This window comes from Tachyglossus aculeatus, chromosome 19 (assembly GCF_015852505.1).
Source record: "Tachyglossus aculeatus isolate mTacAcu1 chromosome 19, mTacAcu1.pri, whole genome shotgun sequence".
In the NCBI taxonomy this organism is placed as follows: Eukaryota; Metazoa; Chordata; class Mammalia; order Monotremata; family Tachyglossidae; genus Tachyglossus; species Tachyglossus aculeatus.
Window position 1 is genome coordinate 30,003,522 of NC_052084.1, and position 105,351 is coordinate 30,108,872.

Consider the following 105,351-nt stretch of genomic DNA (forward strand, 5'->3'; position numbering starts at 1 on the left):
AACTTGTACTTCCCAAGCGCTTAGTACAGTGCTCTGCACACAGTAAGCGCTCAATAAATACGAATGACGATGATGATGATGATGACTCCCAGGCCCGTGCCCTAACCCCATGCAGCCGACAACTGGCAGCAAACCTTGTGACCCCCAGGCCCACGCCCCAACCCCATGCAGCAGACAAATGGCAGCAAACCTTGTGACTCCTTTTAATAATAATAATAATAATAATGGCATTTATTAAGCACTTACTATGTGCCAAGCACTGTTCTAAGCGCTGGGGAGTTTACAAGGTAATCAGGTTGTCCCACGGGGGGCTCACAGTCTTAATCCCCATTTTACAAATGAGGTAACTGAGGCCCAGAGAAGTGAAGTGATTGCCCAAGGTCACACAGCTGACAATTGGCAGAGCTGGGATTTGAACCCATGACCTCTTACTCCAAAGTCCGTGCTCTTTTCACTGAGCCCCGCTGCTTCTTCTTCTTTTAGACTGTGAGCCCACTGTTGGGTAGGGACTGTCTCTATATGTTGCCAACTGGTACTTCCCAAGCGCTTAATACAGCGCTCTGCACACAGTAAGCGCTCAATAAATACGATTGATGATGATGATGATGACTCCCAGGCCCGTGCCCTAACCCCATGCAGCAGACAAATGGGAGCAAACCTTGTGACTCCCTTTAGACTGTGAGCCTACTGTTGGGTAAGGACTGTCTCTATATGTTGCCAACTTGTACTTCCCAAGTGCTTAGTACAGTGCTCAGCACACGGTAAGCGCTCAATAAATACGATTGATGATGATGACTCCCAGGCTTGTGCCCTAACCCCATGCAGCAGACAAGTGGCAGCAAACCTAGTGACTTCCAGGCCCGTGCCCCAACCCCATGCAGCAGACAAATGGCAGCAAACCTTGTGACTCCTTTTAGACTGTGAGCCTACTATTGGGTAGGGACTGTCTCCATAGGTTGCCAACTTGTAATTCCCAAGCGCTTAGTCCAGTGCTCTGCACACAGTAAGCGCTCAATAAATACGAATGATGATGATGATGATGATGACTCCCAGGCCCGTGCCCCAACCCCATGCAGCAGACAAATGGCAGCAAACCCTGTGACTCCTTTTAGACTGTGAGCCTACTGTTGGGTAGGGACTGTCTCTATATATTGCCAACTTGTACTTCCCAAGCGCTTAGTACAGTGCTCTGCACACAGTAAGCGCTCAATAAATACGATTGATGATGATGATAATGACTCCCAGGCCCGTGCCCTAACCCCATGCAGCAGACAAGTGGCAGCAAACCTTGTGACTCCCAGGCCCGCGCCCCAACCCCATGCAGCAGACAAATGGCAGCAAACCTTGTGACTCCTTTTAATAATAATAATAATAATGGCATTTATTAAGCACTTACTAAGTGCAAAGCACTGCTCTAAGCGCTGGGGAGGTTACAAGGTGATCAGGTTGTCCCACGGGGGGCTCACAGTCTTAATCCCCATTTTACAGATGAGGCAACTGAGGCCCAGAGAAGTGAAGTGACTTGCCCAAGGTCACACAGCTGACAATTGGCAGAGTTGGGATTAGAACCCATGACCTCTTACTCCAAAGTCCGTGCTCTTTCCACTGAGCCAAGCTGCTTCTTCTTCTTTTAGACTGTGAACCTACTGTTGGGTAGGGACTGTCTCTATATGTTGCCAACTGGTACTTCCCAAGCGCTTAATACAGTGCTCTGCCCACAGTAAGCGCTCAGTAAATACGATTGATGATGATGATGACTCCCAGGCCCGTGCCCTAACCCCATGCAGCAGACAAATGGCAGCAAACCTTGTGACTCCCTTTAGACTGTGAGCCTACTGTTGGGTAGGGACTGTCTCTATATGTTGCCGACTTGTACTTCCCAAGCGCTTAGTACAGTGCTCTGCACACAGTAAGCGCTCAATAAATACGATTGATGATGATGACTCCCAGGCCTGTGCCCTAACCCCATGCAGCAGACAAGTGGCAGCAAACCTTGTGACTCCCAGGCCCATGCCCCAACCCCATGCAGCAGACAAATGGCAGCAAACCTTGTGACTCCTTTTAGACTGTAAGCCTACTGTTAGGTAGGGACTGTCTCTGTATGTTGCCAACTTGTACTTCCCAAGCGCTTAGTACAGTGCTCTGTACTCAGTAAGCTCTCAATAAATACGATTGATGATGATGACGATGACTCCCAGGCCCGTGCCCCAACCCCATGCAGCAGACAAATGGCAGCAAACCTTGTGACTCCTTTTAGACTGTGAGCCTACTGTTGGGTAGGGACTGTCTCTATATGTTGCCAACTTGTACTTCCCAAGCGCTTAGTACAGTGCTCTGCACACAGTAAGCGCTCAATACATACGATTGATGATGATGATGATGACTCCCAGGCCCGTGCCCTAACCCCATGCAGCAGACAAATGGCGGCAAACCTTGTGACTCCCAAGACCGCGCCCCAACCCCATGAAGCAGACAAATGGTAGCAAACCTTGTGACTCCTTTTAGACTGTGAGCCTACTGTTGGGTAGGGACTGTCTCTATATGTTGCCAACTGGTACTTCCCAAGCACTTAGTCCAGTGCTCTGCACACAGTAAGCGCTCAATAAATACGATTGATGATGATGATGATGATGACTCCCAGGCCCGTGCCCTAACCCCATGCAGCAGACAAGTGGCAGCAAACCTTGTGACTCCCAGGCCCGCGCCCCAACCCCATGAAGCAGACAAATGGTAGCAAACCTTGTGACTCCTTTTAGACTGTGAGCCTACTGTTGGGTAGGGACTGTCTCTATAGGTTGCCAACTTGTACTTCCCAAGCGCTTAGTCCAGTGCTCTGCACACAGTAAGTGCTCAATAAATACGATTGATGATGATGATGATGACTCCCAGGCCTGTGCCCTAACCCCATGCAGCAGACAAATGGCAGCAAACCTTGTGACTCCCAGGCCCGCGCCCCAACCCCATGCAGCAGACAAATGGTAGCACCCTTGTGACTCCTTTTAGATCCTGAGCCTACTGTTGGGTAGGGACTGTCTCTATATGTTGCCAACTGGCACTTCCCATGCGCTTAGTACAGTGGTCTGCACACAGTAAGCGCTCAATAAATACGATTGATGATGATGATGATGACTCCCAGGCCCGTGCCCCAACCCCATGCAGCAGACAAATGGTAGCAAACCTTGTGACTCCTTTTAGACTGTGAGCCTACTGTTGGGTAGGGACTGTCTCTATATGTTGCCAACTTGTACTTCCCAAGCAGTTAGTCCAGTGCTCTGCACACAGTAAGCGCTCAATAAATACGATTGATGATGATGACTCCCAGGCCCGTGCCCTAACCCCATGCAGCAGACAACTGGCAGCAAACCTTGTGACCCCCAGGCCCGCGCCCCAACCCCATGCAGCAGACAAATGGCAGCAAACCTTGTGACTACTTTTAATAATAATAATAATAATAATGGCATTTATTAAGCACTTACTAAGTGCAAAGCACTGTTCTAAGCGCTCGGGAGGTTACAAGGTGATCAGGTTGTCCCACGGGGGGCTCACAGTCTTAATCCCCATTTTACAGATGAGGTAACTGAGGCCCAGAGAAGTGAAGTGACTTGCCCAAGGTCACACAGCTGACAATTGGCAGAGCTGGGATTTGAACCCATGACCTCTTACTCCAAAGTCCGTGCTCTTTCCACTGAGCCACGCTGCTTCCTCTTCTTTTAGACTGTGAGCCCACTGTTGGGTAGGGATTGTCTCTATATGTTGCCAACTTGTACTTCCCAAGCGCTTAGTACAGTGCCCTGCACACAGTAAGCGCTCAATAAATACGATTGATGATGATGATGATGACTCCCAGGCCCGTGCCCTAACCCCATGCGGCAGACAAGTGGCAACAAACCTTGTGACTCCCAGGCCCGCGCTCCAACCCCATGCAGCAGACAAATGGTAGCAAACCTTGTGACTCCTTTTAGACTGTGAGCCTACTGTTGGGTAGGGACTGTCTCTATATGTTGCCAACTGGTACTTCCCAAGCGCTTAGTACAGTCCTCTGCACACAGTAAGCGCTCAATAAATACGAATGATGATGATGATGATGATGACTCCCAGGCCCGTGCCCTAACCCCATGCAGCAGACAACTGGCAGCAAACCTTGTGACTCCTTTTAATAATAATAATAATAATAATGGCATTTATTAAGCACTTACTATGTGCAAAGCACTGTTCTAAGCGCTGGGGAGGTTACAAGGTGATCAGGTTGTCCCACGGGGGGCTCACAGTCTTAATCCCCATTTTACAGATGAGGTAACTGAGGCCCAGAGAAGTGAAGTGACTTGCCCAAGGTCACACAGCTGACAATTGGCAGAGCTGGGACTTGAACCCATGACCTCTTACTCCAAAGTCTGTGCTCTTTCCACTGAGCCATGCTGCTTCTTATTCTTTTAGACTGTGAGCCCACTGTTGGGTAGGGACTGTTTCTATATGTTGCCAACTTGTACTTCCCAAGCACTTAATACAGTGCTCTGCACACAATAAGCGCTCAGTAAATACGATTAATGATGATGATGACTCCCAGGCCCGTGCCCTAAGCCCATGCAGCAGACAAATGGCAGCAAACCTTGTGACTCCTTTTAGACTGTGAGCCTACTGTTGGGTAGGGACTGTCTCTATAGGTTGCCAACTTGTACTTCCCAAGCGCTTAGTACAGTGCTCTGCACACCGTAAGCGCTCAATAAATACGATTGATGATGATGATGATGATGACTCCCAGGTCCGTGCCCTAACCCCATGCAGCAGACAACTGGCAGCAAACCTTGTGACCCCCAGGCCCGCGCCCCAACCCCATGCAGCAGACAAATGGCAGCAAACCTTGTGACTACTTTTAATAATAATAATAATAATAATGGCATTTATTAAGCACTTACTAAGTGCAAAGCACTGTTCTAAGCACTCGGGAGGTTACAAGGTGATCAGGTTGTCCCACGGGGGGCTCACAGTCTTAATCCCCATTTTACAGATGAGGTAACTGAGGCCCAGAGAAGTGAAGTGACTTGCCCAAGGTCACACAGCTGACAATTGGCAGAGCTGGGATTTGAACCCATGACCTCTGACTCCAAAGTCCGTGCTCTTTCCACTGAGCCACGCTGCTTCTTCTTCTTTTAGACTGTGAGCCCACTTTTGGGTAGGGACTGTCTCTATATGTTGCCAACTGGTACTTCCCAAGCGCTTAGTACAGTGCTGTGCACACAGTAAGCGCTCAATAAATACGATTGATGATGATGATGACTCCCAGGCCCGTGCCCTAACCCCATGCAGCACACAAATGGCAGGAAACCTTGTGACTCCCTTTAGACTGTGAGCCTACTGTTGGGTAGGGACTGTCTCTATATGTTGCCAACTTGTACTTCCCAAGCGCTTAGTCCAGTGCTCTGCACACCGTAAGCGCTCAATAAATACGATTGATGATTGAATGAATTTTACAGCTGAGGGAACTGAGGCCTAGAGAAGTGAAGTGATTTGCTCAAGTCAGAATTCAAATCCAGGTTTCCTGACTCCCATTCCTGTACGACTGTTTCTCGTCGCTCCTAAGAGCCTCTCCTCAATTTGCATCGCCTCCCTCTCAACTAGGACCTCTGGGTAACAAAATTAGGACCAAGAGATTACTTTGGAAAGACTAGATGAGGCCAAGCTTATTCACCTGCCCCAGAGGATCACCTCAGGTAAAGAGGGATTGAAACGGATTCAGAGCAGTAAGGGATGGAAAAAGATTCAGAGCAGTAATAGTCAAATGTCAACCAAACTCACTAGGGTTGACTCAAAGGTTGACTAGAAAGACATCTTATAAGAAGGGCTGGTAGACTCTGTCGAAGCTATGATACCGCGGAAAGAGAACTGTCTCAAGAGGAATTTGACCTGTTACTGAGACATCAGGCTAGTCGGAAGATAATTACTTTTCAACACATAGAGTCATGACTGAACACTGAAATAGCCTCATCCTTGTAATGAGAGCACTCAACTCAGTCTCTTGGCTAAAACCTGCCTTTGGTAATTGAATTCTACTGATCGACACTCTCTAAGCAGTCTTCACTTCCACTTAAGGTATTTGTTAAGAGCTTATTGTGTGCCAAGAACTGCACTAAGCGCTGAGTTAGCTACAAGATAATCAGGCTGGACACAGTACCTGTCCCACATGGGGCTCACAGTCTGAGTGGGAAGAAGAACAGGTACCGCATTACCATTTTACAGATAAGGAAACTGAGCCAAAGGGAAGGGAAGTGGCTTCCCCAAGGTCACAGAGCAGGCAAGTGGCAGAATCGGGTTAGAACCCAGGTCCTCTGATTCCCAGGCCCGTGCTCTTTCCACTAGGCCATGCTGCTTCTCGACAGATTTACAAGAATCATCAGTGTTGCTTCTTTTCAGCAGGTTCAAGAGGGGCCTGGATAAATTCATGGAAGAATCGCCCACAATGGATTGTTTCAGGGAATGTCAGGGATGATGAATAACCCATCCCAAAACACTAGGATGTGTATCTAGGAGGGCACAGATAATGACAATAATAATTATAATGACAGCTGTATTTCTTTAAGTGCTATGTGCCAACCACTGTTCTAAGTGCTGGGGTAGATACAAGGTAATCAGGTTGGACACAGTCCCTGTCCCATGTGGAGCTCACACTCTTAATTCCCATTTTACATGTGCAGTAACTGAGGCACAGAGAAGTTAAGTGACTTACCCAAGGTCCCAAGCACGCTACTACCATAGTCAGAGACACACACCAGTGGCCAGATGCAGTAATAATATTACTCTTCTGTCTTATGAGTTGTTCAACAACTGTTGAATTGAACCCCAAGGAAGTTGCATTAGTGTGATGCAAAGCGCAACAGATATGGAGCAAAGTGGAGCATAACCTTACTGGAATCACTGCATACCAAAGACAGAATACTTAGCTCTGCAGTGGCGAAGATGAATAATGAATTTTGTTTGGTTTCACTGCATCCTACTTATCTTCCCCTACTTCTCATTTCCCTCCTAAGGGCAATTAACACGGCGATAGTTTTATAATTACAGAATCCTTTGTACATTTTGTCAATTGGCTAGTTTCCTAAGACTGAGCTACAAATCTAGACTTATAGTGCATAAACTCCTTTATTACTGGAGTACCACCTCCCAATTACATGCCCAGGATGTGTTTTCATTGCTACTGCTTCCCGTATCGCGTTTGCCAGAAGTTCGGTGTAGCAACTTTTCATTTTCAGCACAGGGTGACCTTGGGGTTGGGTGGTGGTGGGGATGGGGAGAGTGCAGGGGAAAAGTTGGAGTCATAAAGGACGAGCTCTTGGCTTATCGAAGCTTGAGGGCTGGACTTTTGGGCCAGCGTCCTCTTTGGTCTTCCTGCCTTCAGCCTCTCACTCTTCCAATTTAAACCACCCGCTGGTGTGCAGAACATTTCCCTGAAGCACCGCTCATCTCACAGCTTCCATCTTCACAAAACCCTCCAGTGACTTCTTATTTCCCTCTGCATCAAAGCAGCAACTCCTCACAACTTTGAGCCTCTCCACCACCTCTCCCCTCTAGACTGGAAACTTCCTTTGGGCAGGGAAAGCGTCTACCAACTCTGTCTTGGAGAGTATTGTACTCTCCAAGCACTTAGTACAGTGCTCTGTACATAGTAAGCACTCAATGAATATCATTTACTGATTGATTCACAGGCAGGGATCATGTACAGAAACACTCTGGGCATGTTACTCCCCTCCTCAAAAATCTCCAGGGGCTGCCTGTCAACCTACGAATCAAGCAAAAACTCCTCACTCTCGGCTTCAAGGCTCTCCATCCCCTTTATATATATAAATAAATACGATCTATATATCTATAGAGTGGTCAAAATAAAAGGACTGAGCAGACATAAGGAGAGGGTAAATAAGTTCTGAAGTGCTAGAGACATACACACAGAATGAGAGAAGAAGAGAATGAGATGAAGTGATACAATCAATAAATCAATGACTGTCTGCTTATTATGTGCAGAGCACTGTACTACACACTTGAGGGAGCACCGATACATTTCCTGCCCATAACAAGCTTATTGATACAGGGGAAGATACAGATATGCACCTCAATGTGCACTTCCAATAAAAGAAAGAAAGCACAAGGCAATTTTTCTCTGTTAGGCAAATCCAATCTATAATAGCACTGACAAAGGACAAGGATTTCCAGGATGAAATGGATTTGATAGACTCCACTCTGGCACTCCACTCTGGTAAAGATGTTTTAGGAGAAATTTTCAGGTTTAAGCTCTTTTCCTCATGTATAGAATTCTGTAATAACTTGGCTTTCCTTCCTTAGAAAACATGCAGGAAAAAAGGATATATCATTCCGAGAGGCCTTCCAGGAAAGAATTCAGATGGGCTACCCTGCATCTCAGTGAATCAAAGATGGCTGGGAGGTAGAAAAAGAAACCTATAGGTTCTACCCAAAGGTCTTCTCAGGGAAAATGAATAGGAGAACGGTTCTCCCCAGGAGAACCACTGACTCGATGTTGATTTATGGACTGGCTGCAGAAGAATTTTGGTTGCCTCTCATTAAGTGAAATTTTTAAAAAGGCTCATCTATCTTGCAGCAAAAATATGTCTCCACCTTACGCTGGGTAATGCCAAATTCAACACAGATGGTAGTCTTTGCTTACCCCAAGGATTTTTATGACTTGATAAAATACAGCAGAGAGGGGAGGATACTCTTTATCAGCCTCACCAATTGCTCACTGACCTCATGGAGAATCAGTATTCAAAAGGTCGCTCTCAATATCTTCTAGTGATTTCTCAGCATTTGGAATATAATTGCTCAGAGATGGGATGCAGAAACATGTCCTGCTCTGAGCGCTAGCCCTTGGTTTGGCTTTCCCTCTCCATTTGCAATGAGCTTCGCTTGTTCACCACACGTCACCACCCCCACCAACCCCAAACCATACCGTGTTTTCTATTATTTGTGATTCCAGGGGGAAAGAGCTACCCCAGCGCTTAGTATAGTGCCTGGCCCTTTAGCAAGCATTTAACAAGCTCACTGTGGGCAGGGGATGTGTCTCTGATATTGGTATTCTCCCAAGTGATTAGTTAAGTGCTCTGCACATAGTAAATGCTCAATAAATAATAATAATAACAACGATGACATTTGTTAAGTGCTTACTATGTGCCGAGCACTGTTCTAAGCACTGGGGGGAATACAAGGTAATCAGGTTGTCCCACATGGGGCTCACAGTCTTAATCCCCATTTTACAGATGAGGTAACTGAGGCACAGAGAAGTGAAGTGACTTGCCCAAAGTCACACAGCTGACAAGTGGCAGAGCCGGGATTAGAACCTATGAACTCTTGACTCCCAAGCCCAGGCTCTTTCCACTGAGCCATGCTGCTTCTCTGTAAGCAAACTATATTCAAATACAATTGAATGATTAAATACCACTAAAAATGTTTCATAATTCGGGTTATCTGAATTAGTTTACAGTACTTCGTGCTTCTTTAAAGTATCACCCCATTGCAACCCCACAGAAATCAATGAAGGGAAATAACCCTTATGCTGTCAACTAATTCTTTTCTGTGTTCCACTCCCAAACGCCTGGTGTGTTTGCTCATTTATATGTTAATTTGCTTGTGAACTTTGCCATGCAGCTGAGTTTTTCCTGTGAGGTAAAGGCTTCCAAGAATTTTTCATTTGGATATCGAAGAGGGTTCTGTGGTGATGAAATCATACTTAGCAAAAAAAAACAAAACCCACCACCACAAGGAGAAAGAAAATCACAAATATTCTTTTAAGTGGATTTTTTTTACCCATTCAAAACCACAGGAGGGTTAAATGCTGCAATAATGGAAGCAGCTAAATTGCTTCAAATTAACCAATATGTCAGTAGATTTTTTTTCTTCACCCCAGAATCCGTAAACATTGAACTAATCTTAAAGTGCCTTTCATAGAAAAAGAAATGGAAGTAATAGACATAACTTGCATCAGGTGAAGGGGCAACCCTGAATAGAAACCCCAAAGATACAAATAATTTTAAGTAAGGAGACTGTGGATCATTTGGTGTTGAAATGTTCATTCTTGAAACCATCCATCTCAGGATTCTGGCACATTAACAAATCAAATCATTAGTAAACATGACCAGAATTGATCCTAAGGACAATTTAATTGTTTTTCCAAGGTGCTTTTGAATGCATGCTCACCAAAAACATCTAAGCCAATCATTAATTCAGCCTCAGAAAACAGTATCTTCTCTCTCTCTCACTAGTTAACAGCTTTTCTGCTTTAATTACTGAGCTATAAAAATGCACTTGAAACACCCCAATTGGTATAAAGGAGATTTCTTGGGGAAATTATTTTTCCAAATACCCTCAAATGGATATTGAGAGTTTAGCTGGAAAAATGGACTTTTGAAATCAAACAATGGTATTTATTGAACACTTAAGAGTGCACAGAGCACTGTACTAAGCACTTGGGAGAGTATAATTCAAAGGCTTGTTCCCTGCCCGCCAGGCGCTTACAGTTTTGAGAGAGAATGACAGGATGGAAGACCAGTTGTATCTTGCTCAGTTTCAAATTTTAGCTGCATCATGGATACGGTGTGCTGGCTGCCAAGACCAATTCTGGGGTATAGGTCCACACGTTCATCGATGGTTTCTGGGAGAAGCGACGTAGTCTAGTGGAAAGAGCACAAGACTGGAAGTCGGGAGACCTGAGTTCTACTCCTGCTCTGTCACTAACCACCTGTTGGGTCCTTCTGACTCCACTAAGCCTCGCTGCTTCTCCACACTAGTGGTTTTTTGTTAATCATTCATTCAATCGTATTTATACAGCACTTACTGTGTGCAGAGCACTGTACTAAACCCTTGGGAGAGTGGTGGTGGGGGAGACAGACATTTATATAAATAAGTAGGCCTGGGAGGGGGGGGAAGAACAAAGGGAGTGAGTCAGGGTGGTGCAGAGGGAGTGGGAGAAGGGGAAAGAAGGGCTTAGTCAGGGAAGGCCTCTTGGAGGAGATGGGCCTTCAATAAGGCTTTGAAGGAGAGGAGAATAATTATCTGTTGGATTTGAGGAGGGAGGGCATTCCAAACCAGAGGCAGGATGTGGGTGAGGGGTTGGTGGCGAGATAGACCAGGGCATGGAACAGAAGGTGTGTATGGCTCAATGTAACTCATTATCGCCCTTGGAAAAACACTTCTAGGGCAGGTTTTACTGACTGCAACAGACGCCCATTCAAGAACACGTGCAGGCTAAGCACTGGGGAAGATGGTTTATTTTGAAAAATGCATTTGCTTTTTGAATTTGGGAACACTGTTTGGACAGGTCTTATTTCCCGCTCCATTTGAAAAATCACGAAAGGTCTTCAAAGTCTTCCCGGGGCTCCGTCTATCAAGATCTGCAGCCTGACTCAACACATCTGGGCCCCAAAGGGCTTCTTCCTCAGGCCTACCCAGAACCAAACGGGCCTGTGGTAGCGACCGTGGCATCGATCGGCAATCTGTTTTCTGAGTGGGGATGGCCCAGCCGAGGAGCTAAGTTTTCTGCACTGGGGCCGCCCTTCTCTTAGGTCTCTTCTCCGCAGGCAACTGTAAGGCTCTCTGAAGCTGCAGACATGGAAAGGGGTTGAGTCAATGCTCCCTGGGGTATCTAAAGCCACACAGAGTTCCAAAGCATTATGTTGAACACCACAACGGTTCCGACCTGGACTTCTAGCACCATCTTCTCTCACGGCAGCCCCCTTGGTGTACGATGGACAGGAATGTTTCTTGGCGGAGCAGAGGATGCCCAGGTCCCAATGCTCATAGTTTCAGAAAAGCCACCTGTAACCAAAGCACAATGTGTGTTACTGCAGCATACAGGCCTTCTGTTCTTGTTTATGGTATTTGTTAAGCACTTACCATGTACCAGGTACTACACTAAGCACCGGGGTAGATACAAGCTAATCGGGGTGGACACGGTCTCTATCCCACATGGGGCTCACAGACTTAATCCCCATTTTACAGATGAGGGAACTGAGCCATAGAGAAGTGAAGCAACTTGCCCAAGGTCACACAGCAGAAAAGTGGCGGATCCGGGATTAGAACCCACGACTTTCTGACTCCCAGCTCCGTGCTCTACCCACTAGGCCTTGCTTCTTCTGGGCAAGACTAAGAACCCACTACCCAGAAATAATGCCCTTACAATGCCCTTACACATCCAAACCAATCGCTCATCCTGCCCACTGTGGCACCAAAGTCATGTGATGGTTGCCCTGTTGAACCTACCCCTGTGGTTTGGTATGAGAAGCAGCGTGCCTCAGTGGAAAGAGCCCGGGCTTTGGAGTCAGAGGTCACGGGTTCAAATCCCCGCTCTGCCAACTGTCAGCTGTGTGACTTTGGGCAAGTCACTTCACTTCTCCGTGCCTCAGCTTCCTCATCTGTAAAATGGGGATGAAGACTGTGAGCCCCACGTGGGACAACCTGATCACCTTGCAACCTCCCCAGTGCTTGGAACAGTGCTTTGCACATAGTAAACGCCTAATAAATGCCATCATTATTGTTAATATTATTATGCAAGCCAATGGCTTCAATCAGGGTCATTCAAGGATTCAGTGAAGGTGCACCCTGACTTTTCCTTTTTGCCAAAATTACCCTTTAAATCATTTTCTAACAACATCTACACTCCACTTTACGGGCCTTGTCCAATTAGCCTTTTTTTTAATGAACCATTTGATAGTAATTAAAATCACCCACATGCATGTTAAGGAGAAAAAAAATGAGTGACTTTTCATTAGCGCTAAAATAGGGTTGTCATCAAGCACTCTGCATTTTTCTGTGGGGAGTAGTTTCAGCTAATTTTCTGGACCCAGAAGAAAGAAAGGTGCAGTTAAGAGTTCTGGTGTTAATACATCACTTTTCTCCCACGCCTCTCCCCAGTTCCCCACCCCCGTCATGGGAATTAAAGCAGCTTTGGCCTTGGGCAGAGGAGGACTTTTAATTACAAATATGATTGTGTTAATTGTGCCAAAACAGTAACTCTTCTTACTTCTGTGTGTTTATTCATTTGTCTCATTACACAATGTAGGTACCTAGAAAACAATGAAGTTTTCAAACTACTCAGAGAGGATTAGAGAGCAGTTTCCAACTCTCTAATGGTCCTCTATGTCTTAGGAGAGAAACGGACAGAAACCTAATGAGTCCCTTCAGTCTGGTGCAAAACATGAATTGGGTAGTAAATTCAAAGACGAAACCAGTCAGGGAAGTGAAGGGAAAACCGAGGAGACAGGAGCAGAATTGTAGACTGAAAAGAAGGAGGTTCAGCATGGGAAAATGCTAACGGACACCTGGGGGTCTGGGGCAGCTAACCAGAAGAGTCGGAGAGGAGAATTCTGGAAAACTCCTGATACTGAAAACAACCCTGGAGTCACACGGATCAGGATGGCAGAAGAGCTCATCCATGCTGGGGTAAAATTTACAAACGACAAATACACGCAAGTATAGTTGCCCAGGACAGGGAGGGATGGGATGTGATTTGGGAGCAGGTGGAGATGGGAGGGAAAGCCTTCTCCATCCATCTGGGGAGCCATTACACCCACACATCCTTGCTGTGCAGTTCATTGTCCATGGAGAGGGTAGCAATGAGAAAACTGCAGAGAAGAACGTGGGCTAGCGGATAGATCCTGGGCCTGGGAGTAAGAAGGGCCTGGGTTTGGGCAAATCGCTTCACTTCTCTATGCCTCAGTTACCTCCTCATCTGTAAAATGGGGATTAATACTGTGAACCCCATGTGGGACATGGACTGTGTCCAACCTGATTAGCTTGCATCTACCCCAGTGCTTAGTACAGTGACTGGTACATAGTAGATTCTTAACAAGTACCATAAAAAAAAAGGTTAACAAGTCCTCTACTAGCTGGGTAAGGTGCCCAACTGAGGAGGGAAACAATGATTTGTGGATCCCACTCATCCAAGTCGGGAGGGGAATATTTAAGCAAAGTTCTTAGGGGTGTCAGAGGTAAATAATAGAATTCAGAAAGAAGCAAATTGGTTAGAAATAAACCACGGCTTCGAGACACCCCCACCTCCATCATTTTCCAAGTCAAGCTGTGGACTCTTCTAACCCTAAAAGTGAAGCAAGGGTGAAGAAGGTTTAGCATGCTTTTGTCCTTGCCGATACCTAAACATTATTCAGGGCTTTTATTTTGAGTTCTCACAATGACAGAAGCGTTCAAACTGCAGGTGAAATAAGCCAGACAATACAGTGTAAAGTCACACACCTCTCACTGTGACTGGGCTGGAGAATGAATGCGAGAAAATAAAAGAGGGAAAAAAAAAGCCATGATAAACTAGGTCTAATTTCTATGATTCAGCAACCCAAGAACATTATGAGCATTTCAGCATCTAATACCAGGAACTGCAGTCATCCTTTAAAACAGGTAACAGCTGTACAGTGCTTCTGGCTTCTTTGAGTCAAAACCCAATGAATTAACACATCTTTAAATGCTGACTCTGTCCTCCTTAGCTCTTTTCACAGCAGCCATTTGTTTGAAGTGAAAATAAGAATCTCTGCATTCTACCCAGCAGGCTTTGCCCTCAAAGGCAAACGGCTCAAACCACGGTAGTGTAAGATTACGGCTGCGGTTTTTCAGGTTCTGTTGCTGCAGTGCTGGAGGACTCACGGATGAAGTTAGAGGGCTTGGGTTGGATACCGTCACTGTGGAGATTTTTCTCCATTGTCCAACATTTTTCTACCAAAAAAAAAATCCAGTCCACGTTTTCCCACTCCTTAAGAACTTCCAGTGGCTGCCCATCCAACTCGGCATTATAGACACGCCTTACCATGAGCTTTAAAGCAATCAATCACCTTGCCTCCTCCTATCTCATTCTTCTACTACAACCCAGCCTGCACACTTGGTTCCTCTAATGCCAACTTACTCACTGTACTTCGCTTGCCGACCTCTCGCCCACATCCTGTGTCTGTCTGGCCTGGGATGCCCTCTCTCTTCATATCTGACAATGACTCTCCCCACTTTCAAAGTCTTATTGAAGAAACATCTCCTCCGTGGGGCCTTCCCTAAGCCCTCATTTTCTTTTCTCCTACTCCCTTCTGCGTTGCCCTGATTTGCTCCCTTTATTCCCCCCACCCAGCTCCCCTCAGCCACACACTACGTATGTCCATGTCTTTTATTTTTTTATATCAATGTCTATCTCCCCCTCTACAGCGTAAGCTTGTTGTGGTCGGGAATGTGTCTGTTATACTGTATCCTCCCAAGCACTTAGTCCAGCGCTCTGCACACAGTAAGTGCTCAATAAATACTATTAATACAACTGCTTGATTGATAGAGGAAATCCCCAAAGACGACATTTGAGACGAATGTGCATGAGATAGCTATGTTCCTTGAGAACATATGTTGCCAATATATGTTGCCAACTTGTACTTCCCAAGCGCTTAGTACAGTGCTCTGCACACAGTAAGCGCTCAATAAATACGATTGATGATGATGATGAGAAAAGACAGGATGCCCTCACTCCTGAAACAGGGTGCATCCCTAACAGTAGACACAGAAATTAGCCGGGGTTTAGCCAGCTCCCCGAGAGACTCCGTTTTGTTTCGGGGACTTTGATGTCAGCCCATTAGATATTGTTTTATGTTTTTCCACTACCACAGCCTTGTCGCCCCCGCACCCTTCCTGTCTCCCTGTCCACACCCGTCCTCCTGTTGTAAGACTGCAGGGCAAAGTCCTGAGCCCAGACAAACTGCTGATGGGTCTAAGGGGGAAGTCCAGAGCCCTGGGGCAGGGGCTATCAATCAGGCACTCTCTCAGATCAATCAGGAAGATGAGGAAAGATGAGGAAATTTTGTGGAAGAATGATCCCTTTTGGCACCCGCTCAACTAATGACTCGAGTTCCACTGTGCCAACTTGTGATAAAAGTATTCATATCAAACAGTCCTAACGGTTGAGCTCTTGTTTGGACACTAAGTCGATGTGGATTCCCTCAACTCCCAAGCAGATATGACTACAATGAAACAGGAAAGGAACCTTCCCTCCCTATTTCAGCTTCAAAGTCTGACTATTTCAGGCTTTAAAGAGCCTGAAATATAGACACTGTGGGGACCAGGGAGGAATTGAGGAAGCAAACAAAAGACTTACTTTAAGTTACTAATTAAAAACAGTTTTTCCTCAATCGCGGCTGACAATGCAGGACTGATGTATAAAGTTCCAGTGCGTATAATTAACATCTTAAATTGGGCTTGAAAATAGTGGAGTTTGTAAAGCTTTATAATAATCACTCGTTTTGAACTGATTTTGGTTGAAAACAAAATTGAATAATATCATCTTCAAGCATGACAGCACAAAGTAACATTAGCATTTTTGACAAAAGCATTTTGGCGTATACTGTAAAAACTGGAGAAAATTAGAATGCATTGAAAAATGTGACTTTCATAATAAATGTGTGCAGAGAGCCCTACTGCAGAGATAGGCAAAACTATCATCTATAAATTGTCCTAAAAATGGAGCGTGCGTGAGAGAAAAAGAATCTATTCTGTGTAGCGTATGTAGATTCACTTTGCAAATTGGTCTTACATCAGTATAAATATACAAACACATACACAGATATATGTTTGTGTATAATGCATATATATGTATATGTGTGTATATATATAGTACACACACACACACACACACACACACACACACACAGAGCTGACTCCTTAGCACCTAGAAGAGAGTTCTGCATGCATGAGATGAGCAATAAATACTGCTGCTGTTGATGGGTTCTAAAATCTGAATTTCTTCTCCAAAACACTGCTCATTTGTTGGCATGTTTTCTCTTTCTCCCTCCCCAACCTCCAACCATTTTAAATTCTAAATTCCATTAGGCATGGGGTATGGATTTTAAAAGTTTTACCCACATTCTATTTCCAAATTACTATTCTTAAATTTAAGGTTGAGAGGAAAAAAATTGACAATTTTACTTAACTTTTCCATAACAACTTGTCAAAATAGACTTGTAGATTTATTACGTTTCTGTGATGAATCATCAATATTACAACTGTCATCATTAGCATTGCTGTGTACATTGCAATTTGCTATCTGGAAGGACATAAAATGACCCCCAAATGTGTCATTTTTTCCCCACCTAATCTGAGGAGCTTGGAATTTCCTTGGGTAACTCTCACCATTGCCAGCGTTTGCTCATCTTTTGTGTAGTATCATTCTTCTTCCTCCTGAATGCAGCCCTCTCCTTGCAACCAAGATTTGCATATTGTTAAACTTTGGATTGACCCTGGGGGCCACTATTCTACATGAAGTAAGATTGGCTTCACGTTGCACTGTAAACTGAACTTTCGTTTAGTCGTCTGCATTGTTGGCAAATGCCAGAAAGTAATATAAAGGAAGAGATACTTGCCTTACAGATATCACTATACCTCCACTGTAAACAGAAATTAAACTTTAAACCCGATTCTTACCTGAATTTAAAACCCAGGAAGTCTCCCCACAAGCAGCGTGGCCTAATGGATAGAACACGGGTCTGGGAATCAGAAGAACCTGGGTTCTAATCCCAGCTCTGCCACTTATCTACTGCGTGACCATAGGCAAGTCACTTCATTTCTTTAGACCTCAGTTTTCTCACCTGTAAAATGGGGATTAAGACTATGAGCCCCATGAATGTCCAATCTGACTGCTTTGCATGTACCCCAGTGCTTAGAATGGTGCCTGGCACATAGTGAGCGCTTAACAAATGCCATTTAAAAAAAAAATAAAACCTGAAAAATCCATATCCTTCTCATGCCAAGTATCAGACAATATACACCACTATCACATGACTGAAACAGTACTAGCAATAAAGGTATTTCTTAAGGACTTATGTTTGCAGAGCACTGTTCTAAGTGCTGGGAGGATGAGAGAGAATTTATAGGAGGGAATTAGATATGATCCCCATCGTTGCCCGGCGTGGGGGTTGAGGGCTGACAATCTAAAAGAGCTTTAAAGATGGGTTACCAGTCAGTCAATCGTATTTATTGAGCGCTTACTGCATGCAGAGCACTCTACTAAGCGTTTAGGAGAATAAAATATAACAGTATAACAAACACATTCCCTGCCCACGGCGAGTTTACAGTCTAGAGGACTTTACCACTCACTCCATCTGCATAAACTCCACTCTCATTGTCATGGCTATTTTGGAAATGGCCAATTTAGGTCTCCCCCAAATACATGAAAGTGTGTTCCGCAATCCAGTATGACAGTCTAGCAAAATTTAGGGTCCACCAGCTCAAAGCAGCTGCTAGACATACATATTACTTTGGAAACCTGGACCGCCTAGAAGATGCTGGCTAGACCTGGCCCAAGGGGAAAATCAATCATTTCCTCTAGACATGAAGCTCGTTTTGGGCAGTCAGTCAGTCCATCGTATTTACTGAGCACTTAATCGAGTGCAGACCACTGTACTAAGCACTTGTAAGAGTGCAATAAACCAGAGAACAGACACAGTCTCTGCCCACAACAAGCTTCCAGTCTACAGGGAACATGTCTGCCAAGCACTTAGTACGGTGCTATGCACACGGTAAACATTCGATAAATAGCATTAATAATTTGCTTCTGGCTAAAGGCTTTCTCCACAAATTCCAATTCCATGAAACCTAAGAAAAATATGGTAGAAGGGATGGAGTTTAGTGATTTTCTTTAGGCAAACCTCTTTGGTTTCTTTAGACCTTAGACACATGGTACTTTTCAGGCGGTGATAACAATAATAATAATGATAATAATGATACTGATTAAGTGCTTACTATGTGCAAACCACTATTCTAAGCACTGGGGAGGTTACAAGGTGATCAGGTTGTCCCCCAGGCGGCTCACAGTCTTAATCCCCATTTTACAGATGAGGTAACTGAGGCATAAAGGAGTTAAGTGACTTGTCCAAAGTCACACAGCTGACAATTGGTGGAGTCGGGATTTGAACCCATGACCTCTGACTCCAAAGCCCATGCTCTTTCCACTGAGCCACGCTGCTTCTAAAAACTACCTAGGTTTTCTCCACATTTACTGAACTGGAACTGATAAGTTCAAGGAGGCTGCAAGCCTCTGAAACATTCAAGAACATCAAGTAGATGCTTTGAGGCCTCATGTATGTTCAACAACTTTGAGAAAAGCAGAAATATTGCTTGGTGATCATTTTACCTTTCAGATATGGATATACATACTTTCACAGATTCCCAGAAGAACCACAATAACCTCATTTATGAGAAATATTACTTGGTGATCATTTGGCCTTTCAGATATTTGTATACATACTTTTATAGACTCTCAGAAGAACCACAATACCCTCATTTATGGGATAAAAGTGTTAAAATCGCCTTTTCTAGACATTCCAACAGTCCAGACCCTGGATGTAGAGGATTCAATAAGAGCTTGACACTGCAACCTGGTACTCGTGCTTTCAGCCCAATCAGATTATACAAAAAGAAAGTGATTGACTCTGCATTGATGAGGCTGTAGCAATATGGGTAAGAAATCACTGCAAGCCAGCAAATGACTATCAAATGCCAATAAACAACCTGGAATGTGACAGCAGATCAATTAATCCATCAACCGTATTTATTAAATGCTTACTGTGTGCAGAGCACTGTACTTGGGAGAGTACAAGAGAGTACAGAGTTGGTAGTCATCATGTTCCCGTCCACAATGAGCTTACAGTCTAAAGGAGAGGGCAGACATTAGTATAAACACATATTTTAGGAGATCAAACCATCAGGACATTTCCAAACAGAACCTTAGGGTTGGAAAAGAACACCTTTATCCTTGCAAATGGATATCAAAATAAAATACCAGCAGTGTCTCCCTTCTCTCCAAGAGGGCTGGGGAAAATCAACTTTGCTTCCCTTCACCCAGCATCAACTATTTTCCATGGCATTTCTCATCCTGTTCCCTTACATCTACGCGTTGACATAAAGAACTGCTGATCAGCATAGCTTCTTTTCGCCCTAAGCAGATTGTCAGCCATTTGTCACAGTCGCTGCTATGGTAACAGGGTGATGACAGAACCTTTAAACTCCTTGAGTTTTCAGTTCTGCAACTCTGTGCCTCAGTGAAGACCAACTCACCCAAAAGAACAAATATTGGGGGAGGTTCCCAAGGGTCCCTAAAAATGGTCCTCTAAGGGACACAACCTATTAGAATGGAAATTAACTTATTTCCTAATTTCACTGCTAACTTAAGAGATGCCTTCACTCCAGTAGGGTGTTCTGCCTTGAGATATTACAGACCTATAAAACAAAAAGACGATGCTTCTGAAGCCCTAAACTTTACCACTGCCTTTTTGATAACATCGCGGTAATCTGCCTCAGCTCATCCAAGTTTTTTGCAGGAAATAGAGCAGCCAAAATAGAATGAATACAAGGAGAAATGTCTTGGGGCTGATTTCCTACATCGCCAGGGAGATTGAAATCTTTTCAATTATTTGAAAAGGGAAGCTTTTGCTGAGAAATACTTTTAATCAATAACAATTTACAGGTTCCGGGGAAGATACATGGGGCTTTTTAGCTCTAGGTTTAAGAGTCTGGGAAACAAAGTTTTCTTGTATGCTCCATTGTTCCAAAGGGTGTGTGTTCACTGGGATTTTTTTGTGTGTATAACACCATTAGGAAATTACAGAACCCTCTTCTGACAGTGCACATCTATCTGGATAGAATGCAGTGAAGTGTTGGAAGTCCCAGCTGTGGGCGTGCTCACAGGTGCTTATCTGATAACATCAGTTTTCCTGAAAGTGGGTTCATTAAGAATGCAGGCTCTGCCTTTAGAGTGAGTTTGTACAGCCTTCTGCTCCTTTTTCACCTTTACATCCACTTCCGAACATTAATAAAGACCGAAGCAAAGTGATATATTTGACCAAGATCTTAGCATAATGTTATAAGCTCTGAGGCAGATTGTAAACTCCTTGAAGTCGGGAATTGTGTACCAACTCTACTGTATTTTACTCCCCACTACGTGCTTAGTACAGCGCTTTCATACTTAGTAAGTGATTAATAAATCCTGTTATTAGATGGACAGGCCGTAAGCTTCTTGATGGTAAGGGATTGCATCTACCAACTCTACTGCATTATGTTCTCCCAAGCACTTCATACAGTGCTCTTCACCCAGTAAGCGCTCAATAAATCCCACTGATTGGTTTCTATTGCAGGCACCTTTCTGGGGCACATGACAAATTCCCACCACTTCAATCAATGGTGTTTACTGAGCACTCACTGTGTGCACAGCACTGTACTAAGCGCTTGGGAGAGTACAATGTAACACACACATTCTCTACCCACAAGTTTACAGTCTAGAGGGAGCCGCTTAATCATCTCCCTGGTGATTCTACTGCCTTCCTTCGGTTTCGATGGCCTTATTGGAAAGCAGTCCAAAGGGAAACTGCCACACTCAGATAAAATGCTTCAGGGGATCATGGATTATGAAAAAGGACGTGGAAACTGAGGGACCTTCCTCCAAAATGGGAGCTAAGAGCCCTTCCTTTAAGGTCTTTGAAGGGAAATAAAGGCATGTTGAGTGCAGGGCCAAAGAAAACTACCCGTCAATTCATCCCCTCCAGGAGAGATCACTGCTTTTGGCAGAAGGACAGAGGAAGTTTAGAACCGACCTCTCCTTTCTGTTAGATTCAAAGGAAAAGGCCCAAGTTTGCCTCCAGAGAAAGGAGAAGGAGAAATGGAGCTTTCTAGCTGGGAGACTGGTTTTATAATCAGGCGAGAACATTCCTTTGGGAAAAGGCAAAAGGGAAGTGGGCAGGAGAAATGACGGCTTCAGAATTAAGGTTCGAGAAACTCTCTCGGGCATCGAATTATCTAGGTGAGTCAGTGCCTTCTGAGGTGACCACAATTCCTGCCTCGAATATGCTCACCTAAATGTGGAGGAAGAATGAGCCAAGTCCTGCAAGTGCTTGTTAGCTGGAGGCGATGGGGGCTGAAAGGCCACTTGAAAATGAAGAAAAGTAGTCTGGTAAACATGCTCAGTTAATTAGGGGATATTTCTGGACTCTCCACAGAAACATATTCAGGAGGCCTCAGAGTTCACTTGGAAACACAAAGGAGACAAATGGACACACTTGCACTTCAGGATGAAATTTTTTCACCTGATGAAGATACTTTTCCCCAAGGAGCAGTATAAGAGCAAAGCTGAAATGAGCCCTGCTTAAGAGGAACATGCCCCCAACCCACACCACCACCATACACATTTAATAATAACAATAATATAAATAATAATAATAGTGGTATTTGTTAAGCGCTTACTTTACTAAGCACCAGGGTAGCAACAAGATAATCAATCAAGTTAGAAACAGTCCCAGTTTTATATGAGGTTCACAGTCTAAAGGGGAGGGAGGGCAGGTATTTACTCCCCATTTTACATATGAGGAGACTGGGCACAGAGACGTTAAGTGACTTGCCCAAGGTCACACAGCAGGCAAGTGGTGGAGCTAAGGTTAGAACCCAGGATTCCCAGGTGCTTGCTCTTCCCACTAGGCCACTCTGCTTGAGCCTCCCTCAATTCCTCTTTGGCCAACAGGAACTGCATGTAAGAATGATAGAAAAGTCAGCCATCAACCTTCTCTCACCTAGGGCAAGGCCGGGGTCAGGTGGTATTATTCCCAATTTACAGGTGAAGAATATGAGGCCTCTCATTGCGAAACACTACCCATTCCTTTCAGATCCAGGCCTTTTTTCTTAAATGAATTTGGGGTGAAATCTACGGGCTGTAGTTTTCAGAAAGAAATAATCACGGTGGGGAGGGAGATGAAAACCAGGTGTCGACTGGAAGCCCTTCTGCATCTCGAAGTGATCTTCCGTGCAGAAGGTAGGGACTACAGCAGGGACAGAAGCGCAACACTGAGAGGCCTCTTAGGTGACGCTGCATCACCTAAATCTTTCAAATGGGTCCATTTCAGGGACAACTAGTGCCATCCCGAAGTTTATACCATCTGTACGACTTACCTCTGGGCAAATATTCACTTCCAGGCTTCACACTGGAGGATGTTGTTCCCACCTGAGAAATTCTATCCAAGTGATGTGTAAGGTAGTACGGGAGTTATCCTACTGCCAGCAGGATGCCCCACAGTTTATTTCTGGAGAAGTGATGGACTGTACTGAGCCATCCCAACTCTCTGGTCAGGCCCCCCAGGGTCACTGGCACAATAATCATAACAACAATAATTGTGGTATTTGTTAAGCGCTTACTCTGTGCCAGGCACTGTACCAAGCACTAGGTGGATACAATCAATCAATCAATCGTATTTATTGAGTGCTTACTGTGTGCAGAGCACTGTACTAAGCGCTTGGGAAGTACAAGTCGGCAACACATAGAGACAGTCCCTACCCAATAGCGGGCTCACAGTCTAGAAGGGGGAGACAGAGAAAAAAACCAAACATACTAACAAAATAAAATAAATAGAATAGATATGTACAAGATAAATAAATAAATAGAGTAATAAATATGTACAAACATATATACAGGTATACAAGCAAATCAGGTTAGACAGAGTCCCTGTCCCACATGGGTCAACAGTCTTAATCCCCATTTTATAGATGAGGTAGCTGAGGCCCAGAGAGATGACCTGCCCAGAGTCACGTAGCAGATAAGTGGCAGGGTGCGAGATTAGAACCCAGCTCTTTATGACTCCCATGCCGATGTTCTACTAGACAATGCTGCTTCAAAAGTTAAGGGTAGTCTGAGGCTATGAAACAGAGTGACAGTCGCTTTCTCTCAGCAACAGACACTTCTCCCTGACTTTGGCCAATCCTCAACAGACATAGTCCTTAGTTCAGTGCTCTGCCCACGGCAAGCTATCAGTAAATACCACTGATGGCGTCATCCTTGCTGGGAAGAGCTACAGATTTCCAATGTCACCCGGAGCAAACACACTTTCCACCCTAGAAAGCGACTGCCAAAATTATATCGGCTCTCTACTACGTTTGCCCACTAAGACTAAAATTGGAGGGCAGAAATCACAGCATCTTTTTGTGGGCATCCCCCAGGGAGGTGCTCTGCTCAGAGTATTTTCCAAAAAAAAAAAGAAGAAACCAAACAACCCAGTGGTTTTAATGAGCAGAGGGGTAATAATACACCTGCTATGTTCTAAGCACTGAAGTAGCAGTGTGGCTAGAGAAGCAGCGTGGCTCAGTGGAAAGAGCACGGGCTTTGGAGTCAGAGGTCATGGGTTTGAATCCCAGCTCTGTGACATGTCTGCTGTGTGACCTTGGGCAAGTCACTGAACTTCTCTGAGCCTCAGTTACCTCATTTATAAAATGGGGATTAAGACTTTGAGCCCCATGTGGGACAACCTGATCACTTTGTATCCACCCCCCCAGCACTTAGAACAGTGCTTTGCACACAGTAAGCGCTTAACAAGTGGCAACATTATTATTAAGTGGAAATAAATCAGATCAAACACAGAACACAGGGGGCTCAAAATTGAAGTTGATAGAGCCCCGGCCTGGGAGTCGGAAGGACCTGGGTTCTAGTTATGGCTCTGCCACTTGTCTGCTGTGTGACCTTCTCTATGCCTCAGTTCCCTCATCAGTAAAATGGGGATTATGACTGGGAGCCTCATGTGGGACATGGATTGTGTCCAACCTGATTACCTTGGCTCTAAGCGCTCAGTAAATACGACTGAATGAATGAATGAATCTACTGCACTTTGAACAGTGCCTGGCATATAGTAAGCACTTAAATCCCCCCCCGCCCCAAAAGAACATAACAACCTCCCCTGCAAAAAAACAAACAGAAAACCCCAAATGCCATTAAAAAAGAATGAGCAGAACTGAGATTATTCATTCAATCGTATTTATTGAGCACTTACTGTGTGCAGAGCACTGTACTAAGCGCTTAGATTACCAGCTAAATCTCTCAGAATTCAGGTCTGCAGGATAGTTGACCATCACCAAAACTGTTCTCTCTCCGCTGCCAAGCCACTGTACACAGAGCCACTGCAGGCGGACCTCAACTAGCACTTGGAGTAACAATGCACTCCTCAGCTACCGAAGAGCCACCTGCCCTCTCCCAGCCCCTTGGGATAATGTCAAAGAAAGTTGGCAAAACCATTTTTCATAGCCACAGAAATAGGTCACGGCAAAAAATATGAAGAAACACAAATGCAACTGTGACACCTTCTACTAATTTATCACCCCAGTTCACGACCCGATCCCTGACTTCGATATTTCTCTCTAATCACCTCTATTCCTGCATAATAACATATCTGGCAGGGGAGCGGGAGAGCAGGGAGGAGGTGACCATAAGGAAAGGAAAACTCTCTGGCCTTGTGAAAACGCAATATGTGGGGGTCCACTTAACTCAGAGGACACAAAAGAACCCTTTTGTTTACAAAGTCTGTATTCAAATCTGTGACTAACAATCCAAGTTGTTGAGGGTATAATAAGAGCATCCTTATTTCTGTCTCCTACAGTGTAAGGCAAAGTACCATTGGAACTGGCGTCTTTGTGGGCACCCAGGGAAAGCTGGCTCCCCCAGGAAGCTCCTTGAGATCCAGCTTTGGGGCACACATAAAGGGTCACGATCTTTATGGAGGTCAGAAACATAATAAGAATAATAATAATGGTATTTGTTAAGTGCTTACTATGTGTAAAGCACTGCTGTAAGCACTGGGGAGGTTACAAGGTAATCAGGTTGTCCCACAGGGGCTCACAGTTTTAATCCCCATTTTCCAGATGAGGTAACTGAGGCACAGAGAAGTTAAGTGACTTGCCCAAAGTCACACAGCTGACAGGTGGCGGAGCAGGGATTTGAACCCATGACCTCTGACTCCAAAGCCCGGGCTCCTTCCACTGAGCCATGCTGATGTGTACCTTCGTGGCCAGATACCTTCGGAGTACTGAGTCGAGACTAAAGAAATGCAGTCCGGGGAGAGCACTTATCTCCCTCAGGAATACTGTTTAGAGTAGCAGCACCTCCATCCACGATCACAGTCTGAGAGACAACAGAGAGTGTGAGTGCGTGTGTGTGTGTGTGTGTGTCTGGAGGGGGGGGATGAGGGGAGAGGAGAGAAGAGGAAGGAAGTGATCCCCATAATGCTTATTTGGGGAATGATTTCACTTAAACACAGTCTAAAGGTTGCTTAAAATTTGAAGTTGCAGAGGTGACACCAGAACCAAAACGCCTCACCAGTTTTTCCATTCTCTTCTTTCTCAAGATGTCCCGAAGCTTTTCAAATTCCCATCCCTTTCTCCAATTAGCCGTCTAGAGCCTTTGGAGCAGGTGCTTGGATCCATCAGACTGACACTGCTTTCTCTCAGCGACACAAATGAAATGTCTTTATGAAGACATGCTTTATCCTAACTACCAATTCTTATTGCCCTACATTTTTTAGGGCTTTGCTCTGACATTCACATAAAGGCTGAAATTCATTTTTTCAGCTCCCGCTCCAAGCTAATCCCCTCCTCCCCCCGACTGTGCTTTTCAGAAATGCCTGCCCCCTTTTCTTTCTGCATTCTTGCCACCTTTCCTGTCTCCTCAGCCTCAAATACAAAGTTTTCGTCCCATGGGTGGGGAGGCCGTTTCTTGTACCCACCAGCTTAGGTGTTTCATTTAGTGGCTGCAAAATGTATTGCTTGGAAGAAACCCAATCAGGTTTTATTCGGCAAAATGAGATTTTCCACGTCCACTTGATCATCTTTATTCCTTTCAGGTATCATTAACGACCTTCGCGCTTAGTCAACTCTTCTAAGCCCCTTCCTTCCTCTCATTCTTGTGGGCTATTTTTCTCTTCGACTCGAACCCTGAAGGACAATTGTACAATGAATAAAGCTGTGTCACAGTTCCCCGGGGATAATCCTCTTTCCTCAAGCTATGAAACTGGAAAACAGTAAAAAGCAGGGGAGCTTTTGTCCTAGAGTAGGTACGATTACTACAATGTAAAATTAGCTTCGCTCCTTGCGAAAACAGAGTTATGTTCTACCTGAAAGTGCAAAAAGGGATTTGACAAATAGAAATAAAGCATCTCATCAAGGATTTCAAGGAACGAGTTATGCGTAAAGTTCACAGAAGATGGCTCTGTGCTTCCAGAAAGCAAAATGCATAGTAAGTGCTATTTGTTAAGCACTTACTGTGTGCCAAGCACTGTACAATGTGCTGGGGTAGATAGAGTATAGGTGAAGTAGACACAGCCTCTGTCCCACACTGGGCTTACAGTCTAAGAGGAAGGGAGAACTGACATTCCTTCCTTAATTTGTAGATGAGGAAACCGAGGTACAGACAGGTTAAGTGATGCACCCAAGGCCACACAAACGGCAAGTAGCAGGGCTGGGATTAGAACTGAAGGACTTCCAAGCCTGGGCTCTTTCCACTAGGCCACGCCGCTTCCTACTCTTCAATTTCCAAGGCTTATTTTCCCAATAGGCATGGTCTTTTAATTAAAATTTTAGGGTGATAATTAGGCATCCTTTTTAATGGTATTTGTTCAACGCTTACTATGTACCAGGCACTGTACTAGGTGCTGGAGTATATACAAGCTAGATGAGGTCACTGAGACACAGAGAAGTTAAGTGACTTGTCCAAGGTCATTCTGCAGACAAGTGGCAGAGCCAGGGTTAGATATTTCAGTTAGACTTCATTCCAAACACCAACCTCATGCTCCTTGAGGGTAGGGATCGTCATATCTACTAGCTCTATCATCTTCCCCTCTAGAATGTAACCTCTTGTGGGCAGGGAACACGCCTGCTGACTCAGTTGCACTGTACTCTCCCAAGTGCTTAGTACAGTGCTCTGAACATAGTAAGTGCTCAATAAATACCATTGACTGATTGATGGTATTTATTCCCCAACCCTCAATCGGACGCCTCTTGCATCATTTATATATATAAATTTATTTATTTATTTTATTTGTACATATCTATTCTATTTATTTTATTTTGTTAGTATGTTTGGTCCCCGACCCTCGATCGGATGCCTCTTGCATCATATATATATATAAATTTATTTATTTATTTTACTTGTACATATCTATTCTATTTATTTTATTTTGTTAGTATGTTTGGTTTTGTTCTCTGTCTCCCCCTTTTAGACTGAGCCCACTGTTGGGTAGGGACTGTCTCTATATGTTGCCAACTTGTACTTCCCAAGCACTTAGTACAGTGCTCTGCACACAGTAAGCGCTCAATAAATACGACTGATTGATCACCTCGACTGACTGAATAAATACCAATGATTGATCGAAAGGGGCTCAACAAATATCACGGGGTGAGATTGGGAAAAGGGCAAAATTCAGAGTTGGCTTGTAGACTGTAAGCTCGTTGTGGGCAGAGAATGTGTCTGTTGTACTGTACTCTCCTGAAAGCTAAGTACAGTGCTCTGCACACAGTAAGCGCTCAATCAATACGATTGATTGACTATTTCCCTGTTTTTAGTTCTCTGCGTCTTTTCTGCTTGGGAGGCGGAGAGATGATCCAAATCTCCCCATCCCCATGACTGGATTGGTTAGCAGGAGTGCAGGAGGTGGGTGGAGGAGGGGGGCTTTCTCAGCCCGAGCCTCGGCTATCTCAGTTATCGGACTCTCATCAGACCAACTCCCTCACCCTGCCGTCTGCTTGCCGGTATCCGTTCCGGATAAAACCGCATCCCCTAAGACTGATTCCTCCCTAAGCTACCTCGGCTAGTGGTTGCTATTCTTGTAATAACTGTTTTTCATGATCCCTTATAATCCACTTTAGCCATACTAAAGCCCTAAATTAATGCCACACAAACATCATTTCTTGAACTGCCTAGAGTCAACGCGAAAATGGCCAAATGGATCGCTTTCAAAGCTTTATTATCTGAGTCTGGCCAGTTCACTCTCTCATTTCTAATAATCTCCACATTCCAAGGCAGATAATTACATTTCGTGCAACTTGGAGCTTCTGGCTTTTAAAAAAGAATACAAAGGGATACAGCCCACATACACATTCAGTACTCTAACTCAGGGTACAGACAGCTACTATTTCTATGCAGTAATTATCAAAGGTATGTATTGAGCGCTTGCTGAACTGTCATTTCTCGAATAGAAGAACTGCTGAAGACAAAGCCATCAAGAATGAAACAAAAGAACTTTAAACGCTAGAACCTTCAGGAATTCATGATGCAGAAGTGAGAAGAATCTCTCCTATGAAGTTAGCACTTCTCTTCAAAACCCATCCGACCCTCAAGCAGAAAATAGGCAGCATTCGACTAACGGGAAAATACAAGCCAAACTTGAACTTAGCCCTTTTTCCAATCTCACCCCATGATGTTTGTTGAGCACCTTTTGATCAATCAGTGGTATTTGTTCAATCAATCAATGGTATTTACTAGGAGCAGAGCACTGTACTAAGCACTTGGGAGAGTATGATACAATAGAGTTGGTAGACATCTTCTAGGCTGTGAGCCTGTTGTGGGCAGGGATCGCCTCTGTTGCTGAACTGTACTTCCCAAGCACTTAGTGCAGGGCTTTGCACACAGTAAGCACTCAATAAATACGATTGAATGGACATGATCCCTGTCCTCAGGGAGCTTACCGTTGAGTTTTTCATTTGTAAGGTATGTTATTATTACTACTACTACTATTATTGCTACTAGTACTAATCATCCCCTCTCAGGGTCACACCTGGAGAGTTCCCAGTGTCTACCAGTCTCGACTATAGGAGGGAGAGTCAGGTAGAGGTCTACCCATTCCATTCCTAGCTTGGCCAGTGGCTAGCGAGGGGAAGGCAATTGGCTACAAGTCAAAACTCACCTGTGCTGGGCAGCAGCGGCACAGGGGAAAGTCTAGGGCGACGGCGGCAATGGTAAACCACTTCTGTATTTTTACCAAGAAAACTCTATGGATCCACTACCAGAACGATGGCAGATGGAGGTGGGGCCTTCTGGGAGAGATGTGTCCGTGGCATCGCTATGGGTCGCAGATGACTCGACAGCATAAGACAAGTCCTAATCATAATTGTAGTATGTGTTACGTGCTTACTATGTGTCAAGCACCTTAACAGGGGCTTGGGGAGGTACGAGATAATCAGGTTGGGCACCCAGTCCATGTCCCTTGTGGGGCTCACAGTCTAAGTAGGCAGGAGAACTGGTATTGAATCACTGAAAGCTCATCCTCTAGACTCTTTGTGGGCAGGGAATGCGGCTATTATATTGTTTTATACTCCTCCAAGCGCTTAGTACAGTGCTCTGCACACAGTAAGTGCTCAGTAAATACGATTAAGTGAAGTGACTTCACACTAGTTCCTCAAGAGAGAGCACCGGCTGTATAACTGAGACGGAGACCCCGACAGAGAGCATCAAAGCAACATTAAATGGAACATCCCCTGCTGCCTCTGTAAAGGAAGCGCCTGAGCAGTGCTGAGACTTTGTTGCTCTCAATTGGGTCCCACAGAAGTATCTCTCTGATGGAAGGTGTGCTCATAATAATAATAATAATAATGATGGCATTTGTTAAGTACTTGCTATGCACCAAGCACTGTTCTAAGCGCTGGTTGTCCCACGTGAGGCTCATAGTCTTAATCCCCACTTTACAGATGAGGTAACTGAGACACAGAGAAGTTAAGTGGCTTGCCCAGGGTCACACGGCAGACAAGTGGCGGAGTCGGGATTAGAACCCACGACCTCTGACTCCCAAGCCCGGGATCTTGCCACTAAGCCATGCTGCTTCTCTTATGCAAACCTACTTCACTGTTCTTATGCAACAGTCCCCACGAATCAGTTTCACATACTTTTAAATAATTTAAAAGCAGTGTTGTCTAGTGGATAGAGCACAGGCCTGTGCCTGCTGTGTGACCTAGGGTAAGTCACTGACCTTCTCTGGACCTCAGTTACCTTATCTATAAAATGGGGATTAAGACTGAGCCCCATATGGGACAGGGACTGTGCCCGACCTGATTAGCTTATATCTACTACAGCGTTTATTAGGGTGCCTGGTACATAGTAAGCACTTAAGTAATATTAAAACAACAACAATGACAAAAAAACTGAGTCAGGGAAGAAGTAACCCAGCCACGCAGATTTGCAGGGCCTGAAGTCCTGGCCTCCTATAAATGCCAAATTCACCTTAGTCTGATTCTAGTTGGAATTCTTCTCAGTCTTTCATTGTCTGCAGTTAATACAATCGGGAAGCCTGCAACATAAAGTAACACTGCAGCTGGTGGCCCTTTTCATCGGGAAGAAAATCACTGAATCAATATATTTATCGAGTGCTTACGAGTTCAGAGGACTGTACTAAGCATCTGGGGGAGTCCAGTACAACAGAGTTGGCACCCATGATCCCTGCCCACAAGGAGCTTACAGTCTATAGGGGAAGACTGACATTAAAATAAATTACCGATCGGGGAAACAGTAGAGTCTAAAAATATAATAGTGGTATTTGTTGAGGGCTTACTATGGGTCCAGCACTATTCTAAGTCCTGGGGTAGACACAAGTATATCAGGTCAGAGACAGTCCTTGTCCCGGGCTCACTATCCAAGTAGGAGGGAGAACAAGGATTGAATCCCCACTTTACAGTTGAGGGAACTGAGGCACAGGGAACTGAAGTCCAGAATCTCGGACTCCAAGGCCAGTACTCTTTCCACCAGGCCCCGCTGCTTTTCTATGTATCTATACTCTATATAAGGATATACTCCAACTGTCTACACTCTATATAAGGAAGAAAGTTTGCTTTGGGAGACACAGCAGACTGTATTTCAGCGGGCAGTTGCCGAATGACTAAAAATGATAAAAACTACTCTCACCATATTCATGCCCGGAGGCTTTCTCACTGATGAGTGCGATTTAACCAATATGAAGAATAAATACCTCTGCTCTCTGATTATACTCCTTATAAACGTAGCAGCCCTGGGCATAGTTGGTACTTGATGACTGAAAAATTGTTCTGTCTTTGTGGTGCTGTTTTAATAAGAGCAAGTCTTTTGCTAGGTTTCCCTTGACTCCCATTTCACTGTACACCTGAGTCCCTTGAGGCAGACTCGATGCTGGCAGCTTTCTTTAACTTGTTAGATTAACCCTTCTTTCCTGAAAAAATGTCCTGCCAACTGTTGTTCCTTACTAAAAAGGATTCCTCCCCCCACCTTTATCCTCTTTCAATAGGAAGCAGCATGCCCTAGTGGATAGAGCCCAGGCCCGGGGGTCAGAAGGACTTAGGTTCTAATCTCACCTCCACCACTTGTCTGCTGTATGACCTTGGGCAAGTCACTTCTCTTCACCTCAGTTAATCAGATGGGGATTAAGACTGTTGTCCAACCTGATTAGTTTGTATCTGCTCCAGCGCTCGGTACAGTGCCTGAAACATAGAAGCACTTAAATGCCATTAAAAAAAATCCAGTCTTTGCGTCCTCTGAATTGCTTTCCTACAATCTGCCCCTTAAGCATTTTTAGAAGACAAATTCTTTAGGGACAGGTGGGGTCCACAGGCAGGAGATGAAGTGGTCTATTCTACAGCCTGGATCAACAAGTCAAACTCAAGGTAAGCAGAACCGAAATAGGTTAAAAACCACGATGACTCACCCACCGGCTGTGTGATGGAGAGGTTCATTTGCTCTTGTCTCCAGAGATTTCAATGATTCTCTACATTTGACCCTTTGTAGTCACTGCTTTGGTTCAGCTTAGGAAATGGCACCTTAGTAAAATGTAAATGCTATTTCAAGTGAGAAGGAAAAAATAACTGAGCAACTATCTGAGCTCCCCAAATGCATATGGCATGAATGAACCAAACCATTTGAACAAAATGAAAAAAAGCAATGAGTCGATGTAAGTGCTGAGTTATCTGCAAGTGGTAAAAGAATAAGAAACGCTAAATGGAATGCCTACTTCTCTCCTGCTCTTCCTCTCGCGATCCCTTTCCCTGTACTGCCTTGTCCCCTCTTTTCCTCCCTCCTCCCTTGCTGATCCACCCTAGCGAGGCTCCATCCCCAGTTTGTCTCAGCACACAAAATTTGAAATCGGCATCTCTTATACTATGGCACTGTTTTATTTTTCTGGTTTTTGTGCAATCAGTTTTTCAATAATTTCTCTGCACATTTCTTGAACTAAAAACGTATTCCTTTGCAAGGAACACTATATTAATATAACTCTTGGGCTAAAATTTCATTTATTTCAAAGTCAGCAAATTCAGAATTAATGTTCCCACAGAAAACTTTGCTATCTCTCTGGTTGCAGCAAAATTTGATAGTTTACACAATAATATTTAAACATCACTTGCATTATATTCATAATACATCATTAAGGAATCAAATTGCCATCTAGAACAGTTACTCAAGGCAACGTTTAGTTTTTATTTGTTTACGCTGAAGTGTAGCATAAATCAAGCATAAAACTAAAGAAATGGAATCACGGTCTTCCTAGCCTTACTGTAATTACACTGTCACTGAATTGGGGTGGATTTGGTGGATAAACTAAGTAAAAATGTTCGGCTTGCCGGGAAATAAATTTATTAGAGTCGGGTACCGATTTAATAGAACAATGGAGCAGAAATTCCTAAAGATAACATCTAGTCACCTCTCAAGCCTGACCTAATGGAATAGATCCCCAGGATACCCAGATGGGATGGATACTTGTAATTAATTTAAGTAGGCATTAGCTACTGTGAAAAAAAAACTGGAAATGCAGTTGCTGTTAGCTGTGGCAGTAGAAATGGCAGCTTTTAGTGGGAAGTCTGAATGAGACAGTTGGGTGCGTTCAGTGGGTCTTTGATGCCAGCTTCATTCATTTATTTTAAGAAGTAATGTTGATTCTAATTGCTACAGTCCAGGGATGATTCATTTTGTTTTTTAAATCTCACCTTTTCTGCCTCACCTTTAGCAGGCAAGAAGAGAACTCACAAAGGCAATGCAAATATTACAAGTCAACCCTTGCTCATGGAATCAGAAAAACCAAGCTCCCCGTCAATAGTTAAGGAGGATGGGAGAGAAAGGAGCTCAGTGGAACTGAACTTGAGAAAGAGACTGTGAGCTCCACGTGGGACAGGGACTGGAACTGTGTCTAGAGAAGCAGTGTTGCCTAATGGTCACATAATGGGCCTGGGAGTTGGAAAGTCCTGGGTTCTAATCCCAGCTCCACCACTTCACTGGGCCTCAGTTACCTCATCAGGAAAATGGGGATTAGGATTGAGAGGCCCATGTGGGACACAGACTGTGTCCAACCTTATTAGCTTATATCAACCCCAGAGCTTAGAACAGTGCCTGGCACAAAATAGGTGCTTAACAAATACCTTTTTTATTTTTTAAAAAAAGAGATTATGTAATTTCTTTTTATTTTTTACATTTGTGATGGTTTTCATTGTGAGGTGGAATTATTGTCATCTATACCGATGACAACAGTGGTTATAATACTGCTGCCAGATATGTTTATGCAAAAAAAGAGCATCTGATATCAATGTATGAAGGTTAGGTGCTTACAACTATAAATACAAGGTTAAATTCACTTTCCTAACTGAAATGGCACGATTAAAGGTCCTAAGGCTATTTGTTGCCAAGTGGAATGGTACTGGGGCTAGATACTTATTTTTTAATGCATTTATTCATTTTAATGGTATCAGGATAAATCGGGCTCAAAAATAAACTTGGCCTGAAACAGGAAGATATAATTGAGGCCACTAAGTGCATTTCTAGTCTCAATTATCTGGATAATCACTGTGGGTCACCTCCAGCAGGAAAGCAATTGACTGACAGGTATATGTGGAGAGCTGCTTGGAATTCAGCTGGTAATTCCTGTAGACTTGAAGCTCTTTGCGGGCTGGGATTGCATTTACCAACTCGCTTTTATTGTACTTTCCCAAGTGCTTAGTACAGCATACCCCGCCCACAGTAAGTGCTCAATAAATACCGCCGATTATTGACTGACTGAAAACTCTGGTCCATAAAATTCATTATTAGAGGGGAAAATTCAGCCTTCTTAGAGGGTGCAAACTCTAGTCACAGAGTTACATAATGCATGTAAGAAGAGCAATCTCCATACTATTCCCGCAGGCATCTTTGCTGACCCTGTCAGAGACAGAATCCCAGGACAAGTGGCCGTTCTTAAGTGCTAAAAATTTTTAGGATAGATCAAATGTACAAAAATCACAATTAGACGGATCAGTCTGGGCTCCCACCGGGTAGTAATTTTAAAGATCTCTTGACCCTTTTTTAAAGAAGGAATATCTGATGTGTTTCAACGGAGGCCCTGACCCCTCTCCTTCCAGGGGAGAAATGTCTGCCCTGGGCCACTTGCCCTGCCCCTCAAGCTGAGGAAAAGAGACTCTGCTATTTTTTTCCTCACTTTACATCTGTCCTCTGACTATTCTGTTCTTCCTGGTGGCAGCCATCAGACGTACGTATCGAGATGTCTTCAGGATGGGGCCGTCAAATGACCATTCTCCTTCCACCCCCAGAATGCCCGCTCTAATTCATGCTCTCAGATTTTCAAATAAGGAAGCTACTGGAGAAAGCAAGAGAAATTTTGTCTGTCTGAAACAGAGCAGCTTGCTTGCCTTGCTTCCCTGCTACTTGTCACTGCATTTTTGGCACAAAAGCCTGAGAAAATAAGAACTGGCTTTTGAAACAATCAAGAACCCGGTGAGCAGGTGGCCTAATCTCACTGAAGAAAAAAGGAGCCATTGCAAATTCTGCACATAGAGAATGGCATTTTGGTCATCACCATTAAAGCTAATGCGTCCCACGAGTGCAGCAAAAAATCAGTCTCATCAATATCAAGATCTACGGCATCCCTGTAATGCCAAGCCAAAATGTATCTCCTTGGCTGACACAGATCAGTGAACTGAGCATTGGCTCTGAAAGTGCATCTGATCTGTGACCACATTAATCCAACCCATTAGCTTCTTCGGGAACGGAACAGAGAGAGCAGTGAGAAGCTGACGGAAACGACTTGGATAAAGACAGCGTAACTGAGGATTTTGCTCACAAAATCCAGGGTCCAAACCTCTTCTCCCACCGGGGTTACTGACATCCTTGGTTGCCAGGGTAACAATCCCTGGCGTCTTTCTGAATGGGATTTGTTAAGTACTTACTATGTGTTAGTCCACAGTCTAAGTAGAGGGAGAAAAGGTATTCAATCCCCATTTTACAGACAAGGAAGTGAGGCCCAGAGAAATTGTGACTTGTCCAAGGTCACACAGCAGGTAAGTAGCAGAAACGGTATTAGAACCCAGGTACTCAGACTCCCAGGCAGGCCTGTGTTTTTAGGCATCTTTGGGACAAAATGTATTTACAGTATACTTGATTAACCAGGTGCTGCTCATCAGGGGCTGGATTAACTGTGCCCCACCAGATTGTCTGACAGGCCCAAGTCAGAGGTTAGATTGCAGAATGGAGAGTGAACTGGATATCCAGTTCTCCTATAATTTGTGACCTTAGGTAAGTCACTTAACTTCTTTCTTTCTCTGTTTCTTCATCTGTAAAACGGGGATTAAATAAGTGCCTGTTCTCCTTCCCATTGTGGAACAGGGGCAGTGTCCTACCAGATTATCTTGTATCTACTTCAAAATTTGGCATACAGTAAACACTTTACAAACACCACCGTTTTTACAAAAACACAGGACTTGCGTCCTTGCAAAATCCTTGGTCAGGAAAACCTGTGTCAAAGTATTCACTCACTGTACTGCCATGCACATGCTCACAACTATTTCTTCTGACACGTCTCTCGTTGTATTGACGGCAACCCTCTCATAATTCCCTGTCAATCAGTCAAATTTATTGAGAGCTTACTGGGTGCAGAGCAATGAACTGTCAGCTTTCTAGCCAAAACAGGAAGCGAAACCCAGTGATCTGGCAGAACTGAGCATTCCTGAAGTAATTCTTCCTAGGGGAAAGAGGAACAATGTTGTGAAATCTGGTTAAACCAGCTCCTGCTATTTCTTTACCGGCATGATTTATGGATGTGCTACTCCTAAAATTTCTGCTCCTTATTTGCACAGAAGGAATGTCCTTTCTGGAGCATCACTATTAACAACAGCAGTTCTGTTCCAGACAGATTCAAAGACACCTACAGGTAAGGAATTGACAAAAATCTATCATTGGTTCTGCACTCGGTATTACAAGTGTGAAAAAGAATTGTCACTTGTCTAGAATTTGGGATCCCTGAAATGGAGAATTCTATTATCAAAATTATGCCTGTGAAATAGTCTTCTAAAAAGTCCTTGAGTTAACTCAATTCCAAATGGGCTCATTAAATATTTATGACTCAAAAAACCCCGAGGCCAAATGTACCATATTAAACTTCAGCTTTATAGCGTTCTCCATTGTGTGACCACACCCCCACCTGATCTAGTAAACTTCTGCAACTTAAATCTACGTGGTACCTCAAGATGGGTGAAACCAGGAGCAAGGAGCTAAAAATGTATAATTCCTTAGGCGCAAGAGGCAAGCAAAATATGGAATAAACACAACTACTGGAAGGTTGTGCAAAATTTCTCAATCATGTAGGGCAAGGTAGGACACCGTCCCCAAAACCTGATGGTAGAATACAGTTAGTTTCTTGGGAGTGACCAGATCCTGGATGTAACAAGCAACCTCTTCTCTAATTCCCTTATAATCTCTATCAATTTATTACCAGAATTAGTTGGAAATCTCCATTAAGAAAGCCTGTGATTGTATTTTTCTGACTACAGGCAGGTCTTAAATGACATGCCCAGAACAGCATGGCTTAGTGGATATAGCCTAGACTCCTAGACTACTGTATTATTCTAGGAGAATCACTATATTCTGAATGACTTTACTAGAAACTTAAGAAGAAATGATTTACAGCGGCAATTAAAAAGACAATTTCCCGAAAAGAAACCAACTCTCGCTGGAGTAAACACTGTAAGAAATGACACAGGTTGGAAAGGTCAATGGAACTCCTGCCCAATTTGTAAATTTTCCTTTAGAACAAAGTCAGCTCCTATAAATCTTTTATGATGGCAGCTGGACTGAGGACTTCCACAAGGAACATTAATCATTTCTAGGGTTTAAATATTAATAAAAATATACATCTGAACTTGAAAAACTCATTCTATTATCTCCTTCAAAAGAGACAACTGTGAAACACAAAGTGGCATCTAAGATTCAAGCCCTTCCTTAGATGGCGCTACAGATGGGAATGCCAATTGGATTTGTAAATTTTGTAAATTTTCTAAAATTATATGATTTTTCATTTCAAGAGAAAAGCCTACGCAGATTCTGGTTTAAAGTATAAGACGAACAGGGTCGGGGGCGCACCATGAGAAGGGTTTCTCTCTTGCCCTAGATTCAGAGGTAACTATCAAGAAGGTCCCGCAAGTTTCCTGAAGAGGACAACCAGAAATGAGGCACCTTCCCTGAAGTTCCCTAAGAGAACAGCCCCAATCCATTAAGATGGCAACCTAATTCAATATGGAAGAAGATCTGTTACCTGCCCACAACGAGTTTACAGTCTCAGGGTGGGGGCCGCCGAGCCAATCGGATTAAGCCTGTCCTTCAATACTGGCAACACATCCAAACTGTGGCTAACACATGGGGGAGTAGGGTTGAATAGCTAAGAGCGGGCGGGTTGAACTGTGAAACAAAATTGGGAGGAGACAAGAGAAAGCAAGTCTGAGTGGGTGGGAGTGGGAGGAATGCTAAAGCAAGCTACTAGAGGATGTTAATAATCTGTTTAAGCACCCTCAAAACAGAGTGCAGAGAAGCTAGCACGAATCCGATGATTAACGCGGTTCTCTTAGTAGATCCTGCTTTGTGCAATTGGTCTTGAATTCCCAATTGCTGTTTCGTGGTAAATTTGCACTGATAAGTTAGAAAAGATCTTTTAAACACCTGCTTCTGGGCACGCCCAGCAACCTTATTAAGTCCTTAGCGGAGAGGAAACAATGGATTCATTTGCCGTATCTGTTTCAAATGTTAAAATGGAAATACATTCGGTAATCAGGGGACGCAGCAGAAACAAGCAATTGAAAACTCCTAAATGTAAAAGCTTAGTTCGGTTTGTTATGCTTCTGATTAGGCAAAGACACACATTCCATTTGTGCCTCTAATAAATATGTTTTAGCATATGTAATTAACCCTACCACTTAACAACAGCAGTATTTACAGCATTTAGAGGGGCCGGTCCACGTGAGAGGCATTCAATAGAAGTTAAGGCCCTGGTCTTTGAGAAATGTACCATCTAATGGGGAAGGCGAGTTTATAAATCAATCATTTGTATTTACTGAGCACTTACTATGTGCAGAGCACTGTACTAAGTGCTTGGGAGAGTACAACAGAATTAGTGGACACATTCCCTGTCAATAACGAGCACTGTACTGCATGCAACAGGCATAGAACTTAGCCCAGGAAACAACATCATGCTCACAGTGAGAACTACTTTTTCCACGGAGACACTTCATTGATTCCTCAAAAGCCTGAACTAAAAAACTCCCTCAAAATAAAAAAAAACTGCAAAAAACCAAAACAACCTTCATTCTGCAGGCTCTCTGCTCTTGCTGCTGATAATGAATATACCTAAATGCCCCCAGTAAAAGATAAACAGCCTAAAGATGAAACCAGGTTAAAAAACAATGAGACACCATGAATATTTCAAAATTAAATGTTGGATGGGCTCTGGCATCAGATACAATTTCCTTTCAATTTTATGCAACTCTAAAAAAGGACAAGAACCCATCATCCATGTAGTTCAATCAGTTACGGTTTTAGTTGATGAACTGAACAGCTAATATTTGATATCCAAGTTAAAATGCCGGCTACTTCCACCATGCTGTTGTTGCAGAACGTGTTAAGTGGCCCATAGATCATCATAAAAATTCAATATCTAAGACGTTTTCTTCCCTGCCTTTCAGAGCCAAAGAAAAGAAAGATACGGTTGGCAAAACATAACACATTACTTGTCACCTTAAAGCGGCTCTCCTTTATGCTAAAAGCATCAAGTAGCAGCACGTATGACCACCCTAGGTTGGGAAGCAGCAGCTGAACGGTTCGGTAGACATCGGATAACTCAAATGGATGCCAACTATCAAGACTTGCCACTTTCACAAATGATATATAAGGGCCAGTTCCACCAGCTAGTAAAGCAAAGAACAACCGACACCAGCAGGAAGAGAGCAGAAACATCAAAAATAAGCATTAAAAAAGCTTTCCGTTATTTAAATGAGTTCAACAACAAGGGCAATGTCAAATACATGAAACTGTAGGACCATAAAATTGGTCGTTTGCCTAATAAATTAGTAAGAACTATTCTGAAATTGGGTTTCCAACTCTTCAAATGGCACTTCTGGCACATCCTTTGGTGTTATGAACAGACACACTCTACTTCAATCCAAAGGTCCAACACCTGAATGCAAAATTGGACTTTTATATCATGCCAATGCCATGCAGAGCACCAAGAGTTTCCTCATTTGATTGGGCAGGTCCAGAAACGAAATTATTTTAAATGAAAGATACTAGAAGACCAAACCAGCTCAGACCAGCTGGTTCCAGGAACATTAGCTTTGATCTATCTCACATTTTTGCAGTAGGTCAAACTCAAATGATTTCAATTGTTTACAATGTGAGCCCTGGGGTGGAACAGGGACTCTTTTTGATATGATTATCTGATTACCTAGCATTTAGCTCAGTGCTTGGCACTTAGTAAGAGGTTAATATATAAGGTCATTAAATAACTATAGCCGCCCTTTAAATGGTCACTTGCTCATGGCTTCTGAATGTGTAAGGACTCCACCTAGGAGGGTACTGAATCAATTGATCGAACTTAATGAGCACTCATTTTGTGTAGATCACTGTACTAAGCACTTGGGAGAGTACAATACGGTTGGTAGACATATCCTGCCCACAAGGAGATGCCGTCAACATCTTTGAGAAAGAAAACAAACATTCCACCTTGGTTAAAGTTTAGTGTTTTTCGCAGACCTGCTTACAGGTACGGGTTTAAATCCAGATGCTCTTGGGTGATCTTTGGCAAGCCACTTAACTTCTCCTTGCCTCGGTTTCCTCATCCACTAGGTAGGGATAAGATAACTGTTCTCCCTCTTAGCCTGTGAGTCCCATGTGGACAGGAACTGTGTCTACCTGCGTATATAAACTCTTAGCACAGTGCTTGAAATATAGAAAGCACTTAAAAATACATTTTTTATTACTATTATTAGTTTTGGCAACAACACAAAAAATATGGTGAGCTCCTACCTGGAATACAGGCACACCCCGGATTACGCCCACCTTGGGAATACAACCTGTATGGTTTGCTACCTTAAACCATGCGCATGTTCAACTGGCCTGATATCCCGGCAGTAAATTCCTGGGTTGAGATTAAGCAATCAGCAAAGAATGGATTTTGGAAGGAACTCTGCCTACAGTGTATGTACAATTTTTACGGCATTGAAGTCGCTGAACTGGACAGGCGACTCAATTTAGAAATGGAGGGGCCATGGACAATGGATAATTGCAGCTCATTCAGAGGAGTGATTGTCCAACAAGGACCTCATCAAATTCTGACAAGCTAGCGCATCTCTGCAAGATGCCAAAAAAGATGAAGAACAAACTATGGTTTCTCCACCACCAGCTAAAATCTTGGCCTAGTGGGAAAAGCACAGGCCTGGGTTAGAATCTCAGTTCTGCCCCTTGCCTGTTGTGTGACCTAAGTTACTTAACTTCTCTGTGCCTCAGTTTCCTCATCTGTAAAATGGGGATTCAATACCTGTTCTCCCTCCCCCTTAGACTGTGTCTGACCTGATTATCTAGTATCTTCAGCGCTTGGCACATAGTAAGCACTTACAGATGACCTCAATTATTGTTATCATTACTGGGAGTAAAAAGCCTTGTATCCATTTTTTAAAAAGCTTATGAATTTATAAATATAACTGAAGAAGATACTAACGGAGTTCAAAGGTGCGCAGAGGTGTTCAGATAGTCTGCTGCAAGGTACTTTAAGAGGAAGAGAAGAAGGTTGCATTTCACCTTAAACTGGATACATTTTTCACTACAGTTTGAAAACTACTATCACAGCCAGAATGGGAAGCAGCATGGGCTAGTGGAAAGAGCATGGGCTCGGGAGTCAGAGGACTTGGGTTCTAATTCCAACTCTGCCACTTGTCTGCTGTGTGACCTTGGGAAAGTCCCTGAACATCTCTGTGTCTTAGTCCCCTCATCTCCAAAATGGGGATTCAATACCTGTTCTCCCTCCTACTTAGACTGCGAGTCCCATGTGGGACCTGATTAGCTTGTATGCATCTCAGAGCTTAATACAGTGCTTGGCACATAGCACTTATAAAATGGCATTATTATTATTAAAACAACAAACAATAAGATTCTACTCTCTGCAGCCTCCTATAGAGCAGCACAATTCACGGACAACCTACTTGGTGTGGTTGATTGTTCAGAGAAACAATATCACATGCTCCCTGCCTACAAGGAGCTTACATTCCAATAAAGGAGACAAACATAAAAATACTTACCCCTAGAAGGATGAAAGATAAAGCACACACATATACATGAATGCTCAGAAGGGTGTGACTAATATCAAAAGTGCTTGCATATAAAAAAGTTCATAAACTGTCAAGAGTCAAAACCATATTACAACTCCATTTAAAATTGTGAGTTTATGTTAAGATCACTTTACTGAACATTAAACAAAAGTTTATGGATGTCTAGCATTACAGTACTTAGCATGTAAAGGAATTCCATATAACTTTTTCAGAGCTTCTGGAAAAGATCTTAATTTTTAACATATCAGTGAACGGGTAAACGAACCCCACAATAAAACCCCATTTTCAAGGCCTGAACTGCAACGTATTCTGGTCACCCCGTTATTAGTTAATGAAGAAGAGAGGGAACATGGAAAACGTGAAACTCAGTATTCAGATAATCTCAAAATCTAATTTCTTGGGCATTCTCAGAGGAAATTAAATCAAACGTTGGGGTGAATGGACATCATACTGGTGACATAATCTGCTCATGGACCGCTTTGTCATGTCAACACCAAATTACACAATGTGCCGCTGCATTTTTCTGTTTAAAAAGCACTGGAAACAGATGCTCTTAAAAAGAACAAAAAAAATACACATCTACGTCTAGTTCCTTATAATCCTCACTAACTAATAAAGAAATGCCAAATACAAGCTGCCCTAAACTGCAGAGTGAGAACTTCACTTGGCTTCTCTAAAGGTTGGGGAAAGAGAAGATTACCAGTTTGTGACTGCAGATGAAAAACCTTTAAACCAAGAGATGACTAGTATTTCATCCTTGCTCCCTTCGGCTGCTCAATGAGAAAGCGAAGTGCAGTTTATCTGCCAAAAAGGAAGAGTGGCAAAACCAATGCATCTACCGAACCTAAGCGGTGAGAGAGGAGCATTGTTCTTTCTTCGGCTCTAAAAATCAAGTCACCTTGGAAAATTAGAGACAGCACTTCTGATATAAATGATAATTATGCCATCAAAACATGTTTCAATTTCTTCAAAATTCTTGGGAAATTTTATAGCTGAATAGTTAAGGACATATTACTACTAATAATGGCATCTATTAAGGGCTTATTATGTGTCAAGCACCGGCGTAGATAAGAGTTAATCAGGTTGGGCACAGTCCCTGTCCCACATGGGACTCACAGTTTAAGTAGGAGGGAGAGATGCTGGCACCCTCACAGGATTTATACTGTTAGCCACTTCCTTTAGGAGTTTGGCCTGAGCAGACATTAGGTGACCTGAAGACTTGAAATTTTTATGAGTGCAAAACACATCTTCATTAAAACTTTGCCTAATTTCCTTGGGTACTTGACATAATAAAATGAGTACCCTGTATATGACAAAAATACTAATCCCGGTTCCGCCTTTTGGCTGCTGTGTGACCTTGGGCAAGTCGCTTTACTTCTCTGTGCCTCAGTTATCTCATCTGTAAAATGGGGACTACTACTACTGTGAGCCCCATGTGGGACAGGGACTGTGTCCAATCCGATTAGCTTCTATCTGCCCCAGTGCTTAGAACAGTGCTTGACACTTAGTCATTATTATTACCTCTAGTTTGCGATACATGACCAAACGAGTATTATAAAAGAATGAACGAGGCATCTCGAATAGACTTCTCCTAGCTTCACTTATTTTTCTCGATTAAAAGTGCCCTATAATTTTCTGGCTTTTCTCACTAAAAATAATTTCCTTCCAGGATGTAATAGGAAGCCAAGGATGATAATATCAGCAGCCTCTTTAAGGACTCTCACTATGTTTAGAAATTGTGTAGGTGGTTTGTGCACGTGAGCATCCAATAGCATGCTATTCCCCCCGCCTCCCCTCACTCAGAACTCATGTTTGATTGAAAAGTGACATTTGTGTAATTATATCTGGAAGGTACTAAGATGCTAAAAGTGAGAGATATATTATTACTATATCACAGTAATCAATAAGCAGGGCTTCTACGACATAATAACTAGTGATCGATACACTCAAACATCTTTCAAAACTGACTTTCCCTTAAGAAGGGGAAGCTTATCTACTCTTTGGAGAATTAGGGAGCCAGGGAGAAATCTCAGCCCAGTTCTCCCAGGATTCTTCCCTGGCACTGATCCAGGCACTCCCAAAGCTATCGTCAGGAATCCCCGCATCCCAGAAACACAAGGAAGGACAGGTGAATGCAAAGGTAGGTTGGTTGGAGAAGGTTCTGGAGTTCCCGATTCTGTGGTTAACTGGTTGCCTCTGTCACCTTTTTAATTTTCATTTTGTCTTTTCAGGCCTACATGCTCATGTCAGTTGTCAGGCAGCCTTATGCTGGTCACCAGAGTTCCACTTATTATTAGTGGCTTGTCCCAACCTAGTTAGCACCCTGTGGTTTTTTTATGACATTTGTTCAGCACTTTCTATGTGTCGAGCGAGGTTTTAAGCACCGGGATGCATACAAGTTAATCAGGTCGGACACAGACCCTGTCCCCCATGGGGCTCACAATCTAAGTAGGAGAGAGGATGGGTATTAAACCCCTATTTTTGCAGTTGAGGAAACTGAGGCACAGAGTTGTGAAGTGACTTTCCCAAGGTCACACAGCAGGCAAGTTGTGGAGCCAGGATTAGAGACTGTAGGGACTGTCTCTACCTGTTGTCGAATTGTACTTTCTGAGTGCTTAGTGCACTGCTCTGCACACAGTAAGCTCTCAATAAATACGATTGAATTGAATTGAACCCAGGTCCTTTGCTTCCCAGGCCTGTGCTTTATTCATTCATTCATTCAATGGTATTTATTGAGTGCTTACTGTGTGCAGAGCATTGTACTAAGCATTTGGAAAGTACAATTCATCAACAAAGAGAGACAATCCCTGCCCACAATGGGCTCACAGTCTAGAGGGGGGAGACAGACATCAAAACAATTAAACATGCATCAACAGCATCAATATAGAGTTATAGATATATAAACACTTTGGAACAGGTAAACAGGCATTAATATAAATATATAGATAGATAGACAGATAAATATAAATAAATAGAATTATAGACAGAGAAGCAGCGTGGCTCAGAGGAAAAAGCACGGGCTTGGGAGTCAGAGGTCATAGGTTCAAATCCCAGCTCTGCCAATTGCCAGCTGTGTGACTTTGGGCAAGTCACTTCACTTCTCTGGGCCTCAGTTACCTCATCTGTAAAGTGGGGATTAAGACTGTGAGCCCCATGAGGGACAACCTGATCACCTTGTATCCTCCCCAGTGCTTAGAACAGTGCTTTGCACATAGTAAGTGCTTAACAAATGCCATTATTATTATTATTATAGATATGTACCTACATACACAAGTGCTCGTGAAGTGCTCCATACTTTTCTATTTATTCTGTTGACTTGACACCTGTCCACGTTTTGTTTTGTTGTCTATCTCCCCCTTCTAGACTGTGAGCCTGTTGTTGGGTAGGGACCGCTTCTATATGTTGCCAACTTGTACTTCCCAAGCGCTTAGTACAGTGCTCTGTACACAGTAAGCACTCAATAAATACGACTGAATGAATGAATGAATGCTGTGGGGCCGGGAGGGTACAGCAAAGCAGGTGAGTTGGGGTGATGGGGAGGGGAGGGGGACCCTGGCTGACACCCTGGTGGAAATTCAGTACCAAGTTGGTATGCTTGCCAACCCTAAAGCCTATGCTTGCTATGCCAAATGGTGGCACGAAAATTTAGATAGGTTATTATTATCCACAATATTTGCAAAGAGATAATATGCAAGGCACTACATTAAAACAATTCACAGAATTAGATTCTGCAGTGGAAGCTTTTGTTACAGCTTTACTAGAGCCAGAACTTTTCAGTCTTAAGTCCAAAAATGCTTTGGCTTATTACTAATATTTTAAATGGAATGGAAAAATTGCTCCAGAATCAATTAAAAACAAAGACCTTTGTTTTTAAAAAATACGCAGCAAGCCTACTAACAACAAAAGTACCCTGTGAAGCAAAAACACTTGAAATGGTGCCCAAACGACAGAAAGCAGAAGAGTGAAGTCAAACAGATTTCACCTAACAGTTTTAAATGGAGGATATGACAAATTCTGGAAGCGAATGCTGCAATGTATTGACAGGCTCATGATTTAAAACTACATGATAAGATTACTTCAGAATGCTTTTTGAAATGGACTTCCCAATAAGCCCTTTCAAAATTCTGGATAATTACAAAACTCTATTTATATTTTAAGGAAAGAAAAAAATGTTTAATCTCATTTCAACTTGGAAGTCATTTGCCCCAAGGGCTTCCTAGGCATTCCACTTTCTGGACAGAACTGTGGGTGAGAAAGAATGATCTCAAAGTAACAGTTCAGACCAGACAGTCTATTTTTTTTGCAATGGAGTCACAGACTGGGACATTAAGCTGTTATGCATCTGCAGGTACGCAATAAAATGTTTACTGCTGATAGTAACGATTATTACAATGCAGTGTAACTCTCTGAGGTGGAGTGAGGGGGTGGGGTGAGGTAGGGGAGAAGAGGTGGAAGGAGAGGAAACTCCTGAATAAAATCCACTAGACTGTCAGCTCTCTGAGGGCACGGATCATGTGTACTCTCCCAAGCACTTAGGACAGTGTTCTGCATCTGGTAAGTGCTTAATAAATACCACTAATTGACAGTAAGTGCTTAATATTTCCACCACCCATGTTTGGACGTGATGTGGGTGTGTCCAGTTGGCTGATAAAAGCTGCTTGTCGAGCAACTCAATTCTCTTGGTTAAGATTGGGTGTCAATCTTCTCCCTGGACATTTTTTGAAAGGTGATGTGTCTTTCAGCCCTAAGGGAAGCCCTCTATCTTACCTGGAAGGAGTCCATGTAGCGAAGGGAGGATGGCAGTGCTCTATTGCTCCAGGAGAGAATCAAGAGCAGTTCCAAGCAGGTTTTGGAGGGCAAAGTTAGAGCATGAACCCCAATGTCAGTTTCCCAGGAACTTGCGAGTCTGAAATACAGAAAATGCTTGTTCAAAATCCGATATGTAGGGAAAAAAAAGACATTCAAAGCCACCGTTCATCTTTAGGGGAGTTATCCAGGCAAATTCCCCATAAGATGCCGGCTCTTTTCACATCCTCAGTTCCAACTTCTGCTAAAGTTTTTAAAGAAGGAAAATTGTCTGATGCTACCACCAAGAATCTACTGCCATTGTTTCCTTTCTCTTCTATTTGCTATTTTCCTTTCCTGCTCCTGACTCCTGCTCCCTCTCTACCTCCCGGCTTCCCCTCCCTCTCTACTTTCCTCCTCCTGCCCCTTTCAGCTGCCGGAATAACCAGATGCTCCAAAGGAGCTTGGATGAAGGAGGCCATTTCGTAACCTCGACTGTTTGGCCAGATCCCCTGTCTGGTTCCCCCTGATGGGAAGGGGATGAGTTTTGATCAGCCGGGCCAGTGTACAAAGAGTCCTGGCAGGGGCCTCTTCTGAAGCCAGACTCACACCCAGGCATTTGCTAAAGCAATTTTAATTCCAAACCTAATATAAATTAAAATATGAAAATTAGAATCAATGCCTTTACTTTCAAAACCCCAAAAAGGGTTTCGCTAAGCACCTCTATTTTTAAAAAAAGCAGAAACAATTTGGTGCAGAGAATTTGCCCAAGAGGAGCCTAAACAAAAAGCTCTTCAGAACCAATATCAAGAGTACTCTGTGACACTCTAAAAATAATCCCACATGATGGCAATAGCTAGCTATACAATCAAGCTATATTACCTTCCAGAGTACTGAAATACTGAAAGGTGTTAATCCTCAAATAATAGGGCCTAGGGGAAAGATTAAATAGAGAAACAGCTGCACATTTTATATTTCTACATTGGCCACCCTGGTGAACAACATGATCTAGGGAAGCCATCGGTTCCTTGGAAATCCAAGTGCACCTACCCTACAAAAACAACTGCTCTGCCACTTGTCTCTGCTGTGTGACCTTGGGCAAATCACTTAACTTCTCAGTGCCTCAGTTATCTCAACCGTAAAGAGAGGAATAAGATAGGGAGCGCCCCGTGGAACACGGACTGTGTCCAACCTCATCACTTCGTATCTACCCCAATACTTGGATCAATGCTTGGCACATAGTAAGCGCTTAACAGATACTATTACAAAAAATGGTAGCCAGTTGTTTGCCATCCCTGCTGAGGCTGGGACAGAGCAAGTAGAAAGAGGCTTAAAAGTTGAGTATGAGAGACAGAATCAGGAATAAGCTGCTTAGACCTTGGAATAAGTTGCCAAGGGAGACTGTCTTAGAAAAATGTCAGATTCTTGCCTAGTTAAGATGGTTAAAATATTGTTTGCCTAGAGGCTGGTGGATGGGCTTAGATGGATCCCTCAAATTCCTTTCCTGCTCTATGACTACCAACTGATGATCAGACCAGGAAAATGCTTCAGACCACTGTGTTCACATTAGTAGCCTCACTGACAACCCTTGAACAACAGGGATTAATTATGGAGTGTTGCTATCTGGAAGCAATATTTTATACTAAACTTTGAAATTCAATACATTGACCGTTACCTCCATCCATCAAGAGTGACTTCTGATATTAAAGTGTGTTTTCCCGCAAGGAGGGGAACTTGGTAATTAGTGGTCATTTTTCTCTTAGGTTCCCTTCTTGCTCGACAAAGAGTACAATTCACTCTCCACTTGAGATGTGAGTGGTTTGCAGTGATAATGATGTCTGGAGTATTTCTACTGGAGAGGTTATAGTGTGAATATAATGGGTCAGATTTATTGGATTGATTTTCCTGTATTTTGAAAGCATGTTAATTCATATCCCTAAAACCCTGTGGGGCAACTGTAAAAAAACAGAAAACATTGGCTATTTCTGTGTGTTTACAACATCTGAGCCCCATAACATTCCATGCAGTTGGATTTACATATTCCTTAATGCATGGCAGTACCAGATTAATGAATGTTCCAGAATATTGGAGCAGACGGTACTTGGAAAGCAGTATGGCTCAGTGGAAAAAGCACAGGCCTGGGGATCAGAGGACCCGGGTTCTAATCCTGTTTCTGTCACTTGCCTGCATGTGTGACCTAGGGCAATCATTTAACTTCTCTGTGCCTCAGTTTCCTCAACTGTAAAACGGGGATTCAAAACCTGGTCTCCTGCCCACTTAGACTGAGTACCTCATGTGGGATAGGGACTGCGTCCAACCTGTTTAACTTGAATCTACCCCAGAACTTGGAAGAGTGTTTGACACACACAGTAAGTGCTTAACAACTACCAGAAAAGAAAAGATGGATTCCAGCTCACTCCATAGGCTGTGCAGGCCAAGACAAATTGTTTCAGACGGGTTTGGTGAAAGAGGAGGAAGTAAAAAGTTTCACTTCAGTTCTACCCGAGTATCTCTCCTAAGACTCCAAGTTATTTGATGTAAAGAGTTATTAAATTATAGCCCTTTGAAGGGTGAATGATTCAACATAATATAGTTTCTCCAACAGCAGGAAAACCCTACACATAATCATAAAATCCTAAAACCAGAAAAGTCCAAGGAAACCTCGGATCCAGCTCCCTGCCCCAGACATTTCATTCCTCCTACAACAAACTACACATTCAGCTCTGATCCCATTAGATTGCGAAACCTAAGGAAAGGCAGTTTAATTTTAATCAGACTATCTTACAGCTGTTTCAACAGTTGTGTTCTATGAAATTTTAAAATTCTGCTCTTGACTGTACTTAGCGGCTCAACTGCTGAACAGCTGTTAACTCTAGAAGTTAAAAACAAACTCCGCTACATTATGCGTCCACTTGTGACGGCTTTGAGATTCTTTCAGATCAAAGGTTCCCTAATGTTTTCTGCCCAAACATTTTTGGACATCTAAGACTCTGGAATCCTTATAATTTTTTATTTCTAAATGTCTCCCGGCTATGGCGTCCTGTCCTAGATGAAGTCCTGGCACCCAGACGATACCAAGTCTCAAGAATGTGGATTCGTCCTCACAAAACTCCAGCCTGGGCTAATGTGGCCTAGCCTTATTCCTGGCTAGGGGAGAGCTCTGTTTATGCAGTGTGGTTGGCAAATAGTTGCCTCGGTAGCCTTAGTGCAGGTGCAGTGAGTTCTTTCATGCATCTGTTGCAGTACTATAACCACTGCAACATCTCTTACTGTACGATGTGAGCCAGTCTAATTCAGTTTAGCCCATGCCAAATTCTATTTAGCCAGCCACTCTGGCTTCCCAATGTGACCTTACAGTTGCCATTCCTCTAGCCACATAATAATAATAATAATAATAATAATAATAATGGTATTTGCTGAGTGCTTACTACGTGTCAATCACTGTTCTAAGTGCTGGGGTAGATACAAGCTAATCAAGTTAGACATAATCCCTGTCCCATATGGGGCTCACAGCTCCATTTCACAGATGAGGTAACAGGCGCAGAGAAGTGAAGTGACATGACCAAGGTCACACAGCAGACAAGAGGCAGGGCCGGAAATAGAACACAGAACCTTCTAACTCCCAGGTCTGTGCTCTATTCCCTTGGCCGTACTGATTTCTCTATTTAGGAAAATATAGGAGTTGAAGAAAACATGTTTTCAGGGGCAAGTTAACTTTAGTAAAGTATCAACTAACTTCCCCTCAAACGGGTACGTTTCTCACCTTATCCTTCCGATTTAGTTAAATCCCTCTCTCCTTCGGTATTTGAGACTCCATATCAATTTGCTCTCTTACTTGTTCTTTCAATTCTTTCTCTAGACTGTAAGCTTGTTGTGGGCAGGGAACACGCCTACTAACTCTTGTATCATACTCTCCCAAGTGCTTAGTATAGTGCTCTGCACACTGTAAGCACTCACTAAATACCGCTGACAGACTTATTTCCCCCAGTCCCAAAGCGGTACATTTTACAATAAAATTGTAGTCACATGTACTTGCCCTTGTCCTGTCCTCTATACCCTCCTGTAGTGAGCTCACGTAAACGCTTGTAGATCAATAACGTTCTGCCCCCACAAGGTATCCCACGCTTCCAAAGTCTGGCTTTGAAGGTTTTTGATATTTATTTTTTAACATTTTCCTTTTGCCCCCTTTAGGCTTTCTCTGTACCAATCAATTGCATTTATTAAGCGCTTACAGTGTGCAAAGCACTACACTATGCATTTGGGAAAGTACAACTCATCAATATAACAGATACATTCCGTGGTAACTGTACCACATTTTTGACACTTTATCAGGAAGGGAGAGTCCAAGAATATATTTATCAAATCAGAACAAGCCCACAGAGAAGCAGGGCCTGATTTTCGGAGATTACAAACCCATTCCACTGCAGGGCTGGATGATAGAGAGAGAGAAAGCCAGCACATTAATCGCAGGAACAAGTCTCTTCAACGTTTGCAGACCTAAAGGCAGATCAGATATTTCGAGCGGGCTGGAAGTACCAACTGGAGATGGGAATCATTTTCAATTCAGTATTTCTAAACCGGGGAATCCAGAAATCACAAATTCACTAGCATAAATTCTCTTGATTAAAGAGAACTATGGAATACTGGATCTGTTTTCAATGGTATCTGTTTTTATCGTAATGACAGGTGCTTACGTAGGCTGAGAATATCTGCCCCAAAGTCTGCCAACTTTCTTTCTCTCCAGAACTCTTCATTCCTCCACTTTACTGTACTGGAAGGATGAGCTTTACAAGGCTAAAGATAGAAAAGTTTTCGCTTTTAATAAGGGTTTAGATAAATAATCCTAAATCCCAAAGGACCTCGTTAAAGCAACCTCATAAAAGTTTTACACTTGCATATGAGTTTGGAAAAAAAATGTCTACCTAACAATTTGAGCTCCTGCTGACTTCTCTAGCCTTGGGGAAGTTATAGTTGAAATTCATGTGTCTAGCAATTTGAAATGATTTAAGGCAGCCCATTACGATGAATCATGGTGAAGAGAGCCAAATGAAAGACTCTTTTCAAACAAAAAAACTGTTTTAAACACATAAAGCTCAAAAAAGCCCCACCCAAGGTAATTATCATTAAGATTCCACTAGATGGCTTTTGTAAGCACAAAATTTATTCCTGTGGAGCTATTTCAGCTAATCAGAGAAACATGTATTTAGAAATAGTTACGCCGGTCTTTATCTTCTCCCCACTTTTCTTTGCCTCCTTACGGCAGTCATTTTGACAGTGTTTCTTTGGGCTTTGGAGTCAGAGGTCATGGGTTCAAATCCCGGCTCTGCCAATTGTCAGCTGTGTGACTTTGGGCAAGGCACTTCACTTTTCTGGGCCTCAGTTACCTTATCTGTAAAAAGGGAATTAAGACTGTGAGCCGCACGTGGGGCAACCTGTTCACCTTGTAACCTCCCTAGTGCTTAGAACAGTGCTTTGCATATAGTAAGTGCTTAATAAATGCTATTATTATTATTTTTATTATTATACTAGGGGATTTATATCACGGTCACCTTCCTTCCAAAGGGGAGAAGAGTTCCAAATGTGGACAATTAAAGTCATGCTACTGGAAAATAAGTTAGTTGCAATCATAAATATTTATTCTGTACAGCCTAGGAAAGGATACTCAAATCTACTGCCAGTGAGCATGGCTGCCATTTCACCTCATTCATCTTGGGCTCCTTGCTGATCTTCTGCCTTTGCACCCAGTAAATTTCTAAATCTTGTCACCATCTGTACACCAACTCTGATACCCGCTCTTCCTTCCCACCGTCACCATGAATCTTATCCAGACCGTGGTCATCTTCCATCTAGAATTTTTGAAACCTTCCAGACCAATGTGGAACCAAAGCCCAGCTCCTATTTAGACTGTGAGTCCCACACGGAGCTGGGACTGTGTCTCCCCTGATTATCTTGTATCTACCATGGTGCTTACTATAGTGCTTGGCAAATAATAAGTGCTTAATACCATAATTATCATGTAATTATCATCATTGTTAGTATAAGCTTACTGCCCCTACAGGAACCTTCAGCTCTAAGGCTGAAGTGATTTGCAATCAAAGACTGTGTCTGGTGGTGTAAGGAGTGAGAAGTAATAATAATAATACTAATTGCGTAATTTATTAAGCACGTACTATATGCCAAGCACTGTTTTAAGCGGTGGGGTAGATACAAGGTGATCAGGTTGTCCCACATGGGGCTCACAGTCTCAATCCCCATTTTACAGATGAGGTAACAGGCACAGAGAAGTGACTTAATAATAATAATAATAATAATAGTATTTTTAAGCACTTACTATGTGCCAAGCACTGTTCTAAGCACTGACTTGCCCGAAGTCATACAGCTGACTAGTGGCGGAGCCAGGATTAGAACCCATGACCCGTGCTCTTTCCACTAAACCACGCTGCTTCGCTAATCTGTAAGAACCCTGTGGGATGGGACAGTGTTTACCAACTCTCCTGTATTGTATTTCCCAAGCACTTAGTACAGTGCTCTGCATACAGTAAGTGCTTAATAAATATGATTGAATGAATGAATTGGACTCTCCAACTGAGTGCTCAGCCCCCACTAAGCACTCAAAATATACCAGTCAGCGATTGTAAAGCAAATGAGAGGGAAAACATTCAGAAGATGAACAAACATCTGAAGATTAGCCGATCACTACCTCACATGAAACAACTTTAGCTCTTTCACAGTCTTGATTAGTTTAGATGATACAAGCGAGGAGAGAAATTCTGGTAAGTGGGCAGGAAAGCGCTACAAAAAGTTAAAAAGAGTGCATTTAGTTCCTACTTTTTTATGGCATTTGTTAAGCGCTTACTATAAGTCAGGCACTATTCTAAGCATTGGGGGTAGATACAAGATGATCAGGTTGGATACTGTCCATGTCCCAGATGGGGCTCACAGTCTTCTCATTTTCAGATGAGGTAACTGAGGCACAGAGAAGTGAAGTGACTTGCCCAAGGTCAAAGAGCAGACAGGTGGCGGAGCGGGGATTAGAACCCAGGTCCTTCTGATTCCCAGGCCTGTTCTCTACCTTCCAGGCTGTGCTGCTTCCGATATTTTTTCTTAGAACAAAGCAGAAAAAGGAGCACTGGTTGGGGAAAGAAGCCGCCTTTGTCAGAATCTCAAATATTTATGGACACCTGTCACATACAGGCCTAACTTTTATGTAGTCTGAACTATTTTGCAAGAAATTATTCCCCCTCATCAGTTAAGGATCCTTCTCTATGGGCTCCGTTTTTCTAAATCCTTTATCCACCTTGGATGGCTCCAAAGAGTGATCCCATCAAGCCTGTGGTACGGCAGTGGGAGATGACCCACAAATCTAGCTCCCGATCTTTGAAAAATCACTTGGTTATCAACCTGGTATGTGGCGAATAAAAGCCCACCTGAGTTTACATTTTCTTTACGGATTCACCAAATAAAGGCCAAACTGCTCAAAACGTCTTTAAACTAAAACCGATTAATATCCTCTAGGGAGGGTATGAGAATTATTTTCCTAATGTTCACCTTCGATCCAAATACCTTTTCTCTTAAAATGGGCATCAAAGGGAACAGAGAGCATTGTTCATTTCAAGTTCACAAGGGTACAGTCACCTACAAGCCGGAGAGAGCTATTACTATGTGTATTAAGTGCTACAGCAATCATATTTTATGAAGACTGATGATGATGGGGTCTTGTAAATGACAGACAAGCATAATTTCAGAACAAAGACTTTGGAATTGGGAGTCTGTACGAAGGAATTGATTATCGTGCTAGGAGTTTACGTCATGCCACAGGCATGATCTTGACCCGGTCTTTAGCGGGGCTCAATCCTTTCCCCTGATTTCTCTCCTGCCTCAGTGACCGCAACTGAGTCAAGTGTACCACTACTGGTCAGTGGGGTACGGGAAATTCCACATACCATGAATCACAAACGTCACTGGCTTCTCCGCACCATATTAATCCCATGCCCTAGACTGCCCTGAGCTCACTGGGCCAGTTTTCACTCACGCCACTTTTAGTTTTTAAACCGGAGAGTGCAAACTTCCGAACGGTGACCCAGATAACAAGCAATACCTCGGGAAGCCGAATCAAGCAAGGAAGGTAAATTAAAGGTTTGATCACAGAAACACGTCCTTTAATGCATTTAGATACTGCCGCAACCTCACAGAAATAGTTAAAACATTTACTGGGGATTACCTGAAATGCCTGATCTTTGTACAGCTTATATAGATCTGTAATCTTCCCCTCTCTTTTTCTTCTCTTGCCCCATAATTCTCTCCTTGTCGCTCTGTTCATCTTCACTTGCCAATCTCCTCTGCTCTCCTCTGACCCTCAGCTCTTCTACTGGCCTGCCTGGCTCTTCCTCTCTTTCATCTTTTTCTACTCATCTGTCACTTTCTCTGTCCCTCAACTACCATCCCTTGTCTCTCTCTTGTCTCTCTTGGGGCCTCGCCTCATTTCTCCTTCTCATTCTTTTTTTATCCACTTTTAGATCTTCCTGGCTTTCCTCAGTCCTGACTCTTCCTCTTTCCTCTTCTGCTCTTTTCCTTCAAGTCCTCAATGTTTCACTCCTCTCCCATCTTGCATGTTCCATCCCCTTTGGGCTTTCTTTCTGGCTTTTCCTCTTTCCATCTGCCAATCTCCTTCGACCCCCCTCTCACCCCTTCTCACTTCTCCCCCCTCCTCTCTGATTTACTCCTTGTCCATATCTTTGTCCTTAGAGAAGCAGCGTGGCTCAGTGGAAAGAGCACGGGCTTTGGAGTCAGAGGTCATGGGTTCAAATCTTGGCTCTGCCATTTGTCAGCTGTGTGACTTTGGGCAAGTCACTTAACTTCTCTGGGCCTGAGTTACCTCATCTGTAAAATGGGGATTAAGACTGTGAGCCCCTGTGGGACAACCTGATCACCTTTTAACATTTCCAGCACTTAAAACAGTGCTGTGCACATAGTAAGCGCTTAAAAAATGCCATCACTATTATTAGTATCTCTACATGTTCCTTCACGCAGCATGGCTTAGCGGAAAGAACATGAGTCTGGGAGTCAGAGGACCTGGGTTCTAATCCTGCCTCCATCTAATCCTACCTGTGGGATCCTGGGCTAGCCAATTCTCTGTGCCTTCATTTCTTCATCTATAAACTGGTGATTCCATACTGGTTCTCCCTCCTACTTAGACTCTCTCCCACCTGATTATCTTCTATCTACCCTAGTGCCTGCTACCTAAGAGCTAACAAACATTTCAATTATTATTATTATTACGCTTACTAAGTGTAAGGATTTCCCAGCAGTAATACCAGCTTGGATTTCTATAGAGCTTTTATTGCTAAAGTGCTCTCACATTAATTAGTTCGTTTCAGCCCTCACAACAACCCTGTGAGGCAGGGAGAGAAGGGAGGTTTTACTGACCCCAATTTACAGATGGGGAAGCTGAGGTACAAAGCAATTAAGTGGCTCCCCCACAGTCACTAGGCAGATCAGCGGCTCAGCTTGGACTCGAACCCGGGTCCTCAGCTCCTAGACTGGCAGCACCCCCGTGCTCCCATTCCCTCCTAAAGAGGACAAGGACAACAGTATAGCCGTTATGGCATTGGCCAGTAGGTTAAAAACAAAAAAAAACGCATTAGCAGCCTCCCTGTATCTTGAGCTATCAACTGTGGCTTCACAACTTCTCCAGACCCAAAACGGAAGGCTTGAAAACTTCAGGTTTGGGCCCTTCATGAGGGGGGAAGGTATGCTTCTTCTCAGAGTTGGTAGACTGACCCTTGGGGGCTGGGAAGAGAACATTGCTTAGGCACCATCAGGACAGCCAATCGATTATTGGGAAGGCAGGAATTGTCATGATAATCCCATTGCCCAAATTCACATTTTATATGGTTCAACAGGAGCTGTATGCAGTGCTGATGGGGTCACAAAGGAAGCAGAGGAAAATGTCCTGCCCTTCCAACTTTATATGAGTTAGAAATGTTTCCCTTCATAATTGCATGCACTACCTCTGAGCTGGAAAACTAGGGAATGCTGTGATTTAAGAGTCCAAGGAGATGTTACATAAATGCAGACCTTCACTGTTTTTACCATTCTTTTCCTCATGTTGAATATTACAACCCTATTATTGAGAACTGAGAGGATAATAGTCTTTGGGCCCTTTTAACCTTCCGTTTAACTTCTAGTTTTAATCTGTTAAACTTCCACCCACTCAGTAGATCTTTCCTCCCAGTGGGAAGGAAGTACGTTCACTTTGGCTCGGTCCAGGTTATTTTTAGGCCAATAAGGAAAGTTGGGTGCTGTATTTAATAATTTAGTAATGTGGTAAACTACTGCCTCAAACCAGATAAATCAGGTTTTATAGTGATTGTAAAGTAATAATAATTCTGGTATTTGTTAAGTGCTTACTATGTGCCAGGCACTGTGCTAAGCGCTGGGGTAGATACAAGCAAATTGGGTAGGGACAGTCCCTGTCCCCACAGAACTCACAGTCTCAACCCCCATTTTACAGACGAGGTAACTGAGGCACGGAGAAGTGAAGTGACTTGCCCCAGGTCACACGGCAGACAAGTTTTTTCCCTAAAACCGTTTGACTCTCCAGCCTCCAACACCATGTTCATGCTTTCTGGTTTAGAACTTGCTCCTTCCATCAAAACTCACAGAGCACAGCTCTCCCCAGGTTCAAAGCCCTCCAACAAGCCCATCTCCTCCAACAAGTTTTCCCTGGTTTAACTACCAGCAGCCCCAAGCCGTATCAACTCATAGGTCACCTCTAAGCACTTACATTATTATTATTCTATTATTATGATTATGGCACTTGTTAAGTGCAAAGTACTGGGGTAGCTACAACGTAATCAGGTTGGATAGCATCCCTGTCTCAGATGGGGCTCGTGGTCAAAGTAGGAGGGAGTAGAATTTAATTCCTGTCTACAGATATTCCTATTTATCCCTACCTGAAGCCCAGAGAAATGAAGTGACTTGCCCAAAGTCACACAGCAGATGAGTGTCGGGGCTGGGATTAAAATCCAGATCCTCTAATTCCCAGGCCTTTGCCCTTTTCTCTAGGCCACACTGCTTAAAGCACTTATGCAAAGAAGCAGTATGGCTCAATGGAAAGCGCTCGGGCTTGGGAGCCAGAGGTCATGGGTTCAAATCTCAGCTCCGCCAATTGTCAGCTGTGCGACTTTGGGCAAGTCACTTAACTTCTCTGTGTCTCAGTTCCCTCATCTGTAAAATGGGGATGAAGACTGTGAGCCCCAGCGCTCAGAACAGTGCTTTGCACATAGTAAGTGCTTAACAAATGCCGTCATTATTATTATTATTATTTACTCCCATGCCCAGCACTTGGCATCTCTACATCAGTTGTACATTCAATTATTTGCTCTACTTGTATTCTGGTTATTTTGTATTTACTTCAGCAGTTAGCATGAAGGAAACGCTTCGTAAGTGCCATCATTAGTATTGCTATTGTTATTTGAAAATATTATTGTTCATCTTCCTGTGGGCAGGGAAGGTCACTTGTGATTCTTACCATAGTTCACTGCATCCAGTAGATGCTTTCATTCATTCATTCATTCAATCGTATTTATTGAGCGCTTACTGTGTGCAGGGCACTGTACTAAGCGCTTGGGAAGTACAAGTTGGCAATGTATAGAGACGGTCCCTACCCAACAACAGGCTCACAGTCTAGAAGGGGGAGACAGACAACAAAACAAAATGCTTAATAAATACCATTAGGACTCTGACTCTTTGATGCAAAATCTCACCTAGTAATTTAGCTGAGGAACAAACCACTTGTTCATGAACTGGCAAATTCTTATATTGCTCCGCAATTACTTGACTGGAGACATACGGGCTGTAAGCTGGGGGCCGGGAGACCTGGGTTCTCGTCTTGACTATGCCACTAACACTGGGACCCTGGGCCAGTCACCTAATCGCCCATAGCCTATGTAAAACAGCAAAACGTCTCTCACAACCTTGCAGGGAAAATGAGAAAATAAAATGAGGTGCTGCCGAAATCCAGGGAACTATTACCGACCTCAATCCTCCCTGACTTTGAAGGGGGAATAAGGTTAGATCTCTGAGATTGCATAGGGCAAAGTTGTCATAAACACACAGAAATCATTGTCTGGTTTATAACTCTTTTGCCTTTCACAACTCCAAGTGCTTACAGCTTTATCTCCAGAGGCTGTATGCCTGGCCTATCTGTCTTCCCTTAAATTTATCCCTATTGAATTTCATCTGGATTCTAGGTCACATTGGATTTTATTCCAGTCTTTCAAAGCATTACTAACCCCACCCAATTTAGAATCACCTGCAGTTTTGATGAACCTCTTCTTGATTCCCTTGTCTAGGTCATCAAAGGAGATACTGAGCAGAACTGTGTTCCAGGCTGACCCCCCGACTAAGTCGCTTGATATGTCTCCCCAGGTTGACATTGGCCACAGACGACTAGTTTCTGGAGGTAACTCTCACGGCATCTTCCCTGATGTACATATCTGTAAGTTATTTATATTAATGTCTGTCTCCCCATCTAGACTGTAAGCTCATCGTGGACAGGAAACATATCTACCGACTTTGTTGTGTTGTAATAATAGTTGTGGTATTTAAGTGCTTACTATGTGCCAAGCACCGTACTAAGCACTAAGGTAGATACAAGAGAGTCAAGTTCCACATGGGCTTCACAGTCTAAGTAGGAGGGACAATATGTACTGGATCCCCATTTTGCACATGAGGGAACAGAGACACAAAGTAGTTAAGAGACTTCCCCAAGGTCACACAGCAGGTAAGCGGCAGAGCTGTCTGGCTCCCAAGCCTGTGGTCTTTCCACTAGGCCATGCTGCTTCACATGAACTCTCCAAAGCACAGAGTAAGCGCTCAATAAATACGACTGATTGACGGCATCTTCTCACTCATCCATATAATGTCTATTTATTTGTTTTCCTTCTTTTCTTGTACGTTAATCAAAGGGAGGACCATAGCTAATTCATTTCCAAGTGCCTAGAACAATTCTTTGAGGTCAATACATGGATATTAATCTAAAACGATTGGCATTTTTGGAAAGAGTCTCCTAACTGGAGGTTGAGGAATTAGGTTCAATACACAGTTTTTTCCCCTTAAGTGTCTTTCAAAATCCCAACTTTCACCCAGTTATTTCAGAATTTCTCAAGAGTTTTCATTCAAGCCCCGGCTTAGGACCCTGCCAAGCTCACAGTTCAAGAGATGCCCCCACGGGGCATAATCGACAGGACTCAGGAGATGTACCATTAATTAGTGCCACCTGCTAAAATACCATGTACATCACCGGAACATTAAGCTCCCATTCCGAAAATGAAAAATTCTGTGATTGTGTAATTTTAATGTTTCCTCCTAACGTCACAAAGATTTAAACAGCCGATATACAAGGCCCACCCCCAAATCTCAAGTCATCAACTGAAACGATCAGACTCAAAATCTACGTCACTGATTCCGGCCAAATGGCTTGTCTCTAATAATCCTTTGCATTCTCAGTGAGGAAGGGGTGGAAATAAGACGGCAGACCCTCTGCTTTATGGGGGCTCGGCCGGGAGGTGGAATTGGTATCTGTCTGTCTGGAGATGCTGCTTCTTCAGACAAGTAAATGGAGTTCCAGAAATATTGCTCAGGGTCAAAGAAGACAGGCCAAGTGGGAGTTCTTAGTCTCAAGTCACTGCAGTAACTACTTGCTTTACTCTTTATTTAAAAAGCTGAATTACCCCTGGATTCCTTTTAAAACATAACTTGATCACCCCGACCCGATCTGCTGAAATGTCAGCAGCATCTCTTCTGCTTCCCCTCTTGGCCTTATTGATTTAGAAACAAGATGCAAGTTAAAATTAGCAATGGAAGTCACTTCACTGGAAGAGGTATCATTAGTCTATGCTCCTGGAAGGGAGAAGCCGGTGGAATAAGTACGGATTAAATTAGAACAGCGCAACATTTCCCGTGGAAGGAGAGTTAAATAACTTGATCAGCACCCTTCAAAGAGACTTCATAGCCCGCAATAAAAATCAAAACAATAGCAGTGCTAGCTGCTTTATACTACTCTTTCTTGGACGGTTGCTACCATACTGATGAGGAGTGTCATCGGTAGGGAGTTTAGGTTGATTTTCCCATCCAGATCTTGAGATGGCAGTTCTACCCACCCGTGAAATACATCTTAGCCGGGACAGTCAAGAAATGTCGTGGCGGCCTCTAGTCAGATAATTCTATATAATAATGATGGTATTTGTTAAGTGCTTACTATGTGACAGGCACTGTACTAAGCACCGGGGTGGATACAAGCAAAACGAGTTGGATGCAGTCCCTGTCCCACAATGGGCTCACACTCTTAATCCCTATTTTTTACAGATATGGTGACTGAGGAACAGAGAAGTGAAGCGACTTGGCCAACGGTCACACAGCAGACAAGTGGCGGGGCCGGGATGAGAACTCATGAACTTCTGATGCCCAGGCCTATGCTCCGTCCACTACGCCAGGCTGCTTCTCATGAATACGCGGGGCGTGTTCAGGGAAACTGAAGGGATTGTAAGGTCCTTGAGAGCAGAGATTGTACTGATCATATTTGAGTGCTTACTGAGTGCAGAGGACTGTACTAAGCCGTTGGAAGAGTACTACTTTTGAATCTTGCATTTTTGAACCTTCCCAAGTGCTTAGTTCAAGGCTTCACATACAATTATCAATCAATTAATGATACTTTTTGAGAGCTAACTGCATGCAGGACACTGTTTTAAGCACTTGGGAGAGTACAGTACAATGATCCCTGCCCTCAAGAAGCTGACAACCTAGCTAAGCATTCAAGAAACAGAATTCATTGAGATGAGGGATGGGGAAAATTATTGTGTAATTTACCAGAAATTAAGTGGAGAGAAGAAAACAGAATTTCTTCAGTGTCACGCAGGATGTAGGAGAATCGTCTGGAGTGGGAAGGGCTCTCTGCCACGTACAGTGGGCTCGGGAATGGAAATGGATGGTTTCTTTAACAAAGAGTCAGGGCAAATACTAAGTATTGAAGGCAGCCCCTGAGATGAGAGCACACATTCTACCCATACCAGGTAATTTAAATCCTGGAAAAGAGGGAATGGTAGGAGAGGAACAGGTCTGTAGACAACACCACTATTCTCCCTGTCTCCCCAACTCATCTCTCTCATTCAACCCTCATATTCAATCTGTCACCAAATCCTGTCAGTTCCACCTTCACAACATTGCTACGCATTGCCCTTTCCTCTCCATCCAAACTGCTACTATGCTGATCCAAGCACTTATCACATCCCACCTTGACTACTGCGCCTGCCTCCTCGCCGACCTCCCTTCCCCCATGACTTATTTCACTCTGCTGCCCGGATCATTTTCCTAAAAGAAAAAAAAAACATTCAGCCCATATCTCCCCACTCCTAAAGAGCCTCCGGTGGTTGCCCATCCATCTCCGCATACAACAGAAATCCTTTACCATTGCTTTAAAGCCTTCGGTCAGCTCGCTTACCTTGCTGATTTCCCACTACAACCCTGCTCCTCTAACACTAACCTACTCAATTGGAACCTGACCTCATCTATCTCTCTGCCGACCCCTCATCCACGAGTCCCCTCTGGCCTGGAACTCCCTCCCCCAACAAGTATTTTCGATTGGCATCCCTTCTCGTATGGTATTAATTCAGATTAGAATCCAAACCCCATTTTTCAGGCTCCAGTCCCTAAAATGACACTGAAATTAACTGCCGGCGATATGGACTGCTTTATATCATAGCTGTCAAATGAACACCCCCTCAGGTCTTGCCAATTACACACTTTTTTACTCATTAATTTTCCTACCAGGGACCAGTGTTCCTCCCTCAAAGACAAGGTTACGGAGCTCTTAGGAAAGTAGATCAAGACAATGCACCAAAATGTGAATGACTCCATTAAAGGATTCATTTGCATCTTTCGATGGATTATTTCTCTGTGTTCCTCTCACGGGGAAAACACCGCCGCTAGATTTCATCGGTGGCTTTCTGTATTTTTTAATAGCTTTGGCTTTCAGGATTGTTTATGGGTATTCTCTTCAGGAGGGAGCCTGTTTACGGAGGGTCATTTGCCACCGACCCAGTAGGATCCGACAAAGAGGGAGAAGCCTGCTGAAGAGGCTTCGCCATTACGAAGTCCTGAAACTAGACTGGCGAGGAGGCTTAAAAGGAAAGAGGTACTTTCCTTCTCTCCCCCATCACTCTCGCTGCCTCTTTTCCCTTCTATTAGCCATAGGTCCCCACCGTACTTCGGGGAGGGAAAAAAAAATGGAGCTTTCTCAAGTAAGCAGCCCCAGGAGATTTATTGCTCTTCAGATGGTGGCGGTTTTTATTGGAGCCCCTGAGAAAAGAAACAAATCTATATCAAGCCTAGCAGGGTTTGCTTTCTGCATCTCCTTTGCCCATTATGGATTTGGTCAACTGAGGATGGGAGAGAATTTCCAATTAAAATAGATGTGGGTTTGGGTCACTGGACCGCAGTCAACTCAGATTCCCCCAATTAAATACAAGAAGTTACATGCTAGGGTTACTTAATGATGAAGAATGATCCCTGAAAATTGTATCTAAGGTTTGGATGGAAGCATCCTGCTCACAGCAACATGTTCAGAGATGAATGTGCGTACAGTCAGCCAAAGATGCATTTCACTTCCCATAAACACCTAGACAATCCCCTGGGTCTTCAGGGCAATTTTTATTTGGGAAATTGTAATTTGAAAACGTTTAAGGCAATTGAATCTCTGGAGTAGGGGGTGAGGGAGAGGAGGGGAGGAAGAGACTGTAGATGATGAGTCAGGAGTATGTATTGAGTGCTTACTGTGTATAGGGCACTGTACTAAGCATTTGGGAGAGTACAGCATAAAGACTCGATAGATATGTTCCCTGTCCACTAGGAGCTTACAGTCTAGAGGGTTGAAACAAACATTAAAATAAATTACAGACATGTACGTAACTGCTGGGGGGCTGAGGGTGGGGTGAATAAAGGGTACACGTTTGACTTTGTGACTGTCTTACTTTACTTCTCTCTGCCTCGGTTACCTCATCTGTAAAATGGGGATTAAGACTGTGAGCCCCATGTGGGACAACCTGATTACCTTGTATCTCCCCCAGTGCTTAGAACAGTGCTTGGCACATAGTAAGCGCTTAACAAATGCCATCATTATTTATTATTATTACACATCCAAGTGTGAGGGTATTGCAGGAGGGAGAGGGAAATGAGGTGAAATGAGGGCTTAGTCAAGGAAGGCTTTTTGGTGGAGATATGACTTTAATAACGCTCTGAATAACTTTAATATGTTGCCAACTTGTACTTCCCAAGCGCTCAATAAATACAATTGATTGATTGATTGATTGAAGGCGGGGAGCGTGGTGGTCTGCTGGACAGACACAGGATTTAAGCAAGAGGTTGGCAGTGAGCAGACAACATCAAGGTGGAGTGAGTAGGTTGGATAAAGACATAGTCCGGGAGCTTTCTGCTATCCAAGCCCTAGTTTTTAACATGTTAGCAATGAATTAATTTGCTAAAGAGTCTAAGTGGGACGGAGAAGAGGTGTTGAATCCTCATTTTACAGATGAGGAAACTGAGGCATGGAGAAGACAAGGAACTTGTGCAGGGTCACACAGTAGGCAAGTGACAGTAATAATAATAATAACGTTGGTATTTGTTAAGCGCTTACTATGTGCCACACACTGTTTTAAGCGCTGGGGGAGATGCAAGGTCATCAGGTTGTCCCATGTGGGGCTCACAGTCTTCATCCCCATTTTACAGATGAGGTAACTGAGGCCCAGAGAAGTGAAGTGACTTGCCCAAAGTCACACAGCTGACAATTGGCGGAGCCGGGATTTGAACCCATGACCTCTGACTCTCAAGCCAGTGCTCTTTCCATTGAGCCACGCTGCTTCTCTGACAGTACCAGATTAGAACCCAGGTCTCCTGACTCCCAAGCCTGAGCCCCTTCCGCTAGCTCATGCTGCTTCCCAAACATGAATCTGAACGGGTATGACAACCAGCCCTTGGAAATGCTAGAGAAGAGAACTTGTCTGCTGTGTGACCTTGGGAAAGTCACTTAACTTCTCCGTGCCCCAGTTACCTCATCTGTAAAATGGGGGTGAAGACTGTGAACCCCATTTGGGACATGAACTATGCCCAACTTAGTTATCTTGTATCTAGCCCAGCACTTGGTACAGGATCTAGAACACAGTAATCACTTAGTAGCATAAAAATAAAATAAATACCATAAAAATAAATACCACAAAAATAAAATCTCTCATGGGAAGTGCTACCCAGAGTAGCTGCATGGAAAGAGCTCAGGACAGTAAGCTCATTATGGGCAGGGAACATTTCTGGTATGCTCCAAGTGCTTAGAACAGCACTCTACACATAGTAAGTACTCAATAAATACCAATAAATCAATAAATGTTTGACTGATTGACTGGGAGGCAGGAGACTTGGGTTCTAATCCCAGCTCTGTCCTTTGTTAAGTGCTGCAGGGGGAAGGCTCTTTGGGCAACTTCTCTATGCCTCGTTTTTCAGTCTAGAGGGAAACAGAAAATAATGGCTCAGTAATAACTTCTCACTTAGTTCAGTGTTCTACACACAGTAAGTGCTCAATAAATACCATCGATTAATTGATTGATTCACAAGTATTTGGTTTGCTTAAAGTTTCTAACTCAAAGGAAAAACTTCAAATCTCCTTTCTAAGACAATTTACTATTTTTATCTAATTTTATCTGAAGTTTTTCCTGGCAATAACAGGGCTTGCCTCTTCAGGTACAAATCTTCGGAAACAAATAGAGTTTTAATTCCGCAATCCTAAACAAAAGAAAGCAAAAGAGGATACAGGGAAATGATGCTTCACAAATCAAAATTAACAGTCGTTGAGCCCATTTATTCTGATACTGCAAAGGCCTTTATTCATTCAGTCTTTGGATTTGGGTTTTAAAGTAAATGAGTAAAACTAGAAACCACACGTGTTTAATTCAGCAGAAATAGACTGAGACTGTGGAATGGCTTTATACTCCCCAAGCAATAGATTACATGTTCCTTCATCAGTCATTACTCTAAAAATGTTCCCAAGAAGAATCAGGAAGAGAGACATAAATTTTCCTCACACTATTTTTCAAAGAGAGTTGAAGTAGGTACCTTCTTCAGACAAACATTAAAGGAATGTTATCAATCACTTAATCAATAATATGTATTGTGCATTTGCCCTGTGCAGAGTTTTGCATTAAGCACTTGGGAGAGTACGATAAAGTAAGTAGACATGATTTCTGGCCTCAAAGATTTATAATCTAGCACAACACAAGACTGTACCCTACTGGAATCTATCCAAAGGAAACTTCCTTTACTTGTATATTCCCATTTGATTTTTACAGTTTCACATTCTCACATCTTTCCAGAAGAGTCAAAGGAGGTAAGTCCCAATCACACTAAGGATTATATAACATTACAATGATAATTTTAATGTTCAAATTCCAACTTTATCTACCCATACAGTATATGGGAACAACCAAAGTCTGCTAGATTGGCAATAATAACAATTTTGGTATTTGTTGAGCACTTACTATGTGCCAAGCACTGTACTAAGCGCTGGTACAAACCCAGTAGTCCCTGACTCCTGGTTGGGCATTCAGTAAGGGAAGGCTGGGCCATCTAATGAACATAACAATAATAATGAAAAATCACATTGCCCTTTCCCAAGCAACAACAGATTTAGAATTGGTTGCCCAGAGTGCTTAGCTATTCATGCTGAGCTGAGATGATCCATCCCAAGTGGCCCATTAGGGCTCATGGATAATGTGGTCATTACTAAATCAAAATTTCTTCCATCAGCAACTTTCTAGCCATGATTGGGTGAGCTTTAGTATGCCACAAATACAGGGAGACCACGGGGTACTAAGGAATAAGGCACAAGAACCAGGTTTAAGTTTTCTGGGCATATCCTTAGCTTTGATTCTCTGGAAATATTTTTCATTCTGCCATTCTAGCCTGATATAATTCAACTACTTCCTATTATATCCTCTTTTTGACACCATTTATACATCATTTTTGTCCATCTCCTCCTTTAGTCCTTTTTTTTTAAAAAAAATGGTATTGTTAATGGCACTTACTATGTGTCACTGACTGATAAATACCACTGACTGATTGATTGATTGACTGATTGACTGGGAGGCAGGAGACTTGGGTTCTAATCCCAGCTCTGCCCTTTGTTAAGTGCTACAGGGGGGAGGCTCTTTGGGCAACTTCTCTATGCCTCATTTTTTCAGTCTAGAGGGAAACAGAAAATAATGGCTCAGTAATAACTTCTCACGTAGTTCAGTGTTCTACACACAGTAAGTGCTCAATAAATACCATCGATTAACTGATTGGTTCAAGTACCCACTGTACTAAGTCCTGGGGTAGATACAAGTTAATCAGGTTGGACATAGTCCCTGTCCCACTTAGGGCTCACAGTCTTGATCCCCATTTTACAGATGAGGTAACTGAGACCCAGAAAAGTGAAGTACCCTGCCTGAGGTCACACAGCAGACAAGTAGCTAAGCCGGTATAGAACTCGGGCCCTTCTGGCTTCCAGGCCTGCAATCTATTCTCTAAACTACGCTGTTTCTCTGTCTTGCATCTTGCTTCCGCTGTACTTGGCTAAGCGCTAAGCATAGAGTGCCTCGTATTCAATAAGTGCTTGGCGAAGATCACAGACAGATTGGTTGATTTCTCCTTCTTAAACAATTAAGCATTAAAACCTCTAAGAGGGTCTATGATCACGAGTCTCCCAGTGTTTAAGTGAGCAAGGAGCGGAGACTTTCAGTCTCAATCCAACCCAAATAATAAACAAATATTATCTTACTTAAAGAAGCTGTCAACCAAGTAACCCCCAGAAAGATTATTCTATGAATTTCCATTTCCAAAGCCATTTTTGTTCGTTGTCATTGCCAAAGTGTGCAATTCAACACAAATGATGCCACAAAAGAGAATACACAACCAGGGTGATAAAGAAATTTGGTAAGAAATGCCAATCCAGCAGGGTCTAGGAAGCAACTGCCTAAGAATATTGTTCCAAAATGGTATTCTCTTCCAGGAAATATTCATTACTGTCAAACTTTATATTTCAGGCTCCAAACAGAAACACAGCAACTTTTATGGGCAACTACAATAAAGCCAAAGGCTGGAAATCTAATTAACTCATAAATTTTCTTTCTGGGTGCTACACAGATATTGTTAGAGAATATACTATCCCATTGTCTTTTCTTGTCAGGTTATGCAAGAAAAATGCTTCTTAAATGCAAGATTACCGAGCAGCTTTTTCTTATCAGCCAATCAATAGTATTTATAGAGCACCTACTGTGTGCGGAGCATTAAACTAAAAGTCGAGTAGTAAAGAGACAGGATCCCTGCCCTCAAGGCGTTTACAATGTAGTGGAAAGGCAAAGGAAGACACATCCTAAAATCATTTGCCTACAGGAGGAAGAAGGAAAAGGGGATAGGATCATGATTCAGAGCTACTTAATGGTTGCCTAAGATTTGAAGTGTTTTAGGGAGTTATGAGAACATCAGTACTTGGGCAGGGCAGAAGAGCTGAAATGGCAGTTGCCGGGGTGAGAGCTTGAGTGAATGGAGGATATATGATTCCAAAAGGGCTTTGAAGATGGCAGTGGTTTGTCAAATTTAAAGTGGGAGAGAATTCCAGGCAGGGCATGTGGATCCAACCTCAACAACTCTAAAATCCTTTAGGAAAATCAATGCGAACATACTAAACTAGACGGGGGAAAAAGCGCGTGATCAAGGACAATGTTTTACTGCAAATCTCTCTCCAGTGCGTTGGGAACAATGAAAAATAGACATAACGAAAAAGTTGGCTTCATTAAGAAGGAGATTAAAAAAAAAGACCGGGGAAGAAAGAGCTCTAACGAAATATCAAATCTTGAGAAAAATATAGATTACATATTTATGAAGTCTACCTAATCACAGAGTTGAACAGCCATCTGTAAGGGCTCAAGGGCAAAGCAAACACAACTTAGACTGAAGAAAATTCAAAACGCTGTAGTTTGAGATATCCCCGGAAACAAAGAGGCTGCAATCAATTCCTGGAATTTACTGAACGCCTACTCTGAGTAGAATGTTGTACTAAGCTCTTAGGTGAGTAAAACATAAGCAAAAGACACAACTCCTGCTCTCAAGGAGTTTGCAGTCTGACTGTGTGAAAGAATTAATCCTAGCTCCAATGACCTAATGTAACAGACCCGTTCCTCGTCCACAACAAGCTTACGGTCTACAGGGAGGTACAGATATTAATAAATTAAATAACTGATACGTACCTAAGTGCTAAGGGGCTGAGGGAGGGGTGAACAAAGGGTGCAAATACTAGTACAAGGTTGACGCAGAAGGGAGTGGGAGATGAGGAAATGAGGGCTTAGTTACGGGAAGGCCTCTGTTATTACTTAAAATGATGAGTATTTCCCAGTAGATTTCTTCAGCCTGGGAAATGTGCTGCCTTCAGCGGAAGTGTAAAGGGTTCATTCAATCATTCAATCGTATTTATTGAGCGCTTACTGTGGGCAGAACACTATACTAAGGGTGTATGGGCACCATTGGGATAATTGGGCAAATAAGGAGATAGAGCAACTGGCTGTAGATAAACCCACTACTTGGATCCCAAATTAGCATTTAAGACTATTAGGAAAAAAAGACAATCAATGCATTAATGAGCATCTGAGGTACTTCGGAAGAGAGGTGTTTTATAATCCCAAGAATGGTCTTTACATGTTCACAGTGTGGGAAGATCTATTCATCAGGTGTTAATTAACCTTCTGGTCTCACCCATTCCCATGGACAGAGATCCCCATAATAAGACACCACGGACGTCCTAAACAGACGACAATGATCTACTACCAAAAAAGCAAAATGAAAATCACCAGCACCCTTTTTAGGGTAAACTTGTATTTTAACAACATTGCCCTGGTAAGAACAACTTTTTAAAAATTGAATTCTATGCCTAGGATGTGTGTTTATGGAACTATTTCACAGTAGCCACTTCTCCCCAACTTCATCCCAAATGCCCCACCACGCACAAAAAAATCTCAGACTCACCCCCAAGTTAAGCAAATTGCTTTCCTAATACACCTGCATAATTCAGGTGCTTGATAACTACTTCTCCAAATTGGACAGGTTCAGAAATCAGCAGAATGACTCCTAGGGCTTTTAAATAGAGGCTGGGGATGACAAGCCCATTCCACTCTCTAACCTGGTTATGCGCTCAGTTCCATTATTTTATTACTTAAAGGCCCATCTAACATTAATTTTCTGAAACGTATTTCCTGAACCATGGCTGTGGGAAGGGAGAATAAGCATAATGTGAAATTAGAGAATACACTGCCCAAAGAACTTGGACTTACTCTTTATTTCGGTTTTTGATGCACGGATGGTAAAGAACCTTGATCGCATCCCTGACTTCCAAGGAGTTAGAATCAGGACTCAACAGGTCTTCAAAGACTGTGAACACATTGCTTCCCTCTGAATTTCCCAGAGATTCCACCAGCATAGTGTCAGAGTTTAAAAGCCACATCTGCAAATGAATGAGAAGGAGAATAAAGGCAATAGCTTGAAGTCCTTTCATTGCAGTGGTTTTAAACACCCCCACCTTTTGGGGGAGGTTTTCTCCTTTCACCTGTAAAACAATCAACCCTGTTTATTGAGCACTTACTGTGTGTAGAGCACTGTACTTAGGCTTCGGAGAGTACAATAAAACAGAGTTCTTAGGCACATTCCCCACCCACATGGAGATTACAGAAAATGTAGTGCGGCAGCTCTAATGAGACAGAGGCTGGAGGATCCAGTCCTCCTTCTGATATAGAAGTGGAAGAAGGTTTAAGTCAGGGATGGAGTTAGGGACGATGGCCTGGCTCCTTCCAACTTAATAATGTCTTCCTGGCAACTGCGTCGACTTGCTGTCTACCCACGGAGAGGTCGTCAAGTGAAGCAGTGTGGAAAGAACGCGGGCCGGGAGTCAGAAGGACCTGGGTTCTAGTTCCGGCTCTGCCATTGGCCTGCTGTGTGACCTTGGGCAAGTCGCTTCGCTTCTCTGTGCCTCAGTTACCTCATCTGTAAAATGGGGATTAGGACTGTGAGCCCCGTGTGGGACATGGACTGTGTCCAACACGATTAGCTTGCTGGACACAAGCTGGGGGAAGCAGCGTAGCTCAGTGGAAAGAGCTCGGGCTTTGGAGTCAGAGTTTATGGGTTCGAATCCCGGCTCTACCAATTGTCAGCTGTGTGACTTTGGGCAAGTCACTTAACTTCTCTGTGCCTCAGTTCCCTCACCTGTAAAATGGGGATTAAGATTGTGAGCCCCCCGTGGGACAACCTGATCATCTTGTAACCTCCCCAGCCCTTAGAACAGTTCTTTGCACATAGTAAGCGCTTAATAAATGCCATCATTATTATTATTATTATCTACCCCAGGGCTTAGAACGATGCCTGGCACATAGTAAATGCTTAACAAACACCATTAATAAAAAGAAGGGGGAGGGTCCACTAGCATGAATGCCCCAAGCCTACATGTAAAGGAGATGTCACCATCTTTAAGGACAAGACCAACACTAAGTCAATCAATCAATTGTATCTATTGAGCACTTACTGTGTGGAGAGCACTGTACTAAGCATTTCGGAGAGTATAATATAACAATAGGACAGACACGTTCCCTGCCCACAACGAGCTTCTATTCTAGAGGGGGAGAACTGTGAGCCGGCCTTGCTAAATAGCTCATAATAGTGATAATTACTGTGATACTTTAAAGTGTTTACTATGTCAGCTGTGTGACTTTGGGCAAGTCACTTAAATTCTCTGTGCCTCAGTTACCTCATCTGTAAAATGGGGATTAAAACTGTGAGCCCCCATTGGGACAACCTCATCACCCTGTAACCTCCCCAGCGCTTAGAACAGTGCTTTGCACATAGTAAGCGCTTAACAAATACCATTATTATTATTATTGTTATTATTATTATTATGTAACAAGCATGGAACTAAGCGATAGGATAGATACGAGATAATTAGGGAGTCCCTTTTTCCCACATGAGACTCGCAGTCTAAGTAGGAAAGAGTAGGATTTAATCCCCATTTTACAGATGAGAAAACAAATACAGACAGGTGAAGTGACTTGCCCAAGATCACTCGTGGCAGACCAGGGGTGGGATCAGAACTCAGGTCCTCTGACTGCCCCACGTCAGTGCTCTTGCCGCTTCTCATGTACTCCACTTCCCCCTCCCAGCCCCAGAGCACTTATGTACATATCTATAATTTTATTTAACCCTTTGTTCTTCCCCGCTCCCAGCCCCAAAGCACTTATGTACATATCTGCAATTTTAAAAAAGCCTGCTGTGGGCAGGGAATGTCTCTATTCCTGAATTGTACTTTCCAAGCACTTAGTACAGTACTCTGCACATAGTAAGCGCTTAATAAATACGATTGAATGAATGAATCTATTTGTACAGATGTCTCTCTCCCCCACTCTAGACTGTAAGCTAGTGCTGGGCAGGGAATGCGTGTTTATTGTTATATTGCACTCTCCCACATGCTTAGTGCAGTGGTTTGCAAACAGTATGTGCTCAATAAATATGACTGAATGAAGTGCCCTGTACACAGTAAGTACTAAATAAATTTGATCGATTGATTGTCATGTCAGTGCTCTGGCTTCTTCCTGTCTTTTCCACCTACTCTTCTGCCAATGCTAAAGTCCTCTGTCATTGAATGAGGCTCTCAGATTCAAATATAGACATTAAATTCATCAAGAAAAACAAGATGTGGGGAGGCACGTCCTGTTTTAAACAGCCCATATATAATACTGTATACTCCGGACAACTTTAGCGATCATCTATTTAAAGGACAGATACGTGCTACTTCAAAATCCGATTTCCTATCGCCAAAGTCCAAAGCTGAGAAGAAAAAAAAATCATTATGTGTTACTGCAGCATAGAACCCTTTATTAATTTGAGAACTAAAATGGAATAAACTCATTACTTTCAACGTTCATCTTCAACACCCGGTCTAGCAGAAGATGTAGATAACAAGGAAAAGCGTCTCCTCTTAAGAATGCCGAACTTCAAAAAGCTAGAAGAAATCATTCCTTACCAAGATGTACGTTTTCCCGTCGTGACCTTGAATGCTGAACCTAAATGTGCTTCTTGCTGAAGACAGCTCCCAGAGACATTGCGCAAAAACACTTTGAACGTACTGAGACCTGTTTGAACAGAGATCAATTTTCACAGTGTGCTTTCCGTAATAATTGAGACTGGCAAAAGGAGCCAAAAATGCTCACAGAGAGCCCATGGAACCAGAGACATCTGGATGCCACGCTTTTCGGCTCAATGCCAGTTTCTTTCATCTGGCGCTGATGTTGACATAATATGGCAACATCCTTGCTTCCTCCTTCCCGGAATTATCACTGTACCGCAATTCCCTAGCCTTTTCTACATGTTCTCCTCCCCGCCCACACCAGAAGCTAAGTGTCTTCCTTCCCGCCTACCTTCTACCCTGAACAACTCAGGAAGAACCTCATTAGAAGAGCAGAGGCCTTGGGGTCAGAGGATCTGGGTTCTAATCCCAGCTGTGTGACCTTGGGCAAGTCATTTCACTCCTCTGGGCCTCAGTTTCCTCATCTGTAAAACGGGGATGAAATGCTACTACCACCAACCTAGACTTGTGAGCCCCGGGCAGGACAGGGAATGTGTCCAAACTGATAACTCCAGTGCTTAGAACAGGGCTTAACAAATCCCATAATAAAAAGCCAATCTGATTTCCCCCGGTGGAAAGTGTTGAGGTATAAGCAAGTTACGACATTCTCTAACATCTTCTTGAGCATTACCCAATTCGATCTGGAGCACAGGGTGGGTTCTTAAAATAATAATAATAATTATGATGGCATTAATTAAGTGCTTATTATGTGCAAAGCACTGTTCTAAGCACTGGGGAGGTTACAAGGTGATCAGGTTGTCCCACGGGGGCTCACAGTCTTAATCCCCAATTTACAGATGAGGTAACTGAGCCACAGAGAAGTTAAGTGACCTACCCAAAGTCACACAGCTGACAATTGGCGGAGCCGGGATTTGAACCCCTGACCTCTGACTCCAAAGCCCGTGCTCTTTCCACTGAGCCACGCTGCTTCCCCAATAAAAAAATATTGGCCCGAGACAACTATTGGCTATGACAACATTTCCGTGGCTAACCTTACGAAAATTAGGCTAGCAGTAAAAATGGCTTTAAGTCAAAGGCATCTAGGTTGATCGATTCATACTTGGAGAGTTTCCATGACAAGACATTTACTATTGGACCATTTAGGTGGTTGTTGTCCCCAAATTAGCAGGTGGCACACTTGAGAATTACGGTATCGCCTGAGTGGATTTTGCTGAAGTTTACAATATGGCTACCGGTCTTTGTGCGCTTTATGAAAGACCACGATAATCCCAGCATGACGTGTATTAACGCTGTGTCTGTGGGGATTACTACAAACTTCAGGTCCTGACCCTTTGAAATTAAAGAATTCTTCCCAGGATGGAGAGTAAATTTAATTCAAGACAAAGACCACAAAGAACAGAGCCTTTCCTGGTGTCGGTTATTAAGTATTATCCCGCCTTAGGAAGCCTAAACAAAAAGGGAAGTCACGCTGAGCCAGGATTCCTCATGCCCACGCCGATCCGCAGTGATAAATTAGACCCTTTGGGCAACTGTGTTAATTCCGTCAGGCCAAGGGAATACTATTCAGTAAATTATTGCTTCAGTGCACTCAATAACACCCGGGTGTCTGAAAGAGTTAATCCGGTTTCCAAACATGTCTATTTAAACACTGGGAGAATCTGGCTCAATCCTTCTTGAATTTTAAGTAGGCAAAACATGCAAATAGCCAGTGTTTAATTACCGATAACTCACTGTTGGACCTGAATATGAATATGGAGTATGCAAATAAGCAAGAGATTTAGCCCTTTAATAGAATCTGATCTACATAACCCTCTTCAATTCCCCTAAACGAGGGAAGTTTGTCAATACGGTACCTTGGAACAATGGCAAAATCTTGCCCAGATGGCTTAATAATGATCTCCGTAACAAAAAGCTTTGTGGTCCCTAAAAACAGAAAGGAGGAAATCAAGGATAACTCCGCAATAATCCCACGATACTTTTCAAACAGCACGTTCACATTCATGCCGCTACATTTTCAGTTTAATTTTTAATGCAGTTACGTCAATGACCCCACACCCAGGTAAGCTACTTTGCCTAGGACTCCAGGGTCGACTGAAACGCTACCACTGCAGTGGAGTCCATACAAGCCAGACTCTTGTATGTATGACACACCCACAACCAGCCCCATCAACGCCAGTCCTGAATGTGGTCCGACAGGGTACAGAGCACTGTACTAGACGTAGTAGGGGGAATGGACCAGAGTATAAGCTCTGGGCCTTGTCCGTAACTGAAAATCTAACGGGGAAGACGAGCAGACGCGAACTGACGAAACGTTCGGTTGTCTGAAGAACAGAAGCTTAGATATAAATAACGTGAGTGGGTAGTAAATAAACAGAAGCAAACCAAAGATAAGAACACGAAATGGTCGAGGTGATGGCCAGACCAGGAAGTGGAGGGATCAGCCAGGGAATACCTCTTGGAAGAGGTGCCTTGTTAGAAGAGACTGGAAGAAAGGATGAACTTGCTCTGGCTGCGGGAGGAAGGTGATTCACAGACGGGGAAAAGCTCGAGCGTGAGAGAACTGATTATAAAGATCAGTTAGGAGCTTGACCTGGCATGAACGAAGCATATGAGTTGGGACGTGGTGGGAGAATAATGAAGTGGCGTTCTTTGCTTCTTGTCTGGGCTAAATTATTACTCACCATGGGCAAGTAGGTAGCTATCTGCAGTATGGTGATATATAAAAAAAAAAAAGGATCATCATTACTCCTTTGTCCTTGATTACCTAAGATAGCCCTATTGGAAAAACTCATCTTCCATAATTAATGACATTAAAAGCCACAGTACATCACCTTTGGTGTTAACCCAGTTTGCCGCGGCTCTCCAACACACTCTGAGAGTGTTCATTTCATGCTGAGAATTTACATTACTAATCTAAGAACCTCACGCAATGACAGGCGGGGGGTGGCGAAGGTAGGTGGAAGTGCCATGGGGGTGGCAGCGGAGGCCACCTTTATGCTATCAAACAGTACAGCTTGATTAAGTGTTCAGTTGATTAAAGATGGTGAAACCCAGAGAATTATGGCCCAGTAACTTCAGTGGGGGGTGGAGAAGCAAGAGAGCCTGGGAGCGGGATGGCTGTGGCGAGCCTAGCTCTCTCGGATTCCCTCAGCCAGGTTCCACCCCTCTTCGATCTCTGGAGGACTCTCTCCGCCTGACCCTACTCCCTCTCCTTGGAGCAGGGCGGCCAGAAGAAAGCTAATGGGTCACCTGCTCTTGGTTCATACGCCAGAGTTCGATATGCCACATCCTTGGGGCACTGTGGGATTTGACCTAGGGGAACCAGAAAACATTTTAGGCCCATTTGTGCTACAAAAAATAAATGGCACTTGGGAAAACCAGGAACCAAAAGTAGCTTTCTGATCACCAGGCAGGCTGGTGAGTCTGTTGGTTAGCGGTACTGATGAACCATCCAAAGGGTGCAAAGCATACGCAGGCACTTTTGGGGTGACCGAGGAAGTCAAAATGGAGTCCCTGCTTTGGAGGCATCTCTTGAGGGGAGGTAGACCAAAATGTACATTTACAAGCAAAAAGAAAGGCAATCAATCAGCACAAATGAGCAAAATTTACCAGAGATTAATGCTGGGGGCAGATCACTGCCGGTTTAGCTTGTTCCAGGGCTCAAGTCTCTTAGAGGGATTTGGGGACTGATTCCTGGATCTAGGGGCCAGATGGACATCACCTAAGAAGAAGCTTCAGGTGTGGTCGTTTGACCTTGCAGAAGTATCCCCTTCCCCTCCACCCTGGATCTCATCTCTCTCGCCCCCGGCCCTGACTCTGGCCTGGAACGCCCTCCCTTTCCATAGCTGACAGACCATCACTCTCCCTGCCTTCCAAGCCTTATTAAAAGCACTTCTGTACCGAGAGGCCTTCCCTGACTAATCCCTCATTTCCTCTTCTCCCACTCCTTTCTGCGTCACCCCTGCACGTGGATTTGCACCCTTTATTCACCTTTCCCTTAACCCCCCATCACTTTGTGCATATTAGTAATTTATTTCTTTATAGTAATGTCTGTCTCCCCCTCTAGACTGCAAGCTCCCTGTGGGCAGGGAATGTGTCTACCAACTCTGATATATTGTACTGTCCCAAGCGCTTAGTACAGAGCTGTGCACACAGTAAGGGCTTAATAAATACACTTGATTCTCATGGAGAAGAATATGGCCCACACTCAGATGCTCTTCCCTTGGGAAGTGATGTGGGAACGGGTATGTCTGAAGGTATTGGAGTTACATAGGATTAGTCTAATAAAGCTCCACGGAGCAGTTGGTTTTACTGTAGGGCTTTGAAGGTGGGCAAAGAGAGAGGAAGTTGGCAAGGAGAGGGGAAGGAAGAACAGCTGGAATGAACAGAAAGCATTAAAAGCATCAAAGTGAGTTTCAAGTATAGAAGACAGTTAAGTGGAACCTGAAAGTTAGGGGGGAACAGGAATCGAGAGGGCTTTGGAGAAAAGCTTTAAAATCCAAAGCCAAAGTACCCAAGTGGAATGATTTAAACTCAATTGCACAATGCCAGAAAAGACCTATTTTTTACAGAGTTAACTTCTGCAGGGAGGCTTGAATACGATTTTGCTCTCTGCTTGGTTTTCACCAGTATCTTCTGCCAACTGGGTTTCCTGGGAGCTTTGGTCTTCCTCTGGCAAAACCGAACAAGACGATGCTACAGAATCCAAGGGGGGGAGAGCGACTCTGCCACGAAAATTCGCTCCGCTTCTCAAAGCTCAGACCTGGGCAAGCAGCCTCAGAACTGGGAAGGGTCAAAATAACTTCAATTCTTAACTTCTCTTCCACCAGATCTGTCAGCCGGCTTTGTATTTTATTTCCCTTTCTTGTATAGCTCCTCCAAAAGCCAAAGAACACAAAACACATTTGTCACAGCCCTATCTTATGCGTCTCCACGGTTTTAGGAACCGAGATAGGCAAGTTGGGTTCGGTTATGCAATCCGTACCTGATGTCGTACTCTCTCCCAGTAACGTCTTGCAACGTTTACAAATTACTCTGGTATTTGCCTTGGGTTTCTGCAGGACACAAAAATGTCATTTAAATGTCATTCAGGTTCTCTGAAAAGGAATGTGTAATTTTAACATTCTCCCGAGTGTATCCTGAACTTTAAAATTTATTCGGTCCCCTCCCCCTCATACAGATTGCATTTGATAGGCGTATATAATTTATGTACATACACATAAGCGTTTCACGCCAAGGAGAGCAATCTGAAAGATCATCGACATCAGCTTCTTCAAACTTAACCTTTCCTGGACAAGCCAACATGATCGGATGGGAAGCAGTGAGGCCTGGGATTCAGAAGACCTGGGCTCTAATCCCAGCTCTGCCTTACACCTGCTCTATGATCTTGAGCAAGTCATTTAACTTCTTTGGGCCACAGTTCCCCCATCTGCAAAATGGGGATTCAATACCTGTCCTCCCTCTGACTTACTCTGTAAGCCCGGTGGGACCTAAGCAACGGTTATCCTGTATAAAAATTTGAACCTATAATTCAGATTTAAATTGAGTATTTATAAAAATAGTATACATTCTCTGGAGTGCATACTGAACTTCAGATTTTATTCCGTCCTTACTCGGAGCTGATGACAGCTAACAAAATTTGATTTAGTGTGGTGGGGCCCGAGGAATCAAGCCTAGACAGTTAAAAACTTGGTTTACGCCAAGCTCGGAATCTGAACTAGCCTAGATGCTTTGAGGATTTTTAAAAAATGATAGGAATGTCACCACCGCGCAGCACTTCCAGCTTCCCTGTCAACAAAACAAGAAATGTCTTGTGTAAACTGACAATACACTATTTTCTGACACAGGGGATTAAGCTTATAGAAACAGCATGGCCTAGTGGAAAGAACGCAGGCCCAGGAGTCGGAGGGCCTGGATTCAAATCCTGACTTTGCCTCCTGCCTGCCGTGTGACCTTGGGCCAGTCACTTAACCTCTCTGTGCCTGTTTCCTCAGCTGTAAAATGAGGATTCAAAACCCGTTCTCCCTCCGTCTTAGACTGGGAGTGCTGTGAGTGTCAGGGACTGGGTCTGCTGTGCATATCCTGTATCTACCCCAGGGCTTAGCACATAGCAAGCCCTTAACAGCTACCAAAATTATTAACCTGAAAAAGACTTAGCCCAGTAAGGTAATGGAATGTAAAATGGTTCAGAGCTTACAACCAGCAGGATGATATCAATTGGTTTCATGTTGATGGCTCTCCAAAAAGTAAAAGGAGCCGCTAAAACCACGTGCCCAAGCGTCAAAATGGATGGAAATGTACAAAGATCACACTATAATGTCATTGCTACCCCCTGGTAGAAGACCAGCCATCTTATTCTGCAGACAGCGCCTACCACCGTGACCCTGAAAACGCAAGATGAAGAAGATCCCGTAAGCTCTTGAGTAGAGCCACCGTGGGAAACAGAAGATTTAGTGGTGATCGTGTTAAAGGATCTTTGGGGTGGAATAATCAACAGCTGCCTAATGCTGCATTAAAGAAAATATTCTTCTAATAATAGATGTTTTTCCCCGAGCCTACGCTTAAGGGCAATAATAAAGGCAAGGTGTGTAATGAAGTGGCTAAACATTCTGAGAACTCTTCTCCCCTGTGGAATAAACACCCAGGAATGGTACAGTGACTAATTAAATCAATTTATCTGTGAGATAACATTGCTGCCAAGGTACTGCAGACAGAGGTGGATTGCCCTCCTGGATCTATTTTTTTTCTGCTTCCCATTGTTTTGCTTCAGTTCCTAAGGATTCTTGATATTGTCTCACCAAGAAAATGCTTCCCAAGAGATACCATTAGGAGGCTGCGTTGCCATGTGACATTTCCAAACAGCGCTATGTGGCTAGACTAGATGATACGAGAAATAGGTTTTCGATCGCAGAGAGCCACATTGTTCCCCCAGGAGCCGGGAGATGAATGTTTAGCCTGCCCTCCCAAAATTTATGTTACTATTTTTGTCATGGGCCCACTCCACTGCTAACCTGGCCAATTAAAGGGAAAACTCCTATCGAGGCAGACTTGAAAACGGCCGATAACCGTCTGTCTCCCTCACAGCTTTCAATAATCTTCTTGATATTCGGAGAGATGATGGGTGAATTTGGACTTGCTTCTTTATTGACAGGGGCACCGGTAAGAACTTTAGTCACAATCAAGTGAAACCTCAGTGAGCGGCAACACGAGGCTACAAATATCAAGCCAGAACGTCAGAAACCTAGTGTCACTGGAGGAGATGAAGGAAAATAGTCAAAACTGCTCTCTTTAACAACCCTCTTGCCAAACATATGAACAAGGTTATAGTACTCTATTGGCATGAGGAAACGGTAAAGTTAATAAACAAAATCACCTCGTAGTAATTATACATCACCCGGGTTGGATCTTAGTCTTTACCTTTAAGAATACTGAGTTACTGTAGCCAAAAATTAGTCCTTCCCTGGCAAAGGATTTTCGATTCACAGGGATGGATGAGATATTTCAAGGAGTAATTTTAACTAATTACAAAATGACTGACGTACACTGGGAAATTTTTTCCAAATACACAGTACATTGCCTGCGAGCAGTAATATAACTTATTTTTACAATACACCCAGTTGGCCTAAAAGCTGGGAGGGTGGCAGGGTAGTGTGTAGGGGTGTTAAGGATGGTTGCTTTCTGGCAAAATCTGCGATAATGAAAATGTGTGCTGTAGTACTCAACCATTCTGATGCCCGGCTCGATGTGGACTGCTCCTTCTGATGCCACAGCAGGCCGTATCCCAACAGACAACTTACCGAACAAGCATTCCCTAATTTCTTAATAACACTCTAGCCAAGATGCATAGTGAAAACATGCATCATGGCACACCTGATTATATAAAGAGGGCAAAACAGGACAACAGGAAAGTCCATTTTAGGTTTTCTGAAATGGGTATTGGTTTCTTTTCTTTTGTAATAATAAGAATAAATAACAATAATGGCATTTATTAAGCGCTTACTATGTGCAAAGCACTGTTCTAAGCGCTGGGGAGGTTACAAGGTGATCAGGTTGTCCCACGGGGGGCTCACAGTCTTCATCCCCATTTTACAGATGAGGTAACTGAGGCACAGGAAAGTGAAGTGACTTGCCCAAAGTCACACAGCTGACAAGTGGCGGAGCCGGGATTTGAACCCCTGACCTCTGACTCCAAAGCCCGTGCTCTTTCCAGTGAGCCACGCTGCTTCCTCATAGGCACCTATTAACTTACTATCCGGGGATTGCCACTTAACCGACGCTAAGCCAACAGCATGGCTTTTTTCTTTACCAGTTATTTCTGGAAGAATAAAATTCTCCTTTTCCTCCAAAGCAAACTTCAAGAACGAACCGAACCTGGCGGTGCCTGGCACTAATTCTGGAATGCTATACTTTATGTTGAAGTTTTCCATTCTTAGGTTTCTGGACTTCCTTTGTATATCCTTAAATGGCACCTGTATTTACAATAATAATAGTGGTGTTTGTTAAGTGCTTATTATGCGGCAGCATTGGGGTAGATACAGGATAACTGGAGAGGACAGGGCCCCTGTCTCTCACGGAGCTCACAGCCTAAGAATTGAATCCCCATTTCACAGATGAGGAAACTGAGGCCCAGAGAAAGTGACTTGTCCAAAGTCTGTCACTATCACATCCATTGTCTAAACTTGGCCTCCAGGTCAACTACTTGGCCTGTATATTGAATATAGCCTAGAACGAAAGGACACTAGTTTCTCTTAAATCAAAAGGGAGGGGCGTGTGTCTGCCAACTGCTGTGGTGTACTCTCCCAAGCGCTTAGTACAGAGCGCCGCACATAGTAAGCACTCAATAAATACCACTGACTGATTGAGAAGACGTCATACCTGTCCAGGTTGGCTCTCGGAAGCAGGAGGGTGACTCTCTTTTCGGGTCACTCCGGAACCTGGCTCGAGTAGCTCGTGTCCTAAGTTCACAAGGAAGTGAGTGTCTCCCACAAAGCAGTCACTTTCTTGAGGGCGAAGTTCCCGATTAGCAAATGGATCAGGATGGCAACACCATTCATCAACTAGGGCACTCCAGTTTTCACTTGGAAGAGGGAGGACTCTGTGGAACCTCCTAATTGAAAGAGAAAATACTTTTCTTCACCTCACGGAACGTAGGTTATTAGCCACTTTGAAATGAAACTTTTCAATAAAACCAAAAGGCGGGGGGGGGGGGGGGGTCAAATAGCTAATTTTTTTTTCCCCAAAAAGTTGCATTTAGGAGAAGTACGTCGGATCCCCCTGTAGACTGTAAGCTCGCTGTGGGTAGGGAGTGTTGTCTGCCAACTCTGCTATATTGAACTCGCTCAAGAGTTTAGAGAGGCTTTCCCAGACTGAGCCCCCTTTTTCCCCCTCTCCTCCTCCCCATCCCTCCGAGCCCTAACTCCTTCCCCTCCCCACAGCACACATATATATGTTTGTACAGATTTATTGCTCTATTTATTTTACTTGTACATATTTACTATTCTATTTATTTTGTTAATGATGTGCATCTAGCTTTATTTCTATTTGTTCTGATGACTTGACACCTGTCCACATGCTTTGTTTTGTTGTCTGTCTCCCCCGTCTAGACTGTGAGCCCATTGTAGGGTAGGGACCGTCTCTATATGTTGCCAACTTGTACTTCCCTAGCGCTTAGTACAGTGCTCTGTACACAGTAAGCGCTCAATAAATACGATTGAATGAATGAATGAACGAACAGTGCTGTGCACATAGTAAGCACGCAATCAAGGCAATTGATTGGTTCCACTGGTGTAGTTTGGGAGGCCCCAATCCTTGGACTCCTGGAACCCCCACTTTCATCAGGGCCCCCCTAGTTCTATGAAGAACAACCCTATGGGTGAACCTCCCCCAAGGCCAGGTGGAAAGAGTACAGGCCTGGGCCTCAGAGGACCTAGGTCCCAGTTTCCAGCTCTGCCACTCACCTAATAATTCTGGGATTTGTTGTGAAGCACTTACTATATGCCAAGAACAGTTCTAAGCACTGGGGTAGTTAATTACGGTCTTTATTACGTGCTTACTATGTGCCAAGCACTGTACAAAGCACGGGGTGCACACAAGCAAATTGGGTTGGACACAGTCCCTGTCCCATGTAGGGCTCACCGTCTCAATCCCCATTTTACAGCTGAGGTAACTGAGGCCCAGAGAAGTGATGTGACTTGCCCAAGGTCACACAGCAGACAAGTGGCAGAGCCGGGATTAGAACCCAGGCCCTTCTAACTCCCAGGCCCATGGTCTAGCCGCTAGGCCATGCCAAGACGTCCTGGTTTCTCTTCCTTGCCTATCCCTCTGCGATCTTTTTTATCCCTGAAAGTACTTTACGTCCTTTAAGGGGCAATAACTCATTGGGTTCTTAATGTCTATGGTTGATGTGGAGAAAATCTCCTAGGTTCCTCTGAGGTCATCACAGACACTGCCCAGACATTAAATTTACTTGAGGAATCCACACTAGCGGTTTTAACACAAACAGTTTAGATTTTTATTTCTGGGAAGTTAACCTTTCTCCATTTTACTTTTTCACCATCAATTACAGTATTGAATTTCCTCTGAAAAGTGAGGCACGTCAAATTGCTATTTTTCCTTTCCCTTCTTCCACTAAATCACCAAGAGAAGCATAATGGCCCGGTGGATCGGTAGGTGTTGGGTTCTAATCCCGGCTCTGCCACTGGCCTCCTGGGTGACCTTGGGCAAGTTCCGCAACTTCTCTGTGACTCCGTTACCTCATCTGTAAATTGGGGATTAAGACGGTGAGCTCCACGTGGGAGATGGACTGTGTCCAACCTGATTAGCTTGTATCTATCCCAACACTTAGTACAATTCATGGCACATTGTATATGCTTAACAAACACCACAGTAATAATAATGGGGATGAAAACTGTGAGCCTCATGTGGGACATGGACTGTGTCCAGCGGCGTGGACAGCTGCGTGTCCACGCAGAGAAGCAGCGTGGCTCAGTGGAAAGAGCACGGGGTTGGGAGTCAGAGGTCATGGGTTCAAATCCCAGCTCCGCCAATTGTCAGCTGTGTGACTTTGGGCAAGTCACTTCTCTGTGTCTCAGTTCCCTCATCTGGAAAATGGGGATTAAGACTGTGAGCCCCCCGTGAGACAACCTGATCACCCTGTAACCTCCCAAGCACTTAGAACAGTGCTTGGCACATAGTAAGCGCTTAATAAATGCCATCATCATCATCACCATCATCAATCGTATTTATTGAGCGCTTACTGTGTGCAGAGCACTGTACTAAGCGCTTGGGAAGTACAAGTTGGCAACATATAGAGACAGTCCCTAGCCAACAGTGGGCTCACAGTCTAAAAGGGGGAGACAGAGAACAAAACCAAACATACTAACAAAATAAAATAAATAGAATAGATATGTACAAGTACATATGGATATGGATCATCATCATCCAGCCCATCTTGAATCAACCCCAGTACTTAGTACAGTGCCTGGCACATAGTAAACATTTAATAAATACCATTAAGGAATGGCATTTTTGAGTGACTGACAAGGAACAGATTACAGGGGGAAACGGACATTACAATAAATACATTGCAGAGATGCCCGTGTTCTGTAAATTATTTTGTGCCTATTTTCCCAGTTAGGCTGCAATAATAATGATGGCATTTATTAAGCGCTTACTATGTGCAAAGCACTGTTCTAAGTGCTGGGGAGGTTACAAGGTGATCAGGTTGTCCCACCTGAGGCTCACAGTCTTAATCCCCATTTTACAGATGAGGCAACTGAGGCCCAGAGAAGTTCAGTGACTTGCCCAAAGTCAAACAGCCTGACATGTGGCAGAGCCAGGATTTGAACCCACATCCTCTGACTCCAAAGCCCGGGCTCTTTCCACTGAGCCCCGCTGCTTCTCTGCAAGCTCCCTGAGGACTGGAACAAGTCCCTGAACTCCACTGTACTCTCCAAAGAGCTTAGAACAGTGCTCTCAATAAGTACTATGGGAGTTAAATGAGTACTGTTGATTGATTGCTTGAAATGCACTGGACAAGACGATTTAAAATGAGAGAGAGTTCGACTGGGCAAAAGGAAGAACTTCTTGAAGCTTGCTGCGGGCAGGAAACTTGTCGACCAGCTGTCGGATTGTACTCCGCCAAATGCTTGGTACAATGCTTTGCACACAGTAAGCTCGCAATAAATACCATCAGTAAGTTCACAATAAATACCATTGATGGATTGGTGGGTTTTTGCACACTGGAACAGGTTGTGGAGAGAGGCAGGGGTCCCCATCTTGGAGACACAAACAAGAACGGCCAACGCCTGAAGGGGAACAGGAGACCACGCGGTCTCCCTTTCCTCTGACTTCAGTTGGACGCTGGAGAAGTTCGTGAGCATTAAATCTTCACAAATGGTTTCTAGTAAAGCTCTAATCCTGGCTCTGCTATTTTCCTGTTATCTGACCTTGGGTAAGTCACTTCACTTCTCTGTGCCTCAGTTTCCTCATCTGTATAACGGGAATTGAATACCTCTTCTCCCCCCTACTCTGAGCTGTGAGGGACAGAGATGATGTCTGACAAGATTCTTGTCTATCTGCTCCAGCGCTTAGTGCAGTGCTTGGCAAACAGTAAGTGCTTAACACAAACCACAGTTGTTATAAGTAATATCCAAGAGAGGACTATCAGTAGCCCAACATAAATTCTAGGAAAAAGGACAACAAAGGTGGACATTGGAAATGTGTGTGTGTGTGTCTATAGAGAGGTGGGGACACCAGCGGGAAATAACATCTTAAACCTAACTGTTCCCCTAAATCAGATTTAATAAATTGACAAAACATCCCACAATGACTGTACTGAACTGTACTTCCCAAGCGCTTATTACAGTGCTCTGCACACAGTAAGCATTCAATAAATAGGACTGAACGAATTGAGTGAATGTACACAAAGGAAGGAGGCCAAAAGCAAGACCGTAATATGACACTCTGAATAGAGTTGAAATTAGACACCCTCTACACATTACTAGATACACTTTTGTGCTGTGAAAACAATGATTCCAGAGTGACAGAAAAGGCCAAAACCTTGGGGAAAAAAAAAAATCAGACACAGCAGTGTAACCAACTGTTCTTTCAAAAGTTCCTGAAACTCCAAAAAGCAGAACATGATAAACTGTAGACCATTTTAAAACAGAATTCATTGCCTCTGCGTGGGTCGGTTTACCCTGTCCTGGGGTCAGAGGGATTAAATCTATGGCCTCTTGGACTCTTCCACACCTATAATTACAACCACAAAAGTACATAACCATTTTTATTACTTCAATTACCTGTTTCAGTGTACCTGCCCTGAATATCCACTTTTAGAAAAAAAAGCTATTTTCAATGTGTACTTTTAATAAATATTGACTGGGCATAATCAAGTTTGATTTACTACCAAAACACAATTAGTAGGCAAGGAAACGAAATGGTCACTACTTCAAAATCAGCCGCAAATCAATTCACCTGATGAGTTGAAAAGGGGGGAAAAAAAACTTTTTAGACTGGATGGCAGAGAAGTCATCATGTTGAATCCTAAGAATAACTTCAATTATGAAAAAAAAAAAAACCCTGTAACTGCTGCTAGAATTCCAGAAAGGTCAGATGATGCTAGGAAATTTAAGTAACAGCAGCTGTAAACTAAATTTGCCTGAGCATTTTAATCCCAACATGCATTTTGGATTATCAACTGGGACAACTGGGACATCTATGGGCTTTGAGAATTTCAAGTCTCTCTCTAAGTCTCAGTGTAGTGTAGGTGGCTACTCTGAGACAAAAAGAATGATGTTCTTTTTTGTATTTTGCTAAAGTACTTTCTGAATATCTCTTCCTCGAATTGTGACTCTCTAAGTATTTCTGAAAGAGGTACTAAGTAGAGATGCCCAGGGCAGGTAAAGTGGCTAAAGAACTCTAGATTGTAAACTTGCTGTGGGCTGGGAATGTGTTTTCCAACTCTGCTGAACTCAATGTCTACCAACATGTGGAACCAAAAAAATATTTGGTAAGACTGGTTTAATATCAAGTTTCAAACTCCCAGGCTCCGCACAAAGTAAGCACTCAATAAATACCACTGATGATGATGTTTCTAAAATTTCAAAGGCGAATACACACTAAATCCCCAAAACACAAAGCCTTGGCAATTCCGTTGGGGTATTTTGTTTAAACTCGTTCTGCTTTTACTGATAAGGGAAACATCTGAAACACCCTTTGACGAGCTTCTGGATCTGCTCCAGTAAAAACCCACAAAAGAATTCGTTTTGTGATATTGTTACTTAGCATCTGTTGAGTGTCCACAATGTGCTAGCTTCTGTTCTGTGCTCTGGCCTCCTAGGCTCACTTATTCCAGTTCACTTTTGAAGCTGATTCAGCCTGTCAGGTGAGTCCTCTTAAAAATATATCATTTCAGGAGATCTGAAAAAGAACAAATCTCTCCACCTGTCAAACTGATCTGAAACAATCAGGTACCTTATGACAGCTAAGACTTCCAGGAGTCATTCCAGAGCTGCTTAGATGAAGCGTAGGCACGGGCCTAAGAGTCAGAGGACTTGGGTTCTAATTCTGGATCTGCCATTTCTCTGCTGTGTGAGCTTGAGCAAATCACTTAGCTTCTCTTATATAGTACTCTCCCAAGTACTTAATACAATTCTCTTCACACAGGAAGTGCTCAAAAAATACAACTGATCAGTTGATACTCTGTGCCTCAGTTCCCACATCTGAACAACGGACACCACTAATCCTCCTCCTTCCAACTTGGACTGCGAGCCCCATGTGGGACTAGGACTGTATTTGGCCTGATGAACTTGTATCTACCAAGTGCTTAGAACAGTGCTTAAGTGCTTAAATTCATAAAAATAAGGATACTTTGACAAAAAAACCTCCTGACAAATCATATCCGGACAACTGGAACCCCTTCCTCTCCATAATGAAACTTGGAAAATTTCCTACAGACCTGGCAATGGGTGAGATCCCATGGGCAGAGAAATATTCGCTCTTGCTTGTCAGATTTTGTAATCCTTGAAATCATTCGGCTTCTCGCCTACCAATCAGTGGTATTGATTGAGTGCTTACCGTGTGCAGAGCACTGCTCTAAGCGCTTGGAAGAACAATACGACAGAGTTGGTAGACATGTCGATTTCTCATGACAATCATTATATGGAAAAGACGTGCTTAGCCACGCATCCTTCGCTATGCGATTTTCGGTACTTCATAAAAGCCACCTAATCATCATGACAACATCTAGCCCTGCCACCCTGACTACCGGAGGGCTTTTTTTTTAAATTTTAAATAACATCATGCTGGTTTTCAATTTAAGGAGGCGGGCTCAGCAATCACCTGGCAAATTCCGAGAGCCAGATATTTAGCCATACGCAGCACTATTAATCTGTGTTAAAGACGTTTCTTACCTTTCCCTTATGATGATCTCACCACAGGTTTGGCAGTGAAAAGTACAACTTTCTTGAGTCTTTACACTTTGACTCAAAGTTGGAGCCGCTTCTAAATGCATTAAAGAAAACCACAAATCATTTTGATTCAGGGATTAAGTTAGATCTGTACAGTTTGAAACTTGATATTAAACCAGTCTTACCAAATATTGTTTTGGTTCCACATGTTGGTAGACATTGAGTAAATATTATTGGATGATTTAACCAGAACTATTTACATTTAGGTTAGAGGGATAATATAAACACTTTCTGCAGTGTTTCACAACTTCCTCCTGTTACATAGAATCGCTGAATAATAATGATAATAATAATTGTGGTATTTGTTACATGCTTACTAAGCTAAGCAATGTCCTAAAACTAGGGTAAGTACAGTACAATCAGATCAGGTATGGCTCCTAACCCACATAAGGCTCACAATCTTTCGGGGAGGGAGAACGGGTATTTAATCCCCATTTTCAGGTGAGGAAACTGAAGCACAGAGGAGTGACTTGCCCAAAGTCATACAGCCAGCGAGTGGCAGAGCCATTCATTCATTCATTCAATCGTATTTATTGAGCATTTACTGTGTGCAGAACACTGTACTAAGCGCTTGGGAAGAGCCAGTATTAGAAACCAGGTTCCTCCAGTCCTGGACTCCTTCCACTAGACCCCACTGCTTCTCATTTTTCCTACCACTGCCTTCTGGCTTTTGAGTGGTGGCACAGACCAAAGTGTTTTGGCTGGAAAAGTTTTTCAAAGTTGCCCTGCTAACTTAAGAAAGAGCTTCAATTTAGTTTTAGATTTTCCAAAAACTGCAAAGGAAAAGGGGGATATTGGTCCATTTGAAATATCTCACCATACGGGAGAGGCAGCAGAGCCCTGGACAACCTAGCGAGTGACTTTGGATTTTGCTACCCATTTCTTATGCAAAGGATATTATTCAATATTTCATATTCAGCAAAAATAGTTACAGTGTGTGTACTGTTGACATCAGCAAAGAAACGCCTGAACAAAAAGCAGCATGACCTAGTGGAAAGACTCTGGGCCTGGGGGTCAGAGGACCTGGGTTCTAATCCCACCTCTGTCACTTGCTTGCTTTGCGACCTTAGGCAGGTCATTTCTTGTCTTCTTTGTACCTCAGTTTCCTCATCTGTAAAATGAGAATAATAATAATAATTCTGGTATTCGTTAAGCGCTTACTATGTGGTAGGTACTGGACTAAGTGCTGGGGTGGATACAGGCAAATCAGGTTGGACACAGTTGGAATTCACAGTCACAAGTACAGGTGAGGTAACTGAAGCCCTGAGAAGTGAAGTGACTTGTCCAGGGTCTCACGGCAGACAAGTGGCGGAGCCTGGCTTAGAACCCATGTCCATGATCTATCCACTAGGCCATGCTGCTTTGAAACACCTGTTCTCCCACCTATTCAAACAGTCAGCCCCATGTGGGACAGGGACTGTATCAGACCAGATAAACTTCTATCTACTCCAGCACTTAGCATTCAGCACATAAGTGCATTAAAAATACTATAATAAATAAATAATACTTGGATTTGGGGACAGAGCAGTGTCCGACCTGATTATCTTGTATCTACCCCAGGACTTAGTGTGGTGCTTGACACATAGTAAGCACTTAAATTCCCAAATGATTATTGTGTTTCCCCAATCCCAAAGACGGGTGTTATTTGCTTTGCTGTGACGGAGGAAATAATTGGCATTAACAAATTTCAAGCCATTGAAAATCTTGGGGTTTCCCCTTGACCTCCCCTGCACAAAAATAAATGTGAAATAGCTCATGGGGAAGAGGTCGATAGTCAGTAAAATAGCACCATCTGTTGGAAAAACAGCAGTGAACATTGGTTTCTGTTGAACTGGCAATTGGACCCAAAGTAGAAAGGGAGGAAGAGGAAGATGATAAGGGGAAAGGAGGGGAAGAAGAAGAGAGAAGGGGAAGGGGAAAGGCCGGGTGGGGGAAGAGAAGAGAGAGGGGAAAGGAGACGGAATAGAGGGAAGAAGGGAAAGGGAAAGGGGGGGGGAGGAGAAAAGAGAAGGGAAAGGGGAAAGAAGGGAGGGGGAAGGAGAAAAGAGAAGGGAAGGGGGAAAGAGAAGGGAAAGGGGAAAGAGGGGAGGGGGAAGGAGAAAGAAGGGAAAGGGGGGAGGAGAAAAGAGAAGGGAAAGGGGAAAGACTGGATTGTCAATGAGGAGAGAAGGGAAAGGGGAAATGGGGAGGGGGAAGGAGAAAAGAGAAGGGAAAGGGGAAAGAGGGGAGGGGGAAGGAGAAAAGAGAAGGGAAAGAGGGGAGGGGGAAGGAGAAAAGAGAAGGGGAAGGGGAAAGAGGGGAGGGGGAAGGAGAAAAGAGAAGGGAAAGAGGGGAGGGGGAAGGAGAAAAGAGAAGGGGAAGGGGAAAGAGGGGAGGGGGAAGGAGAAAAGAGAAGGGGAAGGGGAAAGAGGGGAGGAGGAAAGAGAAAAGAGAAGGGAAAGGGGAAAGACTGGCGTGTCAATGAGGAGAGAGAAAGGAAAGGGGAAAGAAGGGAGGGGGAAAGAGAAAAGAGAAGGAAAGAGGGGACATTCAACATTTGTTCTCTCTCCTACTTAGAGCAGGAGCCCCATGTGGGACAGGGACTGCATCCAAACTGATTAACATATCCAATAATAATAACTATTATTATTATGGTATTTGTTAAGCGCTTATTATGTGCCAAGCACTGTTCTAAGCGCTGGGGGAGATACAAGGTTATCGGGCTGCCCCAGGTGGGGCTCACAGTCTTAAACCCCATTTTACAGATGAGGGAACTGAGGCTTGCCCAGAGTTACATAGCTGACAAGTGGCGGAGGTGAAATTAGAACCCACAACTGACTCCCAAGTCCGGGCTCTTTCCACTAAGCCATGTTGCTTCTCTACCCAGCATTCAGCACTCAGAACAAGTACCATACCTTTTTACATCCTTTAAGAAGCAAGAGAAGCAAAATAAGCCAAGATTTGTAGTCAATCAAGATAGCATTTATTGAGCCAATTATTATTAATAATAATAATGATGGCATTTATTAAGTGCTTAGTATGTGCAAAGCACTGTTCTAAGTGCTGGGGAGGTTACAAGGTGATCAGGTTGACCCATGGGGGGGCTCACAGTCTTAATCCCCATTATACAGATGAGGGAGCTGAGGCACAGAGAAGTTAAGTGACTTACCCAAAGTCACACAGCTGACAATTGGCAGAGCCAGGATTTGAACCCATGACCTCCGACTCCGAAGCCCGTGCTCTTTTCCACTGAGTCACGCTGCTTCTGCACAATTGTGCGCAGAGCTCCAACTAAGAGTTGGGGGAGAGTAAATCAGAATGAGAAGCAGCATGGCGTAGTGGATAGAGCATGCGCCTGGGAATCAGGAGGTCCTGGGTTCTAATCCCGGCTCCGCCACTTGCCTGCTGTCAGATCTTGGGCAAGTCACTTCACTCCTCTGGGCCTCAGTTCCCTCATCAGTAAAATGGGCATTAAGACTGTGAACCCCATGAGGGACAGGGCCTGCGTCCAACCTGATAAGCTCCTACCTACCCCAGTGCTTCGTACAGTGCCTGGCACATAGTAAGCGCTTAACAAATACCATCATTATTATTAGTATACATTTTCAGTACCCTTGAGGATTTTGTTTGCTAGAGGGGAAGATGGATATTCATTCATTCATTCAGTCATATTTACTGAATGCATACTGAGTGCAGAGCACCGTTCTAAGTGCTTGGAAAGTATAACATAGCAATAAATTACAATAATAATAATAATGGCATTTATTAAGCACTTACTATGTGCCAAGCACTCTTCTAAGCACTGGGGAGGATACAAAGTGATCAGGCTGTCCCACGTGGGGCTCTCAGTCGTAATCCCCATTTTAGAGATGAGGTAACTGAGGCACAGAGAAGTGAAGTGACTTGCCCAAAGTCACACAGCCGACAACTGACAATCCCTGACCTCACTGGGCTTACAGTCTAGAAGAGGGGAGACAGACATCAAATCAATCAATCAATCAATCGTATTTATTGAGCGCTTACTGTGTGCAGAGCACTGTACTAAGCGCTTGGGAAGTACAAGTTGGCAACATATAGAGACAGTCCCTACCCACCAGTGGGCTCACAGTCTAAAACAAGTACACCGGCATCAATATCAATAAATAGAATTATAGATACATACAGTATATGCATAAGTACTGTGTGGTGGGGGGAGAGCAAAGGGAGCGAGTCGAGGTGACACGGAAAGGAGGGGGAAGACAGGGCTTACTCTGGGAAGGCCTCCTGGAGGAGGTGAGCTCTCAGTAGGGCTTTGAAGGGAGGAAGAGAGTTAGTTTGGCGGATGGGCGGAGGGAGGGCATTCCGGGCCAGGGGGAGGACATGGCGGGACAGACAGTCCTTCTAGACTGTGAGCCCACTGTTGGGTAGGGACTGTCTCTATATGTTGCCATCTTGTACTTCCCAAGTGCTTAGTACAGTGCTCTGCACACAGTAAGTGCTCAATAAATACGATTGATTGATTGATTGACAGGAGAGAACGAGGCCCAGTGAGGAGGTTAGCAGCAGAGGAGCGGAGGGTGCGGGCTGGGCTGCAGAAGGAGAGAAGGGAGGTGAGGTAGGAGGGGGCGAGGGGATGGACAGCCTTGAAGCCCAGAGTGAGGAGCTTTCGTCTGATACGGAGGTTGACGGACACTAAAATAATAATAACACGCTGGTCTTACTTGAACGCGAATCTGCCAGGATTTGTAGTCTTATGTGCACCCCATCCCCAGCCACATACTGCAGTCCCCGGCAGGAGGAAGGGACAAGCCTGACTCCTCCTGGGAGGCTGACCTCCTGGCAACCTTTCGGGCTTTTCACCTGCAGCAGCGACGGGGTGACCGAAATGTCCAGGGGGAAGCTTTCTTCCTTTGGTGCTCTGGAAAGATTAAAGGAAAAGGAATCAAAGAGCATACCTTCCCGTAGAGAAGGAAGCTTTAAAAGTGCTGGTTAAACCACCTAATGTTGAAAAAAACAGAGAGAGATTGGGCTTTATTCGGAATAATTATTTAATCACCGGTTTTGGGGTGCCTACTGTGTGCAGAACGCCGGGTTTAAGGGCTTGGGAAAATACGGTACAATAGAAATGATACACACAATCCTATTTTCCCCAACACTTAGCTTTGCACATAGTAAGCACTTAACAAATGCCATTATTATTATTATTATTATTATTATTATGAGAAGCAGCATGGCTCAGTGGAAAGAACCCGGACTTGGGAGTCAGAGGTCGTGGATTCTAATCCTGCCTCCACCACTTGTCAGCTGTGTGGCTTTGGGCAAGTCACTTCACTTCTCTGTGCCCTCAGTTCCCTTATCTGTAAAAGGGGGATAAAGACTGTGAGCCCCACATGGGACAACCTGATCACCCTGTACCTACCCCAGCACTTAGAACAGTGCTTGGCACAAAGTAAGCGCTTAAAAAACACCATTATTATTATTATTATTGCCCTCAATAAATTTATGATCCAGTGGAGTTAATAAATGAGATCACCAAATTACACAAAATGTTAATGAGAAAATCAAGACTACGTAATGTTACATTGTTTAGGAAAACAATTTAGTACCAACCTTACTAGCCTATTCAGATTTCACACACACGCAAAAAGGCTTTCCAACATACTTATATAATATACTTATCCCTTCTTTGAAGGGGCAATCTGTGAAGCCGTGTGACCAAGTGGAAAGGCCCGGGAGTCAGAGGACCTGGGTTCTAATCCTGACTCCACACCTTGTCTCCCTCCATCCATATGATGTACGGCCATATCCATAATTTATTCATCTTCATGTCTGTATTCCCCCTCTAGACTGCAAGTTCCTTGTGGGCAGAGAGCATGTCTACTAACTCTTGTATTGTACTCTCCCAAATGCTTACTACAGTGCTCTGCACACAGTAAGTGCTCAATACATAGGATTGATTGACTCTGCAAATTCCAGCACCCTCCTTTGGGAGCCTGGACCAAGCTGGGTTTCAGGCTGTGAACAGGTTCTCGTTCCTATAATAATAATAATAATAATAATGGCATTTATTAAGTGCTTACTATGTGGAAAGCACTGTACTAAGCGCTGGGGAGGTTACAAGGTGATCAGGTTGTCCCATGGTGGGGCTCACAGTCTTAATCCCCATTTTACAGATGCGGTAACTGAGGCCCAGAGAAGTGAAGTGACTTGCCCAAAGTCACACAGCTGACAATTGGTGGAGCAGGAATTTGAACCCAAGACCTCTGACTCCAAAGCCCGAGCTCTTTCCACTGCGCCACGCTGCTTCTCAACTGAGACCTGAGAAATGAGACCAGGGGAGTCAAAAGGCCTGGGTTCTAGTCCCTGCTCTGTCACCTGCTGTGTGACGTTGGGCAATTCACTTGGCATCTCTGTGCCTCAGTGACCTCATCTGTAAAATGGGGATTAAGACTGGGAGCCCCTTGAGGGACTGGGATTGCGTCCAACCTGATTAACTTCTATCTACCCCTGGGCTAGTACGGCGCCAGCCACATAATGAGGGCTTAACGAACACCATTAAATAATAATAATAATGAGTATGGCATTTATTAAGTGCTTATTATGTGCAAAGCACTGTTCTAAGGGCTGGGGAGGTGACACGGTGATCAGGTTGTCCCACGGAGGGGTTCACAGTCGTAATCCCCATTTTACAGATGAGGGAACTGAGGCCCAAAGAAGTGACTTGCCCAGTCACCCAGCTGACAATTGGCGAAGCCGGGAATTGAACCCATGATCTCTGACTCCCAAGCCCAGGCTCTTGCCACTGAGCCACGCTGCTTCTCAAACACACACAGGAGGGGACAGGGGGTCTGAACCATCCCCACCCAAGGGAACACCCCATATGTATGAACATGTATCCAGTTAGGATACATGTACCCATGTACACACACATATGAGTGTGCACGAAAACCCACGAGTTGGCAGGGAGCACTGTGGGGGAGAAGGAGCACTGGAGGGAGCAGAAACAGGGAACACGGGGGGGGGGGAGCAGGGGCACCGAAGGGAGCAGAAGGGAGCACTGCGGGGGAGCAGGAACAGGAAGCACTGGGGGGAAGCCAAGGCAGGGAGCACTGTGGGGGAGCAGGAACACCAGGGGGAGGAGGAGCAAGAAAAACTGGGAGAAGCAGGAAGCACTGTGGGAGAGCAAGAGCACTTGGGGAGCAGGAACACTGGAGGAGGAGGAGGAGCACTGGAGGGAGCAGGAGCAGGGAGCACTGGGAGAACAGGAGCAGGAACACTGTGGGGAGCAGGAGCACCGTGGGATCAGGAGGAGGGGCAGCATGGGGAGCAGGAGCACTGGGAGAGACGGACGAGGAGCACTGCAGGGAGCAGGAGGAGGAGCATCATGGGGGACAGGAGCACGGGGGGAGCAGGAGGAGGAACACCGCGGGTGACAGGGGCATGGGGCAAACAGGAGGAGGAGCACGGGGGGAGGCAGGAAGAGGAGAACCATGGGGGGCAGGAACACGGGGGAGGGGGTAGGAGGACGAACAGCATGGGGGGAAGGAGCAGCATGGGGAGCAGGAGCACGGGGGGTGCAAGAGGAGGAGCACATGGGCGGCAGGAGCACGGGGAGAAGGAGCACGGGGGGGGGTGGAGGAGCACGAGGGGAGCAGGAGGAGGAGCAGCATGGGGAGAAGGAGCACGGGGGGAGCAGAAGGAGGAGCACCGGGGGATCAGGAGGAGGAGGAGCTGGGGGGAGCAGGAAGAGGAGCACGGGGGGAGCAGGAAGAGGAGCACGGGGGGAGCGGGAGCAGGAGGAGGGGCACCATGGGGGGCAGGAGCACGGGGGGAGCAGGAGGAGGGGCACCATGGGGGGCAGGAGCACGGGGGGAGCAGGAGGAGGGGCACCATGGGGGGCAGGAGCACGGGGGGAGCAGGAGGAGGAGCAGCATGGGGGCGGGAGCACGGGGGGAGTAGGAGGAGAAGCAGCATGGGGGCAGGAGCACGGGGGGGGCAGGAGGAGGGGCAGCATGGGGGCAGGAGCACGGGGGGAGCAGCCTGGGGGGCAGGAGGAGGAGCACGGGGGGAGCAGGAGGAGGAGGGGCACCATGGGGGGGCAGGAGCACGGGGGGGTAGGAGGAGGGGCACCATGGGGGGCAGGAGCACGGGGGGAGCAGGAGGAGGAGCAGCATGGGGGCGGGAGCACGGGGGGAGTAGGAGGAGAAGCAGCATGGGGGCAGGAGCACGGGGGGGGCAGGAGGAGGGGCACCATGGGGGGGCAGGAGCACGGGGGGAGAAGGAGGAGGAGCAGCACCATGGGGAGCAGGAGCACGGGGGGAGCAGGGGGAGAAGCAGCATGGGGGCAGGAGCACGGGGGGAGCAGCCTGGGGGGCAGGAGGAGGAGCAGCATGGGGGCAGGAACACGGGGGGAGCAGCCTGGGGCGCAGGAGGAGGGGCACCATGGGGGGCAGGAGCACGGGGGGAGCGGGAGGCGGAGCAGCATGGGGAGCAGGAGCACGGGGGGAGCAGGAGGAGCAGCCCGGGGGAGCAGGAGCACGGGGGGGGCAGGAGGAGGAGAAGCAGCCTGGGGGGCAGGAGCACGGGGGGGTCGGGGGGGGGGGAATGGCGTGTCTCCCGGACCGTAGGATGAGCAGGGCGGCGCCCCGCCCCCGCCGCCCCTCCAGGAACAGCCCCGTCGCCATGGCAGCCGACACGCCGCGCCGCGCCGCGCCGCGCCGCGCGCGCTCCCGGGGGCAAGGGCCGCGGGGCAGGCCGGGAGACGGGCGCGCGCGCCCGCCCGCCCGCCGGCCGCAGGCCGCCTCTCATTGGAGGAAGAGGAGGCCCGGCCGGGGGCTCCGTTTCCGGTTCCGGTCGCCGGGCGCGCGGTGCAGGCCGGGAGCTGTCAGGGCCGCCCGAGGAGGTGGAGGAGCAGGAGGAGGAGCAGCAGCCGGAGCCCCGGGACGGGTCAGTCAGTCAGTCAATCAATCAATCAATCAATCAATCAATCAGTCGTATTTACTGAGCGCCTACTGCGTGCAGAGCACTGTACTGAGCGCTTCGGAAGGACAAGTTGGCAACGGGCTGAGGCGGCCGCCCCGGCTGACCAAGGATTCCGTGTTGCCGGGCGCCCACTGGGGGCCACGCATTCATTCATTCATTCAGTCGTATTTATTGGGCGCTCACTGCGTGCGGAGCACTGGGCTAAGCGCTTGGGAAGGACAAGTTGGCAACGTATAGGGAGACGGTCCCTACCCGACAGTGGGCTCGCAGGTTAGAAGGGGGGGTCCGTGTCGGGGCGACCACCGGGGGCCAGGGATTCCCTGTGGGGGCAACCACCGGTGGCCACGGATTCCCTGTTGGGGCTACCACCGGTGGCCACGGATTCCCTGTTGGGGCGACCACTGGCGGCTCAGGGATTCCTTGTTGGGGCGACCACCAGTGGCCCCGGATCCCGTGTTGGGGCGACCACTGGTGGCCTCGGATTCCGTTTTGGGGCGACCACCGGTGGCCACGGATTCCCTGTTGGGGCGACCACCGGTGGCCAGGGATTCCCTGTTGGGGCGACCACTGACAGCCAGGGATTCCCTGTGGGGGCAACCACTGGTGGCCAGGGATTCCCTGTTGGGGCGACCACCGGCGGCCAGGGATTCCCTGTTGGGGCAACCACTGGTGGCCACGGATTCCTTGTTGGGGCGACCACCAGCAGGCAGGGATTCCGTGTTTGGGCAACCACCAGTGGCCACGGATTCTGTGTTGGGGAGACCACCGACGGCCAGGGATTCCGTTTTGGGGAGACCACCGGCGGCCAGGGATTCCCTGTCGGGGCGACCACCGGTGGCCACGGATTCCGTTTTGGGGCGACCACCGGTGGCCACGGATTCCCTGTCGGGGCGACCACCGGTGGCCACGGATTCCGTTTTGGGGCGACCACCGGTGGCCACGGATTCCCTGTTGGGGCGACCACCGGGGGCCACGGATTCCCTGTTGGGCCGACCACTGGCGGCCAGGGATTCCCTGTTGGGGCGACCACCGGTGGCCAGGGATTCCCTGTTGGGGCGACCACTGGCGGCTCAGGGATTCCTTGTTGGGGCGACCACCAGTGGCCCCGGATCCCGTGTTGGGGCGACCACTGGTGGCCACGGATTCTGTGTTGGGGCGACCACCGGCGGCCACGGATTCCATATTGGGGCGACCACCAGTGGCCACGGATTCCCTGTTGGGGCGACCACCGGGGGCCACGGATTCCCTGTTGGGCCGACCATTGGCAGCCAGGGATTCCCTGTTGGGGCAACCACCGGTGGCCACGGATTCCCTGTTGGGGCGACCACCAGTGGCCACGGATTTCGTGTTGGGGCGACCACCAGTGGCCTCGGATTCCGTTTTGGGGCGACCACCGGTGGCCACGGATTCTGTTTTGGGGCGACCACCGGCGGCCAGGGATTCCCTGTTGGGGCGACCACTGGCGGCTCAGGGATTCCTTGTTGGGGCGACCACCAGTGGCCCCGGATCCCGTGTTGGGGCGACCACTGGTGGCCACGGATTCTGTGTTGGGGCGACCACCGGCGGCCACGGATTCCATATTGGGGCGACCACCGGTGGCCACGGATTCCCTGTTGGGGCGACCACCGGGGGCCACGGATTCCCTGTTGGGCCGACCACTGGCAGCCAGGGATTCCCTGTTGGGGCAACCACCGGTGGCCACGGATTCCCTGTTGGGGCGACCACCAGTGGCCACGGATTTCGTGTTGGGGCGACCACCAGTGGCCTCGGATTCCATTTTGGGGCGACCACCGGTGGCCACGGATTCTGTTTTGGGGCGACCACCAGCGGCCACGGATTCCATATTGGGGCGACCACCGGTGGCCACGGATTCCGTTTTGGGGCGACCACCGGTGGCCAGGGATTCCGTGTCGGGGCGACCACCGGCGGCCACGGATTCCGTTTTGGGGCGACCACCGGTGGCCAGGGATTCTGTGTTGGGGCGACCACCGGTGGCCACGGATTCCGTGTCGGGTCGACCACCGGTGGCCACGGATTCCGTGTCAGGGCGACCACCGGTGGCCAGGGATTCCGTGTCGGGGCGACCACCGGTGGCCACGGATTCCGTGTTGGGGCGACCACCGGTGGCCATGGATTCTGTGTTGGGGCGACCACCGGTGGCCACGGATTCCGTGTCGGGGCAACCACCGGTGGCCAGCGATTCTGTGTTGGGGTGACCACCGATAGCCAGGGATTCTGTGTCGGGGCGACCACCGGTGGCCAGGGATTCTGTGTTGGGGCGACCACCGGTGACCAGGGATTCCGTGTTGGGCCGACCACCGGTGGCCAGGGATTCCATGTTACAGTGACCGCCGGTGTCCAGGGATTCCGTGTTGGGGAGACCGCCAGTGTCCAGGGATTCTGTGTTGGGGAGACCGCCAGTGTCCAGGGATTCCGTGTTGGGGAGACCGCCAGTGTCCAGGGATTCCATGTTGGGGAGACCGCCAGTGTCCAGGGATTCCGTGTTGGGGAGACCGCCGGTGGCCAGGGATTCCGTGTTGGGCCAACCACCGGTGGCCAGGGATTCCGTGTCAGGGCAACCACCGGTGGCCAGGGATTCCGTGTCGGGGCGACCACCGGTGGCCAGGGATACCGTGTTGGGGTGACCACTGGTGGCCACGGATTCCATGTTGGCCACCAGTGAGAAGGTTATTATCTTCTCATAGTAATGATAGTTCTCCAGTAGCCTTGTAGGTTGAGGGAGGTCTCTTGAATTCTTTGTAAATAAAGGTTGTTTTGAGATCCGGTGGGTGATCTTTTAAGACCTAGTGTTCCGTTCTCTAGTTGTTCCGCCCATTCCAGTCCTTAGTGGTGTGGCCAGGGATTCCGTGTTGGGGTGACCACCGGTGGCCAGGGATTCCGTGTTGGGGTGGCCACCGGTGGCCAGGGATTCCGTGTCGGGGTGGCCACTGGTGGCCAGGGATTCCGTGTCGGGGTGGCCACCGGTGGCCAGGGATTCCGTGTTGGGGTGACCACCGGTGGCCAGGGATTCCGTGTTGGGGTGACCACCGGTTGTCAGGGATTCTGTTTTGGGGGCGACCACCGGCGGCCAGGGATTCCCTGTTGGGGTGACCACCGGCGGCCACGGATTCCATTTTGGTGTGACCACTGGTGGCCAGGGATTCCCTGTTGGGGTGACCACTGGTGGCCAGGGATTCCGTGTTGGGGTGACCACTGGGGCCCAGGGATTCTGTGTAGGGGCGACCACTGCGGCCTAGGGATTCGGTGTAGGGGCAACCACTGGGTGCCAAGGATTTGGTAGCGGGGTGAGCTCTGGGGCCAAGGGATTCAGTGTTGGGCGAGCAATGAAGGCCAGAGATTTGGTGTTGGGATGAGTACTGGGGGTCAGGGATTCAGTGTTGGGTGAGCTTTAGGGGCTGGGGATTCCGCGTGGAATTCCATGTTGGGGTAAACACTGGAGGTCAGAGATTCAGCATTGGGGAGAGCTCTCGGGACCATTCATTCATTCATTCAATCGTATTTATTGAGCGCTTACTGTGTGCAGAGCACTGTACTAAGCGCTTGGGAAGTACAAGTTGGCAGCATATAGAGACGGTCCCTACCCAACAGCGGGCTCACAGTCTCGACCAGGGATTCAGTGTTAGCATGGGCACCAAGAAAATGTGGTGCAACCCCCCAAATTGCCTATTTCACTCTAGATATAGGAAAGAGAGGGTGGCTCAGAATGAGGGGCGGAATGACCCTTGACTTGCAGGGAAGGTAGTCTTGGATTTAGGGAAGAAGTAAACAAAGATGGTGCAGCTTTCCCAGCTGGATTGTAAACTCTTGGTGGGCCATTTCTGTTCTATATTGCACTCCACCAGTCTTGAGTGCAACGCTCTGCACACAGTAAGCCCTCGGTAAATACCATTTAGTTAATTGATTGCTATGTGGTGGGATGGAAAATTGACCATTTTCCTCAAAACAAATAGAAATGAGTTGTTTGCGGTTTATCCAAAGGAGTGAAAGATAACATCAAATGGTTGCTAGTTGAGGGCAGCAGTCGTGTCTCCTGATTCTTTTGTTTATAGTCTCCCAAGTGATTAGTATCACCCTCCGAGTACACATCGACTACAGAACTGTGTATCACATTTGAACTTTCTGGGGATCAAATAATTCGAAAGTACATCCATCTCTGTGGGGATGGGAGGCTCTACTGAACGATATCATCAGCTAAAATTAAATCAGATTATAAATTGAAAACAGCCTCTCACTTGTTTCATCTTCTCATCATAATGACAGTTCTCCAGTAGCCTTGTAGGTAGGTTGAGGGAGGTCTCTTGAATTCTTTCATAAACAAAGGTTGTTTTGAGATCCGGTGGGTGATCTTTTAAGACCTAGTGTTCCGTTCCCCTAGCTCTTCCGCCCACTCCAGTCCTTGGATGAATTCTTCTTCATACTTTTTAAAAAATGAAAATCAAAGCCCCACTTTTTTTTTTTTTCTGGCCCAGCAGGATTGACCCGCGTTACTATCCTTTATTCCATGAATCACAGCCCAAGTCACACATGAAATGGATTCTTTCTCGCTGGCTAAGACCCGAAACAAAAAGTCCTAGGAACATTTGTGGAGCATTTGCCACAACGACCCCAGGTGTAGACTGTTACTGCTGAAACTAGCACAGTAAACTGGGGTGGGGGGGGGGGGTCCAATGATCCATTTCCTATTGTGCCTGGAGATATCCAAAGAGGAGGTGCCTTTACGTTTATTTTAAGAATTACTGGGCCCCATTTGGTGAAGAACAGGAAGGGAAAAGGTGTTTCAAGCCCACGTGAACAGCTGTGAAAATATCAGAATCTCCTACTAATCCCGTGAGAAGCAGCATTGCCCAGTGTATAGAGTCCAGCCTGGAAGTCAGGAGGACCTGGGTTCCAATCGCAACTCCCAACACCTCTCTGCTGTTTGACTTTAGGCGAGCCACTTCTCAGTGCCTCAGTTACCTCATCTGTAAAATGGGGGTGAAGAGTGTGAACCTGATCTAGGACATGGACTGTGTCCAGTCCGAGTAACTTGGATGTACTCCAGCACTTTGTACAGTGCCTGGCACAGAGTAAGGGCTTAACAAATACCATTTTAAAAAAAAGAAAGCATAAATGTCTGCAAGACAACGCTCACTTATCCAGCCTCCGGGAGAGAGGTGCGATCTGGGTGCAGGACCAACACAAGTCACTGCAGAATTAGATTTTAGCTACCAGCTTCAAATTCCACCCCTACCTTTCTTGCATGGGAGTTGTTCAACAGGAAGCAATGTGGTCTCCTGGCTAGAGCACAGACCCGGGTTTCTAATGCCTGCTCTGCTACTTGACTGCTGTGTGATCTCGGTTGAGTCACTTGGCTTCTCTGTGCTTCAGTTTCCTCATCAGTAAAATGGGGATTAAGACTGTGAGCCCCACGTGGGACGGGAACTGTGTCCCATCTGATTGGCTTCTATCTCTATCTAGAGCACGGACCCGGGTTCTAATGCCGGCTCTGCCACTTGACTGCTGTGTGACTTTGGGCAAGTCACTTAACTTCTCTGTGCCTCAGTTACCTCATCTGTAAAATGGGGATTCAGACTGTGAGCCCCCCCCTTGGGACAACCTGATCACCGTGTAACCTCCCCAGAGCTTAGAACAGTGCTTTACACATAGTAAGTGCTTAATAAATGCCACCATTATTATTATTATTATCTCCCCATATTAAACGATTAACAAATGTCAAAGTAAAATTAACTGTTGGAATTTCACCGTCTCGCCATGCAAGCGCCAACTCTAGAGCCATCCCATCCACCACCAAACACCCATCCCACCCAACACCATCTGTTTGTTTATTTGCCATTTGCCATGTTTACTCACATAATGATCTCACCCCGATTGCTAAAGAGGAAATAAAAGATGATTTTTTTTTGTTTGTTTTTGGTACCACGTAATTGTAGCATTGGCTGGGGGTGGGTGGGAGGAGGAGCAGACAGTCGAGAGAATGTGACAAAACAGGTGGTGGAAGTTAATTCACAGAGGCTACCTGGAGGAGGACCAGAAACCAGCAGGCAGGTGTTAGTAGTTACGACTGCCTTGGATGGGGGAAAAGTAGAGGCAGTTAGTTGGTTAAGACCACCTCTGGCCAGGGGAAAGCAGCCACGAGGAAGCAGGTAGGAGTAATTAATGCGTTGGTAATAAAAGGGAGAGAGGGGCGGCTTCACGAGGTTTTGTCTGTCTTTTTCATCCACCCCTTATTTAGTCAGTCATATTTATTGAGCCCTTACTGTGTGCGGAGCACTGGACTAAGCACTTGGGAAAGTACAATGCAACAGTAAACAGTGAGGTTCCCTGCTCACAAAAGCTCGGCTAGATTTATTTCTTATCGGCCTGTGTAAATGGTCCCACTCTTTCAGTGTTGCAAAAACCCTGCCCCGGGGTAGTTATGCCAGAAATGTGCATCTCCACCCACGTCTCCCATCTCTATCTGTAGCCTTAGCTGTGGAATATCTGTCCGTTTCTGCTTCCCTTTTCTTTTCTGGGCCCCAAGTGCGAGTCACACGGTCGATGCTCAAGAAACCCCTTTGATGCTGGCAGGATAACAGGCCATGGAAGCCTGAAGTAGGACCTTGTATTTTTTGAAAGCCCTAGATTAAGTTTTACTCTGTTCTCCGAGTTTTTTGAAAGATTGCCATCCTCACTGAGGGCCGGGAAGCCCCTGAAAAATTTCCCAGGGCAAGTAGTGTGAAATTAAACCCTTACTAGCTTCAAGGCAAAAAAAAAAAAAATAGTTATTTTGGAACTCTTAAAAGAAACTCCTAATTCAGAACAGATTAAATGCCTGAAATAAGAAGCCAAGTCTGCCTGGCCATTGTTAGTCCGCTACTGAATCTGTTGCAAGGTAGACTTGGAACTTTCTCCAGCTGGTAATAGTGATTAGCCGTAGTTGATGATTGCAGGCAGGACTGGGCCTGTACAATGGAGCTGCAACTTCTGGCAAACCTCCCGCAGAATGGGTGGAGGGAACAGAGAAGAAAGCTCCGCAGCCTGGTGTCCCTTTGCAGTTTCTCAGAACCCTTTTTCTGCTCCTTAAAGCAGGGGAGAGACGTTTTCCCGGGGTGAGACCCTCATCCCTTGCACTCCGGGTGTGCTGACCCCCGCGATTTCCCCCAAATGCTGGAAACTTGACTGCGTTATTGTAATAATGATGGTATTTGTTAAGCGCTTACTATGTGCCAAGTACGCTTGTAGGCACTGGGATAGATGCAAGGTAATCAGGTTGTCCTGGGTGGGGCTCACAATCCCCATTTTACAGATGAGGGACCTGAAGCACAGAGAAGTGAAGTGACTTGCCCAAGGTCACACAGCAGACAAGTGGCAGAGCTGGGACTAGAACCCAGATCCTTTTGGCGTCCAGACCGGTGCGCTATCCATTAGGCCACACTATTCCTTAATTCACACCAATGCAGGCTGGCCTCTCACACTTTCCCGCTCCAGTTCCAAGAGCGAGCAGGCCGTCACCATTGGAGGACTCATTTTTCCTCTGGCCTCTGGAGTTCTTGGAGTGACTGGGGG

General features: G+C 45.0%; 1 protein-coding gene and 1 pseudogene across 4 annotated transcripts; one reads left to right on the top strand and one right to left on the bottom strand.

Moving 5' to 3' along the window:
- Nucleotides 1-11,246: 11,246 nt before the first annotated feature.
- UBE3D (ubiquitin protein ligase E3D) lies at nucleotides 11,247-97,489 on the bottom strand. Of its 4 annotated transcripts, XR_005455045.1 has the most exons (12): nucleotides 97,426-97,489; nucleotides 93,525-93,721; nucleotides 88,789-88,879; nucleotides 82,250-82,481; nucleotides 78,360-78,429; nucleotides 76,057-76,077; nucleotides 75,229-75,298; nucleotides 73,313-73,421; nucleotides 70,581-70,750; nucleotides 47,158-47,296; nucleotides 11,693-11,811; nucleotides 11,247-11,595 (listed from the first exon to the last, which is right to left on the bottom strand). XR_005455045.1 is itself a non-coding variant. In XM_038761123.1 (11 exons), the coding sequence occupies exons 1-11, from the start codon at nucleotides 97,485-97,487 to the stop codon at nucleotides 11,791-11,793; spliced, it is 1,182 nt and encodes a 393-aa protein (XP_038617051.1). In that variant the 5' UTR covers nucleotides 97,488-97,489; the 3' UTR covers nucleotides 11,247-11,790. The 4 variants fall into 4 exon arrangements, 3 of the variants coding, with proteins under 3 accessions (XP_038617051.1, XP_038617050.1, XP_038617052.1); XM_038761123.1 differs by having other exon boundaries at nucleotides 11,247-11,811; XM_038761122.1 differs by lacking the exons at nucleotides 11,247-11,595; nucleotides 11,693-11,811 and adding an exon at nucleotides 26,638-26,748.
- Nucleotides 97,490-104,861: 7,372 nt separating this feature from the next.
- LOC119941118 lies at nucleotides 104,862-105,010 on the top strand (annotated as a pseudogene).
- The last annotated feature ends 341 nt before the right edge of the window (nucleotides 105,011-105,351 follow it).

Coding starts and splice junctions, on each gene's coding strand:
- UBE3D (XM_038761122.1), bottom strand. CDS start 97,487: ATGGCGACGGGGCTGTTCCTGGAGGGGCGGCGGGGGCGGGGCGCCGCC. Junction 93,722..97,425: donor GCCGCCCTGCTCATCCTACG/GTCCGGGAGACA, acceptor TAATCTTTCCAG/AGCACCAAAGGAAGAAAGCT. Junction 75,299..76,056: donor TAGCTACCTACTTGCCCATG/GTGAGTAATAAT, acceptor TTCTGTTTTTAG/GGACCACAAAGCTTTTTGTT.